The sequence below is a fragment of the Hordeum vulgare genome, chromosome 6H (assembly GCF_904849725.1).
Source record: "Hordeum vulgare subsp. vulgare chromosome 6H, MorexV3_pseudomolecules_assembly, whole genome shotgun sequence".
Classification (NCBI taxonomy): Eukaryota; Viridiplantae; Streptophyta; class Magnoliopsida; order Poales; family Poaceae; genus Hordeum; species Hordeum vulgare.
The window spans coordinates 386,304,316-386,448,494 of NC_058523.1; the positions used below are offsets into that span (position 1 = coordinate 386,304,316).

At 42.4% G+C, this 144,179-nt stretch overlaps 1 protein-coding gene across 6 annotated transcripts; it reads right to left on the reverse strand.

Moving 5' to 3' along the window:
* Window positions 1–36,560: 36,560 nt before the first annotated feature.
* Window positions 36,561–40,632, reverse strand: LOC123401452. 6 transcript variants are annotated; one of them, XM_045095274.1, is made up of 6 exons: window positions 40,502–40,610; window positions 40,285–40,418; window positions 39,928–40,215; window positions 39,627–39,725; window positions 39,271–39,519; window positions 36,561–38,715 (listed from the first exon to the last, which is right to left on the reverse strand). In XM_045095274.1, exons 2-5 carry the CDS (start codon window positions 40,316–40,318, stop codon window positions 39,437–39,439), a joined length of 504 nt encoding a protein of 167 aa, XP_044951209.1. In that variant the 5' UTR covers window positions 40,319–40,418; window positions 40,502–40,610; the 3' UTR covers window positions 36,561–38,715; window positions 39,271–39,436. The 6 variants fall into 6 exon arrangements, with proteins under 6 accessions (XP_044951209.1, XP_044951208.1, XP_044951207.1 ...); XM_045095273.1 differs by having other exon boundaries at window positions 39,271–39,725; window positions 40,502–40,613; XM_045095272.1 differs by having other exon boundaries at window positions 39,271–39,725; window positions 40,285–40,617.
* Between the last annotated feature and the right edge of the window lie 103,547 nt (window positions 40,633–144,179).

Here is a 144,179-nt window from a genome sequence, read left to right on the forward strand (position 1 = left end):
ATCAACGCAGAAGACTAGAGGCGACTCTAGGGAGGTCGACAATCAAGCGTTCGGCTGGTCGTCATAAGTAACATTAATTACGTATGTTATCAGTAATGTGCGCCTTGAAACTCCACTCATCAAACCCTTGGTTGCCCGGTATTGATGAGGGGTAGTGCACTCTATATAAGCCATCCCTCCCCTCTGGCACAAGGCTTCGCACCCCCTGTAACACACATATTCCACTCGACACAAAGCTCCAGAGCTCTGAGAGGTAGGTCTGTTACCTCCTCCATGAGAGGGGCCTGAACTAATACATCGGGTGTACAAGCTTGCCATAGCTAGGACTCTGCCTTCTCCTTTCGTACCCCACACCTCTACTGTCAGGTTCGTTCCCACAACAGCGATATAAAGTGACATTCCTTTGCATTAAGAGTTTGCACATTCAAAAACCTAAAAGCGCAAGACAACTTGTGCTTCCCTCTACGAAGGGCCTATCGTGTATCTTTGAAGTTCACTCTTGTGCGTGAGTCACTAAATTCTTTCTTTCTCTACCTATTCATCCAATAGTGGCAATCATCACGTGTTGAGGAAATATTCAAATTTATATATCCAAGTGAAAGTAGATTATCATGATCCATTATTATTGGCATTATCCTTGAGGTAAATGAGTTAAGCGGTGAATCATTTAAGCCCCTATTTTCCTATGTGCCCTATGAAAACATGAGCTCCAAAAATATGCCTTGAGTGCGAGCAATCATAGAAGAATAAATGATAGTTGAGTATGTGAACTTGCAAATAAGAAACTTATTACATAGACGCTCCTCTGAAATATGTTTAATTATGATTGTCACAATGACTGAGAACATAGTTTGTTGTTTGCCAACAAAGTTTATGCTTCATACTCCAATATTTGTGAATGGGTTGTTACTTTTTTATGAGAAGAAATATGAGAAAATAGTTGCTGCTATGCTCATATTCATGATGCTCTCATGTCCGTATATTATTTTTATCGACTTCTCCCTCTCAAATCATGTGGCCATTATACTCGAGCTCGGCTTTCGCTTGAGGACAAGTCGGGTCTAAGCTTAGGGTAGTTGATACGTCCATTTTGCATCATGAATATTTATTGATATTTGTATAATTATTCATAATTGTTCCCTCTTATTATGTAATTCTTATGCCTTTTCTCTCTGAATATGCAAGGTACATCATGAAGAGGGAAGTATCTGAAAACTGGAATTTTGGACCGAGAAACCGAGAAAAAGGCAGAAAAATCAAGTTGCTCCAAATGACCTCAATCTTCATGAACATTTTTTCTGGAATATATGAGAATTGTTGGGCCAAAAATACACCGGAGAGGGACAACCAGTTGGCCACTAGCCAATAGGGCGCCCCTAGGTCGTGCTCTAATGTCTTGTGAGGCCCCTACTGGCCCTCCGAGGCCCCTCTTCTCCTATATGGCGTGTTTTACCGTAGAAAAAATCAAGAGAAACTTTCCGGACGAAGAGCTTCTGTCTCTAGGCGGAAACCTAGGCAAAGGCCCATTTGCTCTCCGGCATAGCGATTTTGCCGGGGGGAAATCCTCTCCGGGAGGGGGAAATCAAAGACATCGTCATCACGAATGCTTCCTGCTTTGTGGGAGGACCAATCTTCGTCTGAACAATCTCATCTCCAACCTTAGCTCATCTCGTGTATTCAATCTTTGTCTCAAAACCTGAGATTCATACATGTGGGTTGCTTGTTGTGTTAATTACATCTTGTAGTTGATGCTAGTTGGATTACTTGGTGGAAGACATTATGTTCAGATCCTTAATCATTGTTATTATACTCTGATGTTGAACATATCGATGAGGTGTGATTAGTTACTATTGTTCCTGAGGACATAGGAGAAGTCCAGTTATAAGTAATCATATAAAGTTGGTATTCATTCAATATTTTGATGATATGTACGTTGTTACTTCCATTAGTGGTGTCATGTGAATGTCGACTACATGACACTTCACCATGTTAAGGGCCTAAGGGAAGTAATTGTGGAGTAACAAGTAGATGATGGGTTGCGAGAGTGATAGAAGCTTAAACCCCAGTTTATGTGTTGCTTCGTAAGGGGCTGATTTGGATCCTCATGTTTCATGTTATGGTTATATTTACCTTAATTTTTCTGTCATAGTTGCGGATTGTTGTGAGAGGGGTTAATCATAAATAGGTTGTTTATTCAAGTAAGAACAACACCTTTGCACAGGTCCACCCACATATCAAATTATCAAATTAGCAAACACGAATCAACTCAATATGATGAACATGACTAGACAGATATTCCCATGTGTCCACGGGAGCACTTGCTTAGTATAATAGTACTTTGAGGCCTGTCCTTTTCTACAAAAAGGATTGGGCCACCTTGCTGTACCTTTTCTACTATTGTTACTTGTCACTTGTTACGAATAATCTTGCTACAAAACTATCTATCACTATTACTTACAGCACTTGCAGAAAATTCCTTGATGAAAACTACTTATCATTTCCTTCTGCTCCTCGTTGCGTCCGACACTCCTACTTATTGAAAGGACTATGATTGATACCCTATACTTGTGGGTCATCACATGTTACCTCGTGGGCCCTTCGTGGCTCCATCTGACCTAATTCCACCCCTATAAATTCTCAAACATTGCAAAATATCAAAGAGACACCCGAAACACTTTTTCCATCACCGCAAGCCTATGTACGAATGGGGGCATTTGGAAGCCTTTTCCGGTGCCCTGTTGGAGGTGGAATCAATCATAGAGGCTATCTACATCAACCTTGCTGCCACCATGATGTTGTGTGAGTAGTCCACCATTGACCTAAGGGTCCATAGCTAGTAGCTAGATGGCTTATTCTCTCTCTTTAATCCTCAATACAAAATTCACTGTGATTCCTGCATTGATCTATACGATATAATCTTCTTTGTGGTATGTTTTTTGGAATCTGAAGAATTGTTGGTTTATGACCAGATTATTCATGAATATTTACTAAGTCTTCTATGAATCCTTTTATGCATGATTATTATAGCTTTTATTTCTCTCCGATCTATCTATTTGGTTCGGCCAACTAGATTGATTTATCTTCAGTTGGAGTGGTGCGTTGTGATGGGTTCAATTTTGTGGTGCCCAATCCGAGTGACAGAAAGGGACATGAAGCATATTTGCATTGCTTCCATTAAGGATAAAATGATGGGATTTATTCATATTCCTTTTGTTTATTTTGTCTACATCATGTCATCTTGCCCCAAGCATTACTCCATTTCATACTTAATACTCTAGATGCATGCTAGATAGCAGTCGATGAGTGGAATAATAGTAGTAGATGCAGACAGGAGTCGGTGTACTTGCTTATGGACGTGATGCTGATATACATGATCATTGTCTTGAATAAGATGTCATAACTATGCTCTATTTTGTCAATTGACCAACTGTAATTTGTCTACCCAGCATATGATATCTTCAAGAGAGAAGCCTCTAGCGAAAACTATGTCCCCCTTGTCTACTAAAATTATACTATAAAAACCATAAATATTGATGCCCTTTACTTTATGTTACTTACATTCGTATTTATATTATCCATCTATCACTATTTAATCCTTGCAAGGGGCTTGACAACCCTCTTGCCCGCGTTGGGAGCAAGTGTTTGGTCAGGTGTGTGCATGTGCTGACGATGAGAGTTTGCTTAATACTCCTATTGGTTCAATAACCTTGGTTATCATTGATGGAAATACTTATCTCTACTATGTTTCATATCCCCTCCTCTTTGAGGAAAACCCAACGCAATTTACAAGTAGTAGGAAGAATTTCTAGCGCCATTGCCGGGGAGTATCATCAAATTCTTATGAGGTTCCTTCACACAAATTATTATCCACTTGTTATACTTTTTATTTTCCTTTATATTTGCTTGCCTAAAACTATAAAAAACACACAAATATTTATCTTTACTAGTTTACCTATTTCCTTGCTTTACTTGTTGGTTTACTTGTTTTGCTTGTTAGTTTGCTTGCTTTGTCACTATGACTCAAGATAGATTCTATAAAATTTTCTATTATCAAAGGATGACTGAATCTGAGAGTTCCATGAAGGATTACATGACCAAACAATATTAGAACAATAAATTCTTTGCTTAGGAAATTAAGGAACACTCCGCTCTACTAGATGCTATTAGTAAACAACTATATGAAGTCAACCGAGAAGTATATAAGAATTGATAGGAAATATTTTAGATAAGCAAACCACCCTAGTAAATAGGATGGCGGCCAAACCAAAATCTTTCTCTATTAGTTATCAGGATGAAGATATTAAAATGATTTGTGTTTCTCCTAGTGAATCTTTATTTACTAATCTGAAAGTTGATGATAAAGGGATCGAAGATGAGTCAACTTTACTTAGAGTCTCGTTTGTTCGGAGGGTGATGATTCTAATGATAAGAATGAAAAAAGTGGGTTTGGAGAGGTCAAAATTTTAGCTAGTGATGTGCCCACTATTTTGGATTACAAGGACTTTAATTATGAAAGGTTTTCTTTAATTGGAGGTATTTGCTTGTTGCAATCCATAATTAGCTCACCCAATGCCTATGAAGAAAATAAGGATTTTACTAATCATATCGTTGAAGCGATTGTAAAATCTCATGAGGAGAAAGTTGAACTAGAGGTTTAAATACCTAGAAAATTGCATGATGAATGGGAACCTACTATTAAAATTAAGCTTAAAGATTATGACTGTAATTCTTTGTGTGACATTGGTCCTAGTGTTTCAACTATACTTAAATCAATATGTGATGTACTGATGACCCACAAGTGTAGGGGGTCTATCGTAGTCCTTTCGATAAGTAAGAATGTCGAACCCAACAAGGAGCAGAAGGAACTGACAAGTGGTTTTCAGCAAGGTATTCTCTGCAAGCGCTGAAATTATCGGTAAAAGATAGTTGTGTGATAAGATGATTTGTAGCAAGTAGCAAGTAATAAAAGTAACAAAGGTGCAACAAAGTGTCCCAATACCTTTTGTAGCAAGGGACAAGCCTAGACAAACTCTTATATGAGGTAAAGCGCTCCCGAGGACACATGGGAATTTCTGTAAACTAGTTTTCATCATGGTCATATGATTCGCGTTTGCTAGTTTGTTAGTTTGATATGCGGGTGGACCGTTGCTTGGGTGCTGCACTTACTTGGACAAACATCCCACTTATGATTAACCCCTCTCGCAAGCATCCGCAACTACGAAATAAGAATTAAGACTAAGTCTAACCATATCATTAAACTAGTGGATCCAAATCAGCCCCTTACGAAGCAACGCATAAACTAGGGTTTAAGCTTCTATCACTCTAGCAACCCATGATCTACTTATTACTTCCCAATGCCTTCCTCTAGGCCCAAATAATGGTGAAGTGTTATGTAGTCGACGTTCACATAACACCACTAGAGGAAAGACAACATACAACACATCAAAATATCGAACGAATACCAAATTCACATGACTACTTATAACAAGACTTATCCCATGTCCTCAGGAACAAAAGTGACTACTGACAAAGCATAATTATGTTCATGACTAGAGAGGTATTGAATAACATTAAGGATCTGAACATATAATCTTCCACCGAGTAATCCAACTAGCATGAACTACAAAGAGTTACTAACACTACTAGCAACCTTACAAGTACCAATCGGAGTCGCGAGATGGAGATTGGTTACAAGAGATGAACTAGGGTTTGGAGATGAGATGGTGCTGATGAATATGTTGATGGAGATGAGTCCCCTCCGATGAGAGGAGTGTTGGTGATGACGATGGCGACGATTTCCCCCTCTGGGAGGGAAGTTTCCCCGGCAGGACAGCCCTGCCGGAGCTCTAGATTGGTTCTGCTCAAGTTCCGCCTCATGGCGGCGGCGATTCCTCCCGAAAGCCTCCTCCTGATTTTTTCTGGAACGAAACCCTCCTTATAGCAAAAGATGGGAGCCAGAGGGGCAACAGGGGGCCCACAAGCCACCTAGGCTCGGCCAGGGGGGTAGGCCGCGCCTGGCAGGCTTGTGGCCTCCTGGTGGCTCCCCTCTGGTACTTCTTCCGCCTAGTATTTTTTTATAAAATCCAAAATAATTCCTCATTGATTTTCACGGCTTTTGGAGTTGCGTAGAATAGGTATCTCAAACTTGCTCCTTTTTAGACCAGAATTCCAGCTGCCGGCATTCTCCCTCTTCATGTAAACCTTATAAAATAAGAGAGAAAAGGCATAAGTATTTCGCCGTAAAGTATAATAACAGCCCATAAAGAGATAAATATCAACATAAAAGTATGATGCAAAATAGACGTATCAACTCCCCCAAGCTTAGACCTCGCTTGTCCTCAAGCAGAAGCCAAGATCAATAAATATGCCCACATGTTTAGAGATAGAGGTGTCGGTAAAACAAAATACGGACATGTAGACATCATGATCATAATTAGAACAACAATATCGCATATAATCTCTTATGCTAAAGTGACAATTCCTTCACAAAGCAAAGTATGGATCAAGAACCTTATTGAGAATTAACAACCAATATCCTTTAGTCATTGAAGCAATTGCAATTTATCATAACATCGAAAAGAGTCAAATAAGAGCATGTAAAGCAAATCCACATACTCAATCATCCTTTCATCTCCTACAATTGCTAAAACTCACGTGGTACTCATGAGATCAAAGTTTCAGTTGGACACAGAGAAAGATAGGGGCTTATAGTTTCGCCTCCCAACTTCTTACCTCAAGGGTAATGTCATGGTTTTATCACGGCAGATGTCCTCGTGAAAGGACTTAAAGATGGAGCCATCGCACCTTGGTGGCGACTCGAAGGGGGTGAGCGAAAGCAAGACTCAGATTTACCCAGGTTCGGCCCCTCGTGAGGAGGTAAAAGCCTACGTCCTGCTTTGTGTGGATTAATGGTGGTTTCGATTACAAGGAGGGCGTAACTCGCGTGACCTAGCTCTCGATTCTCTCTAACTCGCCTGACCTTTTCCCGGGACTCGCCTTTATATACAGGTCGAGGCCCTATGGTTTACAAAAGTCCTGCCATGCTACTCCTCGTACCTTTCCCTATCTCTGAGTCACCGTGCTCTCCACGATTGGGAACTCCCTTGGTAATCTACCATTTGCACAACCTCTCGAACCGCCATCCATCTTCTGGGCCACGAGACATGCTTCGAATGGTAAGTCGCCCCTTTGATGACCCGACCCACTAAGGGCGGGTTATCCGCAGGTAATATCGCCAACAGGTAATGTCAACAATTATAATTCATGGATACTTACTTCCAAGTTGACATATGAATATAGATCTTTCCCTAGCACATGACGTTAGCCAAGATAAAGGCGAAATAAGGAATTGGTGTCGATCACCATGACTCTTTTAAGGACAAAAAGTAAAGGTACAAGATAGGCCCTTTGCAGAGGGAAGCATAGGTTTTCATGCGCTTTTGAGGTTTGGATGTGTGACCTCTTAGTGGGAAGGAACGTCACTTTATATTGCCTCCTGTGATAAAGAACTTTATTATGCAGTCTGTCGCTTTTATATCTTCCTCATCACAGGTTCGTACAAAGCTTATTTTCCACACACTAATAGATCATACATATTTAGGGAGCAATTTTTATTGCTTGCACCAATGACAACTTACTTGAGGGATCTTATTCAATCCATAGGTAGGTATGGTGGACTCTCAAGGCAAAACTGGGTTGAAGGTTTATGAATGCACAAGTAGTATCTCTACTTAGTGCGGAAGTTTTGGCTGATATGAGGTGGAAGCAAGCGTCACATGCTAAGGGATCTCTAGTCATATAACATTGTTCGGAACCAAGCAAACATAATTCATTATGTTGTGTTCCTTGTCCAACATCTACTTCTAAGAATGTAATAGTTTAATGAGTGTTCAAAATCACAGATGGTTCCCAAGATGATATATTTATATGTGAACCTCTCTTTCTTTATTACTTCCTATTAATTGCAACAATCATCAAGGTCTACGTTTTTCCACCCACAACAAGTTTCAATCAACATTCTTTTTGTATGTGAAGTCATCACTTCCCATAAGATCATTACATGATCTTTCATGCTTTTGTTCTTTTATTATTATTTTCTTTAGATCATGGCATGAGGCAAGGCCCTTAACTAAAACACTCTTTATTATATGACTCATGAACTCGATTGCATTGGGGGTGACACAAAGCAAAAAATCAAGCCTAGATCATACTAAGCACTTTATTCTACTAGAGAAAGATAAAACCAAAAAGGATCGAACTAAGAAAAAGGTAAATGCAAAAGATGTGATGGTGATACGATATCGGGGCAACTCCCCCAAGCTTGGCACAAGCCGAGGGGAGTGCCCATACCCGTGCTTAATTGTCTTCTTTCAAAGGTGATGGTGGTGGAGTTGTTGCAATCTGGGGTTGATTCTCCGTCTTCCAAGCCATAGGTGCTCCATCATGGAAACATGATCGAGTCTTCGAAATCCTCAAATCTGCAACCAACCGTATTGATTTAAATCTATACTCATACTCACAGTTTTGGTTCTGCAGCTCGTAGATCTGGGCTTGGAGGTGATCAATTCTGTCATAGAGCCTGGAGAGGTGCTTCCCGATGTCATTGGCATCGATCTTGTGCTTGTTGGTGAACTCCGTGATCATCATGTGGTTGGCGTTCAGTCCACATTCCACCATCCCTCAGAACTTGAAGACTTGCTGCTCCATTGCTTCGAGCCTCGCCTCCATGCTTCCGGTCTTCTTGGGCCCCTCAACATCACGGATGTGCAGCAACCCCTCATGCATCTCGATAGATTGAGGGTGTTGCAGCACTCCGCGAGGTAGGGATTGATGACCTTCTCGAAGAACTTGTCCTTCAGAACTTTTGGGGACGCCATAGCGATCTAGATCTGTCTACACAGTAGATCGAAACGAAAACAGAGGATATTTGCGCGATACGAGGGTCAGGCCTCCCAGGAGAATATATAATGTTTTTTCCGACAAAAAGGAGTACTCCGCAAGAAAACGGAGTCCGGGAGGCACAGGAGGTGCCCACAAGCCACCCAGGTGCGGCCAGGGGGTAGGCCGCGCCTGGCAGGCTTGTCGCCTCCTCGTGCGCTTTCCGGACTACTTTAAATTTTTCTGTTTTTCTAAAAAATCCAAAACGGAGAAAAATTGCTACTGGAAAAGTTTTGGAGTCGGTTTACTTACCAAATCACATACCTCTTCGTTTTTGGAGTCTGAAACAGGATGATAAATATCCCTTATGTACTCCTCCGGAGTTATGGTATTAATAATATTGCTTTGAACATTTATGGGAGTATGTGAGATATAATGCTTGATTCTTTGCCCATTTACCACTCTCGGAAAATTACTTTCCGTGTTGTTGATCTTGATGGCACCGGAACGATATACTTCCTCAACAATGTAAGGACCTTCCCATTTAGAGAGAACCTTGCCTGCAAAAAATCTTAAACGAGAATTGTATAGCAAGACATAATCACCTACATTGAACTCATGTTTTTGTATCCTCTTATCATGCCACCTCTTAACCTTTTCTTTAAACAACTTGGCATTTTCATATGCCTGAGTTCTCCATTCATCAAGTGAGCTAATATCAAATAACCTCTTCTCACCAGCAAGTTTGAAATCAAAGTTGAGCTCTTTGATTGCCCAATAAGCCTTATTCTCTAGCTCAAGAGGTAAATTTCATGCTTTACTGTAAACCATTTTGTACAGAGACATGCCCATGGGATTCTTATAAGCAGTTCTATAAGCCCATAGTGCATCATCATGCTTCTTAGACCAATTCTTTCTAGACCTATTAACAGTCTTTTGCAGAATTAGTTTAATCTCTCTATTACTTAGCTCTACTTGACCACTGGACTGAGGATGATAGGGAGATGCAAGTATATGGTTGACATCATACTTAGCAAGTGTTTTACGGAAAGCACCATGAATAAAATGTGAACCACCATCAGTCATTAAATATCTAGGGACTCCAAATATAGGGAAAAGAACTTCTATAAGCATCCTAATAGAGGTGTTGTGATCAGCACTACTAGTTGGGATAGCTTCTACCCACTTAGTAACGTAATCAACAACAACTAGGATATGAGTATACCCGTTGGACTTTGGAAAAGGTCCCATATAATCAAAACCCCAAACATCAAATGGTTCAATGACAAGTGAATAATTCATAGGCATTTCCTGACGTCTACTGATATGACCTATTCTTTGACATTCATCATAAGACTAGACAAACTTACGGGCATCCTTGAAGAGAGTAGGCCAATAGAAACCGGATTGCAATACCTTGTGTGCAGTTCTATCTCCCGCATGGTGTCCTCTGTAAGCCTCGGAGTGACACTTCTGTAGGATCTGTCCCTGTTCATGCTTAGGTACACAACGTCTAATAACAACATCTACGCCTTCCTTATAAAGGTGAGGATCATCCCAAAAGTAATGTCTCAAATCAAAGAAGAATTTCTTCTTTTGCTGGTATGTGAAACTAGGTGGTATATATTTGGCAAAGATATAATTTGCATAATCAGCATACCAAGGTGTATTACCTGAAGCATTGATGACATTCAATTGCTCATCAGGAAAGCATTCATCAATAGGTTGTGGGTCATCAAGAACATTCTCCAACCTAGACAAGTTATCTGCTACGGGGTTCTCAACACCCTTCCTATCAACAACATGCAAATCAAATTCTTGTAGCAAGAGAACCCATCTGATAAGTCTAGGTTTAGCATCTTTCTTTTCCATGAGATACTCAATAGCAGCATGATCAATGTGAATAGTAACCTTGGAATCAACAATGTAAGATGTGAAACTTTTCACATGCAAACACGACTGCTAAAAATTCCTTTTCAGTAGTAGCATAGTTTCTTTGGGCACTGTCTAGAGTTTTACTAGCATAATGAATAGCATTCAACTTCTTATCAACTCTTCGTCCTAGAACAACACCAACAACATAATCACTAGCATCACACATAATTTCAAAAGGTAAGTTCCAATCAGGTGGTTGAACAATAGGTGTAGTTATCAAGGCCTTCTTAAGTATTTCAAAGGCTTCCTCACAATCATCGTCAAAAACAAAAGGAATATCCTTTTGCAAGAGATTGGTAAGAGGCCTAGAAATCTTAGAGAAGTCCTTGATGAACCTTCTATAGAAACCAGCATGACCAAGGAAACTTCTTATACCTTTAATGTCTGTAGGGCATGGCATTTTCCGGATCGCATCAACCTTAGCCTTATCGACTTCAATACCTCTTTCAGAAATTTTATGTCCTAAGACGATGCATTCATTAACAATAAAGTGGCACTTCTCCCAATTCAAGACAAGATTGGTATCTTTACATCTCTGCAAAACTCGATCAAGGTTGTTGAGGCAATCATCAAAAGAAGACCCGTAAACGGAGAAGTCATCCATGAAAACCTCAACAATCTTTTTACAAAAGTCAAAGAATATAAATATCATACATCTTTGAAAGGTAGCAGGTTCATTACATAAGACAAAAGGCATATGTCTATAAGCAAAGGTACCGAAAGGGCAGGTAAAAGTGGTTTTCTCCTGATCAGATTGCGCAACAGGTATTTGGGAGAAACCATAATAACCATCTAGAAAGCAGAAGTGTGTGTGTTTAGACAATCTTTCTAGCATTTTGTCAATAAAAGGCAAAGGGTAATGATCTTTCCTAGTGGCTTTATTCAATTTCCTAAAATCAATCACCATCCTATAGCGAGTAATAATCCTCTGTGGGATCAATTCATCTTTATCATTAGGGACAATGGTAATACCTCCCTTCTTAGGGACGCAATGCACCGGACTTACCCAATCACTATGAGCAACATGATAGATAATACCTTCTTCTACGAGCTTTATTATTTCTTTTATTACTACCTCTTTCATCTTAGGATTTAATCTCCGTTGATGATCGACAACTGGTTTGGAATCAGGATCGGTTTTAATTTTATGATGGCATAGAGTGGGACTAATGCCCTTAAGATCGCCAAGAGTATATCCAATAGCAGCACGGTGCTTCCTCAGAGTTTTTAATAACTTCTTTTCTTCATGATCTGAAAGGCTAGCACTAATAATAACATGATATATCTCTTTTTCATCGAGATAAGCATACTTAAGAGTATCAGGTAACTGTTTAACCACAAACACAGGATCACCCTTTGGTGGGGGTGGATCTCCAAGCAGTTCAACATGCAAATTATTCTTAAGGATAGGATGTTGTTCAAAGATAACTCTATCTATCTCATTGCTTTCATCCATATGCATATCATTTTCATGTTCAAGCAAGTATTGCTCTAAAGGATCAGTAGGAGGCACAACAATAGAAGCCAGGGCAATAATTTCATCCTTACTAGACAACTCTTTTTCATGAGGTTGTCTACCAAACTTGGAGAAATTCAACTCATGTGACACACCTTCAAAGCCAACAGTGACAGTTTGCTTCTCACAATCAATATGAGCATTAACAGATTGAGGAAAGGTCTGCCAAATATGATCGGTCAAAAGCAATCTTGTGTGGTAGCAAGAACGAGAAAATCAACAGGATACTTAGTTTTACCACACAAAACTTCAACATCTCTAACAATTCCCAAAGGGCGGATATTATCTCTATTGGCAAGCTGAATAGTGACATCAATAGGTTCCATCTCGACAGGTGCAATCTCGTCTTTAATTTCATCATATAAAGATTGAGGTATTGCACTAACACTAGCACCCACGTCACATAAATCATGATAACAATGATCTCCTATCTTAACAGAAACAACAGGCGTGCCAACAACAGGCCTATGTTTGTCTCTAGCATGAGGTTTAGCAATTCTAGCAGCATCTTCACAGAAGTGAATATCATGGCCATAAACATTGTCGGACAAGAGATCTTTGATAATAGCAATTCTAGGTTCAACTCTAATTTCCTCACGGGGTGTAGGTGTTCTAATGTAGCCCCTACGTATCACAGTTGAAGCTTTAGAATGATCCTTTATTCTAACAGGGAAAGGTGGTTTCTCAATGTAAGCACTAGGAACAATAGGATCATTATAAGCAATGACTTTCTCTTCAACTGGATTGGGTTTAACCACATTGACTTCAAAGGGAGGATGATATTTAAACCACTTCTCTTTAGGGAGATTAATATGAGCAGCAAATGATTCACATAACGAAGCTACTATCTCAGAGTCAAGTCCATGTTTAGCGCTAAAATCACAAAAAGTATTTGTTTGAACAAAGGATTTAACGCAATCAAACTTAAGATTCATACCTGACTCCTTACCTTCATCAAACTCCCAAACTTCAGAGTTGCGTTTAATTCTTTCCAATAAATTCCATTTGAAGTCAATATCTCTTTTCATAAAAGAACCGGTACAAGAAGTGTCAAGCATGGTGCGATTATCATGAGAAAGCCGAGCATAAAAGTTCTGAATAATAATTTCTCTCAAGAGCTCATGGTTGGGGCATGAATATAACATTGACTTAAGCCTCCCCCAAGCTTGAGCAAAACTTTATCTATCACGAGTCCAAAAATTATAGATATAATTCCAATCACGATGTACCAAATGCATAGGATAAAACTTTTGATGAAATTCCAATTTCAATCGGTTGTCGTTCCATGATCCATTATCATCACATAGCCTATACCATGTCAATGCTTTATCCCTCAAAGATAAGGGAAAGACCTTCTTCTTGACCTCATCCTCGGGAAAACCTGCAAGCTTAAATAAACCACAAACTTCATCTACATAGATTAGATGCAAGTCTGGATGTGATGTTCCATCTCCTGTAAAAGGATTAGCCAACAATTTCTCTAGAATACCCGAAGGAATTTCATAATGAATATTTTCAGTAGGTGCAGTAGGTTGAGGACCAACTCCTTGTGCTTCCGTTCGAGGTGAAGATACCCCGAACAAGCTCCTCAAAGGATTAGTTTCCATAGTGACAAGTGACAATAAATTTCAGCACACTATATAAATGATTCCTTACCAAATTCCACTTACCAAAGGCGCTTCACTCCCCGGCAATGGTGCCAGAAAAGAGTCTTGATGACCCACAAGTGTAGGGGATCTATCATATTCCTTTCGATAAGTAAGAGTGTCGAACCCAACGAGGAGCAGAAGGAACTGACAAGTGGTTTTCAGCAACTACGAAAGAAGAATTAATACTAAGTCTAACCATAGCATTAAACTAGTGGATCCAAATCAGCCCCTTACGAAGCAACGCATAAACTAGGGTTTAAGCTTCTGTCACTCTAGCAACCCATCATCTACTTATTACTTACCAATGCCTTCCTCTAGGCCCAAATAGTGGTGAAGTGTTATTTAGTCGATGTTCACATAACACCACTAGAGGAAAGACAACATACAACGCATCAAAATATCGAACGAATACCAAATTCACATGACTACTTATAGCAAGACTTATCCCATGTCCTCAGGAACAAAAGTGACTACTCACAAAGCATAATTATGTTCATGACCATAGAGGTATTGAATAGAATTAAGGATCTGAATGTATAATCTTCCACCGAGTAATCCAACTAGCATCAACTACAAAGAGTAATTAACACTACTAGCAACCTTACAAGTACCAATCGGAGTCGCGAGACGGAGATTGGTTACAAGAGATGAACTAGGGTTTGGAGATGAGATGGTGCTGATGAAAATGTTAATGGTGATGAGTCCCCTCCGATGAGAGGAGTGTTGGTGATGATGATGGCGACGATTTCCCCCTCCGGGAGGGAAGTTTCCCCGCCAGGACGGCCCTGCGGGAGCTCTAGATTAGTTCTGCTCAAGTTCCGCCTCGTGGCGGCGGCGATTCCTCTCGAAAGACTCCTCCTGTTTTTTTCCGGAACGAAACCCTCCTTATAGCAAAATATGGGAGCGAGAGGGGCAATAGGGGGCCGACAAGCCACCTAGGCGCGGCCAGGTGGTAGGCCGCGTCTGGCAGGCTTGTGGCCTCGTGGTGGATCCCCTCTGGCACTCCTTTCGCCGAGTATTTTTTTATAAAATCCAAAATAATTCCTCGTTAATTTTCACGTCTTTTGGAGTTGCGCAGAATAGGTATCTCAAACTTGCTCCTTTTTCAGACCAGAATTCCATCTGTCGGCATTCTCCCTCTTCATGTAAACCTTATAAAATAAGAGAGAAAAGGCATTAGTATTGCACCATGAAGTGTAATAATAGCCCATAAAGCGATAAATATCAACATAAAAGCATGATGCAAAATGGACGTATCATGTACCAGGTCTCACCAATATACATGAATGTTTGCTTAACTTGGATCTTACCGATTCCACTATTAAGAAGCCTTTGGTTAGAACAAATGATGTTCCTCTAGATTTTATTGTGCTTGACATTGAATGCAATACGTCTTGTCGAGTAATAATTGGTAGGCATTTGCTAAAAACTATAGGTGCTATTATTTATATGAAGGAAGGAAACATAAGATTCCAATTCCCATTAAAAAGGGATGGAACACTTCCCTAGAAAAAATGAAACCACCTTATGAATATGATATGAGGGACACCTGTGGACTCAATGTAAAATATGATATCACTTGATATTATGCATTATGCCTACCTAGGGGCCTAAAACGATAACGCTTGTTGGGAGGTAACCGAATAGTTATATTAAAAAGTTTGATCTTGATGTCTACTACACAACTGGTTCTTGTAGACTCGTGTTGGGCCTCCAAGCGTAGAGTTTTGCAGGACAGTAGCATATTTCCCTCAAGTGGATGACCTAATGTTTATCAATCCATGGGAGGCATAGGATGAAGATGGTCTCTCTCAAACAACCCTGCAACCAAATCATAAAATGTCTCTTGTGTCCCCAACACACCAAATACAATGGTAAATTGTATAGGTGCATTACTTCGCCGAAGAGATGGTGATACAAGTGTAGTAATGATAGTAGATATTAATTTTTTGCAATAGTGACAATAAAAAACAGCAAGGTATCAAGTGACAAAAGTGAGCACAAACGGTATTGCAATGCTTGAAAACAAGGCCTAAGCTCCATAATTTCGCTAGTGCAATCTCTCAAAAATGCTAATATAATTGGATCACATAACCATCCATCAACGTGCAATGAAGAATCACTCCAAAGTTCTTATCTAGTGGAGAACATAAGACGAAATTGTTTGTAGGGTACGAAACCACCTTAAAGTTATCCTTTGCTATCGATCTATCTAAGAGTTCGTACTGACATAACACCAAGTTATCCTTTCTGATTGATCTATTAAAGAGTCCGTACTGAAATAACACCATATGATATGCATCAACCAAATCTAATGTCACCTAGATATTCCAATGTCACCACAAGTATCCATGAGTTAATTATCCGATACACATCAAAAACTTACATATTCATAATAACCAATCCAACACAAATAACCTCAAAGAGTTCCCCAAGATTTCTACCGGAGAAAGTAGGACGAAAACGTGCATCAACCCCTATGCATAGATTACCCCAATGTCTCCTCGAGAATCTGCGAGTTGAGTACCAAAACATATATCAAGTGAATCAATATAATACCCCATTGTCACCAAGGGTATTCATATGCAATACATATATATAAAGTTCTCTCAAATCCGTAAAAATATTCGATCCGATAATAACGAAATCTCAAAGGGAAAACTCAATTCATCACAACAATATAGAGAGGGGAAAACACCATATGATCCAACTATATTAACAAAGCATGTGATACATCAAGATCGTGCCATCTCAAGAACATGAGGTAGATAGAGAAATTGAACACATAGCTACTGGTACAAGTTGTCAGCCCCGAGGATGGACAACTCCGTCCTCGTCATGGCCTCAGCCGGGATGATGAAGATGACCATCGGAGATGATCTCCCCCTCCGGCAAGGTGCCGGAACAGGATCTAGATTGGTTTTTCATGGCTACTAAGGCTTGTGACGGCAGAACTTTTTATCTAGGGTTATTCCTGGAGGTGTTTGTATTTATAGGATTTTTGGGCGTCGATTTCACGCGAAGATGTGTCACTAGGAGAGCACAAGACACCAGGGCATGCCTGGGGCCTTTGGCACACCCTGGTGGGTTGTGCCCATCTCGTGGCTCTTCTGGGCCTCCAACGAAGCTTCTAGTGCGTCTTTTATGCCCAAAAAACCTTCAAAAAGTTACGTTGCATTTGGAGAACTTTGATTTCTGCACAAAAAACAACACCACGGTAGTTCTGCTAAAAACAACGTCACTCCGGGTTAGTTCAAAATAAATCATGCAATGTGCATCAAAATCATATAAAAGTATTGTAAACTTAGGTGAATATGGCATGAATACTTCATAAATTATCGATACATTATAGACGTATCAGCATCCCCAAGCTTAATTCCTACTCGTCCTCGAGTACGTAAATGATAAAAGGAAAAAAATTTGAAGTGTGAATGCTAGCATAGTGCATAAGTTTGATCAATGATAATTTCAACCACTTTTCCTAGCATCATAATAGCAACTCTTTCTCATGAAACTCATCATGATAAAGTAGCAACCAATTCACATGTTATGGTTCAAACAATGACTTATCTTGAAAGTTAACAATCTATGTTCTTAGTCACCAAAGAATTGCAATCGAACTTATTCTCAACAAAGTCTAAGTAAGAGTTCCACATACTCAATCATCATATAGTATTCTATGATTGTTAGTACTCAAAGCTTATTTTTAGAACAGTGGCATCCATCGAACACATAGAAAGATAGGGGCATAATGTTTGTCCTCCCAACTCATTTATCATAGAGATAATTGTCAACAATAATAAGTCATGATCAAATATATTTGACTGGTCATATGTGCCTAGATCATCCCCCACCACATGATGATTGTCAATTAATAGATTGAGATTGGAATAGGAAGTTGACTCAACATGAAAAATAAATAACATGAAAGTAAATAGATTTCCCTTCGCAGAGGGAAGCGGGGATTTTTATAAGTGACAGAGCTCATTGATTAAAACATAGATGAATATGTAATTTTGGGAGGTCCACCCTTCCTGTCAATGTTACAACCAACAATTATCAATATCTTCCATGTTAAACACATTAGTTGTGGTTCCCAAGCGGTAAAAGTAAAGTTTTATTCCCCCTCCACCAACAAACGCACTCCACGGCTAGTCGAATCCACGGGTACCGTCCATACCAACAACATTCCTAGGGGAGTTTTGTTTAATTATTTGCAAATTTTTTCTTCGGTACTAGGAATCCCTATTATCGCCCCTCTCATGCAAGGACGAATGCATAAAGACTCATCATGAGAATAACCCACTTAACATGGAAGATATTGATCGCCCCCTGTCGCTCCATGAGTGGTCTAGGTACACAAAACAAATGCTCATTGGAAATTTTAGAGGTGACACATGCAAATTTACTTTGAACGGCAGGGTAACACTGCATATAAATAGATATAGTGGACTCTCATGGCAAGAAACTGGGTTTAAGGGTTTTTGGATGCACAAGTAGTATCTCTACTTAGTACGAAGTTTTGGCTAGCAAAAGATCTTAAGGAAGCACCACACGTTGGAGGATACATAACAATATAACTTCTATGCAAATATACACAACCATAACTCATTACGTTGTCTTCCTTGTCAAACTTCAACTAATTGCTCAAGTTTGAAAATAATTAATGTGTATTCACAATCATAGAAGATGTCCAAGATAATATATTTGTATGTTAAAGTTCTCTTCCTTATACTAATTATTCATGAATTGCTGGTATGACCAATATTGTGATTGTCAAGCTTCAAAAGATTTCACTCTATAGACCCAAAGTGAAGCTACTACTAGGCATGATATGAACATATAATTTCAAATTCATTTATTCAATTCATTCAACAATTTACTTATAGGATATAAGTGAAGCACAAGAGTAAATGAAAAACTACTCCAAAAATATATAAGTGAAGATGAAGTGAGTAGCTATGTAAATGGGTAGCTAACTCAAGACTCTTTTTTATTTAAAAACTTTCAGATCTAAGTATTTTATTCAAACTTCAAGTAAAACAAAATAAAATTACATTTCAAGAATAGCACATCTCGTGTGAATAAGCAAAAAACTTGGGCTCAACCGATACAAACCAATAATTGTTGATGAAGAAACATGGGATGCCTACCGGTGCATCCCCAAGCTTAGAGGCTTGAGACTTATTGAAATATTATCTTTGGATATCTTGGGAATCCCCAAGCTTGAGCTTTTGTGTCTCCTTAATTTCTCTCATATCATGGTTTCATAAATCTTAAAAACTTCATCCACACAAAACTCAACAAGAACTCGTGAGATAAGTTAGTATAAATCAAATCAAAACCTTAACATTCTCTTCTACAGAAAATCAATAAAATTATAATTTAATGTTGCATACTAAATGCCTCTGCATATTTAATAATACTATTGTCACATCCCTAGATACCCTTTGAAGTCTAGCAAGGTTGTGCTCATGTTTATTTTGCATTTAAAAGTGAAAATGGAAATCAAAGAGAAAACCCTAGCAACTCTATATTCAAAACAATTCAAAGTTGTGACAAATCAATGAACCCAAAATGGCCTTCATAAAAGTCCATCATTTTTCATAAATATTGGAAAAAAATCAGGGGTGGATTTATTTAAAAAAATACTTTTGGCATTTTATTTTAAACACAAAAGGCACTGAAATCAACTATACATTTGATTTCAAATATTTTAGAGTTTCATAAAATGTTGATTCTTTTATATGGGGTTGGAAATATTCCAACTAACACCCCAACATTATTTTCACTATTTTAGAAATAGTTTGGAGCCAAAAAGAAAATCAAACAAATGTCAGAATTGTTTTAACAGAAAACAGAAATGAAAAAAATGGAAAAGAGTTATATGTCGCTCAGGCCCAACCCAGCTTCCTCCCTCGGTGTCGTCTACCTTTTGCCAGTCGGCAGCAGGAGGTGGCCGCCGCCTCCTCCGGTGAGGTCACGCACCTGTGTGCCTGCCTGGACCCTCCCTGTCACGCTGGCATGGAGGGATAAGCCTCCCGCACCCATTCCCATCCTCTCCCCCTCCTCACTCACCCCCTGCGCCTCTCTCTCTCGGACGCCATTGGAGCGAGCTCGAGCTCAAGCTCGCCGTCATCTCTGGCCTCCCCAACCCTCTCTGAGCACGCCGTTCGCTCCGCCTCATCGAGCTTGTCGTCCCTGCCAGAGAAGAAGATCCCCCGAGCCCTGCATCGCCAGATAGCCGTCGTCTTCTTCCTTGGGTCGCCGTTGATTGCCGCCGTCGTTTTCCCTCTCCAGGCCGTCCCCGAGCACGCTTTCGACGCCTCTGCAATCCCCGTGAGCCCAGGGTGCTTTCCCCCTCGTTTTCCCCCTCGATCCCTTGCCCTAGGCCCCGATTCAACCGGAGCCCGACGAGATCCGCCGCGGGAGCTCGTCGTCGGTGGCGCTTCGATAATCGGTTGGTCGATCTCAGGCTTCCATCAGCTCCATCTCGACATTTAGATGCTGTAGGAGCCAAGCCCCGTCCCTTTTGCCCATTGGATCGATGACCTCGACATAGCCCGAGCTTCGGCAGCCGCCGAGCTCGTCGCCTGCGTTAGCTCCGTCCGTTTCAGCCCGTGAGACCAGCAAAAATGGATGCGCCATCGAGTGGTCGTTCCCCTCGTGCCCTCCGCCGTCCTTTTGGTCGCGCAGGAGCTATCTCAAAGCCCTCTGCCGTCCCTGGAGCCACCGGAGGCTCGTCGCCGATGGGTTTGACCCCATCGCCGATGGGTTTGACCCCCTGGGTCTATGACAGGTGGGGCCAGCCCCGTGGCTAATTAAGTTTAAACTAATAAAAATAATTAGTTAATTAAATCCCGAAACAGCCACTCACATGTGGGCCAGCCCATGTTAAATAACTAATTAACTTAAAGTTCAATTAAAATCTGGCCAGAGTCACGGACCAGTGGGTCGCACTAGGCAGGTTTGACTTTCAACGTCCAGTTGGACCTGCTGATGTCATGCTGATGCAATAATACTAATTCTATTTAATAATAATTCCAGAATAAGTGCAAAACTTTGGAAATTCATAGAAAATTGAATATAACTCCAAATTTGACAAATAATATATGCAAATTGATCAGAAAAATTCAATGAACACAATGGTGCTACTTTCATGCATGACAAACAAAGTTATGAAACAACATCAGGTCTAATCAATTTCATGAATATGATAAATATGCTATTTCAACTAATATTTGAAATTGAATTCAAATCAGCATCATCCCAAAGGTTTGATAGCCACATTAAATCATGCTACAATTCATTTCATGCCATGATCATGCATCATATTGTTGCATATGAATGTTATTGATTGTCGTTATTATTTTGGTAGGCTCTGCCCTTCCAGATACGTCTGATTATCCGACTGGCGGATTTAATCCCTCTAATGAGCAACAAGGCAAGCACCCTTTTGATCATCCCGTTATAATCCCACGTTCTTGCTCCTGCTCCCACTTATTGCATTAGGACAAAGTATTTCAAATGCTTTATTTCGGTAGCTCAACCTATTCATTTGCATGACCTGTCATTGTCACAGTAAATAGCCAAACCAAGCAACCTAGCATACGTGGTAGTTGCTTGAGCCATGATGTGCCTTTTCCTTGCTATGCTTGCTATGCCTAGAGTTGTGTCAGGTCTGTTTCATCTAGGTGATGAACAGGAATGGATGAATATGTTCTAATGACAAGTTATAAGTGTGGAACCTGATTTGGTAAAGGTACCGATGAAAGGCTATCTAGGAGTACATGGCGGGTTGTTTCATTGGAACCGTCCTTAGGAACTGAGTTCCGTGTATGTAATCCAAGACTAGTTACTACCACATGTTGGGCCCTGAAATATGATCCTGCTTGACTTATTAATCGCCTAGTACTCGGTCCAGGAGTTGCAAGTAGTTTCTAGTGTTTATAGTCATGCTGGAGGCCGTGCATAGTGCTGACCTTATAGGTGGGCTATGATGCGGTAGGCAGTGGCACGGTGTACCAAGTGACACCCGGATGGTGGGCTTGGGAACCCTGCGCACATCGTTTGGGGTCGTGGCGGAAAGCTCGGCCGGACTTCCGTGCGGGTTACTCTCAAATAGGCGATAAACCTGGACTAGGTATTAGCGTGGTTAACGGTCATGGCCGACTCCCTCGCTGGGCTTCCGCTTGAAGGTTTCCGAGGTGCATGACGTGCACATGGCGATAAGTGGCGAGAGCGTGTGTGAAGAAGTACACACCTGCAGGGTTATGATCTATTCGAATAGTCGCGTCCGCGGATATGGACTACTTGGATACATATGTTGTTCATAGACAACTTTAATGGCTACTCATAAAAGTATCAAGATAAGCGTGAGTATCATGTATGGCATTTCTGTAGGGAGACGGAAAGGAGTTCATGATAGTGTATTGTTGTGGTGGTAGTGGACTCATGTACGACTTATCAAAGTTGTTAAAACTATTTAAAATTGTAGTTTAGTCTATCCAAGAGTCAAAGCTAGCTTGCTGCATGAAACACCACAACCCCCTTTTGTTGATACATGTGCATGAGTAGATAGATCTGTTCTAAAGTCTTGCTGAGTACTCTTGTACTCATGTTTGTTTAATAATTGTTGCAGAGGACACCCACGAGCCAACAGGTGGGTTCTTTCTAGACATCGATGCTGACGAGTAGTTGGTGTCCCAGCTACGACCTGGCCCCTTTCAGAAGGGATCTGTAGATAGTCAGGCTTTGTGCCTTTTCCTTTCAACTGTCTGTACCCAGGCAACTTCTATGCTTCCGTTGGTTTGTATAACTCTACTTGTATGACTTCAGTGTCGGGTCATGTGACCCCTGCCTGTATGAACATATTATGCAAGACTATTCCGATTCTTCTAAATAAATGTTGTGTTGTTGTATGGTTATGTTGTGATGCCATTGTTGTATCTATGCATATCTAGTATGTCATCCGTACGTGTGATGCACTATGATATGTATGGGATTCGACACCTAGTCGTATGCCCTTAGTAGCTCTCTATACAGAGAAATGCCCCTTTGTAATTCCACCGAGCCTTGGTAGTTCGCTACTGCTCCGGACACATTGGTTGACCGGCATGTATCCTTCTTAGCTGTTGTGTTTGTCCCTACGGGAAAATGTCACGCGATGTAATGGAGTCCTTGTAGCTTGCTACGACTCGTCTACACTCGCTGATGACCGACACCTGATTTACTGGGTTATGTATGCCTATCTCTGTACACTTGAGCCACTTGAGTTTATGAATAGTTATGTCGACCCGGGTTCTTTGACATTGGAATGCTAGCAACACAAATGCATACGTGAGTCAAAAGGTGCAAATGGTCCCGGCTAAGGTATGGTGGCAGCCGTGGGGTTAACCGTGCGTGAGACCGCAAAGGATGCATTGTGTTACAGGCTGGATTCCTATGTCTTAGGATCGGGGTCCCGACAACTATCCTCAAATAGAATCATTAAACACACAAACAATGCAATCATAACAGCAATCTGTCTAAACAGGACAATGTGTAAAGGATGAAAAAGGATCCATACTTCTCTGACTCAAAAAATTCTAAATATTTACCAAACTGTACAAGATTTATCATATCTTGGGGTGCAAAAGTTTTCGACATTTTATCACATTCTTACTTTCCTCGGGAATTTTTGCAAGAGTCATAAACTTTCTATTTTCAAACAGCAACATATAGACTTGCAAGATAAGCATGGTAAAGGCTATACTTGACATTTTTATTGAAATAAAAGACACAAAACATTATTCTAAGTAACATCAAAAAAATCCAACTAAAATTAAATGACGCTCCAAGTAAAACCCATATCATGTGATGAATAAAAATATAGCTCCAAGTGAGGTTACCGATAATGTTGGAGACGCAAGAGGGGGTGCCTTCCAGGGCATCCCCAAGCTTAGTATCTTTGGATCTTCCTTGAATGTTACCTTTGGGTGACTTGGGAATCCCCAATCTCGGTGTCTTTCCACTCCTTATTCTCTCACATCGACATCTCATCCAAAACTTGAAAACTTCAATCACACAAAACTTAAGAAAACCTTTGTGCGATCCGTTAGTATGATAAAGCAAATAACCACTTTAAGTACTGTTGAAGACAAGATTAATAATTTTTTCCAGACAATTTATACTGTAGCATATCATTTCTACAATTTATATTGACCAATATAAGCCATGAAACTAGAAGACAAGCAAACTATGCATTGAACACATAATCTGTCAAAAAGAGAACAGTCTGTAATGATCTGAACATTAACCATATTTCCGCAACTCTAAAAATTCTGAAACATTAGGAGAGTGTGGGTAATTTGTATATAAATCATGGGTAAAAATTTAATAAAAAGAGCATGTTCCAGTAATTTATAGAATTTTCTGCACTTGACCCAAACTTTCTGTTTTTCACATAATCAAGTCAACTACTATCCAAACTATCCCAAAGGCTTTACATGGCACTTTATTGAAACACAAGCTATAAACATGATTAATACAATAGATTAATCATGTGAACACACAAAAAAAGTAGGGTTAAATGTTGTGTTGTCTCTGAACAAGCGCTTTTATTTAATGTGTTTTTAGCTAGGCATGATGATTTGAATGATGCTCACATAGAAGTAAAGAATTGAAACACAAATAGAGCATGATGAAACACATGGAAATCACATTTAAGTCTAACCCACTTCCTATGCGTAGGGATTTTGTGAGCAAACAATTTATGGGAACAAGAATCGACTAGCATAGGAAAGCAAAACAAGCAATACTTCAAAACTTTGATCATAAAGAGAGGAAACTTGATATTATTGAAATACAAAGAAGCATATGTTCCTCTCTCATAATAATTTTAAGTAGAATCATGAATGAATTCAACAATATGGATATCACATAAAGCATTCTTTTCATGATGCATAAGCACATAAATTTTGCTACTCTCCAAATAGGAAAAATTATTATCATTAATGGTGGTGGGAGCAAACTCAACAAATAACTATCATGTGCTACTTGATTGGCATAATCATATTGAGCATTAACATCATGATTACAAGTTTCGTGGTTATAATTATTATTTATATCATAAGTGCCATCACTATAATCTGTTGGAATTATGCCCTAGAGGCAATAATAAATGTATAGTTATTATTATAATTCCTGTATCAAGATAATAGTTTATTATCCATGCTATAATTGTATTGAATGAAGACTCATTTACATGTGTGGATACATAGACAAAACACCGTCCCTAGCATGCCTCTAGTTGGCTAGCCAGTTGATCGATGATAGTCAGTGTCTTCTGATTATGAACAAGGTGTTGTTGCTTGATAACTGGATCACGTCATTGGGAGAATCACGTGATGGACTAGACCCAAACTAATAGACGTAGCATGTTGATCGTGTCATTTTGTTGCTACTGTTTTCTGCGTGTCAAGTATTTATTCCTATGACCATGAGATCATATAACTCACTGACACCGGAGGAATGCTTTGTGTGTATCAAACGTCGCAACGTAACTGGGTGACTATAAAGATGCTCTACAGGTATCTCCGAAGGTGTTAGTTGAGTTAGTATGGATCAAGACTGGGATTTGTCACTCCGTGTGACGGAGAGGTATCTCGGGGCCCACTCGGTAATACAACATCACACACAAGCCTTGCAAGCAATGTAACTTAGTGTAAGTTGCGGGATCTTGTATTACGGAACGAGTAAAGAGACTTGCCGGTAAACGAGGTTGAAATAGGTATACGGATACTGACAATCGAATCTCGGGCAAGTAACATATCGAAGGACAAAGGGAATGACATACGGGATTATACGAATCCTTGGCACTGAGGTTCAAACGATAAGATCTTCGTAGAATATGTAGGATCCAATATGGGCATCCAGGTCCCGCTGTTGGATATTGACCGAGGAGTCTCTCGGGTCATGTCTACATAGTTCTCGAACCCGCAGGGTCTGCACACTTAAGGTTCGACGTTGTTTTATGCGTATTTGAGTTATATGGTTGGTTACCGAATGTTGTTCGGAGTCCCGGATGAGATCACGGACGTCACGAGGGTTTCCGGAATAGTTCAGAAACGAAGATTGATATATAGGATGACCTCATTTGATTACCGGAAGGTTTTCGGAGTTACCGGGAATGTACCGGGAATGACGAATGGGTTCCGGGAGTTCACCGGAGGGGGGGGGCAACCCACTCCGGGGAAGCCCATAGGCATTTGGGGGTCACACCAGCCCTTAGTGGGCTGGTGGGACAGCCCACCAATGCCCTATGCGCTAAGAGAGAAAAAATCAAAGGAAAGAAAAAAAAAAAGGAAGAAGTGGGAAAGGGGAAGGACTCCCTCCCACCAAACCAAGTAGGACTCGGTTTGGGGGGGGGGGGAGAGTCCTCCCCCCTGGCTCGGCCGACCCCTTGGGGATCCCTTGGACCCCAAGGCAAGGTCCCCCTCCCTCCTCCTATATATATGGGGCTTTTAGGGCAGATTTGAGACGACTTTCTCACGGCTGCCCGACCACATACCTCCATAGTTTTTCCTCTAGATCGCGTTTCTGCGGAGCTCGGGCGGAGCCCTGCTGAGACGAGATCATCACCAACCTCCGGAGCGCCGTCACGCTGCCGGAGAACTCTTCTACCTCTCCGTCTCTCTTGCTGGATCAAGAAGGCCGAGATCATCGTCGAGTTGTACGTGTGCTGAACGCGGAGGTGTCGTCCGTTCGGTACTAGATCGTGGGACTGATCGCGGGATTGTTCGCGGGGCGGATCGAGGGACGTGAGGACGTTCCACTACATCAACGGCGTTCTCTAACGCTTCTGCTGTACGGTCTACAAGGGTACGTAGATCACTCATCCCCTCTCGTAGATGGACATCACCATGATAGGTCTTCGTGCGCGTAGGAAATTTTTTGTTTCCCATGCGACGTTCCCCAACATAATCATCTTAGATAGCAACTTTGTTCTCATAATAGTCAATTGAAACCTCTTCAAAAATTGTGGATTCATCACTAAATAAAGTCATGACCTCTCCAAATCCACTTTTATCAATATTGTGGAAAGATTCAACACCCTCCAAAATAGTGGGATCATTACCTAGAGTTGACACTCTTACAAACCCATATTCATCATTGTAATCATCATAAATAGGAGGCATGCTACCATTATAACAAATTTCCACATCAAAACTTGGGGGAATAAAAATATCATCTTCATCAAACGTAGCATCCCGAAGCTTATGGCTTTGCATAACATTAGCATCATGGATATTTATAGTATCCATACTAACAACATTGCAATCATTCTCATCATTCAAAGATTTTATGCCAAACATTTTGTTGAATTCTTCTTCTATCAATTGAGCACAATTTTCCTTTCCATCATTTTCACGAAAGACATTAGACAGACGAATAATATGAGGCAACCTCAATTCCATTTTTTGTAATTTTATTTTATACTCCAAACTAGTGATAAAAAAAGAAACTAAAAGATCCAGTTATAAGATCTAAAGATATACCTTCATGCACTCACCTCCCCGGCAGTGGCGCTAGAAAAGTGCTTGATGTCTACTACACAACCTCTTCTTGTAGACTCGTGTTGGGCCTCCAAGCACAGAGTTTTGTAGGACGGTAGAAAATTTCACTCAAGTGGATAACCTAAGGTTTATCAATCTGTGGGAGGCGTAAGATGAAGAAGGTCTCTGTCAAACAACCCTACAACCAAATAATAAATGGTCTCTTGTAACCCCAACACACCAAATACAATGGTAAATTGTATAGGTGCACTAGTTCGGCGAAGAGATGGTGATACAAGTGTAGTAATGATAGTAGATATTAATTTTTGTAATTGTAACAATAAAAACAGCAAAGTATCAAGTAATAAAAGTGAGCACAAACGGTATTGCAATGCTTCAAAACAAGTCCTGGGCTCCGTACTTTCGCTAGTGCAATCTCTCAACAATGCTAATATAATTGGGTCACATAACCATCCCTCAACGTGCAACGAAGCATCACTCCAAAGTTCTTATCTAGCGGAGGATAAGAAGAAATTGTCTGTAGTGTATGAAACCACCTTAAAGTTATCCTTTCCGATCGATCTATCCAAGAGTTCGTACTATCATAACACCAAGTTATCCTTTCCGATCGATCTATTCAAGAGTTTGTACTAAAATAACACCATATTATACACATCAACCAAATCTAATGTCACCCAGATACTCCAATGTCAACACAAGTATCCATGAGTCAATTATACGATACGCATCAAACAATTTCAGATTCATGATACTAAATCCGACACAAAGAACCTCAAAGAGTGCTCCAAGATTTCTACCGGAGAAAGTAGGACGAAAACATGCATAAACCCCTATGCATTGATTACCCCAATGTCACCCCGGGAATTCGTGAGTTGAGTACCAAAACATATATCAAGTGAATCAATATAATACCCCATTGTTACCACGGGTATTCATATGCAAGATATATATCAAGTGCTCTCAAATCCATCAAAACATTCGATCCGATAATAATGAAATTTCAAATGGAAAAATCAATTCATCACAACAAGATACAGAGGGAAAACACCATATGATCCAACTATGTTAACAAAACCCGTGATACATCAAGGTCGTGCCATCTCAAGAACATGAGAGAGAGAGATTGAACACATAGCTACTGGTACAAACCGTTAGCCCCGATGGTGGACTACTCCCTCCTTGTCATGTCCTCCGCCGGGATGATGAATATGGCCACCGGAGATGATCTCCCCCGCTGGCAAGGTGCTGGAATGGGGTCTAGATTTGTTTTTTGTGGCTAGACACGCTTGCACCGGCGGAACTTCTGATCTATGGTTATTTCTGGAGTTTTCTGTATTTATAGGATTTTGGGCGTCGTTTCACGCGAAGATGGGCCACGAGGAGAGAACAAGACACCAGGGAGCACCTGGGGCCTATAGCACGCCTGGTGGGTTGTGCCCACCTCATGGCTCTTCTAGGCATCCAACGAAGCTTCTAGTGCCTATTTTATTCCAGAAAAACGCCAAAAAGATTTGTTGCATTTGGTGAACTTTGTTTTCTGCATACAAAACACTGATAGTTGTGCTAAAAACAGCGTGAGTCCGGGTTAGTTCTAAATAAATCATGAAAATAGCATGAAAACCATATAAAAGTATTGTAAGCATAGGTGAATATCGCATGAATACTTCATAAATTCTCAATACATTGGAGACGTATTAGATCTACTTACTGTTTTTTTGTGCTGGCATGATTATTGCTACTCTAATGATTGTGTTTTATGTTTTGATTAATGTTTGTGCCAAGTAACGCGTTTGGGATGATTTGTATGATAGTAGATTTGATCTTCTACAAAAACAAAAACTATTACGTCCGGTGCCGAATTTCTATGATTTTACTAGAATGTCTTTTTGACCTGAATTGTTTACACAACATTTATATACAAAATTCCCAGACTTTCCTAAATTTTGAGAATATTCAGAGTTATAGAAGTATGGTTGTAGTGTTGATCATTACACACTAGTTTGTTTTAGACAAATTTTGTTTTTGCTTCCATAGTTTGCTAGTTTTGATGATGCTATGGATTATATAGGGGGGTATAAGTCATGGATAAGTTATAATACAATATCTTATGCAATAATTAAATATGAATCAATTTGTAACAGCACCTAAATTTTATGATTTGCCTATTATACTAACGGATCGAATGAGGTTTCTGTTAAGTTTTGTGTGGTGAAGTTTTCATGTTTTGGGTGAGACAATGATGGATGAAGGAACAAGGAGCGGCAAGGCCCCAAGCTTGGGATACCCAGGGCACCCCAAGGTAATATTCAAGGAATACTCAAGCATCTAAGCTCGGGGATGCCCCAGAAGGCATCTCGTCTTTCATCTCCATTCTATCGGTGTGTCACTTGGAGCTATATTTTTATTCATCACATGCTATGTGTTTTACTTGGAGCGTTCTATATTATAGTTTTATTTTATTTTAGTTCTCTACAATAATTGTTTGATGGACACACACATTTTATAGAGACACATTTTCATCATAATTTGTTAGAATACTCTATGTGCTTCACTTATATCTTTTGAGCAAGGCAGTTGCTCTAGTGCTTTAATAATATCATCTAGAGCACGACGGTGTGTAGATTTTATAGAAATAATTGTACTCTCACGCTTTACTTAAATGTTTTTGAGAATTTAAATGGAATCAATGGCAATATGTATGGTTTATAAGACTAGTTCAAAAATGATAGGTATTTAAGGAGGATATAATAAAAACTTTCATGTAGCATACCAAAAATAAACTCTGGGTTAATTATATTGATATAGGAATAGGAAAGGACATGAATACATGATTGTTTGTTGGTAGAAATATTGGCATTAAATCAGGTTATTTATTACTCATCTAAATATTGGTTATGTCATGATGATGATGTGCGAGCGTTCTTATGTCTGAATGAAATGCTATGTGCGGTTTGGGTTGGTGGCGCTTGATGGTTAACTCCTACCAACCTTCTCCCTAGGTGTATGCGGTAGTACTTTGCTTCGAGCGAGATAATAAGGGTTGGTAATAATTATTTGACTAATGTGAATCCATGGATATGCACACTCTCATCTTTGCATATTTATTAGCCTCTTCGGTACCGTGTATTGGCCATTCTTACCTCGAGGATCGGTGCAACTTCCTTCGGTATATCCAAACCGTGTGATATGATACGCTCTACCACACATAAGCCACCCTATATCTTCCTCAAAACAGCCACCATACCTACCTATCATGGCATTTCCATAGCCATTCCGAGATATATTGCCATGCAACTTCCACCATTCCATCTCATGACTTGTGTGTTCATCATCATATTGCTTTGCATGATTACATAGCTGACATAGTATTTTTGGCAACGCAACTGTTCATCATTACCTGCATGTTACACTAGATCATCGCACAGCCTGGTACACTGCCATAGGCATTCATATAGTCATCTTGTATACTGGTTTTTCATATCGAGTTGTAAGTAAATAAAATTGTGATGTCCATCATTATTAGGGAAATGTCTAAGTGAGGAAAGGATGATGGAGAATATGATTCCCCCACAAGTCAGGATGAGACTCCAAACATAAAAAAGGAAAAGAAAACAAGTAAGAAATAATAAATGAAGAATAAATGAAAATGAGATAAAAGAGAGAAGGGGCAGTGCTACTATCATTTTCCACACTTGTGCTTAGAGGGAGCACCATATTATGCATATAGAGATTCTCATGATTTTGTCATTTTCGTATGCTAATTGTAATTATGCATTATAGAACTTGGCTTGTATATTCCGATGATGGGCTTCCGATAATGCCCAAGTTGTTCAAGAGCAAGCAAGTTGGATGCACACACAATTTTCTTCGGATGAGCTTTTATACACTTATACTCTAGTGCATCAATTGCATGGCAATCCGTAATCCTCACATTGATATTGATTGATGGGCATCTCGATAGCCCGTTGGTCCGCCTAGTTGATGTGAGACTTTCTTTCCACTTTGACTCCTTTGATCCCTAACACCATATTCTATTCCACCCATATGCCATATCCATGGTTCATGGTCATGTACCAAGTGAGGTTAAAAATGCTGAAGTCTGTTAGAAGTACGATCCAATTACCTGACTTGACACTGAGGTGCTCATGATTTATACTTACGCGGTGAGGATGGAGTCATGCCATGCATATGATAAAATGAGTAGGGAATAACTTTCTTTAAGGATCATATATTTTGAATATGAATGATTATGTTGTTTATGTTTATGGATATTATTAGGTTGATATTAATTAGTTCACCCCATGATCATACGTGAAGAGATTACATGATGGGTAGCATGTCACATCAACAATTCAGTTTTTATCACTTAGCTACTCAAGAACGAGTAGGAATTAAGCTTGGGGATGTTGATACATCTCCAATTTATCCATAATGATTTATTGTTCCATGCTATTATATTATCAATCTTGGATGCTTTATATGCATTTATATGTTGTTTTATATCATTCTTGGGAACTAACCTATTAACCCAGTTCATAGTGTGAGTTGTTATATTTTGAATGTTTTTTGGATTTTCAGGAAACAATTACCAAATGGAGTCGAAAATCTATGAATTTTTTTGATGAATTTGTCTGCAAAAAAGAGTACGTGGAAGCTTCAAAAGGAGGCCAGAAGCTGTACAGGAGATGACAAGGAAACATGGCACACCAAGGGGGGTAGGCACTTCCTGTTATCTTGTAGGCCCATCGTGGCTGCGTCTGGCCTAATTCCACCTCTATAAATTCTCAAATATTAGAAAACATCAAAGAGACACATGAAACACGTTTCTGCCATCGCAAGTCTCCGTTCCAACAGGAGGCCATCTAGAGACCTTTTGTGGTGCCCTCCCGAAGGGGGAATCGATCATGAAGGAAATTAACATCAACCTTGTTGCCTCCATGATGTTGTGTGAGTAGTCCACCATAGAAGTACCGGTCCATAGCTAGTATCTAGATGGCTTCTTCTCTCTCTTTGATCCTCAATGCAAAGGTCACCACGATTCTCACGTGATCTATTCGATGTAATCTCCTTTGCAGTGTGTTTGTTGGGATCTGATGAATTGTGGGTTTATGATCTGATTATTCATGAATATTAATTGAGTCTTCTCTCAATTCTTTTATACACAATTATTATAGCTTTGTATTTGTCTCCGACCTATAGGTTTGGTTTGGCCAACTATATTGATTTATCTTCAGTGGGAGTGGTTGTTGTGATGGGTTAAATCTTGCGATGCTCAATCCTAGTGACAGAAAGGGACATAACATGTATTTGTATTATTGTTATTAAGGATAAAATGATGGGGTTTATTCATACTGGTTGAGTTTACTTTGCCTACATCATGCCATCTTGCCGCAAGCATTACTCTATTTCATACTTAGTACACTAGATGCATGCTGGATATCGGTCGATGAGTAGATTATAGTAGTAGATGCAGGAAGGAGTTGGTCTACTAGCTTACGGACGTGATGCCTATATACGTGATCATTGCCTTGAATAATATGTCATAACTATGTGTTATTCTATCACTTGCCTAATAGTATCATGTCTACGCATCATATGTTATCTTCAAGAGAGAAGCTTCTAGCAAAAGCTATGACCCCCAGGTCTATTCAGTTTATATTACAAAAACAAAAAAATATTGCTTGCATTTACTTTATCTTATTTATATTATTTATCTATCACTATCTAATCCTTGCAAGTAATGAGTTCAAGGGGCTTGACAACCCTCTTCCCCGCGTTGGACGCAAGTGTTTGGTTCTGTGTGTGCAGGTGCCGACGACGAGAGTTTGCTTAATACTCCTATTGGTTCGCTAACCTTGGTTCTCACTAAGGGAGATACTTATCTCTACTATGTTGCATCTCCTCTCCTCTTCGGGGAAAACACCAACGTAGTTTACAAGTATCATTGCCCTTGGTTCTAATTTGGAGAAAACTCTCCCTCGTTGTAGTAATCACAATCGTAGTCCTCATGCTGCTCAACTAAAGCAGCAGTAGCAGCCATAGAAGCCGCAAGAGTAGCAGAATGTTGGCCTTGCTGGAGAGGCATGTGTTGTGCCCGTCCCATGAAATTGGGATGACGTTGTTGTTGTTGCATAGGTACGACAGGTGCAGTTCGTGGTGGTAGATGGCAAGCACCTCATTGAACTTGGCATCCATCTTGGTGTCAAATGTCTTCCCGAAAACATCTAGCTTCTCCATGGCCTCTCCAAATTTGATCATCAAGTCTTGCACGTGTTCTCCCATCATTTGTTGAAATTTATCATGGAGCTCCTTGTTCTTCATGCTCCCCCATTTGATTTAGTCGGCTTGTGATCACGTCATGGTTAGAATCAATAGGAACACGCAAGAATATGAACCTACATACTACTAGGAAGTGGTGGTGGTGTGTGTGTGTCACAAATCTGTCACGCAAATCTCAAACTCTTACAATTTCTTATCCAGCAGCAGGCACTGATTGCTACTTATAAATTGTGTTGAGATTTTCCCCTCAGAGGATAAGAGATGCAACATAGTAGAGATAAGTATTTCCCTCAATGAGAACCAAGGTTGTCGAACCAATAAGAGGATCATGCAAATTCTCAACGTCAGCACCTACACACATAGAATCAAACACTTGCACCCAACACGGGCAAGAGGGTTATCAAGCCCCTTGAAGTTGTTACATGCAAGGATTAAATACTCATATGTAGATAATATAAATATAAAAGTAAATAATAGAAAATAAATGGCAGCAATATTTTTGTGGTTTTAGTAGTATAATTTGAGTAGACCTGGGAGCGTAGTTTTTGCTAGAGGCTTATCTCTTAAAAATAATATACGGTGGGTAGACAAATTACTATTGGGTAATTTACAGAATAACGCATAGTTATGACATCTTGTTCGAGGCAATGATTATGTATATAGGCATCACGCTCATAAACAAGTAGACCAACTCATGCATGTTTCTACTACTATTACTCCACTCATAGACCACTGTCTCATACTTCTCCAACGTATCTATAATTTTTTATTGTTTCACGTTATTATATTTTCATTCTAGGATACTCTTTGAGTAATTATTTAACAATTTATATTATTTTTGAGCACTAACCTATTGACCCAGTGCCCAGTGCCACTTCCGGTTTTTTGTTTGTTTTTTGTTTTGTAGAAATTCCATAACAAACAAAGTCCAAACTCAATAAAACTTTATGGAGATTTTTTTTTAAATACATGTGAATTTTAGGAGTAGGAATCAATGCAAGACAATGCTCGAGGGAGGCACAAGACAACACGGCATGGCCTGGGGGCTCATGGTTTGTGCCCACCCCTTAAGCTAGTTGAGGCTCTCCTTCTTCCGCAAGAAAGACATTTTCATGATAAAAATCCCCTCAAAATTTCAGCCCAGTCAGAGATACGGATCTCTGGATATTTAAGAAATAATGAAGAGGTCGCAAAAGCATCGTCAAAAAGAGGAGAGAAACAGAGAGAGAGAGAGAGAGATCCAATCTCGGAGGTGCTGCTGCCCTCCGGGAGCCATGTCGGCCATGGACCAAAGGACAAACCCTTCTCCCACCTAGGTAGGAGGCCAAGGAAGAAGAATAAGGAGGGGGGATCTCTCCCCGTCTCTCCCGATGGCGTTGGAGCGCTGCGAGGGCAACCATCGTGACGACGATCTACACCAACAACTTCGACGCCGTCACCACCACCATCATCACTTTACCTCATCTATCTACAGTGGTCCACTTCCCGCATCATGTTGTACCCCCTACTTGAACATGGTGCTTAATGCTTATATTATTATCCTATGATGTGTTGCTATCCTATGATGTTTGAGTAGTTCCTTTTTGTCCTATGGGTTGATTGATGATCTTGATTGGTTTGAGTTTCATGGTTTATATTGGTGTTGTCCTAAGGTGCCTTCCATGAGGCACACACGTGAAATATTAATGCTGGGGGGTTTGCAAATATGTTCATGATTCACTTACAGTGGGTGGCTAGAGTGACAAAAGCTTACACCCGAGTAAGAGAGTTGTTTGCGTATGGGATTAAAGGGGACTTGATGTTTAATGATGTGGTTGGCTTTTACCTTAATGATCTTTAGTATTTGTGGATACTAGCTGGAGTTCCAATCATAAGTGCATATCATCCAAGTACGGAAAGTGTGTTAGCGTATGCCTCTCCCTCATATAAAACTACAATAATGATTAATGGTCTAGTTATCAATTGCCTAGGACAACCTCGTAAATCCTATCACCACTTTTCCACACTCGCTACATTTACTTTATTGTTCTTTTATTAAAATAGCACCTAAATTTATTTCCATTTTCTTTATTACCTTGCAAACCTATCTATTACACCTACTAAGTACTTCTAGTTTCTTTCCTACAGAGTAGTTTCATACTTGTTCTAGTTAAAGTAAATGTTAGCATGCGTAGAGTTGTATCGGTGGATGATAGAACTTGAGAGAATATTAATTCTACATTTATCTCCTCATTGGATTCGACACTCTAACTTATCAAAAAAGGCTACAAATGATCCCCTACACTTGTGGGTATCAAGACCTTTTTCTAGCGCCATTGACGGGGAGCAATAGCGTACACTACAAGAAATAAGGTCAATTATGACTCCCTATATTGGTCGTTGATTCGTCATTGTTGTTGTTTATTAACCTTTTTTGACGAAATCTACAAGGTCAACAGTCGGCCGTCAAGAATGAACAAACTCGACCTTTCTAAAATTTTGGTCGTAGATCTCTATTGACCAAAATTTTGGTTTGGTCATTACCCATTTGTGTGAGCCACGTAGGATCTGACGTGGCTGTGCTGACATGGCATTGCTAGTGACCAAATGAAATCATCATAAATTTCACTGCCCAATTCAATAATCTAGTCTAAATGGGCCTCCACCAATACTATTTTATTATTAAAAATGTCTAAATTGGTTAGGCTGATGCATTATTTTACCAAAAGCATGTATATCTCAACATAGACCCATTAAAAAACAAGTACAAGATTGCAAATTAGTTGTATATCTTTCATTTCAGTAGCACATCACATGAATTACAATACATCATCCATCGACTCCTCTACACATAAAGGTTCAAGGCCCAACAAGTGCACAACAAAATAGTTCTACAAGTGCATGTGTACAGCAAAAGGGTGCAACAAATGCATAATCACACATCATCATACTTCAACACATTACATCAATGATAAACGAAGCTTCTTGTTCCCTCCTCCTGTCCTGTCCTCTACTTCTTCTGGGTGCTTCAGATCATCTTCGTAATTCAAATAATCAAACATAAGAAAGCATATAAAATAATCAAATATTATAGTGTACAAGTAATAAATAAATTAAAACTACTAGTAGTCAACCCGTGCAGTAGCTATTTTAGAAAATTCATACAATACTTGAAGCCACTATTAGAATTTGCAAGCTGGTAGTTTTAATAGAGCCATATCCACCAATTTTGTTTTCCTTTTTTAACCTTCATTCTTAAGTGGTTACATTTTTGCCTTCATATATCAGTACACCAACATAAAAATATATATCTAAGTATAGACCAAGATATATTACAGCACGATGGCGATACCTAAATTTTTAGGCCACACAGTAAACAAACGAAGTTTACACACACTAAAAATACTGAGTTAACTGGAATAAAATATATAGCCACATAATTTAAACGGTAAAAATTACAGACTAAATACATGCCTCGCTTAGTAGAACAAATATAATTCTAGCACAGAAGGAAAGAAGAGAAACATAAAAATATTGTGCAATGAAAAAGCATGATGCACACTTTACACCTGGTTATCCATCTTGTAATTTGTGGTTTCGGCCTGGGGTGTGTGGCAGGCTGGAAACTTACGACAGAAAATAAGACGACACTTTGGGGGATAGTTAAGCCCTAGGTACGCGAACAACAACCACTCAACCTTCTGAATGTAATCTACACATATGCATTCTTATTCCACATACAGTAGTGTCATTGTTGTGAGATCATCCATCTTGTAGTTTGTGGTTTCGGCCTGGGGTGTGTAGCAGGCTGGAAACACTTACGACAGAAAATAATACGACACTTTGGGGGATAGTTCTTTGATCTTTGGGGGATAGTTCTTTGAGCCCTAGGTACGCGAACAACAACCACTCAACCTTCTGAATGTAATCTACACATATGCATTCTTATTCCACATACAGTAGTGCCATTGTTGTGTTCGTTGCGTGGTACACACATATAAATTTCCTTTTAAAGTTCATACCAATGGATACAAATATTTAAAATAAAAATAATATCAGCAGAACTGAGAGCTAAAATTTATTGTGTAGTGGCAAACTTCTTTTGGGTGGACTGAACTCAGGAACTCTAACATATGGGAAACAGAAGCTTCAAAGATAACTTTAAGATTAGTTAGCAGTTTAGTGTTAGTTATGAACTCAAATCTATGCACCATGGCTCACCTACTACAACTACATAATTATTTATTGATTTCATTATAATTCACTGAAAGTTTTTCCTAACCAACATGAGAGAACAGCAAAACATATACTGATGGCCTAATAGGTTTCTATAACCCATCAAATGACTATTCTACATGGAACGGGAACTGGATAACATAATTAAGCATCTGTAGGCAAATAAAGAAAATATCTGTCTATTTTCCTCTACTGGCACATTTCTATAAGCACTAGTGGCTGGGGCGCGCCTTCTTTGCGTGACTGAGCGCACCAATCTTGTCGTTGTTTGCTGAGGTGTTCACTGTGTGGTGTTCTTTTCAATCGTTTTTTGTCTTGTGGGCAGCACCTATTCATGCAACTATTGCTAAACTTATGCAACTTATTGAACTCTAGAAAGCAGAGCAATCCAATAGAAGTGACAGTATCATCTTTAAAAAATAAGTTACAGCAGTAAAAATGCATTGGTGGCTGTGCACATTCATAAATTACATTAGGTAAGTAAAGACATGACCACAGGAGCATCATATGCACGGATAAGCTTATATGAACAAAGAAGTAGCAGTCTTGCAGCCTAAATGAATGATTACAAAGATGAAAGGTATTTAAAAACAAGTAGATGACCACCGGCTCGACGGCCACCGCATTGGCAAGCGTGTAAGAATGCTGAACCCCGATCACGTCAAGTTCATGGAGGCTTAGGCTGACCCTGCAGCTCGCACCACGAAGGAAAGAAATATGTAAATAAGTTAGATCCTTGCTCATGTCTTACAAATAGCTGCTAGAATAAATACTTCAAAGCACTCTTGTTTAGAAAGTGGATTCATTCCCAAATATAGATAGAGAAAGTACACATGAAGGTTTATATGTCACCGGACAATTATGTGACCATGACGACAATATGTATCTTGATAAGTTAGATGGTGAGGCTAGGACAATATAAGATTTCTCGGGTTTGGCATTCATCCAACCACATTCAGAGTTCTAGTCAGGTCAGAGCTCCACTTCAACGCACTGGGCTAGCTAAGTTCAGAAACATGAGATCTTGGATAGTTCAAATGGTCAAAAGGTAAAGATTTGAAATTAATATTCAGGATCAAATTAGTTTTCATTTATCAGATACTCTTGCTGTAATTTCAACATAAGAGGTGTGACGTACTGTTTGACCCCATTTTTCAGTAACTATCACTACAGTTCTAAAATGAGAGACATTTAAAAACTGTTTCTTTTCTTAGCAGAAAGTCTAAAGTTATGTGTGACTTACCAAGTCTTGATGGCATTGGCAGCCGATGACTGAGACACCATGTTTGTGCGGCGAACGAATTTCCTAATTTCGGAGCACTGAAGCCTCAAAATAAATTTGAATTTTCGGCAATCTCGCTTGTTATTCGGAACATGCAACTAATCATAGTCCTAAATCCTTGTTCCAGCTATCTCTCGAGCATTTCAACAAACATATGATGGGCATGAGCGTATGGCAAACCTGCTAGTATTGGACTCTTGTGTTCTGCATCTGATGCATCATGGATGACAGTAGTAAATCGATGCGAAAATGCCACGATTTTGAAACAACATCGACATTGACTACTCTGAATAAACACAAAAGATATCTCATCATACCAACGTGTACAGGGGTGCCCTTCTCAGTTAGAAGTCTGTAGCTTGTGATTTTAGGCCATTCCATGGAGGCCACCATGCACTCATCACACATAATGCTAACTGCATCACAATAATGACAACCATTTAATCAACTTCAAACGGTTCTTCATGCACCTCCTCTATTGCATCTACCACCATGAAATAGAGTCATTAACTGAAAACGTCCAAGTACTAATATCTTGGATAATACAGAGACCCACGCAGGAAAGACCCACGGATTCAGAGACATACGCGAGGGGAAAGAACGAAGGGAGCTGATCACCTTTTCTATCCGAGGATGGTGCCACGGACGTAGAGCCGCACACGCTGGCCGGTGGCACTCCTCCGCCGCGGCCGTGCCTGGACCAATCTGGCATCTCCTTCCTGGTGAGGGCCAATAGGCGGCGACGGCAGCAGATACTCCAAGCGGCGGCGAGATGAGTCCATGGAGCGGCGAGGCAAGTCGAGCTGGCCGCGATGGAGAAGGAGCTCCATCTCCATGGAGGCGGCCCGTCGCACGGAGGTTCGCCCCTCCTGCCATCGTTGTCATCCCGTCCACAACCATGGCGACCTGCAAAAAGGGAACACAAGAGAAGGTGAGATGGGGAGGAGAATTGCGCGCAGGAGGGGAGGGGCTTACCAGTGCCAGATCCGGCCACCTCTGGCCTCGCCATCGCCGGATGTGGAAGATCCCGACGAATCAAGGGGTGGCGGCCGAAAACCTAGCCATGGGTGAGTGTTGCGGGCGAGCACTGGAGGGCGTGGGAGATGCATCTGACGAGATGGGAGTAATGAGCTGCGCGACGAGAGCCCGGGGAGTAAAGAGCTGCGTGCCGGCGAGAGCCGCCTCAACTCACCGGAATCGAGTGGCAGAGGTGGCGGCGGCGCAGGAGTCGCGTGAGGGGAGAGAGAGACACAGAGAGGTCGCGGGGGAGAAGGGGGCTCTTTTTTTTCATTCCAATTATTCCAAGAGAGGTGAATGAGAGATGTGGTAAGACGTGGACGGCTCAGATTGGCTACAAGGGGTGATCCCTGGGAAGAGTTTTCTGCGTCCTGATTGGTTCGAGATTTAACATGTACATAGACAGATGCATACCAAGTTTGTTTATTCACATTTTCTCTTAAAAGAAAAAAAATTGTCATGCACATGTATGTGAACGGCAAGCATATATTGATTTTGGGAAAGGATATTCACGTGTAGCATACGACCTCTGGAACCTTTTTTGATTCGAACGTATCTCGTAGTAGTGCGGATTCATGTGTCACTAGGAAACCAATCTACATGTCTTTAACTATTTATCATAGGGAGGATAGGTGGGTGAGAGACGTTGGATACGTATCACGTGAACGGCTCAGATGGCCTGTAGAGGTGTGATCTGAGGGAGAGGGATTCTGCGTCTTGATTAGTTAGAGAAAGGTGTTATCTAAAATAATTTCTAAGTGCTAAAAATAGAAGAGGTTTGTGAAACATGTACCAAAAATATTTTTCCAAACAACATCATTAAATGTTTCACTCAAGAATACCACATTTAATGGACGATAACCAACTTATTCAATTTTGATCTTGAAAGCTATTTTTGCCATTTAAACAGTTTTCTGCCGAATTAGAAGGAAATCGGTCAAACAATTTTGTACAAGGGTGCATCTTGGAATGGCAAACAATGTTGCTAAAGGGAGTTTTCATTTTTTTGACGTAAAATTCATTTTCCATTTGTAGCCTTGTCGACACCTATACAAGATATGTAGGTGAAATTGTTGAGTTTTCTGCCCAGACACCTCTATTTAAGTCTATGACCTTCTTAATTTTGTCATGGAGGACCTATAATGCGGGCATAAATAGAGATACGCATGCCAGTGGCCATTTTGGACAATGGGGTTATGACCTTCTTGATATAGATGGTCAAAATTTCCTACGGTTTGGACCCTCTTACACACCTCATGACCTTTTTGTAGATTTTAGTCATAGATCTATGACCAATAAAACAGTTGTCATTGTTTTTTGTCATAAACGAGCTTATTTCTTGTAGTGGTAACAGTTGATATTCTCGTGTGTGCTTGTTTGCTTTATCACTAAGTAATTTCTATTTTCTATTATTAGTTGTTTTATATCTTTAGTTATGGATACGGAACACGAAACACCAAAACAAATAGTTGTACTTACTACTCACGGAGATGGGGAACCTCCTAAAACCCTCGATGATGGTTATGGGGTAAACATTAAATAATACGTTCATAATCCTTGGAATTCCCTGTTGAACTTGATAATGGGGTACACATTGGATCAATGTGAGTATTTTATGGGTTATCTCTTGACTCAAAAAGGGAAACACTTTGTGTTGGTATGCTTGGAATTTATGCTTGAGATGTGATTATACTTGTTGCGCTAAGATGGAGACTTCACACCTTCCCTTTCAATGTGAATTTAATGATAATAAAACCTTGGCTTGTTTTGCTAATGATTTATATGATTACTATGATGTGGAACAAATAGGGGAATTTGTTGCTTTTAAGGGTGCTTATGAAATTGCTTGTTTGATTGAATAGTATGATGCTATTTTTACAAACTGAAAATTTTGACATACTTAAATATTGCTATGAGAATTATGAATACGATGCACATATTAATGAATTTATTGAGAGAATGTATGTTGCCTTGGATGAAACTAATGTTTTGCAGGAATCTACGGAAGAAGAAATTGCTGAAACTATGAGTTCATTAGATGAAAAAATGAGTAGGAGAGCAAAAAACAAAAGGAGGAAGAGCGGATTAGCTACCCGTGCCCAACTTCTGATGAGAGTAAATATTCAACTCATACATTGTTTAATTTCCCTTCGCGCATACCAAAGCATGAATGCTATGATCCCTTCGATTCGTTTGAAATATCCCTTTTTGATGAACTTGATACTTGCTATGCTTGTGGCCTTGATGCCAATATGAATTATGCTTATTGAGATGAACTTGCTATAGTTCCTTATGTTAATCATGAAATTGTTGCTATTGCACCCACACATGATAGTCCTATTATCTTTTTGAATTCTCCCAACTACACCATATCGAAGAAATTTGCATTTATTAAGGTTTATATTGATGGGTTGCGTTTTATCACTACACATGATGATTTTGATGGATATTATATACATGTGATTTCTGCTCCTACTTGCAATTATTATGAGAGAGGAACCAAGTCTTCACCTCGCTATGTTTCCAATACAATAAAATTACAAGAAACTACTTATGTTATGTATTGGCCTTTACTTGATGTGCATGAATTGTCCTTTTATGACATGCCAATGCATAGGAAGAGAGTTAGACTTTGTTGTTACATGATATATATCACTTCATGCTCACTACTAAATTACACATCATTGTTAATCACAATTTGCCTTGATATACCTTGGGATCCGGGAGGATCCATTACTTGAGCACTATATGCCTAGATTAATGGCTTTAAAGAAAGCGCTCCAAATAACAAAATCCTGAAATTTTAGAGAGTCGTTTATTTTTGTTGTGTGCTTTTAAAATAATTAAAAAGAAAAAAAAAGTGGGGAACCTAAAACTTTTTCAAAAAGAAAGGTGAAAGGGAGAAAGATGAGCACCGTTGAAGTGGGGGCTACCCTTGAACTTGTTCATGCCCATGGAAACTTTGTGAATCTTGATTACAGAAACTTTTCAACAAAAATATTGATCCCCTTGTATAAATCATTTGTTTAAAAAATGATGTGCCAAGTAAAGCCTTTTGGATGATTTGGATGATAGTAGATTTGATTCAATGCAAAAACAGAAACTTTAACGTCGAGTGCAGAATTCCCGTGATTTTACTAGAACGTCTTTTTGAGATGAATCGTATACAAAACATTAATATACAAATTCCCCAGGTCCTCCTAATTTTGCAGAATTGGTTGAGTTATATAAATTTGGTATTTGTGTTGATCACTATGGAGTGTTCTATTTTAGACAAATTATATTTTTGCTTGCATAGTTTGCTTCTTTTGATGATGCTATGGATTGTATCGAAGGGTATAAGCCATTGAGAATTTAGAATACAGTACCTTATGCAATAACTGAATATGAATCAATTTAGAACATTACCCAAAGTTTATGATTTGCCTATTACACTAACGGATTCCACAGGTTTCTATTAAATTTTGTGTAACTTAAGTTTTCAAGTTTTGGGTGAGATATCGGTATGCAGAGAATAAGAAGCAGCAAGAACCTAAGCTTGGGGATGCCCAAGGCACCCCAAGGTAATATACAAGGAAGATTCAAGCGTCTCAGTTTGGGAATGCCCTGGAAGGCATCCCCTCTTTCGTCCTCAACACTATCGGTATATCATACTTGGAGCTATAATTTTATTCATAAGATAATTTGTGTTATGCTTGGAGCTTAATTTTGTGTTTCTATTCTCTATTATGTGTTAGTTATAATCTTGTTTTTCAATAAAAAGTCCCAAGAGTTACCTTTAGGATATTTGAATTGCTTGTTTGATATGTGTTGTGTAAAGAAGAAACTTTGCCTTTAGTGTTTGATTTATCATATTTTACTCGAAGATCAAAAGTTTCCAAAACATTTACACATTACTTTTATATAAATTATTTACCACTTTCAATATTTTCAGAATTTTCTAAGTTACATAAGTATATGTTTCATGTGCATATTTATAGAGTGTTCTGTTTTACACAGATTGTTGTTATAGTTGCTTTTCGTGCTTATGTTTGAATTCTTGTTGAGCCCCATTGACTTGAGAGCCATAGAATTGTGATAGCATACAGGGGGTAATGTTAGATTATAATTATGCAATAATGTTATGGCAATACATGATGATATTTGATGATTATGTACTAATGGTTCTAATAAAAGTTATGTTCAGTTTTGTGTGGATGAAGTATTCGAAGATCGAGGAGGTACTCATATGAGAAGAATAAGGAGAGGCAAGAGCTCAAGCTTGGATATGACCAAGGCACTCCAAGTAATTATTCAAGGAGACTCAAGCATCCAATCTTGGGGATGCCCCGGAAGGCATCCCATCTTTCTTCTTCAAAAATTATCGGTATGTTTCAGTTTTTGTTTTGTTCACATGATATGCGTAAATTCTTGGAGCATCGTGTGCCTTTTATTTTGCTTTTAGCAATGAACCATGCTGGTATGGGAAAGTACATGGCTGATTTACATAATGCTCTTTGCACTTCACTTATATTTTTTGAGTATGGCTTTATAGAATGCTTCATGTGCTTCACTTATATCATTTGAAGTTGGATGTTTGTTTCTCTACATATAGAAAATAAGTATTTGTAGAATGCTCTTTTGCTTCACTTATATTTATTAGATGTTCTATTTTGTAGAAACAATTAAACTCTCGTTATTCAATTATATTTGTTTGAGAGTTGATAAATAGTGACGGTAATTTGCATGGGTTATAAGACTAGTCCAAAAATAATAGGTATTCAAGGAGTGATAATCAAAACCTTCATGTAGCACATTGATGTCTACGCACACTTCTATTCTTGTAGACTATGTTGGTCCTCCAAGTGTAGAGGTTTGTAGGACATCAACAATTTCCCTCAAGTGGATGACCTAAGGTTTATCAAACTCATGGAAGTAGAGGTTGAAGATGGCCTCTCTCAAGCAACCCTGTAATTAAGATACAAGAAGTCTCTTGTGTCCCCAACACACCTAATACAATTGTCAGTTGTATAGGTGCACTAGTTCGGCAAAGAGATGGTAAAATATGGGTGATAGGTGTGGCAAAGCAAGATAATATAAATCTTAAATAAAAATGGCAGCAAGGTAGCAAGTGACGAAAGTGAGCATAAACGGTGTAACAATGGTGAGAAACAAGGCCGAGGCTTCATACTTTCACTGGTGGTAACTCCCAACAACATTAACATAGTCAAATCACATGATATTTCCACTAAAACATGAAATGGAGACGTACTCGGAGGTCATTCCTTTGTGATCAAGAGAGTACGAGAATTATGTAGGGCTACAAAAGCACACCTCAGAGTTTGTAGTTCTCTCTACGGATTTCCCAATGTCACCGCGGCCATCCAAAGAGAGTACCACAATCACCATAGCATATCTCAAGGATAGTCAAAGACAAGAAACAAGAGACTCTCAATCTTCAATCTATTCACAAAAGAGGAAATCACTCATGAAAATATTCTTCCAATCCATGTCCAATAGACCGCTGTCACCATGGTCTCGGGGATCATACTAGATAAGACCAAGTGAGTACATCTATCCAATACATGGAAGAAGGGGAAGCATCATGGGATCACCCTAGATTAACATAGCCTATGATCACAATCAAGATCACATCACAGGAGAGAGAATTAACCACATAGCTACTATAGAAGACCTCAGCCCCGAGGAGGAACTACTCCCCCTTCATGGAGGCAGGAAGCAACGCCGATGGAGATGAATCCGGGGGCACTTCCCCGTCCCGGCAGGGTGCCGACACAGGAATTCTGGTCCCCTGAAACTTGTTGGCGATGGCAGCGGAGATCGGAATTGCTTGTGGAGAAAAGGGTTCCGGAATCAGGGTTTCCTCTGCGTGGGTAAAAATAGGAGCCAAGGTAGGGCACCAAAGGAGGTGGGCCCTACCCAGGCGGCCTGTTGGCGCGGCCAGGGGGTAGGACGCGCAGCGAGGCCGCCTGGGCGATGCCTGGCTCCCCTCTTGCCCACCTTTGGTGCTCTCGAAGCTTCCGTCACACTGATTTTTATATTTTTTTCTCAGGATTTTTGGGACTCGGTAATTTGGGGTAAAAGTCCCTGCAAAAAAGACATCAGCAGACAAAAACTGGCACTGTGTGCACTGAGTTAGTAGGTTAGTCCAAATATGTGTAAAAAGGTATGAAAGTGTAGCAAAACATATAACAATGTCACCCAAAAGATCATGGAATAAGCAGAAATTATAGATGTGGTAATGAGAAAGGGTGCGGGTGCATAATTGTTGATTCGTAGAAGTGTCACTATTAATAGGTGTTAAACTTCTTGTTCATCTAAAAATTAAAAGGGCATGGTGATGATGTGTGTGCATTTTGATTCCTTGTTGAAATCCTAGTGTTGTTTCGAGTGAGAGTCGCGCGATGGTTAATTCCTCCCGACCCTCTCCCTCGGGGCATGCGAGTAGGACTTTGATTTGTGATAAAACTAATAAAACTTTGCAATAAGTATATGTGTTCTTTATGACTAATGTGACACCATGGGCATACACAATCTCACCTCCTCATACTTGCTAGCTTCTTTTGTACCGTGCATTGCCCGTTATCACCTCGAGGATTGGTGCAACTTTCGCCGGTGCATCCAAACCCCGTGACATGATACGCTCTATTGCACATAAGCCTCTTTATATCTTCCTCAAAACAGCCACCATACCTACCTATCATGGCATTTCCATAGCCATCCTGAGATATATTGCCATGCAACTTCCACTATCAATTCATATGACTTGTACTTCCATTGTCATATTGCTTTGCATGATAGTAAGATAGCTAGCTTGATATTTCCATGGCTTGTCCATTTTATGATATCTTTTTCTATGATAGATCATTGCACATCCTAGTACACTGCGAGAGGCATTCATATGGAGTCATATCTTCCTATCAGTTTTTAATATCGAGTTGTAAGTAAATATATAGAAGTGTGATGACCATCATTATTACAGCATTGTTCGAATGAGGAAATAAAAATGGAGAAGCCAAATAAGACCACCATAAAAATGGGGGAGGCGAAAAAAAGAAAAGAGAAAAAGCCCACCGTGACAAAAAATAAATAAATGAGAGAAAAAGATAGAAGGGACTTTGCTACTATCCTTTACCACACTTGTGCCTCAAAGTGGTGTCGTGTTCCTTGCTTCGCCTCGCAGATGCGTTGGTTTCCCTCCAAGCTTAAAGGGTGATGTAGCACATCCACAACAAGTATTTCCCTTAGTAAGAAACCAAGATATCAATCGAGTTGGAAGATCCACAAGACTATGTAAGAAGCACCTGCACACAAATAGCAAATCCTCACAATGCAACGCGTGGAGGGGTTGTCAATCTCTCGTGGATAAAGTAAGGATAGATTGATAGATGCAAATAAGGTTTATAGCAAATAGAATGCAGCAAGGTATTTTTGGGTTTTTTGATAATATAGATCCTAAAACAAAAGTGCAAATAAAGTAGAAAAGCAAATAGCAAAGTGGAGATTGCAAATAGATGATGTGAAGTAGACCCGAGGGCCATGGGTTTCACTAGTGGCTTCTCTCGAGAAAATAGCAAATGTCAAGTAGACAAATTACTGTTGGGCAATTGATAGAAGAGAAAATAATTATGATGATATTCAAATGATCATGTATATAGGCATCACGTGCAAGATAAGTACACCGACTTCTGCTTGTATCTACTTCTATTAATCCAGATATCGAGCTGTATCCAGCATGCATCTAGTGTACTGATTTCATGGAGAAATGGAGTAATGCCTTAAGAACAATGACATGATGTAGACAAGATCTATTCATGTAGGAATAGACCCTATCGTTTTATCCTTGATGGCAACAATACATGCGTGTCATGTATCTTTCGGTCACTGAATTTGAGCACCGCAAGATCAAACCCATCACAAAGCAGCTCTTCCCAATGCAAGATAAAAGATCAAGTTGGCCAGACAATAACCAAATATCGGAGAATAAATACGAGGCTATAATATTCAAGCATGAATTTGTTTTCACAAATCTGATCATAAACTCACAATTCCTCGGATCCCAACAAACACACCGCAAAAGAAAGAGTTACATCATATGGATCTCCAAGAGACCATTGTATTGAGAAACAAAACGAGAGATAAAGCCATGTAGCTAGTGCCTACGGACCCATAGGTCTAATATGAACTACTCATGAATCATCGAAGGAGCAGTAATGAGGATGGTGAACCCCTCCGTGATTGTGTTCCTCTCTCGTATGGGCTCTAGATTGAATCGTCGATCTGGAACTTGCGGCTGTTGGAACGATTTCTCGTTGACTCCTCTAGGCTTTTTTGAATATTGGGGTATTTATAGAACTCAGTGGCGATGGAGGAGGTGCCCGAGGGCCCCACTAGACACGAGGTCATGCTAGGGGCCCCTAGCGCACCCTCATGTCTAGTGGCCCCCCTGGGCCTCATCTTGTGCTCATTCTTGGCTCCCAAGTTTCCTTCTTGTCCAAAACAAATCTCCGTAACTTTTCATTGAAATTGGACCTTATCTGATATGGATTTTCTGCAAAGGAAAAAATAGCAAAAAAGAGCAACTGACACTAGGCACTATGTCAATAGGTTAGTCCCAAAAACGATATCAAGTTGGTATGAAATGATCATAAAACATCCAAGAATGACAATATAATAGCATGGAACAATCAAAAATTATAGATACATTGGAGGCGTATCAGCATCCCCAAGTTTAGTTCCTGCTCGTCCTCGAGTAGTAAATGAGAAAATACAAAAAAATTGATGTGGAATCTTGCCTCACATTTTCATCATATTATTTTTCTTTCAGCATGGACATATGGACTTTTAGATGTTGCAAATCAATAGTCTATATAGTTTGACATGAAAATTTCAATACTCAAGCATATCAAAAAGCAACCAAGTCTTTCAAAATATCAATACTAAAGAACATTATCCCTAGCCCATCATGCTCAATGATTGATCCATTCATGCAACACTCAAATATTAACTACATCCAATGCTTAAGTATGGCAATGGTGTTCCTTAGTTAGTGCTTTCTAAGAGAAGATGGTGACTCAAATACAAAATAAAATTTTAAAAAATTAAATAGACAGGCCCTTCGCAGAGGGAAGTAGGGATTTGTAGAGGTGCCAGAGCTCAAAGTGAAAAACTTAGAGATCTATTTTTTTAGGTGGCATGCTTTTCCTGTCAACGAGAACGACTAAGAGTTCCCAATATCCTCAATGCTAAACAAATTATATGCGGTTCCCAAACTGAAAATAGAGTTTATTACCTTTTCCACCATTCTTTCGCATTCCATGGCTAGCCGTATCCACGGGTACCGTCCATACCAACACTTCACAAGGAATTTATTATTTGACAACATAAGATAATTTTCTTTTGCATTTTGGGACTGGGCATCCTTATCACATCCATACTCTCGTGCAATGATAAGTGAATGAAGACTCATCTTGAGAATAACCTATTTAACATGGAAGATACTGACCACCCCTCGCCTCTTCATGAGTGGTACGGTCACAGAAAACAAATTTTATTTTGAACGTTAGAGTTGGCACTTGCAAATTTACTTGGAATGGTGTTGAAATACCGCATATAGGTAGGTATGGTGGACTCATTTGGCACAACCTTGGGTTTAGGATTTGGATGCACAAGCAGTATTCCCGTTGAGTCCAAGTGAAGTCTAGAAAATAGATTGAGAAGCTTCCTACCAAGGAACAAAAATCACCATAAGTGAACATTAAACATAACTAACACCAAATAATGCAACACAAGTAGGATGTAATTTCATAGCATAATTATCGACTTCATGTGCATGCATACGGAATTACAAACCTTAACACCAATATTCTTACTAGAGGATAATTACTCATCAACATAACTCACATATTACTATCATCATATAACAAAACTATTGCAAAGAATCAAGCTTAATATACAATGATCTTCATGAAAATTTTTCTTATATCTTTCCTAGACATTCATCACTTTGGAACTAATTTTCATTTAAAGAAAATTGCCATTGCAAATAACAAGCTCTTAAACAAATATAAGTGAAGAACGAGAGGACGAGTTTCTTTAAAATTTACAACTCCCAAAATTATATAATTGAAGCAAGAGAGGATTTCTTCAAAATTTCAGCAACTCTCAAAATAATCTAAGTGGAGCATGAGAGAAAAATTCTTCAAAATAATAGCACCACGATACTCAAAAATGTATAAGTGAAGTTCTTGAGAAATTTTGTGCCTCAAAAACATTAAGTGAAGCATAAAGAGCAATTTTAACAAATCTTAGCATAATTTGGCTCTCTCAAAAGGGTGAGTCCAGCAAGATATATTATGACAAACTAACCAAGAAATAAAGCAAAGAAACAAATGATACAAGACGCTCCAAGCAAAACTCATGATATTTGACTGATGACCCACAAGTGTGGGGTATCTATCATAGTCGTTTAGATAAGTAAGAGTGTCGAACCCAACGAGGAGCAAAGGAAATGACAACGGTTTTCACTAAGGTATTCTCTGCAAGCACTGAAATTATATGTAACAGATAGTTTCGTGATAAGGTAATTCGTAACGGGTTGCAAGTAACAAATGTAACAATGGTGCAGCAAAGTGGCCCAATCCTTTTTGTAACAAAGGACAAGCCCGGACAAACTCTTATACAAAGAAAAGCGCTCCCGAGGACACATGGGAATTTATGTCAAGCTAGTTTTCATCATGCTCATATGATTCGTGTTCGTTACTTTGATAATTTGATATGTGGGGTGGACCGATGCCTGGGTGCTACCCTTACTTGGACGAATATCCCACATACGATCAACCTCTCTCGCAAGCATCCGCAACTACAAAAGAAGAATTAAGATAAATCTAACCATAGCATGAAACATATGGATCCAAATCAGCCCCTTACGAAGCAACACACACTACTAAAATTCAGAAATTTGCCGTCTGCCATGGCGGACGCCAAAGGGGGGAACCACTGACGGCAAAGGCTTTGCCGTCGGTCAGCAGACGGCAAAGTAGATGGCAAAAAAAATCTGGTGAAGAGGTTCTTTGCCGTCTGCTTTCTTAAAGCGGACGGCAAAGAATCTTTGCCATGAGGGGGCAAACGGCAAATTAAATGGGACGACACATACACCAACGGCTCCGTTAAGTGTTAACGGCAGGCCTCCTCTCTTTGTCGTCTGCCATCCCCCCTTTGCCATGTGGGGGTAGACGGCAAAGGGGGTAACCAGCCCCCTCTCTCTCCCCTCTTTGTCGTCTGCCATCCCCCTTTGCCATGCGGGGCAGACGGCAAAGAGGGGAGAGAGAGGGGGCTGGTTCCCTCCTTTGCCATGTGGGGGCAGATGGCAAAGGGGGGAACCAGCCCCCTCTCTCTCCCCTCTTTGTCGTCTGCCATCCCCCCTTTGCCATGTGTGGGCAGACGACAAAGGGGGGAACCAACCCCTTTTTATTTTATTTCTTATTATATCTAGCATTTTTCACAATAATCAGGATATATATATATATATATATATATATACATATTTGACATAAATAAATTTCTTTCCGTACCCATAACTATATTAAAATAACTTTCATCCATAGTCATACATATTATGCAAGCTCCATCCGTACCAAACCATATATTACACCACTTTCATCCACATGCATACAAAGTTTCGTATATATCCATATACTACAATAGTTTCAATACAAGCTTCCGTGAAGCTATGGTACAAGAAATCATGTTCAAGCATTCCATCAATATAATCCAAGCTTTCCGTGAAGTGAATGTAATCTGCAAAATGACAAATAAGAAAGTTAGAAGAATAATACTAGATGAAGAAGTATATATGTTATTTTAGAGAGAGATTAGCTAAGTATAGGCCATTTAATAGCTAACTTAGGTGGAATAGGTCATCTTGGAGCTACATAGCCTTATTATGTCATTTAGGAGAGAACTTAGCTAAGTATAGGTCATTCTAGAGCTAACTTGGATAAAATATGTCATTTTGTAGCCAACATGATTATTAATCCATTTTGACCTTATTATGTCATTTTGGAGCTAAATTACTCATTTTAATGAGCTAACCAAGGTTCTTATGATGTTTTTACCTAACTATGCTAATTATGTCATTTTGGAGGATAATTAGCTAAGTATGTCTTTGTTGGGGAAAATAACCTACGTAGAAGAAGAAAGAGAAGAAGCAAGAAGAGAAGAAGCAAGAAGAGAAAAAGGAGGAGGAGGAGTAGGAGGAGGAGAAGGAGAAGAAGAAGAAAATAAGAACGACAAGAAGAAGGAGAAGAAGGAGGAGAAGAAGGAGAAGGAGCTTCTCTCCTCCTTCTCCTTCTCCTTCTTCTTCCTCCTTCTCCTTCTTCTTCTCTTCTTCTTCTTCTTCCTTCCTTTCATTTTTCCTCTTTATTCTCCTCTTGTCCCCTTCTTCGGGCTAAATTAGCTAAGAATGCCTTTTTGGAGCTAATTATGTCATTTCGAGGATAATTAGCTAAGTATAGGTCATGTTTTATTAAATAGACCATTTTGGAGCTAACTAAGCTAATTATGTCATTTAGGTGGAACCCTAGCTAACTATAGGTCGTTCCGGAGCTAACTTGGGTAAAATAGGTCATTCCGGAGCAAAATATGCTTATTAAGCCATTTTGGATCTAGCTAGGCTAATTATAGGCCATTATATACCTAAGTTAGGGGGAATAGGTCATCTAGCAGCTACGTAATCCTTATTATGTCATTTAGGAGAGAACTTACCTAACTATAGGTCATTTGTTATTAAATAGGTCATTTAGGAGCTAACTAAGCTAATTATGTCATTTTGTAGGATAATTAGCCAAATTAGTCTATCTTGGATGAGTCTAAACTACATAGAAGAAGAGAAAGAGAAGAAGCAAGAAGAGAAGAAGAAGTAAAAGAAGAAGGAGGAGGAGGAGGAGAAGGAGAAGGAAGAGGAGAAGAAGAAGAAAATAAGAAGGAGAAGGATAAGGAGGAAGAAGAAGGAGAAGGAGGAGCTCCTTCTCCTTCATCTCCTTCTTCTTATCCTACTCCTTCTCTTCTTCTTCTTCTTCTCTTCTTCTTCTTCTTCTTCCTTCCTTTCATTTTTCCTCTTTCTTCTCCTCTTGTCCCCTTCTTCGGGCTAAATTAGCTAAGAATGCCTTTTTGGAGCTAATTATGTCATTTCGAGGATAATTAGCTAAGTATAGGTCATATTTTATTAAATAGACCATTTTGGAGCTAACTAAGCTAATTATGTCATTTAGGTGGAACCCTAGCTAACTATAGGTCGTTTCGGAGCTAACTTGGGTAAAATAGGTCATTCCGTAGCAAACTATGCTTATTAAGCCATTTTGGATCTAGCTAGGCTAATTATAGGCCATTTAATACCTAAGTTAGGGGGAATAGGTCATCTTGCAGCTATGTAAGCCTTATTATGTCATTTAGGAGAGAACTTAGCTAACTATAGGTCATTTCTTATTAAATAGGTCATTTAGGAGCTAACTAAGCTAATTATGTCATTTTGTAGGATAATTAGCCAATTTAGTCTTTCTTGGATGAGTCTAAGCTGCGTAGAAGAAGTGAAAGAGAAGAAGCAAGAAGAGAAGAATAAGTAAAAGAAGAAGGAGGAGGAGGAGGAGGAGGAGAAGGAGAAGGAAGAGGAGAAGAAGAAGAAAAGAAGAAGGACAAGGAGAAGGAGGAAGAAGGAGGAAGAAGAAGGAGAAGGAGGAGCTCCTTCTCCTTCTTCTCTTCCTTCTTCTCCTTCTTCTCCTCCCCCTTCTCTTCTTCTTCTTCTTCCTTCCTTTCATTTTTCCTCTTTCTTCTCCTCTTGTCCCCTTCTTCGGGCTAAATTAGCTAAGAATGCCTTTTTGGAGCTAATTATGTCATTTCAAGGATAATTAGCTAAGTATAGGTCATGTTTTACTAAATAGACCATTTTGGCGTTAACGAAGCTAATTATGTCATTTAGGTGGAACCCTAGCTAACTATAGGTCGTTTCAGAGCTAACTTGGGTAAAATAGGTCATTCCGAAGCAAACTATGCTTATTAAGCCATTTTGGAGCTACCTAGGCTAATTATAGGCCATTTAATACCTATGTTAGGGGGAATAGGTCATCTTGCAGCTACATAAAGCCTTATTATGTCATTTAGGAGAGAACTTAGCTAACTATAGGTCATTTTTTATTAAATAGGTCATTTTGGAGCTAACTAAGGTAATTATGTCATTTTGTAGGATAATTAGCCAATTTAGTCTTTCTTGAATGAGTCTAAGCTACGTAGAAGAAGAGAAAGAGATGAAGCAAGAAGAGAAGAAGAAGTAAAAGAAGAAGGGGGAGGAGGAGGAGGAGAAGGAGAAGGAAGAGGAGAAGAAGAAGAAAAGAAGAAGGAGAAGGAGAACGAGGAAGGAGGAAGAAGAAGAAGGAGGAGCTCCTTCTCCTTCTTCTCCTTCTTCTTATCATCCTCCTTCTCTTCTTCTTCTTCTTCCTTCCTTTCATTTTTCCTATTTCTTCTCCTCTTGTCCCCTTCTTCGGGCTAAATTAGCTAAGAATGCCTTTTTGGAGCTAATTACGTCATTTCAAGGATAATTAGCTAAGTATAGGTCATGTTTTATTAAATAGACCATTTTGGAGCTAACTAAGCTAATTATGTCATTTAGGTGGAACCCTAGCTAACTATAGGTCGTTTCTGAGCTAACTTGGGTAAAATAGGTCATTCCTGAGCAAACTATGCTTATTAAGCCATTTTGGAGCTACCTAGGCTAATTATAGGCCAATTAATACCTAAGTTAGGGGGAATAGGTCACCTTGCAGCTATGTAAGCCTTATTATGTCATTTAGGAGAGAACTTAGCTAATTATAGGTCATTTTTTATTAAATAGGTCATTTTGGAGCTAACTAAGGTAATTATGTCATTTTGTAGGATAATTAGCCAATTTAGTCTTTCTTGGATGAGTCTAAACTACGTAGAAGAAGAGAAAGAGAAGAAGAAAGAAGATAAGAAGAAGTAAAAGAAGAAGGAGGAGGAGGAGGAGGAGGAGAAGGAGAAGGAAGAGGAGAAGAAGAAGAAAAAAAGAAGGAGAAGGAGAAGGAGGAAGAAGGAGGAAGAAGAAGGAGAAGGAGGAGCTCCTTCACCTTCTTCTCCTCCTTCTTCTCCTTGTTCTTATCCTCCTTCTTCTCTTCTTCTTCTTCTCTTCTTCTTCTTCTTCCTTCCTTTTAATTTTCCTGTTTCTTCTCCTCTTGTCCCCTTCTTCGGGCTAAATTAGCTAAGAATGCCTTTTTGGAGCTAATTATGTCATTTTGAGGATAATTAGCTAAGTATAGGTCATGTTTTATTAAATAGACCATTTTGGAGCTAACTAAGCTAATTATGTCATTTAGGTGGAACCCTAGCTAACTATAGGTCGTTTCGGAGCTAACTTGGGTAAAATAGGTCATTCCGGAGCAAACTATGCTTATTAAGCCATTTTGGAGCTACCTAGGCTAATTATAGGCCATTTAATACCTAAGTTAGGGGGACTAGGTCATCTTGCAGCTACGTAAGCCTTATTATGTCATTTAGGAGAGAACTTAGCTAACTATAGGTCATTTTTTATTAAATAGGTCATTTTAGAGCTAACTAAGCTAATTATGTCATTTTGTAGGATAATTATCCAATTTAGTCTTTCTTGGATGAGTCTAAGCTACGTAGAAGAAGAGAAAGAGAAGAAGCAAGAAGAGAAGAAGAAGTAAAAGAAGGAGGAGGAGGAGGAGGAGGAGAAGGAGAAGGAAGAGGAGGAGAAGAAGAAAATAAGAAGGAGAAGGAGAAGGAGGAAGGAGGAGGAATAAGAAGGAGAAGGAGGAGCTCCTTCTTCTTCTTCTCCTCCTTCTTCTCCTTCTGCTTATGCTTCTTCTTCTCTTCTTCTTCTTCCTTCCTTCCTTCATTTCATTTTTCCTCTTTCTTCTCCTCTTGTCCCCTTCTTCGGGCTAAATTAGCTAAGAATGCCTTTTTGGAGCTAATTATGTCATTTCGAGGATAATTAGCTAAGTATAGGTCATGTTTTATTAAATAGACCATTTTGGAGCTAACTAAGCTAATTATGTCATTTAGGTGGAACCCTGGCTAACTATAGGTCGTTTCGGAGCTAACTTGGGTAAAATAGGTCATTCCGGAACAAACTATGCTTATTAAGCCATTTTGGAGCTAACTAAGCTAATTATGTCATTTAGATGGAAGTCTAGCTAATTTTTATTAAAACACTAGAAATAACATACCATTATCGTCATCACGGCGGTGAAGCATGGTGGCTCTTGCTTGTTTCACCTGGAGAAGGCTACCCTGGAGAAGGCTCCACTGTAGAAGGGTCGTGCGATGCGTTACGGGAGATATTCTGCACCAAATATCGTTTGCAATGTGTCGTTAGCATGACGACACTCTTAAGATCATTGCACTGAAATCAAACTCACCGTCCCCACAATGTTAATGACTCGCATCGGGGGAGGGACTAATAAAAATTGAATACCTAACATGAACTCAAAATTCATATATAGTATAATAGTTGAATACCTGACATGAACTAATAACAATCGTGCTCGTCTATATATGCTTCGGGGTCAATAAATGCATCATGATCATCACTATCATCAATAAATGCATCATCATCATCACTATCACGAAGAACATGTGCAAGGCCACCATTATGTAATCGGTCAAGAAGTGGCAGGTCATCCGCAGTAGTAACCTCTTGTTCTTCCAGCTCTTCCTATTCGGGCTCAGGGGTTTAGACGGATTCACTGTCGCTGTCTACTTCAATGTTCTGGAGTGAAGTAGAGCGGTTCTTGAAACGTTTCTTGGACATACGTATTTCTTGGAAGAATTCTCCTTCATATGTGTATGGGTTAATGTGAGGTTCGTAATCCTCTTCATTGAGGGTAGGTGGTCTAAAATGTGGTGGCACTTCATAAACGACATCCCAACCTTTGAGATTTGGATCAGTTTGGCAGGCCCACGGTAGATAGAAAACTTGTGTCGCCTGTTGAGCTATAATATAGACATCGGGAACATCTAAGTGGGTGTTTTGGTTGATTTCGACTAGTCCCATATGTTCATGAGTCCTTCTAGTCTCCCTCGGCTCAAACCAATAACATTTGAATACTACGACGGTCGGTGGGTTTTCACCATAGAATAGAAGTTCATAAATTGCTTCAACTCTTCCAAAATACTCGGTGTCTCCTTCGCCGATAGCAGAGACAGAACAATTTGTAGTCTTTAGGTCGGGCATATATAGCTCTTTGCCAAAGAATGGATGCATTAGCCGCAAATTAGACCAAGAAATCAAATGGGCCCTTAATGGTAATTAATTACCCTTTGTTTGAACCAAGAGATGAAACCGGGATAGTCGCCTCCATGCTTTGCGAGAAGCTCATACTCTTAGACGGAATCCTTTTCGATGAACGCTCCATCCGAGAATTCAGCGATGTATCGACTATATCAAATATCCGGGAATAAGAGTAGTTCAAAGCAATTAGAAGTTGCGGAACAATAAATTACCGAGAACTTACTCGATGTACGGCCGCACTTCTATTAGGTTGGTGAAGATATACAATGAAATGGTTCACCATTCTTCGACATCCAATGATTTCCCTTTCGAAGCACCGGATGGTGCGAGCTTACTTTTGAATAGGCTAAGGTTGGATCGAACTTTTTTTAGATCGCCATCATTGTACCGAGGCTTCGGGTTATGCAAATGATGATTTTTGGCTTCGTAGTGTGCTGTCACGAAGTTTGCCGCCTCCTCAGTAATGAATGCCTCGGCCATCGATGCTTCAATTCTATGTTTATTTTTACACTTAGCTCGAAGCGTCTTCTGCATCCTCTCAGTTGAGTAGCACCATCGATTTTGAACGCCCCCCATTCTTGCATTGGATTAAAGAAGCACGGTGACAAGATCTTTTCTAATTTGCAGATCAACTCCGGTGCCAACTCTTCCATTTCATCTAGCACTCCAGGCGATAGTTCTTTCGCACAAAGAGAACGGAAGAAATAGCTCAGCTCTACCAGTACTAGCCATTCATCCTCAGGGATAAAGCCACGCAACATCACCGGCATTACCCTCTCAATCCATATGTGCCAATCATGACTCTTGAGACCAAATATTTTCAATTTCTCAAGACTCGCTCCCCTCTTTAGATTCACAGCATACCCATCGGGGAACATCAACCGCATTTTCACCCACAATAGCATTTCCCTCATAGTTGGCCTTTCAAGATTGAACCATGCCTTTGGCTTCGCTATGCTTTTCTTTCCTTTCTGTTGTCGCAAGTTTTGCAACGGTCTATCACATAGAGCCTCCACGTCGATTCTAGCCTTAGGATTATCTTTTGACTTCCCCTATATGCCGAACAATGTACCAAAAATGGCCTCCGCAATATTCTTTTCAGTGTGCATCACGTCGATGTTGTGTGGGCAAAGGAGGTCTTTGAAGTAAGGCAGATCCCATAAGCATGACTTGTGAGTGCACTCATGTTCCGTATTATACCCTTTGAAGTATCCTGGACGCAAAGGATTAGGCTCGAGAGCATTTAACTGATCAAGGGTCTGTTGGCCTGTCAACGCAGCTGGTGAAGTGTTTTTGACAACTCTACCTTTGATGAAATTCTTCTTGTCTTTTCTGAACTTATGGTCAGGATCCAGGAATTGTCTATGCATGTCAAAGCAAGAATACTTGCGACCAGCCTGCAGCCAATGGAACTAAAGAGCTGCCTTGCATGTGGTGCACGGGAACCTTCCATGCACACACCAGCCAGCGAATAGCGCAAACGTTGGATAATCATGCGTCGAGTACATGTACCACACATGCATTTTGAAATTTGTTTTGGTAGCCGCGTCGTAGGTCTTGATCCCATTATCCCATGCTTCTTGCAACTCATCCTTAAGCGGTTGCATGTACACATTCATATTCTTCCCCAGATAGTTGGGCCCTGGAATTATCAACGTCAGGAAAATGTTCTTTCTTTTCATAATCTCTCCGGGTGGCAAATTTAGTGGAATGACAAATACAAGCCAACAACTGTATTGTGCTGCCGTCATACCATACACATTGAACCCATCCGTGCTGATGGCAACTCTAGGTTGCCTTGGATCTTCCGATTTATCCTTATGTAATGCATCGAAGTGCCTCCACGCAAAACCATCTGAAGTGTGTACCAGCATCTTGTTCCCATCCGCATCTAGTTCGGTTCTTTTGCCCAATTTGTGCCATGTCATCTGTCTGGCCGTCTCTTCAACCATGAAAAGACGTTGAAGTCTTGGTACGATTGGCAGATACCGAAGAACAGTAATGGGGATTTTGGTCTGATTCTTCTCACCCATACCGTTGTCTACCACAATATACCTGGAAGAATTGCAAATGGGGCAATAGTTCAAGGCCGCATACTCAAGCCTAAATAAGGCACATCCATTCTCACAGGCATGTATCTTCTCATAGGGCAGCTTAAGTACACGGAGGATTTTCTCTGACTGGTACAGGTTTGCAGGCAGTACATGGCCTTTGGGTAGAAAGCGTCCAAATATCATCATCATCGCGTCGTAGCATTCTCTGCCTAGGTTGAATTGAGCCTTCAGAGCCATTACTTGCGCGATGGCATCTAGCTGACAAAGCTTAGTCTGCTCGTGGAGAGGACGTTTTGAAGACTCCAACATTTCATAGAAGGCCCTTGCAGATTCCTCCATCTCATCGTCCGAATCGCGAGCATCATCAAAGTCTTGCACCATGTCTTGAATCCCGATACCATGCTCGTCGGTGCGACGACGAATCACCTTAGCTCTGGCACGTTAGTCAGACTCACCATGAAAAGTCCACACCGTATAATTAGGCATAAAACCCCAGTTCTGCAGGTGTTTACCCATTTCAAACTCTGTTTGCTTTTTCCAGTTGTCGCAGTTGGGACAGGGGCACCATGTTTTTTACTGGCCATTTGCAAATGCGGCTCTCACAAACCCCCTGGTTTTTGTTAACCATTCATGGGTCATGTCTTTCTGACTAGGGTGACCAATGTACATCCAAGCACGATCACTCATGTTGCCTAGCTACCTATGGGGGACAAGAAATAAATATATAATTCTTCATCTATATTCATACGCTAATCAAGTTTATTAGTTTTATTACGTCCATGCAACCTACATGATAATAGGTAAAGATAGGTCCTAATCCCACCCGAGTATATGTAGATTGGGTTCATTTTCCCATGCTCTGCTACAGATGCGACGCAGAATTTCGGCAGCACCTCCCCGCTGTTCTCCTAATACACGTCTAGGCAATAAGCAGAGAGGATGTGTACCCGGAGAACAACAGGGAGGCACTGGCGAAATTCTGCACCGGATCCAGAGCACAACATATGGGAAAACAAACCCAATCTACACATACTCGGGCTGTCCATGGATAATGTTGGACAATTCGAAAGGATGGCGGTTATAAATATGCAAAGAAATGCATATTTATAGATGTCGCCCTTTCGAATGGGAGACGCATACTGGTCACGTATACTCATGATTGAAGAAACCTATAGCTAGCAAGTTTCATCGCCACGAAGACCGGGACAGAGCAAATTAAGGGGGTAGGAGGAGAAGTCATTTGTGCTCACCAACAACCGCAAGGGCAGAGCTCGTCCAACGCATGTGGAGGTCGTCGAACAACTCCACATTGAAATTCACACGATCAACACAAATACGATGTTTTTATAATTAACATAATCGAAAAATATATGGCCTAACTCATAATTAACAAAACTATGACCCTCGTCAGCCTCTAGAAGGCCGAAAAGCACCTTCTCATTCAATAATAGGCAGAAGAGGTGTCGGGGGTTGGGGCTTAGTGGCATCGAGGGTCGGTGGTGTCGGGTGTCGGTGGCGTCGGGGGCCGGGGGTTAGTTGCATCGGTGGTCGGGAGTCAGTGTTGTCGGGGGTCGAGGGTCACTAGCATCGGGGGTTGGGGTCTTTTTGGTCAACAAGAGGCCGAACAGGTGTCGGGGGTCGGGGGTCGAGGTTCAGTGGCGTCGGGCGTCGGGGATCGAGGGTCGGGGGTTGAAGGTCAGTAGCGTCGGGGGTCGAGGGTCGAGGGTCAGTGGCGTCGGGCGTCAGGGGTCGGGGGTCGAGGGTCAGTGCCGGGGTGTCGGGGTTCCTTTTTCCTCTTCTTTCTTCTTTTCCTCTCTCTTCTTTTTCTTCTTCGTCTTCTTCTTCTTCTTGATCATCTTCTTCTTCTTATTATTATTCTTTTTTTCTTCTCCTCCTCCTCCTCTTCTTTTTCTTCTTTCTTTTCTCTTTCTCCTCCTCTCCTCTTTCTTGTTCTTCTTCTTCTTCTTCTTCTTCTTCTTCTTTTTTCTTCTAGTTTTCTTCTTCTATTATTATCTTCTAAGTTTTTTCTTTTCTATCTACTTTATTCTACCTAATAAACTAACCTAACTAACCTACTTAACAGTAGGTAATGAACAACTAACCTAACTAACCTAATTAACAAATTATACAAAAAAGGAAAAAAAATAGGGACTCACGGGAGGGGGCAGGCCAGGCGATGAGGATGGCGCAGGGAGGACAACCGTAGAGGAGGAGGTGGCGCGGGACGGAGGCGGTGCCGGGCAGCGGCGTGGGGCAGGCGGCGCGTGAGGAGGCGGCGCGGGGCAGGCAGCGTGGGGAAGATGTGGTGCGGGGCAGCGGCGCGGGGAGGCGGTGTGGGGAGGAGGCGGTGCGGGGCAGGCGGCACGGGGTAGCGGTGCGGGGCAGGCGGCATGGGATGTCGGCAGGCGGCGACGCGCGCGGTGGGGGATTCAGAATTTTTGGGTGGGCTACGTGGGAAGCAGTGTGTTTGGTGGGCCGCCGCGCCTTTGTCGTCCGCCGCGATCCCAGGCAGACGACAAAGGCCCCCCGAGCAGACGGCAAAGGTCCCGGGGGGGAGGCATCGGGTGGGGGTTGTGTTGGTGGGCCACCGTCCCCTTTGCCGTCCTCCGCGCTCCCAAGCGGACGGCAAAGGCCCTCAAACAGACGGCAAATGGGAGGGGTGGGTGGCGTGGGGTTTCGGCCGTTTGGGGGGGGGGGCCTTTGCCGTCTGCCGTCCCTTTGCCGTCTGCACAGGGCTTCTTTCCCGTCCACCAGCGGACGGCAAAGAGGTGGCCGACGGCAAAATAAACTTTTTCCATCAGCCACCTCTCTGCCGTCAGCACAGTGACAACTGACGGCAAAGAGTACCTTTGCCATGTGTCAGCATACGGCAAAGGCCAAGCAGACGGCAAAATTCTGAATTCCAGTAGTGACATAAACTAGGGTTTAAGCTTCTGTCACTCTAGCAACCCATCATCTACTTATTACTTTCCAATGCCTTCCCCTGGGCCCAAATAATGGTGAAGTGTCATGTAGTCGACGTTCACATGACACCGCTAGACGAGAGACACCATACATCTTATCAAAATATCGAACGAATACCAAATTCACATGATTACTTATAACAAGACTTATCCCATGTCCTCAGGAACAAACGTAACTACTCACAAAGCATATTCATGTTCATAATCAGAGGAGTATTAATAATCCTTAAGGACCTGAACATATAATCTTCCACCAAATAAACAAACTAGAAACAACTACAAGGAGTAATACACACTACTAACAACCCACAGGTACCAATCTGAGATTTTGAGACAAAGATCGGATACAAGACATGAACTAGGGTTTGAAGAGGAGATGGTGCTTATGAAGATGTTGATGGAGATTGTCCCCCTCTCGATGAGAGGATTGTTGGTGATGACGATGGCTTCGATTTCCCCCTTCGGGTGGGACGTTACCCCGGCGGAATAGCTCTGATGGAGCTCTAGATTGGTTCTATGAAAGTTCCACCTCGAGACGGTGGCGCTTCATCCCGAAAGCTCTGATATGATTTTTTTTCAGGTCAAAACCCTTCATATAGCAAAATATTGGCACTAGAGGCCTGCCAGGGGGCCACAAGCCACAGGGGCGCGGCAAGGGGGGTAGGTCGCACCCAGCAGGCTTGTGACCTCCTGGTGGGTCCCCTCTGGTATTTCTTTCGCCCAATATTTTTTATATATTCCAAAACAATTCTCCTTAACTTTTCAGGACTTTTGGAGCTGTGCAGAATAGGTCTCTCAGATTTTCTCCTTTTCCGGTCGAGAATTCCAGCTGCCGGCATTCTCCGTCTTCATGTAAACCTTGTAAGATAAGAGAGAAAAGACATAAGTATTGTACCATAATGTGTATTAACATCCCATAATGCAATCAATATTGATATAAAAGCATGATGAAAAATGGACGTATCAACTCCCCCAAGCTTAGACCTCGCTTGTCCTCAAGCGGAAGCCGAGATAGATAAATATGCTCACATGTTTAGAGATAGAGGTGTTGAAGAATATAAAATACGGACATGAAGGCATCATGGTTATCTTTAGAACAACAACACATATTGACATACAATTTTTTATGCTGGAGTAACAATTCATTCACAAGGTAAAATATGAATCAAGAATTCTGTTGAGAACTAACAAACTATGATCTCAGTCATTGAAGCAATTCAAATTTATCATAACATAGTAAAGAGTCAATATAAGAGCTTGTAAAGCAAATCCACATACTCAATCATCTTATGGTCTTTCATAATTGCTAACACTCACGTGGTACCCATGAGGTCAAAGCTTCAATTGGACACAAAGAAAGATAGGGGCTTATAGTTTTGCCTCCCAACTATTTACCTCAAGGGTAATGTAAACAATATTAACTCATAATCACCCACATCCGAGTGGATATATTTGTCTAGATCGTTCCCCAACACATGATGCTTGCCAAAATATAAAGGCGAAATAAAGGAAATGGTGAAGATCACCACGACTCTTACAAAAGGTAAGTACTAGAAAGTAAAGGTAACAGATTAGCCCTTCGCAGAGGAAGAAGAGGTTGTCATGCGCTTTTGTAGTTGGATGCGCAATCCCTTAATGCAAAAGAACGTCACTTTATATTTCCCCTTGTGATAAAGAACTTTATAATGCAGTTTATCGCTTTTATTTCTTCTATATCACAAGTTCGTATAAAGTTTATTTTCCTCGCGCTAATAAATTACACATATTTAAAGAGCAATTTTTATTGCTTGCACCGATGACAACTTACTTGAAGGATCTTACTCAATCCATAGGAAGGTATGGTGGACTCTCAAGAAAATATTTGGGTTAAAGGTTTTTGGTTGCACAAGTAGTATATCTACTTGGTGCAGAAGTTTTTGGCTAATATGAGCTGGAAGCAAGCGGCACATGTTGAAGGATCTACAACCATATAACTTCTAAACGGTAATAAGAAAACATAACTCATTATGTTGTCTTCCTTGTCCAACATCAATTTTTTAACATATAATATTTTAATGAATGCTCACAGTCATTAAAGATGTCCAAGATAATATATTTATATGTGGACCTCTCTTTCTTTATTACTTCCTTATAATTGCAACAATCACCAATAGCTTTGTTTGTCAACTCACAATAAATTTCATCTGACATACTTTTTATATGTGAAGTCATCACTCCCCATAAGATCATTATGTATCCTCTTTTGCTTTTGTTATATACTTATTTCTATTTCTTTTTTCTAAAGATCATAGCAAGCAAGCAAAGCCCTCGACTCAAAACTACTCTTTATTATATAACTCTCGGACTTGCTTACATAGGGGGAACATAAAACAAAACTCGAAACTAGATCACACTAAAACTTTATTCTACTAGATCAAGATATAAACAAAAGGATCGAACAAAGAAAAAGAATAAAGTAAAAGGTGTGATGGTGATACGATACTGGCGCACCTCTCTGACGCCCTCGGTTTAATCGTACGCTAATCATACACGCAAATGCGTACGATCAAACTCAAGGACTCACGGGAAGATAGCACAACACAACTCTAGACACAAATAAAACATACAAGCTTCATATTACAAGCCACGGGCCTCGAGGGCTAGAATACAGAAGCTCGATAAACACACGAGTCAGCGGAAGCAACAAATATCTGAGTATAGACATTAAACATGAGGTGCCTTAGAGAAGGCTAGCACAAAAGATACACGATCAAACAAGGCGAGGCCTCCTGCCTGGGAACCTCCTAACTACTCCTGGTCTTCAGTGGCCTCCACGTAGTAGGCACCATCGGGGGGAGCAGTCGCCGGCGGCGGGATACTCCATGTTCTGGGCTCCATCATCTGGTCGTAGCAATGGATCAAGGGGGCAAAGGGGGAGCAAAGCAACGGTGAGTACTCATCCAAAGTACTCGCAAGACTTATACCAGAACTATGCTAAGTATGCATCACTATCAAAGAAAGGGGTTTATATGTGGACTGACTACAACAATGCAAGAATAGAGAGATAAAGCCTAGTCCTATCAAAGACTAGCATCTTCAGGGGTCTTGCAGCAATAGACGAGAGTAGAATAGGATAACAGAAGAAATAAATGTCATATTGTTGCAGCAATATTAATATGAGGTCACGCCCAGAGATCCTCCCTCGACTCCCTGCGAGGAAGCAATCCCGGGGCAACTAATTCCAGTTAAGTAATGTTGTAGTTGTATATGATCAGGGCACAATTCCAAGTCGTCCTATTACCATGGACACGGCTATCCGAATAGTTAATTTCTTCCTTGCAGGGGTGCACAACATATTCCCCGTCATGCTCGATAACACTCTGGTAGGACACTTTTCTGGGTCATGCCCGGCCTTGGAATATCGACACGTCGCAACCCCACCTAAGCTCAACACAGAGGCCAGTCCGCCGGTCTAACTCCTAAGCACAAAGGGTTCTTGGGCCCACTTGCCCTCTGCGCTCATGCACGATGTGTGGGCGGCCGACGTCAGTCCTAGCCCCCCTTACTAAAAGCGCGATGCATCTCGGGACTACTGGGGCGCGCGCCGCTCCATTGCTGACGTCTGAAAAGCTTCGACTAATACCACGACGTCGAGTACCCATAATTCTTCCCACGCAAACGGTTAGTGTGTAATAACGCCTTCCAACCAACCCAGATCAAATAAGTAAATCCATTATCATTTTAATTAAGTCATCGACACGTCCACGCGGGAATCCACCCGCCTAACATCTATTCATCAAAGATCCCAGTAGCATGGTCAAGTAACTGTGTGGTTGTAACGTCAGGGGGAAGCCGAGGTATCACCCTCATTGGATTCCGAACGATGTATCCATCAAGGTGGACTTAGAGGAATCACCTTCGAGGGTCGCGCACTTGAGGGGTTGCACAATAGAGACATCGTCGAGAGTGGTGAAGGAGGAATCACCCTCGATAACTACAACCGACTAGCTGCACTACAGAGATATCATCCTGAGGACTTCGCAAGGTGTCACCCTCGGTACCCGATAGTAGCTCTATAGCACCGCACAACTAAGGGGGTATGAATGTTGTGTCGGATCTGGCTCGTCGATCAGGGATCATGACTCGACAATAAAGCGAAGCAACTTAACTAAGGGGTCAGAGGGGATGACTCCTCCCCCTATACTAAACAGTTTTAAAGTACGGTATTGAAAGTAGCAGATCATCAAAATTAGGCTATGCATCAGATATAGGAGCTAACTACAACAGTAGCAAAATACTAATGCAAGCATGAGGGAGAGAGAATGGGCGATATAGGAATGATCAAGGGGATTTTCTTGCCTTGTTGTTGTGCAGCAAAGGGCTGGTCATCGGGAGGGTAGACGTACCCGGCAGCAACGTTAGTCTCGGGGTCTATCAGTAAGAAGAGGGGGGAGAAACAATAAATAACAGCAACAGGTGCAACACTAAGCATGACGTGGCAATATGCAGGCTAGGCATGAGCTAATGCAGCAACACATGTCGCAGACAGGTCGGAAGAATATCTCACGATATTTCCCGGGTCTCTGGCTACTACTGGTCAGACGAAAAACGATAGAAAAGTTCCATGTTTGCTATGTTAGGGACGCGTGACAGACGAACTGATAGGGTATTCGGATTCGTCTCGTTTTGCTCATCAACTTTCATGTTCAAAATATTTCCATGTGAGCTATGGTTTATTTTATATTAATTTTCAAAAATTTAATCAATATTTAGGGATTAACAGATTTAATTAAATTCATAAGTAATTTATGACATCAGCATGATGCCATGCTGACATCAGCAGTTGACTGGTCACTCTGACCAGTGGGTCCCATGCGTCATAGACACAATTTTTAATTAGGGTTCATTATTAATTAATCAGGTTAATTTAGTGGGGGACCCAAGTGTCATACTCTAATACGATAATTCATTTACCTAATTAACACATAACTAGTTTATCTATTTACTCTTAATCATATATTAACTAATAAATTCATTAATTAATTAATTCACTAACTATTTATTCAATTAATTAAACTATTCCTTTAATATTAATTTTATATTACTATTTATTTTATTTTATTTTTTAACAGAGGGTTGTGTAGGGCCTCCGTGTGAGTGGGAGTGGTGGTTGGCCCCAGATGGTAGTGGCCCATCGGCCACACCGCTCACACAACACACCATGTACGAAATATCTCACATACACACTTATAGACATTTTTACACACATCCACAATACACATAGATCTACATATAAACATATACATACATACATGACTATACATAAATATATAAATCTCATACATGTTATCTACGCACCTATTCATCCCTTTTCTTTCTTTCTTTTCTTTTCTTCTTTCCATCCCTACTCTATCTCTATGCTCATCTCTCTCTCAACTGACACACAGGAGGCAATACTGCACCTCCTCCTCTTCTCAACTTACAGGAGATAAAAACGACGCTGGAACGATGCGGAGAATACCGGAACGGAAACGGAGCGGAGAGAGGAGGAGAGGGTGGCCGGGGCCCGGAGCTCACCGGCGTTGCTGGGGATCGGGGCCGTGAGGCTCGATGGAACCGTCGAGGACGAGGTGAGGAGGCCGATGAGGAGGCGCGATGGAGGGGCCCGCGTTCGGTGTGGGGCGCCGGGGCGGTCCTAGCGATGGTGGTCGACACCTGCCGGTGGTGAATCCGGCTAGGGAGGCCGCAGGAGGTGGCGACCGAGGTGACCGGAGGCGGGGGGACAAAGAACCGATGAGGAGGAGGCACAAGGGCGACGGGGGAACTGGGTGCCGATGCAGGGCGGGGTTGGCGCTGGGGGAGAGGCCTTCCTGCTCGATCCCTCCTCGATCGAGCGGGAGGGAGAGAGGGCGGCTCGGGCCGAGGTGGCGCTGGGGAGGCGGCCCGAGGAGGGGGGAGGCAGTCGGATGGAGGGCCGACGGAGGGCCGGCCGAAGGAGGCGGAGGGCGGGGCCTCGGTCAGGAGGTGGCCGGAGGGGGCTCGGGCCATGCGAGGCGATCTGGTGAGAGCGGGGGGGGGGGGGGGGAGCTCGAGGGAAAGTGGGGGTGTTAGATGGGGGCTGGCTCGTTCGTGAGGAACGAGCGAGGCAGTGGGGAGCGCTCGTGGGGGTGGGGTCACGAGGGAGGGATCCCCTCGTGGGATTCGGTGGGTGGGGGAGGGAGGCGCAGGTGGCAAGGGATCAGGGACGAGGGGCTCGCAGCGAGCGAGGGTGGCTGGCGGCTCAAGGTGGAGAGGGAGTGGAGGGAGTTGCGGGTAGGGTTTGGGGTTTTTATACCCCCAAGATTAGATGGGTTGGGGTGGGTGGCCGGGTGGGCCATTTGGCCCAGTTTGGCCAGGAGTTTGTTTTTCTTTATTTTTTTATATTATATTATATTTATTTATCTTTTGTTAAAACCCTTCTATTACTTATTTAATTTTAGGGCTAGATGACTTTTACTAAAATATGGCACTTGGCCTAATATCTGCGGTGTAATATTAGGTACTAACACAACAAGTTTGGGGGCGCTTTGGATTAATTTTATATTTTCAAAAAGCATAAGGCTTTTAATTAATTGTTTTGGGCTCTCCTAAAAATAGTTTTGTGGCGCAAGACCACATGATAAAATGTTGGTTACTCCACCATAAATAACTATGGTTTATTTAGAACATTACAAACATTTTTTATGTTTGAAGTGATAACGACTTAACTTTATTTGTAAATTTGGAAATGACTTTGATTTTTATCAAGTGGCAATTTGGCCGAGTTAATCTTGATGACGTGGTAACATTGGCGTGTGATTACTGTAGCCTAATCTGGGGATGTCACAACTCTCCCCTACTAACAAGAATTCTCGTCCCGAAAATTAAGTGGTAGAAGGAAAGAGCTCGGGGTAGTCATCACGAAGATGATCCCCGCATTCCCAAGTGGCTTCATCTTTAGACTGATTTGACCACTGCACTTTAAGGAACTTGGTGACTTTGCGACGAGTTTGTCGTTCAGTCTGATCGAGAATGCAGACCGGATGCTCTTTATAAGAGAGGTCTTGTTGCAGCTCAAGCATATCATGATCCACCGTTCGAATAGGATCCCTGAAGCAGTGACGGAGTTGAGACACATGGAAGACATAGTGAACCTGAGAAATGTTCGCCGACATTTCCAATTGATAAGCTACTTTCCACGCCTTTCAAGAACAGTGAAAGGACGAATATAGCGAGGAGCTAATTTTCCCTTGATCCCAAAACGGTGTGCACCTCTCATTGGAGTGACATGGAGACAAGCCTTTTCGGCAGCTTGATAGACCATATCTTGATGATGACGGTCATACTCACTCTTCTGACGAGACTGAGCAGCCTTCAGATCCTTATGAATAATAATGCGGACTTGATCTTCGGCATGTTGGATAATATCCGGACCAAAGAGTGATCGTTCCATTGGACGGTGGCTCGGGAATTTCATACGAAGCCAATTGTAAAGGATACCTTGGATTCAAAGATGTACAAGAGAGTTAGGTTTCGATCATGTGGAACTTGGGTTATGGGTCCACCATGTGGGCCAGGAGTAGGCAAAGCGGTGACATCTTATATGGTCTTGGTAGCAAGACATGTCCGAGGATAACCTGCTAGTTATGTTGCCAACAACATCGGTACCAAGGGCGGGGGACGAATAGAACCATTTTCCTGCTCGCTGAAACGAGGCGGACCAATAGGCAAGGCTCTCGTCCACCGGCGGCTACCGGAATGCTATCCACAATAGTAATAGGGTTTTACTGACAGAGTTGTATACCGAGATTTTTACCTAAGCAGGGAATTAATACTGCTTAGATAAGTTATGCCACAAGAAAGGTCAAATAGACCAATGGAAAGGAAAATGTGTTCACACACACAAGTATTAAAGTATACCATTCCCAAGGAAAAAATAGGGTATGGTATACGTGATAGGTCATCAAGTACACAACCATTTAGATAAAGAGGCAAGAAGAATCATAATGTTTACCCATACCATGTGGTTTGGATAACTGATTAGTAACAATTTAGCATTGCGCTTCCAATGTTCCTGTTGACAATTTAAGTACCACATTCGTGCTTCGGGGTAGCATCGACATAGTCATCAGATAAAGGTTGGACTTATGGTTATACAAAGAGGATTCATGAGGATCAACTTACGAAATAAGTCATATAGTTTCCGCATGGTAGATGGCGAATCCTACATATGGAAGAATTTATAGCAATAGGTCCTTCGGCCCGGTGTGCCAGCCAAGACATCATTGTATGAGATTAGATAAGACCAAAGTTATAATTATTGGAAAATGTCCCAACCATCATATCTGCCTTAGATTCAGATATGGCTGGTGTCGAGATACCTCATGCTCAGGATGCATGAGAAGAAAAGATGAGGTTGCAAGATTCTTAGGATATGAACTGCACAAGCAATCCTGGGATCACGAGTTAGATTGTAAGACATATGAACACAATGTCAAGACATTCGTGCCCACATAGAATTCTTACGTCAAAATGCAACTAAGTTCTGATTGAGGATATCGAGGTCCTTGTGTAAGCCTCGATTAGCTAGGAACTTGTTTTCCTTGATAAAATCAGTCAGTGTCTTGGAGTGCTAAGAGAAATTATATGAAGTGAAGATAGCACATCTTCAAAACATATAACACTCCACACATGCGTGAATGATTTGGTATTTCCCGAGAGGAAGAGAAACAAAACTTTCACATATTCACGGCAGCAAGAGTGCACGTGAACTTTGGGAAAACACTTCTTCTTATCAATTATATTCTTCATCAGCTAGGCACAAAGATAGTGCTTTCGAAAAGCTTTGTTACGAACCATGGAGAAGTTGAGGATGTGGTTGATGGGCTCAACAACAATCCTTCAAGATTTCGATAGGGATGAATTTCCAAACTTATAAGGACAAGGAGATACCATTTGTCAACTCAAATGATATAATGCCGTATGCTCGAGGGAACAACAACAATTAAACCTTGGTCGAACGGTGCACTCGGAAATATGGACTGAGTAGCACGACGAATGTTAGAATGGTGAGTCGACAACCAACACACCAAGAATGAAACTACCAGTCACTAATCTTCAAGGCAACAGGGTTGCAAGAAGTATTGGAATCACACATCCGAGTTCACTTGTCGATGTTTTGGTTAGGAACAACATGGGGACGAAGAATGAACGATGATGGCGAGAAGTATCACTATATCAAGAATTCTTTAAGAGGTGCAACAATGCTCACAACATCATTGGCATAAAAGGTGGTAATACTCCAAGGTAGAAGGTAACATAAGCTGAATTAGCAAGGAACCCAAAGGACAACAAAAAACACAAACATGTTTGTGTTTGGAGGGAAAACAAAAAGGTTGCCGATGAAAGCACAAATCATCGAGGGGCAAGGATGGTATTCCTCAACATGTATTCGATTGATACCCTGCAAGAGCTCAGAATGCTGATGATGATCACGACACATTTGTCGAGAAGCTTCACGAAGATGTAATCGATCTGCGATGACATCAAGCAAAGGAATAGTCAAGCTAAAGGTTGGCGGAAACACATTTAAGATTGTTATCTCAAAATCAAAATTGCCTTTCAAAACTACCAATATGATGTGGAAAGCTCTATGTGAGCTTAACGCACAGTTTGAAATGTGTTCCAGAGATGGAGGACATAGATAGCATAGTCAAGCTTTAGCATGACGATTATGATGTATCTTAACAACTTGGAATGACATGATCGAGTACAAACTCATAGCAAAGAAGATTGCTATGAGTTGTTGGATCGCAATGCGTACTCGATCCAGTTATCGATATCCTTGAGTGTTCAATAAATCAGAACACGTGGAAAACTGGAACTAACAAAAATATCATAGTTGATGAGGAGCTCACAAGAAGTTATATAGCTCCGTGATATTTTCGAGGATACCAGGAACAATACTCGGAGGTAGATCAGAATAGAGGTTAGATTAATGTATTGATTTGTGGAAGACAAACACTTAAACTTGTCTACATATGAGATCAACGGAGAACAATCATGGTCGAAACCACGGTTGCAAAGTACCAAATCACAGACACAAGATTAAATCATAGAATTAATGATTACTGATATGAGAAGTTTCTACGGTAGGATGAAGTCGTTTCTATGGGCATGAACACAAGTTCAAGGTCGACTCCCACTTCATCAATGCATCACCTGCCATTAACTCCTCGCCTTTGATCAGGTTGTAGCTTGGAAAGAATATCTGGCAAAACAACAGAAGAGCAAGACTTGTGAAAACTCTTCGGGTCATATTGATTTAGGAAGGCATAGGTTCAACCCATCGGGCATCTTAGGAACCTATACCACAAACTTCAAGAGTAATCAACACATGCTTAACAACAGAGCATGGCTGACAAAAGCATAGGAGACAATTTATCAGAGGGAGAAGACACAATTTACCAATGGCATCAGATATTGGGGGAAGAATATCACAAGAATTTTCAATGTAAAGGATGCTGTCAAATATTAAGTCAAAAATGGGTCTGACGGTCCACAAAGGACCTCATGTGAGTATCGATACTCAATCAGAGGGAGACGGGATGCAATGCATCGGTTTATAGAACATCTGAAAATATCGATACTTAAATACCAAAGAAATTTATGATTTCCCGGTTGTGTATCAGAATCAGATGCTCCAATCAAATACAAGTAAGTTGAATGGACTTAGATGGGCAACCAACCAAAGTTGATTTGCCGAGAACCAACTCTGTCTGGAAGGACGCCTGAGCCAGAAAGATAATTTATGAGTATCAACAGATGATTGTGTGCATTCACAAGAAGGTTGAATCAATAAGATCAAAGGACATTCACAATGGATTTTAATGAATGCTGTTAGACATATGGATGTAACCATAATGCAAGGAGGTGGGAAGGCTATGAACAATAGGATACTTGGGATTCTGAAGATCGAATAGCAATTCGAAGAACTTTTAAAACCCATGACAACTTATGATGGACGAATCCACAATAAGATAATTTGTTGCATCTCGTAAAACAAGAGCAATTGGAAAAGAAAGTATGAACGACATTTGTATGCAGTCGTCCATAATGGTTAACGGAGGAAGGGAAATCGCAAAAGCGATGAGCACAAGTCTCGAGAGAACATCAGAGAGTAACTTTGGAGTCTTCTGAAGGATCAAGCCATCTTCTGGAATACGAGGCTCTCCGGGAGGAAATATTTACGAGAACCTAATGTTAGAGTTAGCAGAATCTTTAACCCGAAAGAGAAGAGAGAGTAGAACCCAGAGTATAGGAAAGGAGTAAAAGACAATAATACCACCCGATTGAGATGTGGGCCCGTAAGCCACAACATCAAAGTTAGTAAGTCTTTTCAAACACTAGACTCAACTTAGGCCAAGGAGTTGGAAAGGGGGCTACCTACAGGCAGTCGGCTCTGATACCAACTTCTGACGCCCTCGGTTTAATCGTACGCTAATCATACACGCAAATGCGTACGATCAAACTCAAGGACTCACGGGAAGATATCACAACACAACTCTAAACAAAAATAAAACATACAAGCTTCATATTACAAGCGAGGGGGCTCGAGGGTTAGAATACAGAAGCTCGATAAACACATGAGTCAGCGGAAGCAACAAATATCTAAGTACACACATTAAACATGAGGAGCCTTAGAGAAGGCTAGCACAAAAGATACACGATCGAACAAGGCGAGGCCTCCTGCCTGGGAACCTCCTAACTACTCCTGGTCTTCAGCGGCCTCCACGTAGTAGGCACCGTCGGGGGGAGCAGTCGTCGTTGGCGGGATACTCCATCTTTTGGGCTCCATCATCTGGTCACAGCAACAGATCAAGGGGGCAAAGGGGGAGCAAAGCAACGGTGAGTACTGACTACAGCAATCACCCTCGTTGGATTCTGAACGATGTATCCGTCAAGGTGGACTTAGAGGAATCACCCTAGAGGGTCCCACACTTGAGGGGTTGCACAACAGAGACATCGTCGGGAGTGGTGAAGGAGGAATCACCCTCGATAACCACGACCAACTAGCTGCACTACAGAGATATCATCCTAAGTACTTCGCGATGTGTCACCCTCGGTACCCGATAGTAGATCTGTAGCGCCGCACAACTAAGGGGGGTATGAGTCCTGTGTCGAATATGGCTCGTCGATCAGGGATCAAGACTCAACAATAAAGCGAAGCAATTGGACTAAGGGGTCACAGGGGATGACCGCTCCACCTATACTAAACAGTTTTGAAGTACGGTACAGAAAGTAGCAATTCATCAGAATTAGGCTATGCATCAGATATAGGAGCTAACTACAACATTAGCAAAATACTAATGCAAGCATGAGCGAGAGAGAATAGGCGATATATGAATGATCAAGGGGGTTTGCTTGCCACTACAAGGAATATGCTAATACATGACGCTATATTTTCGTCGCTACATCGTCACGGTTTTTAGTTTACGACGATCTCATGACGAAAAACCAAGCGTCGAAAACGGAGCGTCAGAAATGAACAGCACCGACGTTTTGATCGAAATCGTCGTAACTTCTACGACGATTCCTGGATCGCCGTAACCTTTACGACGATCCTAAATCATCGTTGACAATATAACCCAGTCCTACGTGGCAAAATTACGACAAAATCAAAACATCATAGTTGAAATCAGCCCAACCCATTTCAATTGATCACATGGGCTGGTTTTATTTTTTTGGGGCTTTTCCTTATTGGACTTGTTTTTGGGCCTTGGCCTATTTACAACCACTTCTAGTATTTTTTCTAATTTTGGTTTATGGGCTTTTACTTTCTATTGATTTTATTTTTTGTCCATTTTATATTTGTACTGGTCCCACATGTCATGTTGATCTCAAAATTAGCCCCACACGTTAGAAATTTTAATTTTTTTCAAATAAATATCATAACTTGGTCCCCTAAGTTGCCATTTCATAGGTATTCAAATCACATTCACAATCAATATTTCAAAGGGAGCAAATGAAATTCGTCCAAACCAACATTAGATTTGTCTATTACAATCTTTACAGTACACCACAACCCACATATGCCTACTACACCACAACCCACATATGCCTACTACTGCCTTCTATTACAATAGATATGCTACTCTTTGTTGATACGCTTCATATATATCTTCACACTTGGCTTTGTACTTCACATGTACAAAATATAAGAATAAGATGTGAACTAACACTGCAGGTATTTAAATAACAGAATTTAAAAAAAAAGTATGAACTAACACTACAAGTATTTAAATAACAGAATTTACAAAGATCTTCATTGTTGTAGAGACCATCTGCTGCTGCTGCCGCGAGAGGAAACGAAAAGCTAAGTGAGAACCAACCCTGAGAGGAAGCATTTTACAGTAATTTATTCGACTAATTAACAAGAGATGGCTAATAATCAGCAGGTTTAACATTACTGAATAGCTTGCATTGCTATACTAACAGCCAACAGCAATTCTAGTGAAAACTCAACTTGGAACATCTGGCAATCCAAAGGTCAGCACCCAACAACGGCAAACAGAACACAAAGGTCTAAAACGGTATCCCCTAAAACAAATCTGGAACTCAGTTGTGCTAATAATCATTTGCTAGCAGGATACCAAAAAATGCATAATAATTTAGGATGCTAAGCCAATTGGAGAGACAAAAAAAGCAAGTATTTCAGAGTAACATATCACCCTCCTACTTGCAAAATAGTTAATTAGTGAGATATGGGGTCTATGAACTTGCAAAGCTGCAATAGTAAGACATTATCAAACTATGATTAGCCAGGTCATACTGACCAAAAAATAAATCAAGCATTTTATAGTAATTTATTCCACTAATATCCCTCCCTCAAATGGTTAATTGATCAAAGAAGTTGTGCGTATGATGAGAGCGAATTTTATTATGGTTTTTTTGTTAACACAGTATACATATGTAAGCGCTCATATCTTGAGTTTGTTGCGTGGCACGCAAGTTGAACACTGGATACTGGGATAGATCACTGTAATAGAAAAGCAGCAGCTGATCAAGGCTTAGATTCGCAATTCCTTCAGATTATGTATGTATGCAGTGTTCTCTTTTCAGAATTTCATGAGAGGGGCAGGCAGACATTTTGGGTCCTTTTTGTGACATGATCAAACTGCTAGGCCTAAAGAAAGGAGTAACGGATTTCTTAGTTGCAATGCATGAATGATGGGTTTAACACCTCAAAAAACTATGACTACTATCCTGACAAAAGAGTGTAACAAAAAACTATCAGCTTACCTACTCACCGGTGTGACAAAGTCCTGCACCGAGTTGTACAAGCACAGCGCGCACTCCGCCACCGTGATGTTCCACGGGGGGCACTAGGCAACCGCACGCACTGTGATGTCCGCCTACAGGGCGGCGCTCGCCGCCGCCAGCATGCGCGTCGTGCCGTTCGCCTGGAGGGTGGCGTTCGCCGCGGCGAGGGGCACCAGGGACCACGCCACACCGGCCAGTGTCTCCACGTCGTAGAACCTGGGGTAAACGTAAATCTAAAGGTCATAGCTCCCAAAGTAGATGTTCTAGTCACTCCTTTGATGGAGAAATTAAGAGCTCCCAAAAAAACAAAAGACGGAGAGACAAATAAAAAAAATACACAACAATGCTACTGTATCCATACAGAAACCTTCCTATGGCTATCCTGACCTAAAATCGATATAATTCGCATAGACCATACTCCACTTAACCGAAGCATACGGCCTACATAGACCATAGTCCATACCCCGGGCACTACGGCCTTAGTAGCAATCATGTAACTGAATTTGAAACACATTATATCTAATACTGCTATAAGACCTGGCACAAACTTGCACCCTCATGAACTAATACCGACCTCTCTACGCACCCATAGAACTAGAAGCAAACATATATGCTAGCAGACCATGTATAAGATAATAAACAGAGAAGAAACACACAAGGGTGGACAAACATATATGCTAGCAGACCATTATTTCATTAATTCACAGATCAATTCAAAGATACCAACTATTTTCCATAGCAACTAGACATCGACTAATCAGAACACATAATAATATGCACCATATTTTACAAGGAGTCCTCTTCCTTTGTGTCATTGACTCCTGTTTTGTGCGGTCTAAGGACACCGTGTCCTAGCTACTCAACATTCAGAACTATACAATGCCATGTAGTTTTCTTCCATCATATTTAGCTCTACCAATTAGAGAAAATCTTTTTAAATGCTTTAAGGATCCTACTCAAAAGCCATAAGAGTGTGCACACCAATGAGTTCATTAATTACTGGACTCTTACTAGTTTGCAATGTTGGATCTAAATTAAGAAATGAGTGTCCATAAATTGAGCTCCGTTGTTCCAGGCTGACTGACACCTAATAGCGGGCAAAATTTTCTCTAGGAACTGACATCACCCGATGGACATAAGAAAAATCATCAATTCAAACAGTACCACACTAAAAACCACTGAATCTGGACCAAATCGAGGTAACCGACTGATCCAGGACTTGGAACATAGAACGAGCCGGATGACCTTGGTGATGACGCGGTAGGAGATGTAAGACTGGACGCCCGTGCCCATCTTGACGGGATCCGTGACGCAGATCGACTGAAACGGCGCCCTGGCCACCGCCCCGGGCGACCGCGGGCTCTGCGACAGGCTCCTCTCCTGCGAGAGAGCGCATGGATAGATGGATAGACCGGATCGGATCCCCAAACGAGCACCAAGGAATCGAATCCATGGCGGAATCAGAACCAGACCTTGCACGAGGTAGAAGACGCACACCTGCAGGAAGGGTCAAAATCAGCGGCCGTGAGTGCCTCAGGGATTCCAGGGATCGGAGGGGATCTCGGGTTGAAGGGGGGAAAGGGAGCAGAAGGAGCGCTTACGGCATTGCGGAGCTCGGGTCCGAGCGCCAAGCTGCAGGAGACCCGCTGGAGCATCTCGTAGGTGAAGGCCCAGTGCATCTCAGGCGGGATCTCCCGCCTGATCGGCCCCGCCGCCACCTTGAGCCTGACCAGCACCGCTACCTCCTCCGACCGCGACAGCAACCCCATCGCCGCTCAGACCGAAAATCCAAAAATCACAAACCAAATCCCCCACCCCTCCCCTCCCCCTCCTCCACTCGGCGTGCCCCTGAGCCGTGCATGAGCGCCATGAGCTCGTCGGTGTCGAGGCTGGCCCGCACCGCCTCCGAGATACCACCGGCGCCGTAGCCGGAGGCGGCGCGAGGCCACGACGCCCGCCGACGGGGACGCTGCCTCCGGTGGCCGGCGAGTCGTCGCCCCTGAACCCCATGAGGGAGCACCCCTCGTCGTCCTCGCCGCACCACCAGAAGCGCGCCCACCCGGCGAGCAGGGACAGCGCCAGGAGCAGCAGGACCAGGGACGCGGAGCAGAGGCGCATGGCGGCGACTAGCGATGGCCCCGACGACCTCTCATGCATGAGCGGGACGAGAGAGATTGGGATTGGGAGGCGGGTGGGTGGTGACAGAGAGAGCATGGTGAGGCGGCCGCATCGGCGAGCGCGGGTGGCTTGGAGAGGCTCCGGATCTGGGAGGAGGAGGAGAGGAGAACGTGCGGCGGTGCCGGATCTGGGAGGAAGGTGCGATGGGGGGTGTGAGCTAGGGTTTGGGCTCCGGGTGGTTTTTTTTTCTGTAGATGGATGGATGGATGGATGTGGGTTGGAGATATGGATGGATGGATGGATGGACGCCATGTCATCGATCTGTGGAAAGATTTCTCATTGGTTCAGAAAAGGGAATTTGAGGATTTGCCACATGTTTGTTTGCACTTTGAGGATTTGCCTTCGTTTTCCTTGTCATCGATTATTCGCGATATCTTTTTCAGTTTGGTGATGATTTGCCCCCGGAGGTAGGGACCCACTGGAATATGTCTAAAAAGCTCGTCATGGTGCCCAAGGTCATCCTCGTCTCTTCCAAAAAAGAAGCAGACGGATGCGTCTCCGCGTGCTCGCTCGTTGTCGTTTAGACAAGTCAAGATGTGAGGACGAGAGCGGAGGCAGGGGATATAGCCGATCCTAACAGGTTGTTGCAGGGGAGGAGGCGGCCAGGGAGCAACGCGGCGAGCAGCGAGAGTGAGGTCATGCAGCCCGTGCACGTGTCACAGTTGACGCGCAGCCAATAGCAGGGGTGATCGTCATCGTCTGTCCACTTGGCAAGGCAGTCCAGTGGGTCGGCGACGCGAAGACCACCAGGCACCAACCCGACTACGTGAGCACGCCGTCGGTTGACGACGACGGATGCTTGCGCCTGGCACATGAATCAACCACGGTGGCTTACCTATTTTGGCCGTCGTGTCACAACCCTAACCCTTAAGCAAGATAGCATTGTGCTCATGTCTTCTTTGCATTTGCATCTAAGAAGTTTCAACAAAAACAACAAAGTGGCAAAGGAAAAACTCAAAACCCTAGCCACCATTTCAATTAAAGGAAAATTTCAAAACTAGTTCAAATCAATGAACCCAAAATGGCCTCAAGAAATGTTCAAACTTTCTGATAAATCATGAAAGTAAATGAGCATTGGAGAAAACTATTTTCTTGACACTTTAAGCATTTTAAATAAATGCAAAAGCCATTGGTTTCAAATTTAAAAAATTGAAATCAGAAACTATAATTTTCCAAAAATGTTGAAAACCTTGGAAATGAGTGGGGATATTATAACAAATATTTCAGGAGGTCTAAAATAGTTTTTACTTTTTGTTTTGGAGCTGAAATAATTAGCAAAGCAATAAATAGCAAAACAGAAAAACAAAAACAGAGAAAATGGAAAAAGACTTACCTGTCGCCCAAGCCAGGCCCGGCCCATCTCCCCGCTCGTCCCCTCCCTCGCGCCAGTAGGCAGCAGGAGGTGGCCGCCGCCTACTCCGGCGTGGCCACGCACGTGCGTGCCTGCCTGGCCGCCGGTTCGCGCTGGCGACGACGGGGATAAGCTCCCCAGAGCCTCCCCTATCCTTTCCCCGCCTCGGTTCTCCTCCTCCTCGCGGATCCCCTCCTTCTCCCTCCTGCCGCCATTAGAGCCGAGCTCGAGCTCGAGCTGGCCGTGCCCCTGGCCATAGGATCCCCTCCGAGAGCACTCCATTAGCTCCGCCTCGTCGCCTTGGTCGTCTCTGCAGAAGCCGAAGCCTCCTCGAGCCCTGCAACGCCCGCAACGCCGTCGTCTTCCTCCTCCGGCCGCCGGACCTCTCCCGTCGATTCGTCGCCCCCAGGCCTTCCCCGAGCCGTCTGAGCTCTGCTCTGCACTCCCTGTGAGCATGCGGTCGTTTTCCCTAAGTTTTCCCCGTCGATCCCCTCCTCTAGCCCTAGTTTCACCGGAGCCCGACGAGGACCGCCGCTGCCGCTCGTCGCCGGTAGCCCTCCGATGTCCAGCTCGTCCTTCCGATGGCACCAACAGCTCCAGGACGACGCGTAGATGCTGTAGCAGCTAAGAACCGAGCGTAGATCCCCCTGTTGCAAAGACCCGATGACGCCCGAGCCTTGGCCGCCGCCAAGCTCGTCGCCGGCGTCATCTCCGGCCAGATCAGCCCCGGCTAGGCGCAGAAATGAAGCTGCGGGAGACGTGCCGTTCCTCTGGTGCTCTCCGCGCAGCATTTGGCCCCCTGTGCGCCGTTTCCGAGCCCCTCCGCCGTGCTGGTGGTCGCCGAAGGCTCCCCGCCGGCGAGGATGACCTCGCCGCCGGTGGAGGTCGACGTGGCAAGCTAACCCAGCCGATTAGTGACTTAATCACTCGCTGACAAGTGGGCCCAAGGCCAAGTCAAACCTCAGTTAGGGCTGGTCAGCGCGGGATTAGTCCCAGAGAGGCTGACCAGTGGGGCCCCCCTGTCAGCTTTGACCTGAACAGGTCGGCTGACCTGCTGACGTCAGCCTGATGCAATAAATGAAATTTCCAGTTTAAAACTAATTCAGGAAATTGCTAAAAATTGCAAAAATCATAGAAATTAATCTGTAACTCCAATGAAAATAAATTATATATGAAAAAGTATCAGAAAAATTCAAGGATTCTGATTATGCTATTTTCAACTATGTTTGAAAAAGTTACATGACCCTAAATTGTGAAATAAGGAATAATTCAATTCTTTAATCACTTTATAAATGGAATTTGCAAAAATATCCAAATTTCATTATAAATACAATGATCACACACTGCCCTAGATATAAATCAGTACCATAACATGACATTTCATGCATGTTAACATTAGGTTGATCTGAGCATCAGGTCGAATCAATTAAACCGGTATCCGAGAATACCCGTTTGAATTGCTATTCGAATGTGATTCAAATCAACTCTAAACCTAAAACATCTTGATTATAATAACTCATCACTTGCATTCTCATGCCATGCTCATGCATCATTTTGATTGCGTATGATTGTTATTGAATGTTGCCATTCATTTCGGTAGGCTCCGCACCCCCGGATTCCACCGAATATCCGTCTGACGGATATCGTTCCTCCTCTGAGCAACAAGGCAAGCAACCCTTTTGATCATCACGATAACTCCTATGTTCTTGCTCCTGCACCTATTTATTGCATTAGGATCAAATGCTTCAACTGCTTTTGGCACGATAGTTGGACCCACTTCCTTTGCATGACTTAACCTTGTCACAGTAAATAGCCGAACCTTGCAACCTAGCATACCTGGTAGTTGCTTGAGCTATGATGTGCCTTATCCTGCTATGCATGCTATGCTTAGAGTTGTGTATGGTCTGTCATCTGGGAGATGAACAGAAATGTGGAATGTGTTCGGTGAGCAAAGGTCGTGTGTTGAACTTGATTTGGTAAAGGTACCGGTGAAAGGCTGTGTAGGAGTACATGGCGGGTTGTTTCATTGGAACCGTCCTTAGGAACTGAGTTCCGTGTATGTAATCCAAGACTAGATACTACCACATGCTGGGCCCTGAAATATGACCCCGCTCGGCCTATTAATCGCGTAGTACTCGGTCCAGGAGTTGCAAGTAGTTTCTGGTGTTTATAGAAATGCTGGAGGCCGTGCATGGTGCTGACCTGAGAGGTGGACCGTGATGCGGTAGGCAGTGGCACGGTGTACCAAGTGGCACCCGGATGGTGGGCTTGGGAACCCTGCGCACATCGTTTGAGGCCGTGGCGGAAACCTCGGCCGGACTTCCGTACGGGTTACTCTCAGATAGGCGATAAACCTGGACTAGGTACTAGTGTGGTTAACGGTCGTGGCCGACTCCCTCGCTGGGCTTCCGCTTGAAGGTTGCCGAGGTGCATGACGTGCACATGGCGATAAGTGGCGGGAGCGTGTGTGACGAAGTACACCCCTGCAGGGTTATGATCTATTCGAATAGCCGCGTCCGCGGATATGGACTACTTGGAGACATATGTTGTTCATAGATAACTTCAATGGCTACTCATAAAATTGTCAAGATAAGCGTGAGTGTCGTGGACGGCATTTCCGTATGGAGACGGAATGATTCCACGATAGTGTATTGTTGTGGTGTTAGTGGACTCGTGTGCGAGAAATCAAGTTGTCAAAACTAATTTCAAAAAGCAAGTTGTCTAGCCACGAGTCAAATGTTAGCTTCCCGCATGAAACCCCACAATACCTTTTGATACCTTGCATGAGTAGTTAGTTCTCCTAAAGTCTTGCTGAGTACCTTCGTACTCATGTTTGCTTAATAAATGTTGCAGATGTTGCTAATGACCCTAATGGAGGGTTCTTCGTAGACATCGACGACGACGAGTAGCTGGTGTCCCAGCTACGATCTGGCCCTACGTCGGCTCTGTAGTATAGTCAGGCCACATGCCTACTAGTTGCCCTGTCTGTACCCTGACAGTTTATAACTCTTCCGCTGGCTTGTATTGTATGACTGCTATTATGGGTCGTGAGACCCTTAATGTGTAATATTATGTGTGTGGCTCTTCCGAGCCTCTTAAATAAAGCTTGTATGGTTATGGTTATGTTGTGATGCCATCGATGTATCTATACATATCGGTATGCCATGCGTACGTGTGTCTTACTTGATATGTATGGGGTTCGAATACCTAGTCGTGAACTTTAGTAGCACTCCTTACAAGGAAATGCCCCTTTGTGATCCAACGAGCCTTGGTAGTTCGCTACTGCTCCGGACACATTGGTTGACCGGCATGTGTCCTTCTTAGCTGCTGTGTCTGTCCCCTTTGGGGAAATGTCACGCGACGTAATGGAGTCCTTGTAGCTTGCTACGACTCGTCTACGTTCGTTGATGACCGACACCTGCTTTGTTGGGTCATGTATGCCTGTCCTTGTGCGGAACTGCCACTTTGGTTTATGACTAGACATGTCGATCCGGGTTCTTTGACATTGGTTTGCTAGCGACACTATCGCATACGTGAGTCAAAAGACGCAAACGGTCCCGGCTAAGGTAAGGCTGCAGCCGTGGAGTTAACCGTGCGTGAGACCACAAAGGGATGCGATGTGTTACAGGCTGGATTCCTATGGCTTAGGATCGGGGTCCCGACAGCGTTGGTATCAGAGCCTGACTGACTGTAGGATTACTAAGCCAAACTGGTCGAAGTTGAGTCTAGAATTGCTTTAGTTATATATAAGGGAATTGTTTGTGGAAGGGAACGTAAGATTCTTGTTCTCTTCTCAAGATATTCTATTCTGGTCATCCTCGTCTTTTCTGCGGGAATTAAGGACTAGGTTACTCATCTTCTCCTAGGCTCGTATTTCTGATCGGTAGATTATAGGACTACGGGTCGAGAGATATTGGGTTTCTTTTATTCCTAGGAAGCAGGAAGTAAGTTTGGTGACCAGAGAGTTGAACTTGATAGTTGAGTGGTTACGCTATTCTATTTTGGGTTGTCTCAAATTTGTTTTGAGCATTTACAGCCGTTATGCTACCCAATTTTGCATTCAGAGCTCTAATGCTTTTGCATTACTCTCTATCTACAGATGCCTGGCCGTTCTTCTCGTCAGGTGGTACGTTTGACCAGGTGCATTGATGTACCGGGTCATACGACCATGCTGGTCAGGGTGATGTCGGTGTGCGGTTACCGCTGGTACCCCGAGTACACGGTAGAGGAACAGTACCGAGACTTCAACCAGAGCCAATACATCTACACTGTTAGGGTATTTCCAGACTACCCTGGAGCGGAGAAGCCAATCCATTGGTCCTATGGGTTGGGAGTCACTGTTGACATGGCAGTACAGGATGCTGCCTATTCAATGCTGACTATTATGAGAGCGAGACATGCACTGCTGCAGAATTCAGAGTTCTGCTATGTTCCGGCCTCTCAGTCTGGTGAAGAGGGATACCTCAGTGGAGTCTATTTTGATTCTTCTATGGAGGACCCACTTCTGCAGTCCACTGTTGAGATGCTAGAGAACAGAGACAAGGATGCTCGTGCTCTCCGCATGGAGCTTTATGCTACCCGTGCCCGTCTGTGGACAGTTTTGACGCAGCTGACACCGGTAGTCCAGACAGGGTATGGAGAGATGGAGATGCTGAACCCTGTTAGGACCCATCTTCCGGCCCATGTTGACTGGCCAGCTATAGGAGGAGTCACACCTCTTCGGGGACCCCTCTTACCACCAGTCAGGGGACCAAGGCCACATCCGTGTCCTTATGGATCCCAGGGATCTCAGGCTAGAGTGTTTCCTGATCCACAGGTTGAGCTTCCGGGTCATGGAGGTAATCTCTATGAGATGTTCTATGCGGATGCCTGAGCTATGAGCGGAAGGATAGTATGGTAGTAGCCGTATGTTCACAGTCCTGCGTGACTTGTGGAGTATGGTAGTAATGTGAAACGAATTCCGGAGGCCTAGATAAATAATGTATAGGAAGCTTGTAAGCCTCTGATGAGTAGTTCCACCATTTCAGTAGTTTGCTCTTCGAGTAAGTTTGTACTGAACTATGTAAGGGTGTGTATGAACCATGGTGTATATATAGTAGTTGCTTGTTACCATGATGTTCAGATATTCATTTCCGCATTCCGTGTGTTCAGTACATTCTTAATCCATAGTTAGTATTGATATGATATTGGTCTAAGCTATGAGTTTGTTTGTCAGGATGGTGTTCACCAGGTTGAACCGTGCCCCTGCTCATGAGCAAGGTGAGGGTAGTCAAGCGTCGCAGGAAGACCTGCCTCACCCACCTTCTCTGGTAGAAGTGATGCTTGAGGCAGAAAGAAACAAAAGGGAGACCAACCGACTGCTAGAGCGTATTGAGCAGAATACGGCTCGACAGCCTAGGAATGCTGCAGTGTCCCTCAATGACTTTGTGAAGCTGAATCCTCCAAAGTTTCATCATTCCGTCGATCCCCTCGACGCTGATGACTGGCTGTGCAGCATTTCATGCAAGATTCGCTCTGCGAATGTGTCTGAGGCCGACAAGGTGACCTTTGCGGCGTATTTCCTGGAGGGACCCGCCAATCTGTGGTGGGAGAATTTTGAAGCTATGCGTCTCGCTGAACCAGTGGCCACATGGGCAGACTTCAGCGCAGCTTTCCGTCTGCACCATATTCCAGAGGGCCTGATGGACAGAAAGAGAGAGGAGTTCTGTGCCTTCACTCAGGGCAAGTTGTCTGTGGATGCCTATAGTCGCGAGTTCGGTAACCTCGCCCGCTATGCAACAGAGGAGGTGTCTACTGATGCCAAGAAGCAAGCAAGATTCCGTAAGGGTCTGAGCCCTGAGCTCCGTCGAGACCTACGCCTCCATGAGTGTGCAAGCTTTCAAGCCCTGGTCAACAAAGCGATCAGTGCGGAGACTGGTCATACTGACTTCGAAGCCACAAGGAAGCACTCCCGTGACTTTGGCTCATCTTCTGGTTCCGTGTTTCAAAAACGCAGGCCGTGGGTTCCAAACAGTTCTCTGCCGCCAAGATACACTCCGAGGCCATCCTACGTGGCGCCTCAGACGAATCAGGCCAACCCTCCATCAAAAGCTTATGGTGGTCCAGCTAGCAATGCTGCACCACGTTCCAACCAGGTGATATGCTACAAGTGTGGAGAACCAGGACATTATGTTGGAATTATGCCCTAGAGGCAATAATAAATATAGTTATTATTATAATTCCTGTATCAAGATAATAGTTTATTATCCATGCTATAATTGTATTGAATGAAGACTCATTTACATGTGTGGATACATAGACAAAACACCGTCCCTAGCATGCCTCTAGTTGGCTAGCCAGTTGATCAATGATAGTCAGTGTATTCTGATTATGAACAAGGTGTTGTTGCTTGATAACTGGATCACGTCATTGGGAGAATCACGTGATGGACTAGACCCAAACTAATAGACGTAGCATGTTGATCGTGTCATTTTGTTGCTACTGTTTTCTGCGTGTCAAGTATTTATTCCTATGACCATGAGATCATATAACTCACTGACACCGGAGGAATGCTTTGTGTGTATCAAACGTCGCAACGTAACTGGGTGACTATAAATATGCTCTACAGGTATCTCCGAAGGTGTTAGTTGAGTTGGTATGGATCAAGACTGGGATTTGTCACTCCGTGTGACGGAGAGGTATCTCGGGGCCCACTCGGTAATACAACATCACATAGAAGCCTTGCAAGCAATGTAACTTAGTGTAAGTTGCGGGATCTAGTATTACGGAACGAGTAAAGAGACTTGCCGGTAAACGAGATTGAAATAGGTATGCGGATACTGACGATCGAATCTCGGGCAAGTAACATACCGAAGGACAAAGGGAATGACATACGGGATTATACGAATCCTTGGCACTGAGGTTCAAACGATAAGATCTTCGTAGAATATGTAGGATCCAATATGGGCATCCAGGTCCCGCTATTGGATATTGACCGAGGAGTCTCTCGGGTCATGTCTACATAGTTCTCGAGCCCGCAGGGTCTGCACACTTAAGGTTCGACGTTGTTTTATGCGTATATGAGTTATATGGTTGGTTACCGAATGTTGTTCGGAGTCCCGGATGAGATCACGGACGTCACGACGGTTTCCGAAATGGTCCGGAAACGAAGATTGATATATAGGATGACCTCATTTGATTACCGGAAGGTTTTCGGAGTTACCGGGAATGTACCGGGAATGACGAATGGGTTCCGGGGGTTCACCGGGGGGGGGGGGCAACCCACCCCGGGGAAGCCCATAGGCCTTGGGGGAGACACACCAGCCATTAGTGGGCTGGTGGGACAGCCCACAAGTGGTCTATGCGCGAAGAGAAGAAAAATCAAGAGGAAAAGAAAAAAAGGAGGAGGTGGGAAGGGAGGAGGACTCCCTCCCACCAAACCTAGTCCAACTCGGTTTGGGGGGGGGGAGAGTCCTCCCCCTTGGCTCGGCCGACCCCCTTGAGGGTCCTTGGACCCCAAGGCAAGGCCCCCTCCCTCCCACCTATATATACGGAGGTTTTAGGGCTGATTTGAGACGTTTTTTCCACGGCAGCCCGACCACATACCTCCACGGTTTTTCCTCTAGATCGCGTTTCTGCGGAGCTCGGGCGGAGCCCTGCCGAGACAAGATCATCATCAACCTCCGGAGCGCCGTCACGCTGCCGGAGAACTCTTCTACCTCTCCGTCTCTCTTGCTGGATCAAGAAGGCCGAGATCATCGTCGAGCTGTACGTGTGCTGAACGCGGAGGTGCCGTCCGTTCGGTACTAGATCGTGGGACTGATCGCGGGATTGTTCGCGGGGCGGGTCGAGGGACGTGAGGACATTCCACTACATCAACCGCGTTCTCTAACACTTCTGCTGTACGGTCTACAAGGGTATGTAGATCACTCATCCCCTCTCGTAGATGGACATCACCATGATAGGTCTTCGTGTGCGTAGGAAAATTTTGTTTCCCATGCGACGTTCCCCAACACATTATTCCCGTGAGTGTCCTCAGAATGTGGGTGCCAAGCAACCCGGAAAGTCCGTCGGGCAGGCCAAGTCGGGCAAAGCGTTTTATGTGAAGCCAACTCCTGCACGTGGCCGTGTGAACTATGTGTCAGCAGAAGAAGCTGCAGAGGATCCCGACGTCATGCTGGGTACGCTTCTTGTTAATCATCACCCAGCGTCCGTTCTCTTTGACACTGGGTCTTCTCATTCCTTCATTTCAGAAAGTTATGCACAGTTGCATAACATGTCATTTTGTGATATGCCAATCCCATTGGTTGTCCAAACCCCTGGTAGTAAATGGCAAACCTCTAGGATAACCTATGATAATGAAATTCTAGTAGACAGGCTAGTTTTTCTAGCCTCATTGATAGCATTGAAATCTTCGGATATTAATATCATCTTGGGCATGGACTGGATGTCAGCTCACTATGCCAAGATTGATACTCAATCTAGAAATGTCCAGCTTACCCATTCCTCGGGTGAGATAGTAAATGTCTCTACTCGAGTTGCCCAATGCCAGCTCTATTCCCTAAATGCCAACCCTCTTCCGGAACTTGAAGACATTCCGGTAGTCCGTGACTTCCCGGATGTTTTTCCAGAGGAACTGCCAGGAATTCCACCTGACAGAGATGTAGAGTTTGTGATAGATCTTGTTCCGGGAACTGTCCCAATAGCCAGGAGACCTTATAAGATGGCACCCCTGGAGCTAGCCGAACTTAAGAAGCAATTAGATGAGGCCTTGAACAAGGGTTTCATTCGTCCTAGCTCTTCTCCTTGGGCTTGTCCCGTCCTCTTCGTCAAGAAGAAAGACGGAACGGATCGGATGGTTGTAGATTACCGACCAGTTAACCTGGTCACCATTAAGAACAAGTATCCGCTCCCTAGGATCAACGATCTGTACGATCAGCTCGCTGGATCCTCAGTCTTCTCCAAAATGGATTTGAGGTTGGGATACCATCAAATCAAGATTAAGAACGGGGACATTCCAAAAACGGCCTTTGTTACTCGTTATGGCCAATATGAGTACACCGTTATGTCCTTCGGTTTAACCAATGCCCCAGCCACCTTCTCTCGGCTGATGAATTCAATCTTTATGGAGTATTTGGATAAATTCGTCATAGTATACCTCGATGATATTCTCATCTACTCAAAGAATGAACAAGAACATGCCGAGCATCTAAGGCTGGTATTGATGAAACTTCGAGAGCATCGCCTTTATGCCAATTTTTCAAAATGTGAATTCTGGTTACCAGAAGTGACCTATCTAGGCCACGTAATCTCTGGTAAGGGTATTGCTGTCAATCCCGAGAGAGTTCAAGCTATCCTTGATTGGACTCAACCTGAATCGGTTAAGCAAGTTAGGAGTTTTCTTGGTCTAGTGAGCTATTGTCGCCGCTTCGTCGAGAATTTCTCCAAGGTTGCAAAGCCTCTGACTGAACTCCTCAAGAAAGATAAGAAGTTCGAGTGGACACCACAGTGTGAGCATAGTTTTCAGGAACTGAAAAGACGCGTGACTTCCGCACCTGTGTTGCTACCACCAGATTTTTCTAAGGACTTTGTTATCTATTGCGACGCCTCGCGACAAGGATTAGGTTGCATTCTCATGCAAGATCGTCATGTGATCGGATACGCATCTCGACAGTTGCGTCCACATGAGGATAATTATCCCACACATGACCTTGAGCTTGCAGCTGTGGTCCATGCACTAAAAACCTGGCGACATTACCTTTTGGGTAATCGTTGCGAAATATTCACTGATCACCAAAGTCTGAAATATATCTTCACCCAGCCGGATTTGAATCTCAGGCAAAGACGGTGGGTTGAGTTGATCTCGGATTACGACTTAGGGATAACTTACACCCCGGGGAAGGCCAATGTTATGGCCGATGCACTAAGTCGTAAATCTTATTGTAAGAATTTGATGCTACAACAAGGTCAACCACTTCTCCATGAGGACTTTCGGAAGTTGAATCTTCATATTGTTCCTCAAGGATTCCTTTCTACCCTGGTGGCGAAGCCTACTCTTAAGGATCAAATTATAGCTGGCCAAAAGCATGACAAGGGTATATCACGGATCAAGGAGAATATTTTTAGCGGAAACGCTAAAGAATTTTCCATGAATGATCAAGGTGTGGTGTTCTTCCAGAATCATTTAGTGGTTCCTAAGAACCCACATCTAAGGCAGTTAATCCTTAAGGAGGCTCATGATTACCCTCTCACCATTCATCCCGGTAGTACTAAGATGTATCAGGACCTACGGCAGAGGTTCTGGTGGAGTAGGATGAAGAGAGAAATTGCTGAGTTCGTTGCTAACTGCGATGTTTGTCGCCGAGTTAAGGCAGAACATCAAAGGCCTGCTGGCACCCTTCAACCTTTAGCTATTCCTGAATGGAAATGGGATAAAGTTAGCATGGATTTCATTACCGGATTTCCCAAGACCAAGAAAGGAAATAATGCTATCTTTGTGGTCATTGACCGTCTTTCCAAAGTGGCTCATTTTCTTCCTGTTCGTGAGAGTATAACAGCTAGCCAGCTAGCAGAGTTATATATCTCTCGAATAGTGTCTCTTCATGGTGTTCCCTTGGAAATTAACTCGGACCGTGGAAGTATCTTTACTTCTCGCTTCTGGGAAAGTTTTCAGAATGCCATGGGGACTCACTTATCTTTTAGCACTGCTTTCCATCCTCAATCAAGTGGTCAAGTAGAAAGAGTGAATCAAATCCTAGAAGATATGCTTCGAGCTTGTGTTATTTCGTTCGATATGAATTGGGAGAAGTGCCTTCCATTCGCCGAATTCGCTTATAACAATAGTTATCAATCAAGCTTGGGCAAAGCCCCTTTTGAAGTTCTCTATGGACGAAGATGTCGAACCCCTCTTAATTGGTCAGAAACCGGAGAGAGGCAACTCTTTGACCCGGACATGATCCAGGATGCAGAAGAGCAGGTTCGCATTATTCGTGAAAAGTTGAAAACAGCCCAGTCTCGTCAAAAGAGCCAATATGATCGTCATCATAAGGCTGTGGCCTTTGAAGTTGACGAGAAGGCTTACCTTCGGGTTACACCTTTGAAGGGTACCCATCGATTCGGTATCAAGGGCAAATTGGCTCCTCGTTACATTGGACCTTTTCGCATTCTTGCCAAACGAGGAGAAGTTGCCTACCAGTTGGAACTTCCTCCGCATCTTTCCAAGGTTCATGATGTTTTCCACGTCTCGCAACTCAGGCATTGCTTTTCGGATCCTATCCGTGAAGTGGACCACGAAACGCTTGATCTACAAGATAACCTTTCTTACCGAGAATACCCCGTGCGTATTCTTGATCAAGCTGAGCGTACCACTCGACGTCGAAACCTCAAGTTTCTTAAAGTTCAATGGTCAAATCATTCTGAAAAGGAGGCAACTTGGGAAAGAGAGGATCGTCTCTGACTCGAATATCCTGCGTTATTCCCGACGACTTCTAAATCTCGGGACGAGATTCTTTTGAGTGGGGGTGAGTTGTCACAACCCTAACCCTTAAGCAAGATAGCATTGTGCTCATGTCTTCTTTGCATTTGCATCTAAGAAGTTTCAACAAAAACAACAAAGTGGCAAAGGAAAAACTCACCTAGCCACCATTTCAATTAAAGGAAAATTTCAAAACTATTTCAAATCAATGAACCCAAAATGGCCTCAAGAAATGTTCAAACTTTCTGATAAATCATGAAAGTAAATGAGCATTGGAGAAAACTATTTTTTTGACACTTTAAGCATTTTAAATAAATGCAAAAGCCACTGGTTTCAAATTTAAAAAATTGAAATCAGAAACTATAATTTTCCAAAAATGTTGAAAACCTTGGAAATGAGTGGGGATATTATAACAAATATTTCAAGAGGTCTAAAATAGTTTTTACTTTTTGTTTTGGAGCTGAAATAATTAGCAAAGCAATAAATAGCAAAACAGAAAAACAAAAACAGAGAAAATGGAAAAAGACTTACCTGTCGCCCAAGCCAGGCCCGGCCCATCTCCCCGCTCGTCCCCTCCCTCGCGCCAGTAGGCAGCAGGAGGTGGCCGCCGCCTCCTCCAGCGCGGCCACGCACCTGCGTGCCTTCCTGGCCGCCGGTTCGCGCTGGCGACGACGGGGATAAGCTCCCCAGAGCCTCCCCTATCCTTTCCCCGCCTCGATTCTCCTCCTCCTCCCGGATCCCCTCCTTCTCGCTGCTGCCGCCATTAGAGCCGAGCTCGAGCTCGAGCTGGCCGTGCCCCTGGCCATAGGATCCCCTCCCAGAGCACGCCATTAGCTCCGCCTCGTCGCCCTGGTCGTCTCTGCAGAAGCCGAAGCCTCCTCGAGCCCTGCAACGCCCGCAACGCCGTCGTCTTCCTCCTCCGGCCGCCGGACCTCTCCCGTCGATTCGTCGCCCCCAGGCCTTCCCCGAGCCGTCTGAGCTCTGCTCTGCACTCCCTGTGAGCATGCGGTCGTTTTCCCTAAGTTTTCCCCGTCGATCCCCTCCTCTAGCCCTAGTTTCACCGGAGCCCGACAAGGACCGCCGTTGCCGCTCGTCGCCGGTAGCCCTCCGATGTCCAGCTCGTCCTTCCAATGGCACCAACAGCTCCAGGACGACGCGTAGATGCTGTAGCAGCTAAGAACCGAGCGTAGATCCCCCTGTTGCAAAGACCCCGATGACGCCCGAGCCTTGGCCGCCGCCAAGCTCGTCGCCGGCGTCATCTCCGGCCAGATCAGCCCCGGCTAGGCGCAGAAATGAAGCTGCGGGAGACGTGCCGTTCCTATGGTGCTCTCCGCGCAGCATTTGGCCCCCTGTGCGCCGTTTCCGAGCCCCTCCGCTGTGCTGGTGGTCGCCGGAGGCTCCCCGCCGGCGAGGACGACCTCGCCGCCGGTGGAGGTCGACGTGGCAAGCTAACCCAACCGATTAGTGACTTAATCACTCGCTGACAAGTGGGCCCAAGGCCAAGTCAAACCTCAGTTAGGGCTGGTCAGCGCGGGATTAGTACCAGAGAGGCTGACCAGTGGGGCCCCCCTGTCAGGTTTGACCTGAACAGGTCGGCTGACCTGCTGACGTCAGCCTGATGCAATAAATGGAATTTCCAGTTTAAAACTAATTCAGGAAATTGCTAAAAATTGCAAAAATCATAGAAATTAATCTGTAACTCCAATGAAAATAAATTATATACGAAAAAGTATCAGAAAAATTCAAGGATTCTGATTATGCTATTTTCAACTATGTTTGAAAAAGTTACAGGACCCTAAATTGTGAAATAAGGAATAATTCAATTCTTTAATCACTTTATAAATGGAATTTGCAAAAATATCCAAATTTCATTATAAATACAATGATCACACACCGCCCTAGATATAAATCAGTACCATAACATGACATTTCATGCATGTTAACATTAGGTTGATCTGAGCATCAGGTCGAATCAATTAAACCGGTATCCGAGAATACCCGTTTGAATTGCTATTCGAATGTGATTCAAATCAACTCTAAACCTAAAACATCTTGATTATAATAACTTATCACTTGCATTCTCATGCCATGCTCATGCATCATTTTGATTGCATATGATTGTTATTGAATGTTGCCATTCATTTCGGTAGGCTCCGCACCCCCGGATTCCACCGAATATCCGTCTGACGGATATCGTTCCTCCTCTGAGCAACAAGGCAAGCAACCCTTTTGATCATCACGATAACTCCTATGTTCTTGCTCCTGCACCTATTTATTGCATTAGGATCAAATGCTTCAACTGCTTTTGCCAGGATAGTTGGACCCACTTCCTTTGCATGACTTAACCTTGTCACAGTAAATAGCCGAACCTTGCAACCTAGCATACCTGGTAGTTGCTTGAGCTATGATGTGCCTTATCCTGCTATGCATGCTATGCTTAGAGTTGTGTATGGTTTGTCATCTGGGAGATGAACAGAAATGTGGAATGTGTTCGGTGAGCAAAGGTCGTGTGTTGAACTTGATTTGGTAAAGGTACCGGTGAAAGGCTGTGTAGGAGTACATGGCGGGTTGTTTCATTGGAACCGTCCTTAGGAACTGAGTTCCGTGTATGTAATCCAAGACTAGATACTACCACATGCTGGGCCCTGAAATATGACCCCGCTCGGCCTATTAATCGCGTAGTACTCGGTCCAGGAGTTGCAAGTAGTTTCTGGTGTTTATAGAAATGCTGGAGGCCGTGCATGGTGCTGACCTGAGAGGTGGACCGTGATGCGGTAGGCAGTGGCACGGTGTACCAAGTGGCACCCGGATGGTGGGCTTGGGAACCCTGCGCACATCGTTTGAGGCCATGGCGGAAACCTCGGCCGGACTTTCGTACGGGTTACTCTCAGATAGGCGATAAACCTGGACTAGGTACTAGTGTGGTTAACGGTCGTGGCCGACTCCCTCGCTGGGCTTCCGCTTGAAGGTTGCCGAGGTGCATGACGTGCACATGGCGATAAGTGGCGGGAGCGTGTGTGACGAAGTACACCCCTGCAGGGTTATGATCTATTCGAATAGCCGCGTCCGCGGATATGGACTACTTGGAGACATATGTTGTTCATAGATAACTTCAATGGCTACTCATAAAATTGTCAAGATAAGCGTGAGTGTTGTGGACGGCATTTCCGTATGGAGACGGAATGATTCCACGATAGTGTATTGTTGTGGTGTTAGTGGACTCGTGTGCGAGAAATCAAGTTGTCAAAACTAATTTCAAAAAGCAAGTTGTCTAGCCACGAGTCAAATGCTGGCTTCCCGCATGAAACCCCACAATACCTTTTGATACCTTGCATGAGTAGTTAGTTCTCCTAAAGTCTTGCTGAGTACCTTCGTACTCATGTTTGCTTAATAAATGTTGCAGAGGTTGCTAATGACCCTAATGGAGGGTTCTTCGTAGACATCGACGACGACGAGTAGCTGGTGTCCCAGCTACGATCTGGCCCTACGTCGGCTCTGTAGTATAGTCAGGCCACATGCCTACTAGTTGCCCTGTCTGTACCCAGACAGTTTATAACTCGTCCGCTGGCTTGTATTGTATGACTGCTATTATGGGTCGTGAGACCCTTAATGTGTAATATTATGTGTGTGGCTCTTCCGAGCCTCTTAAATAAAGCTTGTATGGTTATGGTTATGTTGTGATGCCATCGATGTATCTATACATATCGGTATGCCATGCGTACGTGTGTCTTACTTGATATGTATGGGGTTCGAATACCTAGTCGTGAACTTTAGTAGCACTCCTTACAAGGAAATGCCCCTTTGTGATCCAACGAGCCTTGGTAGTTCGCTACTGCTCCGGACACATTGGTTGACCGGCATGTGTCCTTCTTAGCTGCTATGTCTGTCCCCTTTGGGGAAATGTCACGCGACGTAATGGAGTCCTTGTAGCTTGCTACGACTCGTCTACGTTCGTTGATGACCGACACCTGCTTTGTTGGGTCATGTATGCCTGTCCTTGTGCGGAACTGCCACTTTGGTTTATGACTAGACATGTCGATCCGGGTTCTTTGACATTGGTTTGCTAGCGACACTATCGCATACGTGAGTCAAAAGACGCAAACGGTCCCGGCTAAGGTAAGGCTGCAGCCGTGGAGTTAACCGTGCGTGAGACCACAAAGGGATGCGATGTGTTACAGGCTGGATTCCTATGGCTTAGGATCGGGGTCCCGACACGTCGACCTCGGTCTTCTTGGTCTGGAGCGGAGTGGTCAGCACAACAAGGCGGGTTCACGAGCCACAGCAACGAGAGACACTGCTGCGAGCCATGACGAGCAGCCGGGATACGAACGAACAGAAAAACGGGAACGGTCAAACATGAAGCTAGCTAATTTGGGCTCGGGCGGTTTGGTCACTGATTTTGTGTTATATTTCCATGTCGTCCATAAGGGGCAAATCATTAAGACTCTCAGAAAGGTGTGGCTAATTATTAGTAACAAGAAAAACAGGGGTAAATCCTCAAAGTGTAAACAAACTTGTGGCAAATCTTCAAATTTCCCTTCAAAAAATCAATGATTTAAAATAATTTTCAAGTACTAAAAATAGAGGAATTTTATGAAGCATCTATCAAAAACATTTTGCAAAAGTGCACCATACAAATTTTGAAAAGTTAATTACATAGGCTACTGTAGCTATATTATCGGCTCTCGTGGAAAAGACAAATTTTCGTTGAATCAGCTGGAAGCGTCTCAAATTTGAACTGCAGCTATATTATAGTTTGATCTTTATTTTTCTGAAAAATCATTTCTAGGTACACAAGTATCTACTTAATCAGAGAAACATCAAAATATTTTCAAGATTCAACCACTAGGTAGGAACGGTCATACCCGCTGTTTTGACCGCATTTTGAAATGGCCATGAAAAATTCAAAAAAAATCAAAAAAATGGAAAACCTTTGCATTGTGTCATTATATGTGACAGAGTTGCGAGGAAAAATAATAAACTTGTAATACGACAATTATTTTAAAAAAGTGTTCTTAAAAATGAGATATCATGTGTGAAGATCCATGGCTTTCAAGCCGAATTATCAATCTTATGGCCACATTAATGACATAGTTTGTTGAAATGATATAATATTATGCACAAGGATGCATATTGGAATGACAAACAATATTGATTAAGGAAGTTTTCATTTTCCTGGTATGTAAAAATCATTTTCCATTTTTCAAGTGTCCAAAATGAACTTTTTTGTGAAGGACCTACCATATATTTGTTTCAAAATTGGACCAAATCATTTTTCTAAAATACTAGGCCATATTTAATGTATAATTGACAAAATGGTTGGGTGTTAAAGGCTTTTATCGATCTCTCCTAAAAAAGACAAATTTTCGTTCAATCAGCTGAAAGCGGGTCAAATTTAAACTGCATCTACATTATAGTTTGCTCTATATTTTTGCTAAAAACAATTTATAGGTACACAAGTATCTATTTAATTATAGAAACATCAAAACATTTCCAAGATTCAACCACTAGGTATGAACGGTCATACCCGCTATTTTGACCGCGTTTTGAAATGGCCATGGAAAATTCAAAACAAATTCAAAAAATTGGAAAACCATTGCATTGTGTCGTTATATGTGACAAAGTTACCAGGAAAAATAATAAACTTGTAATACGACAATTATTTTAAACAAATGTTCTTAGAAATGAGCTATCATGTGTGAAGATTCATGACTTTCAAGCCAAATGATCAATCTTATAGCCACATTCATCACATAGTTTGTTGAAATGATATAATATTATGCACAAGGGTGCATATCGGAATGGCAAACAATGTTGATTATGGAATTTTTCATTTTCTTTGTATGAAAAATTTATTTTCCATTTTTCAAGTGATCAAAATGAGTTGTTTTGTGAAGGACCTACCATATATTTGTTTTAAAATTGTACCAAATAATTTTTATAAAATACTAGTCCATATTTAATGTACAATTGACAAAATGGTTGGGTGTTAAAAGATTTTATCCACCTCTCGTGAAAAAGACAAATTTATGTCGATTCAGCTGGAAGCGGGTCAAATTTGAACTGCAGCTGCATTATAGTTTGATATTTATTTTTCTCAAAAATCATTTGTAGGTATATAAGTATCTATTTAATCATAAATACATGGTGTGGTGCCTTGACGTCGAGGTTTGCATGGTGTTCGAGGGCCTCAACTCCAAAGTGCGTGAACTTGCATGCCAGTCGCATGGTCACCGCCTAACGGTTGCATTGCCACGCGTTCTAGGTGGAATAGTCATGTCTGGTTGGTTGGACAATCCCTCGATAGGTGTTAGCAAGAATAATACAATAGAATAATCTCATGAGGAGACTGAACTAAGCACAAACATGAATTAGCAGCCAAGTGTTTGATTAGCGGTGCGGGTAATTTACATAGACAATGGGCCTAAATTTTGGCTAAGGATGATCATCTACTAAGGAGACTCTCTTGGCAAATTTTTATCTCAAATGGATGAATCTAGGTGGCACTTGCTTTGCAAAGTAACACATTGTGGAGAAATATGGATGTTGAAGCTAGGATCAAATGAATGAATGGATTGACCTGAAATTTGGTGTATGATGTTAATTTGGGCATATGAAGGCACTGTATAAAAATTATACCATTTGGACATGCCAAAGTGACACTTCCTTCACAATGTGCCAATCTGGACAGAAAATGGTAATTAAAACTGGGCTCACATAGATGATTGGATTGAGCTTAAATTTGGAGGAGGATGATAATTTGGGCACATTAAGGTACTGTAAAAAATTCATAAAATTTGGATAAACAAAAATTGTACTTCCTTCACAATGCTCTCTACTGAATAGAATACTGGGAAAAATATTGAGAGAAACTGGCTGAATTAAATGAGCTAAAATTTGGTGCAGTGAGGTTATATGGTCAGTATCATCCCGTGGTAAATTTTTCATCAACTATAAAGCAATATAAAACATAGGTGCTTCACAAAATGAAAATATTACCAAAAACAAAGATTGGATGATGAGCTCACATGAATTGTTAGATGTGGCTAAAATTTTATGGAGAGCTACGTTTTGGGCACACAGATGATGTGGAAAAAATTCAACTCATCAGGATATTCCTATCTAGTACTTCCTTCACAAAGCTGTTAGCTGAACACAAACTTTGGAAATTTGCTGAGAAAGATTTACTAGGCAAATCGTTACGAAAGTTTTCATGAGGCAATGACTTGGATAGGAAAGAGTGCCCAAAAAATATGAGGGTAATCAAAGAAATAGAAATAGCACTTCCTTCACGAAGTGCTATTCTGAACAGAATAGGAAAATGAATATTTTTGAATTATTTTTGAACTATGGAAAGGAGGGTTTTCACATATTTGAGGAATATATAGTCCAAAGTATTTATGAGAATTTTTTGAGAATTTTTGGAATGATAGAATAGTAGGTTGCTTCACAAACTAGGATCAGGTGGGATATAATGGACCCACGAGTGACATGTCAACATAGTTAGAACATGTTACGACATTTTTACAATCGTCATAAAAGTTATGACGATCTCATCTTATGCGGTTACGACGTTTTGACTCACATCGTCGTAATTTATATGTAGATTTGATCCCCTCAAACGGTTTACGACGATCTCGGATGAAATTGTCATAGATTTATGACGAATTCATCAACGACATTTTAAAAAACATCACATATGAGCATATTTCTTGTAGTGTGCCTTTTTTCTCTGCAGCAAAGGGCTGGTCGTCGGGAGGGTAGATGTACCTGGCAGCAGCGTCAGTCTCGGGGTCTACCGGTAAGAAGAGGGGGGAAGAAACAATAAATAACAGCAACAGGTGCAACACTAAGCAGACATGGGAATATGCAGACTAGGCATGAGCTAAGCAGCAACACATGTCGCAGACGGGTCGGAAGAATATCTGACGATATTTCCCGGGTTTGTGGCTACTATCGGTCAGACGAAAAATAATGGAAAAGTTTCCTGTTTGCTATGCTAGGGACGCGTGACAGACGAACGGATAGGGTATCCAGGTTCCTCTCGTTCTGTTGAACAACTTTAATGTTCAAAATATTTCCATCTAAGCTACGGTTTATTTTATATTAATTTTCAAAGATTTAATCAATATTTAGGGATTAACAGATTTAAGTCATAAGTTATTTATGACATCAGCATGATGCCATGCTGACATGAGCAGTTGACTGGTCACTCTAACCAGTGGGTCCCATGTTTCATAGACACAATTTTTAATTAGGGTTAATTATTAATTAATCAGGTTAATTTAATGGGGGACCTAGTGTCATACTCTTATAGGATAATTCAATTATGTAATTAACACATAACTAGTTTATTTATTTACTCTTAATCATATATTAACTAAAAAATTCTTTAATTAATTAATTCACTAACTAATTTTTCAATTAATTAAACTATTTATTAAATATTAATTTTATACTATTATTTATTTTATTTTATTTTTTTAACATCGGGTTGTGTGGGGCCTCCTGTCAGTGGGAGTGGGGGGTTGACCCCACATGGTAGTGGCCCATCGGCCACACCACTCACACAACACACCGTGTACAAAATATCTCACATACACACTTGTACACATTTTTACACACATCCACAATACACATACATCTATATATAAATATATACATACATATATGACTATACGTAAATATATAAATCTCATACATGTTATCTACACACCTATTCATCCCTTTTCTTTCTTTCTTTTCTTTTCTTCTTTCCATCCCTATTCTATCTCTCTGCTCATCTCTCTCTCTCAACTGACAGACAGGAGGCAATACTCGACCTCCTCCTCTTCTCAACTTACAGGAGAAGGAAACGACATCGGAATGATGCGGAGAACATCGGAGCAGTAACAGAGGGGGAGAGGAGGAGAGGTGGCCGGGGGCCGGAGCTCATCGGCGTTGCCGGAGATCGGGGCGGTGAGGCTCGATGGAGCGTCGAGGAAGAGGTGAGGAGGCCAGAAAGGAGGCGCGATAGAGGGCCCCGCAGTCGGTGTGGGGCGCCGAGGCGGTCCTGGCAACGGTGGTCGGCACCTGCCGGTGGTGAATCCGGAGAGGGAGGCCGCAGGCGGTGGCGCCCGAGCTGACCGGAGGTGGGGGAACAGGGAGCTGGCGAGGAGGAGGCGCAAGGACGACGGGGGAACTGGCTACCGGTGCAGGGCAGGGTCGGAGCTCGGGGAGAGGCCTCCCTGCTCGATCCCTCCTAGGTCAAGCGGGAGGGAGAGAGGGCGGCTCGGGGCGAGGTGGCGCCGGGGAGGCGGCCAGATGGAGGGCCGCCGGAGGGCCAGTCGGAGGTGGTGTGGGGACGGGCCTCGGCCAGACCGTGGCCGGGCAAGCTCGGCCCGTGCGAGGCGATCTGGTGAGAGCGGGGGGGCTCAAGGGAAAGTGGGGGTGTTCGATGGGGGCTGGCTCTTTCGTGAGGAACGAGCGAGGCAGAGGGGAGCACACGCGGGGGTGGGGTCACGAGGGAGGGATCCCATCGTGGGATTTCATGTGTGGGGGGAGGGAGGCGCGGGTGGTGAGGGATCAGGGACGAGGGGCTGGCAGCGAGCGAGGGTGGCTGGCGGCGCAATCTAGAGAGGGAGTGGAGGGAGCTGCGGGTAGGGTTTGGGGGTTTTATACCGCCCAAGATTAGATGGGTTGGGTGACTGGCCGGCTCGGCCATTTGGCCGAGTTTGGCCAGGGGTTTGTTTTTCTTTCTTTTTATTTATTTTTATTTATTTATTCATCTTTTGTTAAAACCCTTTTGTTACTTATTTAATTTTATGGCTAGATGACTTTTACTAAAATATGACACTTGGCCTAATATCTACATTGTAATATTAGGTACTAACACAACATGTTTGGGGGGCTTTGGATTAATTTTGTATTTTCAGAAAGCATAAGGCTTTTAATTAATTGTTTTGGGCTCGGCTAAAAATATTTTTGAGGCGGAAGACCACATGATAAAATTATGGTTACTCCACCATAAATAACTATGGTTTATTTACAACATTACAAACATTTTTTTATGTTTGAAGTGATAATGACATAAATTTATTTTTAAATTTGGGAATGACTTTGATTTTTATCAAGTGGCAATTTGGCCAAGTTAATCTTGATGACGTGGCAACATTAGCGTGTGATTACTGTAGCCTAATCCGGGGATGTCACAACCTCCCCCAAGTTTGGCACAAGCCAAGGGGAGTGCCCATACCCATGTGTTTAGTTTTATTTCTTCGGAGGTGCTGGTTTTATATTCTTGGCGATTATGCCCCTTAGAATGCGATTCTCCTCCTCAAGCTTATTATTTCGCCGTCTGAGATCCATTAGTTCCTTGCGAAGTTTTCGAGTGATGGTTAGAGCTTCCATAACCCATGGACATTCCATTGCTGCGGGGAAAAAGGCAACACTCTTTTTCATATATCTATAAGTAAGAAATTTAGCATTGGGAGAGATAACCGAATTCAGAATTGGTAACCTCTGAAGTTCTTCCAACATGGCTTCAGGTTGTAAACGAGAGGTAACTTATTGGTCTTCCTCCATAACATCTATCCTTTTCAAGTCAACCTCCATCTTTTCCTCCTTGGCTTGCCCGAAGTGGTTGGCTTTGCTGAATGTCGCGGCCCCCGGTGTCAGGTGAAATGCACGGTTCTCCCCGACCGACTCTTGTGAAGACATCTTGCTCTAAGTCTGCTGCCGAAAAAGCTCAAACGAAAACATGAGATATTGTCATGATACGAGGTCAAAACCTTCGGGGGATTATATAATGATTTTTTGCCGACCAGAAGGAGTATTCCACAAGAAAGTGGAGTCCAAAGGGTGCACGGGGTGGCCACAAGCCCGTAGGGTGCGCCGAGGGGGATAGGTTGTGCCCTGCTGGCTTGTTGCCTCCTCGTGCACTCTACGGATTGCTTTGAATTTTCCTAATTTTTTAAATATTCCAAAACTAATAAAAATTGCCATTGGAAAAGTTTTGGAGTCGGTTTGCTTACAGTAACACATACATATTCCTTTTTGGAGTCTGAAACGTTATGATAGGTCTCCCTAATGTAATCTTCCGGAGTTATGGTATTGATAAATTAGGTTCAACATTTATGGGAGTACCTCAGATATAATGTTTCATTTTTTATCCATTCACCACTTTCGGATTTGTGCCTTCGGCGTTGTTCATCTTGAAGGCACTATAACGATAGACTTCCTCGATAATGTAAGGCCCTTCCCATTTAGAGAGAAGTTTTCTTGCAGAAAATCTTAAATGAGAGTTGTATAGCAAGACATGATCACCTACATTGAATTCATGCTTTTATATCCTTCTATCATGCCATCTCTTAACCTTCTCTGTAAATAACTTAGCATTCTCATAGGCTTGGGTTCTCCATTCATCAAGTGAGCTAATGTCACATAACCTCTTCTCACCAGCAAGTTTGAAATCATAGTTAAGCTCTTTAATTTCCCAATAAGATTTATGTTCTAGCTCTAGAGGTAAGTGACATGCTTTACCATAAACCATTTTATAAGGAGACATATTGTAATGCCCTAAGAGTGTATATTTCCCTTTTTGGAACCATCTCTATGTGGGTCCACCTTGTCATTGATATAAGAGGCTCAATGCATGTGATTTCATGTGTGTCACCTTGCATTGTTCTTCCTTTGCATGCATGCATCACCATCATGTCATCCTTGTCTTGTGTTGGTGCCTTGTGAATCCATGTGTGTATGTGGTTTGATGTTTATGTCATGTGATGATAGTGTGTGTGAGAGTTGGAGTGGTGCCATTTCTAGTAGGAAACCATGTTGGTTTGCACCAGGGTTTTAGAAAACTTTCCCCCCTCTCTAATTCATCTCAAGGTTCCTCTTTTAAAAATGTCCTTGTTTTAATATATTTTGTGGTGTTTGTGAGCAAGTGAAGTTGCTGATTTGAACCAAGTTTAAAAGGTGTAAATATTCACAAAACAGAGCAAACATATTATGTTTTGTAAATATTTAGTTGCTCCTAAAATTCCTTTTCTATTTTTCTTCAATAGGTTATATTTTCTTATGACCAGGGGTACCTTTGTTTCATTTTAATCATTATATGCCTAGCATGTGCTTTTGTTTCTTTTCTGGTCTTGTTTTATTCAACAGAAAGCACCAGGTTTTTCCTTGCCTTTATATGTCGCCATCCTTGGGCCATTTTCCCCTCCAGTGGCCCAACTCCTTCTCTATGTGGCGCATAAGCCCAGCTGTGCGTCCCTCCTTCCTCCTCCTGACACCGTTCCACCCCACTCTCGCTTTCCATCAGGCATCCGAGAGAGAGAGTCGGTGTGAGGGTTCACAGACGTCGAGGCCCCCCCATAAAGCGTTGGCGTCCACGCCCCCCTTTCCCTAGGGTTCTGTGTCCCCTCCTTGCGCCGCCACCACCTCTCTCCATCTCCCTCCATCTCTCCTTCCCCCTCAGGTGAGTTCTCTGTAGCTAGGTTGCAGAGAGAGAGAGAGGTAGTGCCCCCGACGTCCTCAGCGCCTCCATCATCTCCGGCGCTGCCTGCCATGTCCAGGGGCTCGGGAGAGGTGCCCGCGCGCCATTACCGTCCTCGGTGAGGCCGGGGAACGACCACACCGACGGCCAGCTCAACGTCATCGGCGTGCACCCGACGTTCTTCCTCCCCTGCTTCGGTTCTGCACCACGCCTCTACTTCCCATTCAGATCGTCTCTGTTCCGGCTTCCTCCCCTTCAGATCGTCCCCTTCTTCCTTCCCCTAGGTGAGCAAGGTTCTTCCTCCCTCCTTCCCCGTGGTAGATGTGCCAAGGGTTCGATGGTGTGCCTCTGTCCCGATAGGAGCTCGACAGATGCAGTGCATGTGACGCTCTGCGTTTTTTGTGTTGTCCCTGGTAGTTGGCTCTGCTCGTCGTGGCTCGGTGAGTTGGCACCCCTCGCAGCGCAGTAGGTTGCTAGCATAGATGATCCCGCGACATAGCAGCAGTAGCAAGGGAAAGCTCCAGCGAAGACTCTGTCGCAGGCATCTCTGTGCTTTGCAGAGCAGGGCGACCATGTGCTCTGTAGTGTTACCTAGTAGTACCCCTCCTCTTTGTCAGATCCCGAAGAATAGCGTAGTGATGCAGTTTGTTGTGGTAGTTCTGGCGCGTTGTGGGTTCGAGTCCCAGAGAGTGCACCCCCCCTTTATTTTGTTTTCGACAGTAGCCTGGCAGTAGCAGAGAAGTTACCCTGTTACCATCCCTGTACTGTCAACCTCTTGGGCAGTAGCAGAGTGGTGGCCATGTGTTGTAGCTATCCAGAGGGGCTTGGGTTCGAACCCCCCCCAAGCCCTTTTTTTTCCTTTCCTTGCTTTTATTTTTATGTGTTCTTCTGCTGAAATGTGGTGTTGCAGCTGCCTGTGAGCAGGGGTTGCTTGCCAGATTTGTTTCTAGTGTTGCCTAGACATGTTATTGCTAGAATGTGATGTGTGGATGTGTAGGTTTGTGTGCATGAGTGTAGGTATGAGCTACACCATATATGTGAGGTGTAACATGTGTTTTTGCACTAGTATGTGTAGGTGCAATTGTGTAAGTGCAAGTTTCAGGATGGGTGTGTGAGTGTGTTAGCTTGTGATTGCACTAGATGAGTTATGCATGTGTAGTGTTTTGTGTGTAGTATGCATGTGTAGATTTGAGTGTAAGAGTATTCATGAGCTTGAGCGCTAGTGGTGCAAGAGTTGTGTGTGTGTGTGTGTGTGGGTTTACCCCCACACACTTGTGAATCTTGTTGTGCTTGTGCTATGTGTTTTATCTGGTGCTCCTCCTATGCAAGTATGCTTGTGTGGTGCCAACACCCAAGGAGTGTGTAGGTGGTGGAGTAGATGTGCTTGAAGTATGTATGTGTGGGTGTGCCAAGGCACATGAGCATGAGGTCTACCCCTCATGTGCACCATTGATGTTGTGGACATGTGCAAGAGCATGACCAAGTGTTGTTCTAGTGAATAGTACATGTGATGATGCACTATTCACTATATGTGATTCCACGTAGTTTTTCTTTTATAGTTTGTGTGCTTTTGTTCCATACAATTTCCCATGTATTATATATGTTTTTGGGGTAGAATCATCCCAGGAATCCATTGGTGAAGTCAGTTTTGCCTTTGGAACACTTTCTGGAGATGGCATATTTCAGATTTGTTCTATGTTTGGAGCTTGGTTCCATGAGATGTGGTGAGCCCAAGAGGTTCATTCCTTGTTGTGGCATTAGAGGGTAACCCCCTCTATGGCATGTTTGTTTTGTTTCATGCTTAGTAGTTCATATGTGCAAGTTGTACCTAGTCAAAATAGGCATATGGCTGAAATTCCAGATTAGTGAAAATCTGTGATTTTCACGAAGTCTCAGAATCTGTTTATATTTTCTTCTCGTGTTGTTGTGCTTGTAGAGATCCATGTGTTGTGAATCAGCCTTTGCTATCAACTAGAAAGTTGTAGCTTTTGTGCTTGTCTACCTCTTTGTAAATTTTCATTCCATTTGGAGTCCCGTAGATATTGTTTCGGGTGTTGTCAAAATGCTTCAGAGCATAAACAACTAGTGAGAATCTGGAATTTTCACGAAGTCCGTGAAAACTGGTAATTTTGGCCAAGTTAGCAGCTCTGTAAGTTTCTGTGTGTAACTCCTTTGCATTATCTTTTTGCTTGTGCTTGTAGTAATTTTGAATAGCTTCTGACACATATCCTATTTGGCATGTTTGAGTGGTTGTAGGTACTTTGTATGTAGCCCTCAAACTACTATGATGCTGTTTATGGAAGCATGTATAGTTTTGATGTTTTGATGCTTGTGAGTGCATAGATTATGGTGTGGTAATATTCCTTGCACCACCCCATCCATGTTGGTTTGTTTTATGTCTTGGAAACCTGGAAATGCCAGAAGTATGCCATTGGTGTGTGTTGTGATGTATTTGACACGTAGCACTTCATTTCTTGTTTCGTTGTTTCCCGTTGATCCGTAGCTCCGTTTGTAATGTTCTTTATATGCTTTTGCATCGTTTTCGCGTGACGCATCTGTTCATGTCATCATCATGCATGTCAAGATAGCTTAGAGTGCAGTTCTGTCCAGGAACTTGTATTTTCTTCTCATGCTTGTGCTAGTGAGTAGAATAGAGATGCATGTTCATATTCATCTCATGCATCATGTGCTTGTTGCATCTTGAGGTGCTGTTGTTTATAGGATGCTATTTTTATGTTGGGTAGCACCAGGATCGGAGAAGGAGTACGTGGATTTGGGAGAGTACGTGCAGGATGAACAAGAGCAGTTCCAAGCTGAGGACATCACAGGCAAGATGATAGGACCTTGATTCCATCTCTAGACTTGTTATGCTAGATTACGTTTCTTCCGTCATATGCTCGCTTCCTACCACTGAAATAATTGCCTCTTGAATTGCCATGAAACCCAAACACTCATCCCTTCGTAGCAAATCTTGAATGGCTAAGTAGGCTTTGCTCAGCTACTAATGTTAGCGTTGCTAGTTGCAGGTGCAATTGTCTCATGTGATAACATGATCTTGATATCATTATGTTAAATATGTTATTTAATTAATGCACCTATATACTTGGTAAATAACAAAAGGCCTAGCCTTTTGCTAGGTGTTTTGTTCCGTTATTGCCGCCATAGTTACCGGCTTCCGGTGTTTGATTCCATAATGATCGCTCCTAACATGGGCCAGTGCTCCTCATGAGTGTTGGTCCAAAATGGACAGACTGCGGGGGCCACCATAGGGAAACTTGAGGTTTGGTTCGTGTAGGCTTTTCCATCCGTCGTGTCCTGAGACTGAGATACGCGACTCTTATCGGGTCATCGACACAACGGGAGGTCCTGCTAGAGTTGTCTTAGCTTAGCGATATATCTTGCGTATAGGAATCCCGGTGAAGCTTTGGTTCTCCCCAGAGTTGAGGTTTTCCTCTAAGGATTCCGACGAGATCACGAGATTCGTGATAGAGGATTACTTTGTGGCCCATGACCATTTGTCATGGACTAGTTGGAGCACCCCTGCAGGGTTTAATCTTTCGAAAAGCCGTGCCCTCGGTTATGTGGCAACTTGGAATATTTTTTAACATCCGGTAATAGATAACTTAAACATAAACTAATAAAATTGCCAACTGTGTGCGTAACCGTGACTGTCCCCTTCGAAGACCTCTCTTCGATCGGGAACACGGTGGGGTTATCATTGACGTAAGTAGGTGTTCAGGATCACTTAGTGGTCACGTAATCACCGATCGCTAGTATAGACCACCTTCAATACATGTTCTACGTAAGTTAGCCACCATAGATGCTTAGGAAGCTGCAACCTAAATACTCCACCTTCCCTACCTAATAACTTGACTAGTTCTGGCACCGAGGTCATAGATTGCTGAGTCCCCGTGGCTCACAGATTCCTTCACAACACCAACAGGTTTAGGTACCCCCGAGACAGGTGATTCCGACGGCACGCATCTGGCGTGGCAGTATGACAAGGAGAACGACCGCCTGTACGTGAACTATCCAGAAGACTGAGGCGTGGTCGTGATCGTGGGCAAGCATGCAGGGTAGCATAGTCATTTCTCATGTTTTGTAGTCCGTAGCGGAACTACCTTGTTTGGATGCGTGATGTAACTCTGATATATTTATGAGATGGCAGTTGAATCCCTTATTGTCATTCTACTATTATTATGTATGTGCTATGTTACCGTGCTTGCGAAACGCTTAGATGCGCTTCTTTTCAATTCGGGGCCTCGTTCCCTAAATCGGAAAGGACCGCATCTTAGTCATTACACATGCCCATACGGTTTTTGTAAGCGGTTCTATAAGCCCATAATGCATCTTCATGTTTCTTAGACCAATACTTTCTAGATCTATTAACGGTCTTTTGCAAGATCAATTTAATTTCTCTCTTGCTCAATTCTACTTGCCCACTAGACTGGGGATGATAAGGAGATGCAACTCTATGATTAACATCATACCTAGCAAGCAATTTATGGAAAGTACCATGAATAAAGTGTGAACCACGATCATTCATTAAATATCTAGGGACTCCAAATCTAGGGCAAATAACCTCTTTCAGCATTTTAATAGAAGTGTTATGATCAGCACTACTAGTTGGAATAGCTTCTACCCACTTAGTAACATAACTAACAGCAACTAGATATGAGTATACTCGTTGGACTTTGGAAAAGGTCCCATATAATCAAAACCCCAGACATCAAATGCTTCTATAACTAGAGTGTAATTCATAGGCATTTCCTGACGTATACTAATATTACCAATTCTTTGACATTCATGACAAGACAAGACAAACCTACGAGCATCCTTGAAGAGAGTAGGCCAATAAAAACCAGATTGTAATACCTTGTGTGCAGTTCTATCTCTAGCATGGTATCCTCCGTAGACCTCGGAGTGACACTTGTGTAAGATCTGTCCATGTTCATGCTCGGGTACACAACATCAAATAATAGCATCTACTCCTTCTTTATAAAGGTGTGGATCATCCCTAAAGTAATGTCTTAAATCATAGAAGAACTTTTCTTTTGTTGGTATATGAAACTAGGCGGTATAAATTTAGTAACAATGTAGTTAGCATAATCAGCATACCAAGGAGCATTGCGTGAATCATTTATTACAGATAATTGTTCATCAGGGAAGCTATCATCAGTAGGTAGTGGGTCATCAAGAACATTCTCTAATCTAGACAATTTATGTGGTATGGGGTTATCAATGCCCTTTCTATTAATAATACGCAGATCAAATTCTTGTAGCAGAAAAATCCATCTAATAAGTCTAGGTTTAGCATCTTTCTTTTCCATAAGGTATTTAATAGCAGCATGATCTGTGTGAACAGTTACTTTGGAATCAACAACATAAGGTCTAAACTTATCACAAGCAAACACAACTGCTAAAAATTCTTTTTCGGTGGTAGCGTAGTTTCTTTGAGCACTGTCTAGAGTTTTACTAGCATAATGGATAACATTTAATTTCTTATCAACTCTTTTTCCTAGAACAGCACCAACAACATAATCACTAGCACCACACATAATTTCAAAGGGTAGGTTCCAATCAGGTGGTTGAACAACAGGTGCAATGATCAAGGCTCTCTTAATAATTTCAAATGCTTCTACACAATCATCATCAAAAACGAATGGAACATCCTTTTGCAAAAGATTAGTGAGAGGCTTACAAATCTTAGAGAAGTCTTTAATAAATCTCCTATAGAAACCAGCATGACCAAGGAAGCTTCTTATACGTTTGATATCTGTTGGACACGGCATTTTTTCAATGGCATCAACTTTAGCTTTATCAACTTCAATACCTCTGTCGAAGATTTTGTGTCCCAAGACAATGCCTTCATTAACCATAAAGTGGCACTTCTCCCAATTCAAGACAAGATTAGTTTTTTCACATCTCTACAAAACTCGATCAAGGTTGCTCAAGCAATCATCAAAAGAAGTTCCGTAAACGAAAAAATCATCAATGAAAACCTCAACAATCTTTTCATAGAAGTCAGAGAATATAGACATTATACATCTTTGAAAGGTAGCAAGTGCATTGCATAAACCGAAAGGCATGCGTCTATAAGCAAAGGTACCGAGAGGGCAAATAAAAGTGATCTTCTCTTGATCCTCTTTTGATACAGGTATTTGAGAGAAGCCAGAATAACCATATAGAAAGAAAAAATGTGTTTGTTTGGATAGTCTTTCTAGCATTTGATCAATAAAAGGTAGACGGTAATGATCTTTCCTAGTAGCCTTATTTAATTCCCTAAAATCAATTACCATTCTATATCCTATAACAATTCTTTGCGGGATCAATTCATCTTTATCATTAGGAACAACGGTAATACCTCCCATTTTAGGGACACAATGAACGGGACTAACCCATCTACTATCAGCAATAGGATAAATTATACCTGCCTCCAGAAGCTTTAGTATTTCATTTCTTACCACTTCCTTCATTTTAGGATTTAATCGTCGTTGGTGATCAACAACTGGTTTAGCATCAGGCTCCATATTTATTTTTTGCTGACATAGAGTGGGACTAATGCCCTTAAGATCATCAAGAGTATATCCAATAGCAGCACGGTGCTTCCTTATAGTTTTCAATACTATCTTTTCTTCATGCTCTGAAAGGTTAGCACTAATAATAACATGATATATCTCATTTTCATCAAGATAAGCATACTTCAGAGTATCAGGTAATTGTCTAATCTCAAACACAGGATAACCCTTAGGTATCACATTGTGTTTCAAAATAGGCTGGTGATCAAAGAAGATCTTATCTATTTCATTCATATACATATCATTTTCATGGTCTAGCAAATATTGTTCTAAGGGATCAGTAGGAGGCACAACGATAGAAGCGAGACCATTAATTTCATCTTTACTACGCAATTATTTGTCATGGGGTTGTCTACGAAATTTAGTGAAATTTAACTCATGAGATGCATCCCCAAAACTTACAGTAACAGTTTCTTTTTCACAATCAATCTTAGCATTAACAGTATTCAAGAAGGGTCTACCTAATATAATGGGATAAAAATCATCTTGTGGGGAACCAAGAACAAGAAAATCAGTAGGATACTTTATTTTCCCACACAAGACTTCAACATCTCTAACAATCCCAATTGGTGCAATAGTATCTCTATTAGCAAGCTTGATGGTAACATCAATTTCCTCTAATTCGGCTGGTGCAATATCATTCATAATTTCTTGGTATAAGGTAAAGGGAATTTCCCTCACACTAGCACCCACGTCACATAAGCCGTGATAACAATGATCTCCTATTTTCACAAAAACAACAGGCACGCCAACAATAGGTCTATGTTTACCATTAGTATCAGGTCTAGCAATTCTAGTAGCTTCAACAGAGAAATGAATGACATGTCCATCAATATTATCAACCAAGAGATCTTTAACCATAGCAATATTAGGTTCAACTTTAATTTGTTCGGGAGGTATAGGTGCTCTAGTACAACTCTTACGAACCACAGTTAAAGCTTTAGCATGTTCCTTTATCCTAATAGGAAAGGGTGGTTTCTCAATATAAGTAGTAGGAATAACAGGAACAACATTATGAATAGTAGTTTCTTATTAAACATTAATAGGTTCAACCACTTTAACTTCAATGGGAGGATGATATTTAAACCACTTCTCCTTGGGGAGATCAACATGAGTAGCAAAAGATTCATACAATGACGCTACTACCATAGAGTCAAGTCCATATTTAGTGCTAAAATCACGAAAAGCATCGGTGTCTACAAAAGATTTAACACAACCAAACTTAAGGCTTATACCTGACTCATTACCTTCGTCGAATTCCCAATCTTCAGAGTTGTATTTAATTCTTTCCAATAAGTCCCATTTTAATTCAATATATTTCTTCATAAAGGAACCAGCACAAGAAGTGTCGAGCATGGATTGATCATTACGAGAGAGCCGAGCATAAAAATTCTGAATCATAATTTCTCTCGGGAGCTCATGACTAGGGCATGAATATAACATTGACTTAAGCCTCCCCCAAGCTTGAGCAATTCATTCTCCTTCACGAGGCCAAAAAATATAAATATAATTCCGATCACGATGAACGAGATGCATAGGATAAAACTTCTGATGAAATTCCAATTTCAATCGGTTGTGATTCCATGATCCAATATCATCACATAGCCTATACCATGTCAACACCTTTTCCTTCAAAGATAAAGGAAAGACCTTATTCTTGACATCATCCTCAGGCAGACCTGCAAGCTTAAATAATCCACAAACTTCATCCACATAGATTAGATGCAAATCAAGATGTAGTGTGCCATCTCCTGCATAAGGATTAGCTAGCAGTTTTTTCTATCATACCCAAAGGAATTTCATAATAAATATTTTCAGTACGTGCACAGGCTGAGGAACATCTCTTTGTGCTTCCGATCCGGGTGAAGATACCCCGAACAAGCCACTTAAAGGATTATTTTCCATAGTGACAAGTGATAGTAAATTTCAGCATAATATATAAATTTTTCCTTACCAAGTTCCACTCAACAAAGGCGCTTCACTCCCCGATAATGGTGCTAGAAAAGAGTATTGATGACCCACAAGTCTAGGGGATCTATCGTATTCCTTTCTATAAGTAAGAGTGTTGAACCTAATGAGGAGCAGAAGGAAATGACAAGCGGTTTTCACTAAGGTATTCTGTGCAAGCACTGAAATTATCGGTAACAGATAGTTTTGTGATAAGGTAATTCGTAACGGGTAGCAAGTAACAAATGTAAAAATGGTGCAGAAAAGTGGGCCAATCCTTTTTGTAGCAAAGGACAAGCTTGAACAAACTCTTATATAAAGAAAAGCGCTCCCGAGGACACATGAGAATTTATGTCAAGCTAGTTTTCATAATGCTCATATGATTCGTGTTCGTTACTTTGATAATTTGATATGTGGGTGGACCGGTGCTTGGGTTCTGCCCTTACTTGCACGACCATCCCACTTATGATTAACCTCTCTCGCAAGCATCCGCAACTATGAAAGAATAATTAAGATAAATCTAACCATAGCATTAAACATAGGGATCCAAATCAGCCCCTTACGAAGCAACGCATAAACTAGGGTTTAAGCTTCTATCACTCTAGACACCCATCATCTACTTACTACTTCCCAATGCCTTCCCTAGGCCCAAATAATGGTGAAGTGTCATGTAGTAGACGTTCACATGACACCACTAGAGGAAAGACAACATACATCTTATCAAAATATCGAACGAATACCAAATTCACATGATTACTTATAACAAGACTTACCCCATGTCCTCAGGAACAAACATAACTACTCATAAAGCATATTCATGTTCATAATTAGAGGAGTATTAATAATCATTAAGGATCTGAACATATAATCTTCCACCAAATAAACAAACTAGCATCAACTACAAGGAGTAATCAACACTACTAGCAACCCACAGGTACCAATCTGAGATTTTGAGACAAAGATCGGATACAAGACATGAACTAGGGTTTGCAGAGGAGATGGTGCTGATGAAGATGTTGATGGAGATTGACCCCCTCTCGATGAGAGGATCGTTGGTGATGACGATGGCTTCGATTTCCCCCTCCGGGTGGGAAGTTACCCCGGCGGAATAGCTCTGCTGGAGCTCTTGATTGGTTTTTTCAAAGTTCCACCTCGAGACGGTGGCGCTTCATCCCGAAAGCTCTGATATGATTTTTTTCAGGTCAAAACCCTTCATATAGCAGAAGATGGGCGCCGAAGGCCTGCCAGGGGGCCAACAAGCCACAGAGGCGCGACTAGGGGGGTAGGCCGCGCCCAACAGGCTTGTAACCTTCTGGTGGGTCCCCTTTGGTATTTCTTTCGCCCAATGTTTTTTATATATTCCAAAAAAAATCTCCGTAACTTTTCAAGACTCTTGGAGCTGTGCAGAATAGGTCTCTCAGATTTGCTCCTTTTTCGGTCCAGAATTCCAGGTACCGGCATTCTCCCTCTTCATGTAAACCTTGTAAAATAAGAGAGAAAATGCATAAGTATTGTACCATAATGTGTATTAATATCCCATAATGCAATAAATATTTATATAAAATCGTGATTCAAAATGGACGTATCAGTGATGAATAAAAATATATCTCCAAGTAAAATTACTGATGGTTTTTAGAAGTAAGAGGGGATGCCTTCTGCGGCATCCCCAAGCTTAGTTGATTGGTACTCCTTAGATATTGCATGGGGTGCCATGGGGCATCCCCGAGCTTAGGCTTTTATCACTCCTTTTTTCCTTCATCCATCGTGATCTCACTCAAAACTTGAAAACTTCAATCACACAAAACTCAACAAAATTTTCGTGAGATCCGTTAGTAAAAGAAAACCAAACTTAACTATAGGTACTCTTGAAAACCTATTCCAATTTTGTTTTTGCGTTAAAACTAATGTACTCTAACTTTACCATGGCTTATGCCCCCCAATATAAACCATAGAATAATTATAAATAAGCACATAACGCAAAGAAAACAGAATCTGTTAAAAACAAAGCAGCCTGTAAAGATTCGAAATTAACTTATACTTATGTAACTCCAAAAAATATGAAAAATTAGGATAGAGTAGGGAATTTGTATATAAATCTTGTGTTGCAAATTCAGACACTTTTGACGTTTCTGTGATTTTTAGGATTTTTTTCTACTCGATGCAAAAGTTTCTGTTTTTAACACGATTAAAGCAACTAACAACCCACATGATCCCAAAGGCTATACTTGGCACAAATACTAAATAAAACACAAAAAACACAATAATAACAGTAGCATAATTGTTCAAAGACTCAATAATAGAAAGAAAAAGTAAAAATAAATTTTATTCATTGGGTTGCCTCCCAACAAGAGATATCGTTTTACGCCTCTAACTAGGCATATAGCATAGATTTTTAAGTGATGTCATCCTTAGCGATTGATCCATAGGTTGCCCTCATGATTGAGTCATATGGTAATTTAATTTTAGTTCTAGCGAAGTGTTCCATGCCTTTCTTAGTGGAAACTGAAATTTAATATTCCTTTTTTTCATATCAACCACGGCCCCAATAGTATGCAAGAACGGTCTACCAAGAATTATTGCACAAGACGGATTGCACTCAATATCAAGAACAACAAAATCTATGGGCAGATAATTCCAATTTGAAAGAATAAGAACATCATTAATTCTTCCCATAGGTTTTTTAATAGTTGAATCCGCCAAGTACAAATTGAGAGAACATTCTTCAATATTGGTGAGACCAAGCACGTCACAAAGATATTTCGAAATTGTGGAAACACAAGCACCCAAATCACATAAACCATAGCACTCAAAATTATTACTATTGATCTTAATGGTGGGTTCCCATTCATCATGTAGTTTTCTAGGAATTGAAATCCCTAGCTCTAGCTTTTCTTCTAAAGATTTTATTACCGCATCCGAAATATGTTTAGTAAAAGCTTTATTTTGTTCATAGGCATTGCGTGAATTTATCATAGATTGCAACATAGAAATACACTCAATCAAAGTGCAACTATCAAAATTAAAGTTTTTGCAATCTCAAATAGTGGGTGCATCACTAGCTAAAGTTTTGACCTCTTCGATCCCACTTTTATCAAAAATTTCAATAGGGTTTTCACCCTCCAAATCATTGGAACGCCCTCTAGCTAAAGTTGACACTTCTTCAGTTCCCTCATCATTAATTTTAATATTATTAAACAGGGAATCAATAGAAGAAACACCAATTGTTTTAATGTCTTCATCATTTTTATCTTCTAAAGATTCGGGCTTAGCTGCCATTTGATTCAGTAACATAGCTTGCGCATCAGACATCTTTCCTAGCAGATTTAGGGTAAGAGCATATTGCGATTGAAGATTAGCAACTTGTTTACTAACATGATCAAGTTGTTTTGTTGTAGCATCGAGCAAAATAGAATGTTCCTTCAATTCTTTGGTTAAAAAATTATTTTTCTCAAATTGCATAGTCATGTATGCATTGGTACTTTTCTCGGTCTCTAACAAAATATTTGGATATGGCACATCATAATACCTCCTTTGAGGCATCATGTCTACGCAAGAAAGAACACAAGAAAACAAGAGATCCGGCAAGAAAACGACAAAGGAAAGAAGGCAAATAAAAAGGCAAATTTTGTGAAGTGGGGGAGAGGAAAACGAGAGGAAAATAGAAAATAATTTAATTGCAAGGAGATGACGTTTGTGAGTAGGAACCTGATAGACCTTGACTTGATCTTCCCCGACAACTGCTCTAGAAATCTTGCTTCGTCTCGCATATGCATTGGTTTCCCTCCAAGCTTAAAGGGTGATGTAGCACAACGACGACAAGTATTTCCCTTGAAAGCACAATTGCTTCCTAAGTTAGTTTTGGTAATTAATCACAACATATGCATCATTGGACTAATGAGTTGACTCGGGTATATTTCAGAAAAGTTCAAAGATGCATTGGCTATAGGATTGTGAGGAGATGCCCCTTGATGCAAGGAAGGAATAGGATTGGCTCAAGCTTCAAGAAAGAAGACTCTTCATTTTATACTTTCTGGGAAATCACTTTGAGTCCATAGGAAAGCCAATACTACTAAAAGGGGATGAAGTATTATCATGAATTTGTTGCTCAAGTGCATAGAGGTAGCCACCAAAATTACTCAGCCATTCTCCCACAAAATATCTCTATCCAAACCTAAACCAAAAAAATCGATGCCACCAACAATTTCCATCCGGCCCTATTGATTTTACACTTGACAGAACCTATGCCAAAACATACCATCTCGGTACCACCAACATTCCTATCGGTGCCACCGAGATTGTGTGACCAACTTACTATTGAGAAGATTTCAAATTTCGGCATTTCCGAGTTTGAAATCGGTCTCACCAAGATTTGGAAACCAGTCTAGGTCATCGTATCGGTACCATCGAGATTCCTATATGAATTCAAAAGTTGCCATATTTAGTGCAACTCGGTACCACTGAGATTCATTTCGGTGTCACCGAGTTGGGCAATAATGGGGTAACGATTGGATTTTGGGGATGCCTATATATACCCCTCCACCTACCTCTCATATGAAGAGGAGGCACTGAGAACACACTTACACTTGCCATATCCATTTTTCTGAGAGAGAGAGCCACCTAGTCATGTCTTGAGATCAAGAGATTCCACTCCAACCATTTGAACCTTGATTTCTAGCCTCCCCAAGTTGCTTTCTACAAGATCAATCTCTTCTACCCCTGCCAAATGTGAGAGAGAGTGATTGGGTATTGAGGAGACTATCTTTCGAAGCACAAGAGCAAGGAGTTCATCATTCTACCACATCTATTACCTTTTGGAGGGTGGTGCTTCCTAGATTCCTTAGGTGTCGCTTGGGGGCCCCCTAATTCATGTTGTGGAGCTGAACCAAGATGTTTGTAAGGGCAAGGAGATGGCCTACTTCATGAAGATCTACAGTGAGTGAGGCTGGTCCTATGTGGATGGAAGGCGTGGTGGAATAGACAAGGCCGCTTCTTCATGGATCCCTTGTGGGTGGAGCCCTCCGTGGACTCTCGCAGTCGTTACCCTCCGTGGGTTGAAGTCTCCACTAACATGGACGTACGATAGCGCTACCTATCGGCACCATGCCAAAAATCACCGTGTCAACCTTTGCGTTTGATCACCCTACCTTACCCTCTATTTGACACTTGCATGTTTTACTTTGTGCGGCTATACTCTTAGATGTGCATGTGTATGGTGTACTTGGCTAGTCATAATTGCTAAAACTGGCCCACACTTACAATTGGGAAAAGGCTATGTTCTTATCTTGTCAAGTAGTCTAATCACCCCCCCTGTAGACATACTTTTGATCCTACAAGTGGTATCAGAGCTTTGGTATCCATTGCATTGGTTTCACAACCAAGGAGAGTATTTATTCATCCCTTGCATGTTATAGTTCATCACAAAGCTTTTGTAGCTAGGTGGCAGTGATTGAAGAACTTTGTCAGTGATTGCCTCTTGCCGGAGAACAATTCCCAGCTCAGCGAGACGGTTGGAATACCAAACATTTTGAGTATATGCTCACTGGCAGACCCGTTCTCCTCCATCTTGCAAGCATAGAACTTATCGGAGGTCTCATACCTCTCAATCCGGGCATTCTTCTCAAAGATGAACTTCAACTCTTGGAACATCTCATATGCTCCATGACGTTCAGAACGTGTTTGAAGTCCCGGTTCTAAGCCATACAAGATTGCACACGGAACTATTGAGTAGTCATCAGAACGCGCCTCCAGACATTCATAACGCCTTCACACGACTCTCGAGGGGATTCCGCACCAAGTGGTGCATCAAGGAGATAATCCTTTTGGGAAACCGTGAGGATAATCCTCAGATTACGGGCCCAGTCTACAAAGTTACTTCCGTTATCTTTCATCTTGGCTTTCTCTGGGAACGCATTAAAATTCAGGGGTGCTACTGCGCGAGCCATTGATCTACAACATAAATTTGCAAATATTACTTAGACTATTGTTCAAGATAATGAGTTTAGTTAATCATATTACTAAAAACTCCCACTTAAATTAACATCCCTCTAGTCATTTGAGTGGTACATGATCCAAATTCACCAACCCATGTTCGATCATCACGTAAGATGAGGTGGTTTCAATGGTGAACATCTTCATGTTGATCATATCTACTATATGACTCATGTTTGACCTTTCGATCTCTTGTGTTCTGAGGCCATGTTTGTACATTCTAGGCTCATCAAGTTTAAGCTGACTTTTCCCTATGTGCAAAACTGGGCTGCACCCGTTGTATGTGAACGTAGAGTCTATCACACCCGATCATCACGTGGTGCTTCGAAACAAAGAGCTTTCGCAACAGTGAACACTCAGGGAGAAGAAAATTTTATCTTGAAATTTTAGTGAGGGATCACCTTATAATACTATCGTCGTCCTAAGCAAAACAAGGTGCATAAAAGGATTAACATCACATGCAAATTGTAAGTGACATGATATGGCCATGATCTTGTGCTTTTGATCTCCATCTCCAAAGCACCGGCATGATCTCCAACATCACCGGCATAACACCATGATCTCCATCATCATGATCTCCATCATCGTGTTGCCATCTGGGTTATCGCGCCAACCATGCTTCTACTACTATTGCTACCGTTTACCGATAAAGTAAAGACTTACATAGCGCTTATTGATTGACATGCAGGTCAAACAATAATTAAAAACAACCATATGGCTCCTGACGGTTGTCATAGGATCTATATGCAAGTCGATATTAACTATTACAACATGATCATCTCATACATCAAATATATATATATCATCATGTCTTTGGCCATATCATATCACAACATACCGTACAAAAAGGAGTTAGACGTCCTCTAATTTGTTGTTGCATGTTTTACGTGGCTGCTATGGGTATCTAGCAAGAACGCTTCTTACCTACGCAAAAACACAATGGTGATACGCAAGTTGTTATTTAACCGTCTACAAGGACCACCTTTGTCGAATCTGATTCAACTAAGGTGGGAGAGACATACACCTGCCGTCCATCTTATGCAACAAAGTAACATGTCGGTCGATGGAACCGGTCTCTCGTACGTGGACGAGTAAAGTTGGTGTGAGCCACTTCATAAAATAATACCGTTGAATCAAGAAAAGTCTAAGGAGGGAAGCAATCAGAATATCAACGTCCACAAACTCCTTTGTGTTCTACTCGTGATGCCATCTACGCATAGACCTAGCTCATGATGCCACTGTTGGGGAATGTTGCATGGGAAACAAAAAAATTCCTACGCTTCACCAAGATAAATCTATGAGATGAACATCTACAATAGGATAGATTGCATCTACAAACCCTTGTAGATCGCTAAGTGGAAGCGTTGAAGATGTGGTTGACGTAGTGGAACGTCTTCAGTATCCAATGACGATCCGTCCCGCGAACTCCCGATCTAGTGCCAAATGGACGACACCTCCATGTTCAGCACACGTACAGCTCAATGACGCCTTGTAACATCCCAATTTTCCTAATTGGGAATGTTTTACATTGTAGCTAAGCATCTATGCATATTGTTTGAAATGAATTTAGCACGTGAATTTCCTTCGTCTTTTGGATTTGCATTTCCAATTTTCCCTCGCACGAGAAATGCCCGGAGAAATACTCTCTTGCACGCAAGAGAGAGAGAGCGGAGGAAAATGACCCTCCAAAGTGCGGGCAACTTTCTGAAATGTTTGAGCCAAGAAACCCAAAGAATATTTGCAAAAAGAAATAAAGCAAATTAGGGAACTTCTGAAAAAACATTTTTTTTAAGTTTTTATTTTTGCTTTGGAAAAATGTTATTCGGGTAGAGAATATTTTTCTGATTTTTTTGGTATATAATACCCTATATTAATATTTTGATTTACTTTCTTTTTTTAGCTTTTATTTTTCTGTTTCGGAAAAGAGTTATAAATAGGAAAGTTTTTTTTCCTTTTAACAACCGCCCCCGAGCGCCATATAAGGCTGGGCCGAATCCCCACAGCCCTGGGATCTAAATCCCTTAAAACCGGCCAACCGCCCCACCCTTACCCCGCCTCCTCTCACTGGCCGAAGGGCCCCACCACCCGAGCGTTCTCTCCCGTCGGTCACCACCTTCCTCCCCTTCCTATTCTACTGCTCGAGGCCGAAACCGAGCCAAGCTCGGGATTTCCTTCCCTGATCTTCTCTTCTCCCCTTCCTTCTCTACCCCTCCCCTGGCCTATATAACGCCCCACCCCGAGCCGCCCCCGTTCCCACCCCCGCCGCCACCCCGCCCCGTCCCCTCGCCGCCCAAGCCCGCCCGCCGGAGCAGCAAGCTACTGCCACCTTCGGCCCTGGAGCAGCGCCATCCCGTCGCCGCCCGACGCCCCCCCGGAGCCCCTTCCTCGGAGGAGGACCACCCCGCCGCCGCCACCCTGTCGCCGCCCGCCCCCCGAAGCCCCCTCGCCGGCGACGTGACCTTGCCGGAGTACCAGCCCCCAGCACGGTAGCTCTCTTCTCCCCCTCTGTTACTTTCTTCTTTTTCTTTTTGTAACCGTTAGTTCTTGGATATATGGCCTAGATTAGATCCTAACGTAACCTTTCAGTTTAGTTTAGAAAACCAACGGTTTTTTATTTCACTTAACGTTTAACCAGCGAGTTTTGCTTAGCGTCGGCCGTTTGCCCAAAGCATTGCAACAAACGCCCTCCGCAGCCAATAGCATCATGCCACGTGTACCCCATTAGTTAGCTAGGTTAGTTTTATTTTTTCTGCCTGTTTGCAAAAACAGAAAACTTTCTGTTTTGTTTTGGCCACAACTTTTTATCCCGAAGTCCAATGACATTGATTCTTTTTCCAGTAGCTCACAAATTTCCTGTAGTTTTTAAAAACATATAATTTTTCTATGTTTGAAATTTGCAAATATAAGTTAGATCAGATTTAGTTTAAACCTTGTTTTGCCTATTCCAGGAGTTTAAAAAATGATTTTGAGTTGATTCTTTTTGATACTGCTTCCTAGTGATAAAATCCTACTGTGGTAGAAGTTTCAAAAAATTTAAAGTATTTTTACTGGTGCTTTCAACAGAAACAAGTTTCTGCCATACCGGCGTGTGTTGAATTCTTTTACTTAGGCATTAGCAAATCAATACTTGTGATGTTATTTTTACTTGTGGCTTGATTGAAGTGCTTATGGTGTGCTTTGTGTTTGTATCGGTAGATCATCCGGAGTGCGAAGCGTGTTACTTAGAAGCGCTCGAGCAAGACAACTATCATCAAGGCAAGTCATTTTGATCATGTTATTTTACCTATGTTTTCGATGCATGGTAGACCACCTTTCTTTGCCCAATTGCATGCTGCCTAGGTACTTGGAAACTTTAGTATAAGTTGTAGTATCATGTGGTAGGAACACGACAACCCCGATACTTGGCCCCGGGACGACAATTTTCTTAATGCTATGCTTGAGTAGACGGGTTTTCGGTTGAGTGTATATCACGAGTGATGTGAGGTTGATCAAATAATCAAGACCTGCTAAGACAAGATTTTCAAGACCTCGGACGCAATGCAACTCTGGGTGAAGGACGGTTGATCGGCTCCCTGGAGAACCCAGTGGATGCCCGGGATGCTGGAGAGGCCATGTCATCCTGCGGAAAGCTTCACCCAGGCTCGAAGAGACGGACGGAGACTTCAAGACTCAAGGCTTACCTGCACAACCACAAGTCATTATGGGATCTGGCTTGGTTGGACAACGCGGCGACTCTGGACAGGCGGTGCTAGCAGATGTAGAAGAACGGTAGGAATGGATGGGCACCGACAGAGATTCAGAGGGACCCGTTGAAAGACCATGTTTTGATCATCCGGTCTTCAAACACCCTGAAGTGCGAGGACAAACCCGGAGGCGATCAAATCTTGTGGGGAACGTGTGCAAAACTCTGCAGAGTGCCCAACCTAATCGATTAGCCGTGTCCACGGTCATGGACAACTTGAGCCGAAGGCATTGAATTTCCCCTGAACTCTCGACACAACTTAATAATGATGTGGGTGTTAACAACTATTCGGGTACGAGAACTGGTTGGCGGAACCATCTCGTTAACAACAAACATTGTAGTAATATTTTGCTTTCAACCCCTCTTGTTGTAGGATAAAACTGGCTTTATGCAAAACTTAGCCCCACCGGCCAGATATACATGTAGAGATAGTTGATTATCATTTTACTCCTCTCTTTAATGACTTGCCGGCATATTCAATATGCTGACCTACACAGCTGCATCGTATCATGTTGCAGAGTACTTTTCCGACCAGGAGTGAGGCTACGTTCTACGCTCAGCGACATGCCCTTGGAGTCGGATGGACTCGTCTACCTGATGCTTCCGCTTAGTCTTCGTTAGATAATCTCATGAGTTGGCCTTCAGCCACTTTATTGTAATCTTATTGTAATAAAGTACTCTTTATGAGATTTCGATTAATAAAGCTGTGTGATTGAACTCTTGAATATATACATTATGTACTGTGTGTGTACCAGCATGATCTTGGGATGGTACAGAAACACCAGAGGCTTGACTCGTCTCGAGTCGGGTCGCTACAGAAATGGTATTCAGAGAACACGCTGACCTTAGGACGTAACCTCTAGGAATGGAAAAGCCTTAGGAAGAAAACTATTTTCTCTTATGTCTATAAATCTTCTATTTCCTCTTCTGATCATTTCTGACTTCTCTCCGATTTTCCAATGTTTAGATGGCCACCTTCATCCCTGTTAAGTTCACGGAGTTTTGCCAGCCCGACGCCACTATGCCATTCGGAAAGGAGCTAGTGCAGATCACCAAGGATTTGAGGATTGCTCTGCCGACTATCACAGGGAAGCCAACTTCGTCTTACCCGGAGGATTCACGCTACAGGATCGAGGTGCATATTCCCGGAAGGACATTCAGCCGCGCACTGAGCCAATGGATTTCAAGTTCATCGCACCCAACTAGATTCTCGGAAGGGACATGGCGATCCATTGTGCACTCGGACGTATCAAGGAAGAATACAAAGGCTGCCCTATTTTCTCCAGACCTATTCACCGTATCCCGGAGAAACGAAGACGGAGAAATCATCTCAAGCAAGACCAAGGACGCTCTCTTGTCTTATGCTCAGACCTTGGAGAAGTACAGCGGGACTCTGGAGCATCACGTGATCAAGGACGCCAGGAAGATCAAGCAACTGTCACTCCGCGAGCTTGAACTTGAAGAAGCAGCCCGGGAAGCCCACTATGAGCACGAACTGGAGGCGACGGACTTTCTGGAGCGGATCGAGAAGCTGAAGACTCGAGTTGCATACCTGGAGGAGGAACTGGACATGGGCGAGAACCTTCATCCCGAAGGAGACGTAGCCCCCTTGATCAGCAACGACGAGGACTATGAAGAAAGCTCCACCGAAGGACCCGTCACCATGCTTTTCTGAGGAGGACACTTAGACTAGACCACCAAATTTACTTTATCGTTATACGTTTTAGGTCGATGTTTAGGATTATTGAATTTTGTATCCCCGTGTGAACCTTTGTGATGGTATTGAATAAAATGTGTGGTGTGATACTTGTGTGTTGCATTCATATGGGTAGTGTAATTACTCTTAGACCATTGTTCTATGCTAATCTCACCCCTCCACAAACGTCAGAAGCCTCCGAGACGTGCCCCTGAGTCCAACTTCCTGCCGGAACTCACCCAGTTGATCCAGCAACAAAACACCCTAATGCAGCTGATCATCCAGAACCAGAACAATAACAACAACCATCATCCACCCCAGGCTGACAATCTCACCCGTTTCTTGAGGTTGAACCCTCCAACTTTCTCCAGCAGCATTGAACCCATTGTGGCAGATGATTGGCTCCGCAAGATGGAGCGTGAACTTATCACTGCTGGTTGTACTGAAGCTGAGAAGGTGCGTTTTGCCGCGCATCAACTTGAAGGCCCTGCAGCTGCTTGGTGGGAGAACTACACCACCACTTATCCCATTGCTGGAGTCACTTGGGAGCAATTCAAGCAAGCCTTCCGCACCGCGCATGTCTCAGCTGGTGCAATGAGTCTGAAGAAGCGTGAGTTTCGCAACTTGCGCCAGGGGAATCGCTCTGTGGCCCAGTATGTCGATGAATTCAACATGCTCGCCCGTTATGCACCTGGAGATGTGGCCGATGATGTGGCCAAGCAGGAAAAGTTCTTGGAAGGACTCAATGATGAGCTAAGCATTTAGTTGACGGTAGCTACCTTCAACAACTACCAGGAGCTCGTTGATAAGGCCCTCATCTTGGAGGGGAAACACCAGCAGATGGAGAACCGCAAGCGAAAGTATGGGGTTGGGAAGTTCAACTCCGGCACTCAGCAGAAGCCTCGCTACACCCCTTATTCAGGGAATACCGGGACTGGATCCGGTAAGTTTGGAGGACACGTTCAGCATAACCACCCGGTGCACAACCATGGAGGCCACAACCATGGAGGAAATGGGAACCGCCGCAACAACAACAACTTCAAGAATGGCGGTACTGGCACTCAGCAGCATTCAGCTCCAGCTCAGAAGGATCTGACTCACATCACCTGCTTCAAGTGTCAGAAGACGGGACACTATGCCACTGAATGTCCCCAGAACAAGCAGGGAAATGGAAACGGCAACGACAACTCTGCAGCAAAGAAGCCCAATCCTTTTCCTCGAGCTCAGGTGAACCACATTGGTGTTGAAGAGGTCTATGATCACCCCGATACTGTGATTGGTAAGTTTTTGCTAAATTCACGTCCAGTATTGGTACTTTTTGATTCTGGTGCAACACATTCATTCATATCAAGGGTAGTTGTGGAAAAGTATAGTTTGCCAACTAGAACCCTCAGGCAGCCTATTAAGGTCAGTTCCCCAGGAGGCATGATGACAGCCGGGATAGGATGCCATGCTTTGAGTCTCAACATCGGGAACCATAATTTTCCCACCGACCTCATCGTATTAGAGTCCCAGGGATTGGATGTAACCCTAGGCATGGATTGGTTGGCCAAGTATGAAGGGAATATTGATTGTGCCCTTAAGTCTATTTTGCTCACCACCCCCGAGCAGAAGCGGATTAAGTACGTGTCTCAGCGCCCGACATGGAGTAAGCGAGTAAACTCTCTCACGGGAGAAGTCCAGGAGGAATTACCGATTGTACAGGAGTACCCAGATGTATTTTCGGAGGAATTGCCGGGCATGCCACCCGATAGAGAGATTGAGTTCTTGATTGAGCTATTACCCGGAACAGCCCCGATATCCAAGAGACCTTATCGGATGCCCGCAAATGGCTTGATAGAAATCAAGAAGCAAATTAAGGAGTTATTGGACAAAGGGTATATTCGCCCAAGTTCTTCACCTTGGGGAGCCCTAGTGCTCTTGGTTGAAAAGAAGGACAAGTCCTTGAGGATGGTTGTCGATTATCGTGCATTGAACGATGTGACCATCAAGAACAAGTACCCCTTGCCGATGATCAATGATCTGTTCGATCAGTTAGTTGGAGCTCGCGTATTCTCAAAGATCGATCTTCGATCCGGGTATCATCAGTTGAAGATTCGTGAACAGGATATACCCAAGACAGCCTTCACCACTCGGTATGGCTTGTATGAGTACACTGTCATGTCATTTGGACTGACTAATGCTCTGGCATATTTTATGAATCTGATGAACAAGGTATTTATGGAATACTTGGACAAGTTTGTCGTGGTGTTCATCGATGACATACTGATATTCTCCAAGAACGAAGAGGAACACAAGGAACATCTGCGTCTAGTTCTGGAGAAGCTTCGAGAGCATAAGCTATATGCAAAGTTCAGCAAATGTGAGTTTTGGTTGAAGGAAGTCGGATTTCTCGGACACGTCATCTCAGGAGAAGGAATAGCAGTGGACCCTGCCAAGGTCGCAGCAGTCACCGAATGGGTAGCACCCACTTGAGTCAAGGAGATCCGCAGTTTCCTCGGACTTGCCGGATATTACCGGAGGTTCATTGAGAATTTCTCAAAGATTGCCAAGCCCATGATAGAGTTATTGAAGAAGGAATCCATGTATATTTGGACGGAAGAATGTGAAACCAGTTTTCAAGAGCTGAAGAAATGTCTTGTTACAGCCCCAGTGCTGATATTGCCGAACATTCGAAAGGATTTCCAGGTTTACTGTGACGCTTCTCGTCAAGGACTCGGAGGAGTGCTCATGCAAGAAGGCAAAGTTGTAGCCTATGCATCCAGGCAGCTCAAACCTCATGAGTTGAATTATGCCACACATGACTTGGAACTAGCAGCCGTAGTGCACGCTCTCAAGACCTGGAGACATTTCCTGATCGGAAATAGCTGTGATGTTTACACTGATCACAAGAGCCTGAAATATATCTTCACGCAGAAGGAGTTGAACCTCAGACAGAGGCGATGGCTAGAGTTGATCAAGGACTATGACATGAGATTGCATTATCACCCAGGCAAGGAAAATGTTGTAGCCGATGCGTTGAGCCGCAAGAGTTATGTGAACACACTCACAGCTGGAGGATTACCCGAGGAGTTAGTCGATGACCTCCGAGAGCTCAAATTGGAGATAATTCCAAGAGGATTTGTTGCCACTCTAGAAATTCAGTCCACTTTGACAAAAAAGATCCGCGAAGCACAGAAATGAGACAAGGAGATAGCTGAGATTAATCAGAAACTGGAAGACGGGAAGGCTAAAGGTTTTCGTGAGGATGAACACGGAACTTTGTGGTTTGAGGATCGCATCTATGTGCCCAATGATCCCGAACTCAGGAAGTTGATACTTCAGGAGGCCCATGATTCCCTGTACTCGATACACCCCGGCAACACCAAGATGTATCTGGATCTGAAAGAAAGTTTCTGGTGGACAGGATTGAAGAAAGACATTGCCGAGTTCGTAGCTATATGCGATGTTTGTCAGCGAGTAAAAGCCGAGCATCAGAAGCCAGCAGGATTGCTCCAACCTCTACCGATACCCGAATGGAAATGGGAAAAGCTTGGTATGGACTTCATCACAGGATTACCTCGGACCCGTTCTGGCTATGATTCTATTTGGGTTGTGGTCGATCGTTTGACCAAGGTAGCTCACTTCATTCCGGTGAAGACTACTTACACGAGTGCCAAGCTGGCCAAGATATATATGACGAGGATCGTATGTCTGCACGGAGTACCGAAGAGCATTGTGTCCGATAGAGGGACTCAGTTCACATCAAAATTTTGGCACCAACTGCATGAAACCTTGGGAACAAGATTGGAGTTCAGTACTGCTTTTCACCCGCAGACAGATGGACAGACCGAGAGAGTCAATCAGATTCTGGAGGACATGTCGAGAGCTTGCGCACTAGACTATGGGTCTAGTTGGGATGACAATTTACCGTATGCCGAGTTCTCCTACAACAACAGCTACCAGACCAGTCTGAAGATGGCCCCTTTTGAAGCTCTATACGGAAGGAGGTGCAGAACACCGTTGATGTGGGATGGAGTTGGAGACTGACAACTTTTTGGTCCCGACCTTATCCGAGATTCTAAAGAGAAGGTCAAGCTAATTCGTGACCGACTCAAGATAGCTCAGTCCAGGCAGAAGAGTTATGCCGACAGCAAACGCAAGGAAGTAACGTACGAAGTGGGAGACCGACCATACCTTCGGGTGTCTCCACTTCGAGGAATCAAGAGATTCGGTGTGAAAGGAAAATTAGCACCTCGTTTCATTGGCCCCTACAAAATTCTTGAGCGTAGAGGCGAAGTTGCATACAAACTGGAACTGCCGGAAGGATTGTACGGAGTTCATGATGTCTTCCATGTTTCCCAGTTGAAGAAATGCCACGCTGAGATGGCCGATGTTCCGTTGAGAGATACAGTGCCCCTAGAGGCCATAAAGCTTGACAGTGATCTGACGTATGAGGAGAAACCCGTCAGGATTCTCGAGACTGCCAACAGAGTTACCCGCAGCAAGATCATCAAGTTTTGCAAGGTGTTGTGGAGCCACCACACCGAGGAAGAAGCCACCTAGGAACGAGAAGAGGATCTTCGTCAAGACCACCCGCACCTATTTTCTAGCCAACCCGAATCTCGAGGGCGATATTCATCTTAAGGTGGGTAGGTTTGTAACATCCCAATTTTCCTAATTGGGAATGTTTTACATTGTAGCTAAGCATCTATGCATATTGTTTGAAATGAATTTAGCACGTGAATTTCCTTCGTCTTTTGGATTTGCATTTCCAATTTTCCCTCGCACGAGAAATGCCCGGAGAAATACTCTCTTGCACGCAAGAGAGAGAGCGGAGGAAAATGACCCTCCAAAGTGCGGGCAACTTTCTGAAATGTTTGAGCCAAGAAACCCAAAGAATATTTGCAAAAATAATTGCAAAAAGAAATAAAGCAAATTAGGGAATTTCTGAAAAAACATTTTTTTTAAGTTTTTATTTTTGCTTTGGAAAAATGTTATTCGGGTAGAGAATATTTTTCTGATTTTTTTGGTATATAATACCCTATATTAATATTTTGATTTACTTTCTTTTTTTAGCTTTTATTTTTCTGTTTCGGAAAAGAGTTATAAATAGGAAAGTTTTTTTTTCCTTTTAACAACCGCCCCCGAGCGCCATATAAGGCTGGGCCGAATCCCCACAGCCATGGGATCTAAATCCCTTAAAACCGGCCAACCGCCCCACCCTTACCCCGCCTCCTCTCACTGGCCGAAGGGCCCCACCACCCGAGCGTTCTCTCCCGTCGGTCACCACCTTCCTCCCCTTCCTATTCTACTGCTCGAGGCCGAAACCGAGCCAAGCTCGGGATTTCCTTCCCTGATCTTCTCTTCTCCCCTTCCTTCTCTACCCCTCCCCTGGCCTATATAACGCCCCACCCCGAGCCGCCCCCGTTCCCACCCCCGCCGCCACCCCGCCCCGTCCCCTCGCCGCCCAAGCCCGCCCGCCGGAGCAGCAAGCTACTGCCACCTTCGGCCCTGGAGCAGCGCCATCCCGTCGCCGCCCGACGCCCCCCCGGAGCCCCTTCCTCGGAGGAGGACCACCCCGCCGCCGCCACCCTGTCGCCGCCCGCCCCCCGAAGCCCCCTCGCCGGCGACGTGACCTCGCCGGAGTACCAGCCCCCAGCACGGTAGCTCTCTTCTCCCCCTCTGTTACTTTCTTCTTTTTCTTTTTGTAACCGTTAGTTCTTGGATATATGGCCTAGATTAGATCCTAACGTAACCTTTCAGTTTAGTTTAGAAAACCAACGGTTTTTTATTTCACTTAACGTTTAACCAGCGAGTTTTGCTTAGCGTCGGCCATTTGCCCAAAGCATTGCAACAAACGCCCTCCGCAGCCAATAGCATCATGCCACGTGTACCCCAGTAGTTAGCTAGGTTAGTTTTATTTTTTCTGCCTGTTTGCAAAAACAGAAAACTTTCTGTTTGTTTTGGCCACAACTTTTTATCCCGAAGTCCAATGACATTGATTCTTTTTCCAGTAGCTCAAAAATTTCCTGTAGTTTTTAAAAACATATAATTTTTCTATGTTTGAAATTTGAAAATATAAGTTAGATCAGATTTAGTTTAAACCTTGTTTTGCCTATTCCAGGAGTTTAAAAAATTATTTTGAGTTGATTCTTTTTGCTACTGCTTCCTAGTGATAAAATCCTACTGTGGTAGAAGTTTCAAAAATTTTAAAGTATTTTTACTGGTGCTTTCAACAGAAACAAGTTTCTGCCATACCGGCGTGTGTTGAATTCTTTTACTTAGGCATTAGCAAATCAATACTTGTGATGTTATTTTTACTTGTGGCTTGATTGAAGTGCTTATGGTGTGCTTTGTGTTTGTATCGGTAGATCATCCGGAGTGCGAAGCGTGTTACTTAGAAGCGCTCGAGCAAGACAACTATCATCAAGGCAAGTCATTTTGATCATGTTATTTTACCTATGTTTTCGATGCATGGTAGACCACCTTTCTTTACCCAATTGCATGCTGCCTAGGTACTTGGAAACTTTAGTATAAGTTGTAGTATCATGTGGTAGGAACACGACAACCCCGATACTTGGCCCCGGGACGACAATTTTCTTAATGCTATGCTTGAGTAGACGGGTTTTCGGTTGAGTGTATATCACGAGTGATGTGAGGTTGATCAAATAATCAAGACCTGCTAAGACAAGATTTTCAAGACCTCGGACGCAATGCAACTCTGGGTGAAGGACGGTTGATCGGCTCCCTGGAGAACCCAGTGGATGCCCGGGATGCTGGAGAGGCCATGTCATCCTGCGGAAAGCTTCACCCAGGCTCGAAGAGACGGACGGAGACTTCAAGACTCAAGGCTTACCTGCACAACCACAAGTCATTATGGGATCTGGCTTGGTTGGACAACGCGGCGACTCTGGACAGGCGGTGCTAGCAGATGTAGAAGAACGGTAGGAATGGATGGGCACCGACAGAGATTCAGAGGGACCCGTTGAAAGACCATGTTTTGATCATCCGGTCTTCAAACACCCTGAAGTGCGAGGACAAACCCGGAGGCGATCAAATCTTGTGGGGAACGTGTGCAAAACTCTGCAGAGTGCCCAACCTAATCGATTAGCCGTGTCCACGGTCATGGACAACTTGAGCCGAAGGCATTGAATTTCCCCTGAACTCTCGACACAACTTAATAATGATGTGGGTGTTAACAACTATTCGGGTACGAGAACTGGTTGGCGGAACCATCTCGTTAACAACAAACATTGTAGTAATATTTTGCTTTCAACCCCTCTTGTTGTAGGATAAAACTGGCTTTATGCAAAACTTAGCCCCACTGGCCAGATATGCATGTAGAGATAGTTGATTATCATTTTACTCCTCTCTTTAATGACTTGCCGGCATATTCAATATGCTGACCTACACGGCTGCAACGTATCATGTTGCAGAGTACTTTTCCGACTAGGAGTGAGGCTGCGTTCTACGCTCAGCGACATGCCCTTGGAGTCGGATGGACTCGTCTACCTGATGCTTCCGCTTGGTCTTTGTTAGATAATCTCATGAGTTGGCCTTCAGCCACTTTATTGTAATCCTTTATTGTAATAAAGTACTCTTTATGAGATTTCGATTAATAAAGCTGTGTGATTGAACTCTTGAATATATACATTATGTACTGTGTGTACCAGCATGATCTTGGGATGGTACAGAAACACCAGAGGCTTGACTCATCTCGAGTCGGGTCGCTACACGCCTTCGCCTCCTCGATCCAGCGAGTTATGGTGAAGTACAGGTTGAGTACTCCGGCAGCACGATGGCGTGGTAGTGGCAGTGGTGGTGCAATCTCAGGAGGGCTTCGCCAACCGCTGTCGTGATCGCTATGCTCGAGAATTACTACGAGAGAGAGAGAAGTAGGGCACCTCCAAGCAATTATGTATTGGCTACCTCCCTCTCCCTCTCTATTTATAGGAGTAAGGAGTAGGTAGGGCTCAGCCTTGGCCGCTACTCTAAGGAGAGAGGGTCGGCCGAACTAGGAAGGAGTCCACCTCCCACAAGGGAGGTGGACACCCTTGGGAGGACTCCTCCTCCACCAAGGCACCTCCTCCCACCTACCCTTGGGTGCATGGGCCTCTTGGGGTTGGCTGCCCAAGCCCACCAGGGGTTGGTGCACCACCTATTAGGCCCATGTGCCCCCCGGTGGGTGGGCCCCTCCCGGTGGACCCTCGGAACCCTTTAGGCACTCCTCGTACAATATCGGAAAATCCCGAAACTATTCCGGAACCCGAATACCACTTTTCTATATATAAATATTTACCTTCCGACCATTCAGAGCTCCTCATGACGTCCGGGATCTCATGCGGAACTCTGAACAACCTTCGGAGACCAACACTATAAATGAACTATATCTATATCGTCATCGAATGTTAAGTGTGCAGACCCTGCGGGTTCGAGAACTATACAGACATGACTGAGACACTCTCCGGTCAATAACCAATAGCGGGACCTGGATGCCCATATCGGCTCCTACATATTCTACTAATATCTTTATCGGTCAAACCATGATGTCAAGGATTCAATCAATCCCATATACGGTTCCCTTTGTCCATCGGTACGTTACTTGCCTGAGATTCGATCGTCGGTATCTCCATACCTAGTTCAATATCGTTACCGACAAGTCTCTTTACTCGTTCTGTAATACAGGATCCTGCGGCTAACTCTTTAGTCACATTGCTTGCAAGCTTGTTGTGATGTTGTATTACCGACTGGGCCCTGAGATACCTCTCCGTCACACAGAGTGACAAATCCCAGTCTTGATCCATGTCAACTCAACAAGCACCCTTGAAGATACCTGTAGAGCATCTTTGTAGTTACCCAGTTAAGTTGTGAAGTTTGATACACACAAGGTACTCCTCCGTTGTTAGTTGCATGATCTCATGGTCATAGTAACAGATACTTGATGCAGAAAAAATAGCAATAAACTAACACGATCATTTGTTGCATTCATAGTTTGGGTCTTGTCCATCACATCATTCTCCTAATTGTGTGATCTCGTTATCAATAACAACTCATGTCTATGGCCAGGAAACCTTGACCATCTTTGATCAACGAGCTAGTCCTTTAGAGGCTCACTAGGGACAGTGTGTTGTCTATGTATCCACACATGTATTTTTGTTTCCAATCAATACAATTCTAGCATGGATAATATACGATTATCATGAACAAGTAAATATAATAATAACCACTTTATATTGCCTCTAGGGCATATTTCCAACACCCCCTTGGTCGGCCTGAGTCGAGAGGAGACTGGCGAGAGAACGACAAGAGCTGGAGTGGTGATGTGCGCCGGAAGATGTCGAAACCCTGGTTTATTCACCTAAAGGGGTGGGAATATAGCAATAAGTCATCATGTACTTCATCTTAGTTACTGCACTGGTATAAGTAACGTGCTAATCTCCATGTTGTTAATTACTAATCACTCCATTAATCCCAATCCTAATATATGTAAGCCCACTAAGCAAGACCATGTTTAGGTTACTAAATGAGGCAACCGTGGTATTATGGAAATCTAAAAGTTCACTAGTGGAGAACGGGGATTTAGTCTCGGTTGGTAACTATCTTTAGTCTTGGGTCACCAACAAGAACAAAAGGGTGGGGACTAAAGGCTCCGACCTTTAGTCCCGGTTGGCCAAACCCCGGGACTAAAGACCCTCCACGTAGTCGTGGGCGTGCAGAGGGGGCTCGAGGACCTTTATTCCTGGTTGGTGTCACCAACCGGGACCAAAATTTCATATTTTTTGTTTGGGGTTCAAGGGTTCAGGGTTTATAGTTTATTTTTCCTCTTCATTTTGTGTTTTCCATTCAATTTTTTTGTTCAAACATATTTTATAATACTGTATACTATACACGTTGATGCATATATAATATAATTTCTTGTATGACCATACACACATATATATATATACAGTTTCTCCTATACAATTTGAAGACCATTACATGTAATGGTATTATCCGGTTTTGACCTCATTAAGGAAAAAATCCGCGAATTTCCTCTTGAATTGCTCGTATGCGGTTCTCTGGTAGGATCTTCTGCCACATTTCAACAATCTTTGAACAAGGAGATCAATATAAATATATTAGTTGTATATATATATATATATATATATATATATATATTAGATCATCATAAAAAATAATAGTGTTTACGTATGTGACATTGTTGTTCATCTCTCCGCCGTTTGGTCATCGTGCGAATATTCTCGCAAACATAGTATGCATATAAATTAGTGCCATGTTTTTGGCTCATGCATTTTGTGAGAATAGAATTCAATCAGATAATAATCAAACATGATAATAGTATTGAAACTAGAATTAAAGAGATGCGCGGACCTAGCTAGTACTACTTAAATAATTACCTTGACTAGTTTTAAATGGAGCTCTTGTTTCCATTCACCCCTAAACTCTTTGATAAACTGTTTCCAAACCCTGCCCAGCCAAAAATGAATAAAGGAGTTAATAATTACTTGATATCAGGAAATGGACGAAAGAGGCCGATATAGTGCGATAATGATTGAAATTACCTGCGGAGCATTTTAACAACGCTGGTGTAAACTTTTGGATTTTTACCTAGTGAGTCTAGGACTTCAAAAATTCGAGGATCAACTCTAATAATTAGCAGCATCTAGTGTAACCTATGCACGTTTATATAAGCAGGCATGCATAACTCATCAACTACATTTAACATCGAGTAAGAAAAATAGAATTTGTAGTACAAGACAGTAACACTCACTTGAAGTTGTAAGGTCATAGTATTTCTGTTTTGGTATTTTGTGTCTTTAAAAACCTTAGCAAGTTCATCTCTGAGTCTTTGGGGTGGTCTTCAATCAATTTTTTAGTAACATATATGGGTCAGTGAACCCAATGGCATAGATTCGCTCTCTTTTGCAGTGGAGAATCTTCATTCTGCATAATAGCGTACAAAAGAATATATTGAGGATAATTACAAGCAATGAACGAGCTAAGCTATAGACTTAAATTACAGAAAGAAATCACTTACACACAATAGAAACTGACGATAGATTTTTCAAGTGCGTCTTGATTGTATAACTGAAACAATTCGTCAAATCAATGTATAGGTCGTTTTCATAGAAATAATGCTCTTTCTTGACTTTCACCATGAGGTACAATCAGTCGGCGGCAACTTCTTTCATGTACCACTCATGCAATCTTTGCATTTGTGTTGTTAGTTGCGGGACCTCCTCAGTTACGACCAGAGGTGCCCGACGACATATCTCCATGCTACTTCAACGATGGGGACTTCCTCGGCGCCTAGGAGTTGATTAACACTTAGACCGATGTATTTAGCAGCATCGCTCATCACCTTGAGTGGGGGGGGGTCGATTGCATTGCTTGTTCTCCGAGCTGGGGAATTGTTTTCTTGTTTTTTTACTATCTCTAGGTTTCGACTGCTTCATTTGTTTTTTATATAATATCCGAATAGAGCGGTCATAGTCTGATGGCTATTCGCCACATGTGAAGGGGGGCGCTCAAGAAATTCCACAAAGTGGTCTATGGTTTTCTCAAGTATTATATCATTTGGCGGGGGAGGCGGATTCGGTGCAAAATGGGGTTTCACTTAGAAAGCCACGACCTCGTCGAGTTCCTCGTCAGTCATATCATAAGCTAACTTCTTTTTGGCAGGAGGCTCGCCTTTAGATTTCTTGTTTGTAGCTTTCTTCTGAATAGGATTCGTCGTCGACAAAGCTATGGTCTTTCGCTTTTTTCCCTGCTGGGACAAAATGGGTGGAGTCGGCTGACGCAACGGAGTTCAACATGGACTCGCGCTGGACTCCGTGATCTCGATGTGGGGTGGACTTCGAGGTGTATTTCTACTCAGAGGGGTCGGTGTCCTTGGAGCCGAGTTTGGAAACACGATGCATTCCTTTCTCCATAAACTGACACAATGTGTGACTTCTCCTAGTCTCTCCTCCCTTTCACCTCCACGAATGTCAAGCTCTAGTGACTCATATCCCAACAGAACTTCATCCACCCCGAATTTAACATAGCCAGATAAAATCAGATTGTCATGCATGGTTGCTTCAGGTGCATTCGATAAAGAAAAGTCAACTGCCACCTTCATGGATATGTTCTTAATTTTCTCGTGTAGCTCAAACCTGTCCTTGATGTCCCACAAGCGTATGGGACCGCAACAGTTTTCGAGGATAGAGTATTCAACCCAAATTTGTTGGTTCGCACGACGAGAAGCAAAAGAATATTCTCATGTATTAGCAGTTGAATGCGTCAGATTCAACCACACCTGAAAGATTAGTGTCTGCAATAAAAGTATCAGTAGCAAGGTAGTATGATAACAACGGAGCAAGAAACGATCTGGTAACAAGGCAGACTATTCCTAACTGTTGTATCAATGGCGCCAGTAAAAGCTTTGACAATCCCCATCAACAGCACCAGGAAAAGCCTTGTTGACGCTATGTTAGCGCCAACAAAGTCTTGCAACAAGTTACAGCGGAGTAGCAAGGAACAGTAGTAGCAGCAGCAGCAAAGTAAAAAGGTAACAGCAGTAGCAAAGTGACAACAGCAAAGTAACAAGTCAGAGCAGTAGCAAAGTGACAGCAGCAAAGTGACAACAGCAGCAAAGTGACAGCAGTAGCAAAGTGGCCCAATCCCTCTTGTAGCAAGGGACAAGCCTAGGCAAAGTAACGTAGCGAGGACCAGTAGTAAAAGACTCATAGGTAGTGGATCGGTGATGGATGACTGTGATGGATCTGATTCATCATGTAACAGCTATAACACGGATAGATATGTAACTAGCTCCCGTTCATCAATCTAATGTAGGCATGTATTCCGTATGTAGTCATACGTGCTTAGTGAAAAGAACTTGCATGACATCTATTGTCCATCCCTCCCATGGCAGCGGGGTCCTAATGGAAACTAGGGGATATTAAGGTTCTCCTTTTAATAAAGAACCGGACCAATGCATTAATACGCGGCGAATACATGAAATCCTCATACTATGGTCATCTCCGGGAGTGGTTCCGGCTATTGTCACTCCGGGGTTGCCGGGTCATAACACATAGTAGGTGACTACAACTTGCAAGATAGGATCTAAAACACACATATATTGGCGACAACATAATAGGTTCAGATATGAAATCATGGCACTCGGGCCCTAGTGACAAGCATTAAGAATAGCCAAGTAGTAGCAACATCAATCTAGAACATAGTGGATACTAGGGATCAATCCCCGTCAAGAACTAACTCGATTACATGATAGATCTCATCCCACTCATCACCGTCCAGCAAGCCTATGATGAGATTACTCACGAACGATGAAGAGCCTCATGGAATTGTCAATGGAAAAAGCTTGATGATGACGATGGCGACGATTTCCCCTCTCCGGAGCCCGAAACGGACTCCAGATCTACCCCCAGATGAAGAACAGGATGTGGCAGCACCTCCGTATTGCAAAACGCAATGAAACCTTCTCTCTGATTTTTTTCCAGGCGAAACGGAAGATATATGACTGAGATTGGGGGCGGTGGTGCCACGTGGGCCCCACAAGCCCTCATGGCGCGGCCATAGGGGGTGGCCGCGGCCCAGGGGCTTGTGGCCCACTGGCACGCCCCCTCACGTGGAATTTTGCGCAGGTATTTTTCTTTTATTCCAGAAAAAATCCCCGTAAATTTTAGGATGTTCTGAGAACTTTCATTTCTGCACAAAAACAACACCATGGCAATTCTGCTGAAAACATCGTCAGTCCGGGTTAGTTCCATTCAAATCATGCAAATTAGAGTCCAAAACAAGGGCAAAAGAGTTCGAAAAAGTAGATACGACGGAGACGTATCAACTCCCCCAAGCTTAAAGCCTTGCTTGTCCTCAAGCAACTCAGTTGACAAACTGAGAGAGACAAAAGAAAAACTTTTACGAACTCTGTTTGATCTTGTTGTTGCAACTATGTCTAATTCATAACCAGAATTTCAGCAACATCACAATCAAACCACATAAGCAAATGACATCTAAGTCTACGTGAACTCATATCAATGGCATAGTCAAGTAGGGAGCAAATAATAATAAGCCTCAAGTGTCAATACTTCAATCAAAACAACATGAAGCAGTACGAATAGATGGTATCTCGCTAGCTCTTTCTGAGACCGCAAAACATAAATGCAGAGCACCTTAAAACACCAAGGGCTGACTAAACATTGTAATTCATGGCAATGAAGGTCCAGTCATAGTCATACTCAACACAGTTAAAAGCAAAGCATAAAAATGACAGAGGTGCTCTCTGATTGGTGCTTTTGTAAGAGGAGGATGACTCAACAGGAACATAAATAGAGAGGCCCTTCGCAGAGGGAAGCATTGATTTGCAGAGGTGCCAAAGCTCAAGCTTTGAAAACAGAGATAATAATTTTGGGTGGCATGCTTTCATTGTCAATGCAATGACTAAAAGTTCTCAACATCTTCCACGCTACACATGCTATAGGCGGTTCCCAAACAGAAAAGTAAAGTTTTGACTCCCCCACCACCAGTCAATCACACTCCACGGCTAGACGAATCCTCGGGTACCGTCCATACCAACAACAATCCTGGGGGAGTTTTGTTTGCAATTATCTTTTCGATTTGAGAATGGAACTGGGAATTCCAATTACCGACCCCTTTCTCGTGAATGATAGTGAATAAACACATATCGGGGATAACACGCCTAGCATGGAAGATACTAATAGCCCCCTGTCACCACATGAGCGGTTCGGGCATGCAAAACAGGTTATTTCTTGAAGATTTAGAGAATGGCACATGCAAATTTACTTGGAATGGCAGGTAGATACCGTACATAGGTAGGTATGGTGGACTCATATGGCACAACTTTGGGTTTATGGAAGTGGATGCACAAGCAGTATTCCCACTTAGTACAAGTGAAGGCTAGCAAAAGACTGGGAAGCGAACAACTAGAGAGTGACAACAGTCATCAAAATGCATTGAGAGTAACTAACATTGAGTGCAAGCATGAGTAGGACATAAATCACCATGAACATGAACATCATAGATGCTATGTTGATTTTGTTTCAACTACATGCGTGAACATGCGCCAAGTCAAGCCACTTGAAACATTCAAAGGAGGATACCATCCTATCATACTACATCATAGTCATCTCAACATTCATGTGGGCAACCAAGACAAACCATTATAAGCTCCTAGCTAAATAAGCATGGCATAAGCAACTATGATCTCTAAGTTGTCATTGCAAACATGTTTCTCTCACAACAAAGCTGAATCAGGCATGATGAGCTAGTCATATTTACAAAAACAAAATAGATCGAGTTCATACCAGCTTTTCCAGGCTGAGTCACTTCAGCATAAATCGTCATTATTGCCTTTCACTTGCACGACCGAACGATGTGAACAATAATAAGCGTGCTCGTGCATTGGACTAAAGCTGGATTCTGCAGGCAAACACAAAGGAGAAGACAAAGTAATATGGCTCTATGAAAGCTAAACAGGTATGCATGCAAGAGCCACTAAACATTGTAACCAGTATCTTCTACCTTGACCCAAAGAAAAAGAAAACTATGTACACGGGAAAGCTCCCAACAAGCAAAAGAAGAAAAAGAAAATATTTTTGGTTTTTCTCAAACTAGACAGACACACGAAAAGAAACGAGAAAAAAAAGAAAATAAACTAGCATGGATGATACAGTGGCAAAGTGTGAACACCGGCTAACAAAGTGAAAGCATAAGCAAGAATGTAAAGTCGGTGAGAACACGTACTCCCCCAAGCTTAGGCTTTTGGCCTAAGTTGGTCTACTCCCAAGGAGGGAAATAACCAGCTCCAGGGTACTCCGGAGTGGACTGAGGATGCCACTGCTGTGTGGGCTATAGAATGAATTTTTCTGGAGGTAGGAGAAGGAGATGAGAGCAAGAATGAGTGGAGGGGGTGCCTGTGGGCCCCACAAGCCTGGGTGGCGCGGCCAGGGGGTGCCCGCGCCCCTAGGGCTTGTGGCCCACTGGTGTGTCCCCCAGACAGACTCTTTGTCGCAGTATTTTTCAAATATTCCAAAAAAATCATACTTGATTTTCACAGCGTTCGGAGAACTTTGATTTTCGGGGTACTTTTTTACCGGACGCTAAAACAGAAAACAGGGAAAACTAAACTAAACCTATCATTTTTCTTCTAAGAAACCTAAAGTGAAAGCTTGGAACCGAGGTTTATGACTCCTTGATTCATCCATCTCATGGTCATCGAAAGAAATCTGTCAATGGCGTTGATCAAATCCCCTCGACAAAAACTTTCTCGAATCACAAAAGAAGACGGAGAATTTTCGAACAGTCACTAGGTCACCTCAATGGGGATGTGTATCTCCCCAACAAGCAAATCATACTTCATCTTAACACGAGGAATAGGGCATTCAAAGCTCCCAATAAGAATCGATGAAGTTTTTTCGATAGCATTGATGCAATGTACTCGATATTGTTTCTTCGAAAAGTGCACCGTATGCTCATTACCATCGACATGGCAAGTGACATTGCCTTTGTTGCAATCTATAACAGCCCCTGCGGTGTTTAAAAAGGGTCTTCCGAGGATGACAGCTATGGCATCGTCCTCGGGAATATCCAAGATAACAAAGTCTGTTAAGATAGTGGTGTTAGCAACCACAACAGACACATCCTCGCAAATGCTGATAGGGAAAGCAGTTGATTTGTCGGCCATTTGCAGAGAGATTTTAGTGGGTGTCAGCTTATCCAGTTCAAGCCTACAATAGAGAGAGAGAGGCATAACACTAACACCGGCTCCAAGGTCGCATGACGCAGTTCTAACGTAGTTACCTTTAATGGAGCAAGGTATAGTGGGCACACCGGGATCACCTAGTTTCTTTGTAGTTCCACCCTTGAAGGTATAATTAGCAAGCATGGTGGAAATCTCAACCTCAGGTATCCTCCTCTTATTAGTCACAATATCTTTCATGTACTTAGCATACGGAGACATCTTGAGCATATCCGTCCAACGCATTTGCAGAAAGACAGGCCTGATCATTTCAACGAAGCGCTCAAAATCCTCATCATCCTTTTTCTTGGATGGTTTGGGAGGAAAGGGCATAGGTTTGTGAACCCATGGTTCCCTTTCTTTACCGTGCTTCCTAGAAGTGAAGTCATTCTTATCGTGTCTTCTATTCTTAGGTTGTGGGTTATCAAGATCAACACTAGGTTCAATCTCCACATCCTTTTCATTGCTAGTTTGAGCATCTTTATGAACATCACTATTGATATTATCATTAGGCTCATGTTCATCACCAGATTGTGTTTCAGCATCACAGACAAAGGCATCGTTTCGACTCTCAGGTGTAGCAGCAACAGGGTTGCTAGCGTGCAGGTTCCTATCATCTTTCTTCTTCTTTCTAGGATGACTAGGTGCATCAGTGCTAACTCCTTGAGAATCTTGTTCAATTCTCTTCGGATGACCCTCACGATACAAACGTTCCTCGGTCATTCTACCGCCTCTAGTGACGACTATGACGAAATTGTCATTCAACTCATTGAGCAAGTCATTCTGAGCTTTAAGTACTTGTTTTACCTGAGTAGTAACCATAGAGGCATGTTTACTCAGAAGTTTAAGATCATTGACGTTTCTGTCCACACAAGCACTTAAATGACTAAGCATACATCATTCTTTTCCAATTGTCTGCTAACATAATCTTTGAAACTTTGTTGTTTGGCAACGAAGTTATCAAATTCATCCATGCATAAGCTAGCAGGTTTATCAAAAGGAATATCACTCTCATCAAACCTACGCAGAGAATTTACTTCTACTACCTATATCGGGTTATCAAGACCATGGATCTCTTCGATAGGTGGTAGATTTTTGACATCTTCAGATTTAATGCCTTTCTCTCGCATAGATTTCTTGGCTTCTTGCATATCTTCAGGACTGAGGAATAGAATATCTCTCTTCTTTGGAGTTGGCTTAGGAGGTGGTTCGGGAATAGTCCAAGCATTCTCATTGCACAAGATGTTGTTCAACAGAATCTCAGCTTGTTCTACGGTTTGTTCCCTAAAAACACTATCAGCGCAACTATCTAGGTGGTCTTTAGAAGCATCGGTAAGTCCATTATAGAAGGTATCAAGTATTTCATTCTTCTCAAGAGGGTGATCAGGCAAAGCATTCAGTAGCTGGATGAGCCTCCCCCAAGCTTGTGGGAGACTCTCTTCTTCAGCTAGAGTAAAGTTGTATATTTCCTGCAAGGCAGCTTGCTTCTTATGGGCAGGGAAATATTTTTCAGAAAAGTAGTAGACCATATCCTGGGGGCTACGCACACAACTAGGAGCAAGAGAAGTGAACCAGGTCTTAGCATCATCCTTTAGCGAGAAAGGAAACATCTTGAGCATATAGTAGTGGCGGATCTTTTCCTCACTTGTGAATAGGGTGGCTATATCGTGCAGTTTGGTAAGATGAGCTACAACCATTTCAGACTCATAACCGTGAAACGAATCAGATTCGACCAGAGTGATTAACTCAGGGTCGACAGAGAATTCATAATCCTTATCGGTCACGAAGATAGGTGAAGTGGCAAACTTCGGGTCATATTTCATCCTAGCGTTCAGAGATTTTTCTTTCCACTTGCGCAGAAGTTTCTCAACATCATAGCTATCCTTACACGCAAGAAAATCCTCAGCTCTCTCTCCCTCCATAACATAGTGTGTATCAGGCATAACAGGCAATTCAGGCATAGTAGCAGGTTCTGCTTCAATAGTATTAGCACTTTCAAAAGTATCATCACATCTAGCAGCAACTCTAGCAATATGTGCATCAAGGGCACCAAGTGGCAAAGTAGTATCAAGCATAGCATCATCAGGCATAGTATCAAGCATAGCATCATCAGGCATAGTATCAAGCCTGGCATCATCAGACATAGTATCAATCATAGCATCATTGGCATCATCAGGCATAGTATCAAGCATAGCATCATCAGGCTTAGTATCAAGCATAGCATCATCATAAGCATCATGGGCAGCAGAAGTAGAATCATCAAGCACAGGCGACATATCAAGATTTCTAGGAGGAGGCGAAGTCGCAAACTTACTCAAAACTAAGGGTGAATCAAGTGCACAGCTAGATGGCAGTTCCTTACCTCTCCTCGTAGTCGAAGGCAGGATTTTAGTTCTTGGATCTTTCAGATTCCTCATAGTGATCAGCAGACGTCAATCCCAAGTGACTCAGAGGATATACCTATGCTTCCCCGGCAACGGCACCAGAAAAATCCTTGGGGTCCCACAAGCGTATGGGATCGCAACAGTTTTCGAGGGTAGAGTATTCAACCCAAATTTGTTGGTTCGCACGATGGGAAGCAAAAGAATATTCTCAAGTATTAGCAGCTGAATGCGTCAGATTCAACCACACCTGAAAGATTAGTGTCTGCAAGGAAAGTATCAGTAGCAAGGTAGTATGATAACAACAGAGCAAGAAACAATCTGGTGACAAGGTAGACTATTCCTAACTGTTGTATCAATGGCGCCAGTAAAAGCTTTGACAATCCCCAGCAACAGCGTCAGGAAAAGCCTTGTTGACGGTTTGTTAGCGCCAACAAAGTCTTGCAACAAGTAACAGCGGAGTAGCAAGGAACAGTAGTAGCAGCAGCAGCAAAGTAACAAGTAAGAGCAGTAGCAAAGTGGCAGCAGCAAAGTGAGAGCAGTAGCAAAGTGGCCCAATCCCACTTGTAGCAAGGGACAAGCCTAGGCAAAGTAACGTAGCAAGGACCAGTAGTAAAAGACTCGTAGGTAGTGGATCGGTGATGGATGAGTGTGATGGATGTGATTCA

Coding starts and splice junctions, on each gene's coding strand:
- LOC123401452 (XM_045095270.1), bottom strand. CDS start 40,318: ATGGCGAGGCCAGAGGTGGCCGGATCTGGCACTGGTAAGCCCCTCCCC. Junction 39,726..39,927: donor ACCATCCTCGGATAGAAAAG/GTGATCAGCTCC, acceptor ATTGTGATGCAG/TTAGCATTATGTGTGATGAG. Junction 39,520..39,626: donor GGGCACCCCTGTACACGTTG/GTATGATGAGAT, acceptor ATGATGCATCAG/ATGCAGAACACAAGAGTCCA.